This window comes from Candoia aspera, chromosome 2 (assembly GCF_035149785.1).
Source record: "Candoia aspera isolate rCanAsp1 chromosome 2, rCanAsp1.hap2, whole genome shotgun sequence".
NCBI classification, from domain to species: Eukaryota; Metazoa; Chordata; class Lepidosauria; order Squamata; family Boidae; genus Candoia; species Candoia aspera.
Window position 1 is genome coordinate 50,521,690 of NC_086154.1, and position 120,195 is coordinate 50,641,884.

At 41.7% G+C, this 120,195-nt stretch overlaps 2 protein-coding genes across 5 annotated transcripts; both read left to right on the forward strand.

Annotated features, from left to right (window-relative positions):
• The first annotated feature begins 17,399 nt into the window (after window positions 1–17,399).
• On the forward strand, window positions 17,400–66,639 carry SUSD3 (sushi domain containing 3). 2 transcript variants are annotated; one of them, XM_063291789.1, is made up of 6 exons: window positions 17,400–17,844; window positions 41,918–42,106; window positions 45,687–45,834; window positions 47,685–47,849; window positions 50,439–50,535; window positions 66,221–66,309. In XM_063291789.1, exons 1-5 carry the CDS (start codon window positions 17,757–17,759, stop codon window positions 50,494–50,496), a joined length of 648 nt encoding a protein of 215 aa, XP_063147859.1. In that variant the 5' UTR covers window positions 17,400–17,756; the 3' UTR covers window positions 50,497–50,535; window positions 66,221–66,309. The 2 variants fall into 2 exon arrangements, with proteins under 2 accessions (XP_063147859.1, XP_063147858.1); XM_063291788.1 differs by lacking the exon at window positions 50,439–50,535 and having other exon boundaries at window positions 66,221–66,639.
• A 3,540-nt stretch (window positions 66,640–70,179) lies between these two features.
• CARD19 (caspase recruitment domain family member 19) lies at window positions 70,180–110,040 on the forward strand. Of its 3 annotated transcripts, none has more exons than XM_063291791.1 (6): window positions 70,180–70,319; window positions 86,298–86,440; window positions 90,754–90,907; window positions 97,947–98,006; window positions 99,736–99,807; window positions 103,202–110,040. In XM_063291791.1, the coding sequence occupies exons 1-6, from the start codon at window positions 70,304–70,306 to the stop codon at window positions 103,315–103,317; spliced, it is 561 nt and encodes a 186-aa protein (XP_063147861.1). In that variant the 5' UTR covers window positions 70,180–70,303; the 3' UTR covers window positions 103,318–110,040. The 3 variants fall into 3 exon arrangements, with proteins under 3 accessions (XP_063147861.1, XP_063147863.1, XP_063147862.1); XM_063291792.1 differs by lacking the exon at window positions 70,180–70,319 and adding an exon at window positions 74,394–74,578; XM_063291793.1 differs by lacking the exon at window positions 97,947–98,006.
• Window positions 110,041–120,195: the final 10,155 nt, after the last annotated feature.

Below are 120,195 nucleotides of genomic sequence, written 5' to 3' on the forward strand. Positions count from 1 at the left end.
AGGGCTGCATGAATTTCCAGGTTAAAGATTTGACTGGAAATGTTAATCAAATGTTCATTTCCATTTATCAGATGGAATAGAATCTAGGATGCTTTTGGTTGTCATAAATTCCAGGGCTGTAGAGTTGAATGAATGGGACATTGGAAAAAATCCTGGAATAAAGCAATGGAAAATCCCTTCCATATTATTGCTAAGAAACCTCTGCATGCATGTCCACATAGTATTCTGGAGTTAAGAGTAACCTGAGGATGTCTTTATTTTTATAATCTTTTTTTAATATATATAATTTTATTAAAAGTTTTTTAAAAGGAAGATTAAAAACTAATACAAACTAATATAAAGTAAGAAGAAGAAAAGAAAAAGAAAGAAATCAGAAAGAAAGCTAGACGTGCAAGAAAGGAAAAAAAAGTAAAAGAAAAATAGAAAAGAAAGAAAAAAATATAAAGAAGTGGCTTCCGATCTTCTTTACAGCAGTTAGAAGTACAATTATAAATTTGCCTCTTACTCTAAGTTTTCAATATGACTCTCTTCTTTCTACAATCTATCCTGTCTAATCATCAAAACCATAAATAAAAAGTTCATTTTTTTCTGTTTTATGCAAAAAGTCCATAAGATGTTTCCAGTCAGCAATAAACATAGATATTGTCTTCTCTTGATCAAAAATGGCCATCTGGCCATCTCAGCAAGTTCCATCATCTTCACCAACCATTCCTCCATTGTGGGTAATGCCAAATCTTTCCATCTTTGTGCATACAATAATCTTGCTGCAGTTATTATGTACAAAAACAAAGTTCCATGACTGTTTTTCCAATTTTTGTCCATCAATCTCAAAAGAAAAACCTCTGGTCCCAATTGTATATTAATCTTTAAAATCCTCTGAATCAGTGTGTGTATTTGAATCCAGAATTTTCTAACTTTTTTACAAGTCCACCAAATATGATAAAATATCCCTTCTTGTTGTTCACAATTCCGACATAATTTTGAAGTGACTTTATACATTTTAGACCAGGGTTTCTCAACCAGGGTTCCATCGAAACCTAGAATTCCATGAGAGGTCACTAAGGGTTCCCTGGGAGATGATTTATTTAAAAAAATATTTCAAATTTGGGCAACTTCACATTAAAGAGGTAAGTTTCATTCTTTATTTTTAGTTTAAGAACACTTTTAATGTATATATACAGGCTTATGCATGAAACGAACACAATAAGTTAGAACTTCTGGCCTATATTTGAGCCTGAAAAATATTTCAAGGGCTCCTCCAGGGCCAAAAGGTTGAGAAAGGCTGCATTCTAGACAATTTCTCCAGTGACATATACCAATGGTATATCATTTTACAAAAATTCTCTTTAAGATTATAACATAATGTAAATTTCAAACCTTTCAACCACATATTTTCCCATTGTTCCATTTGTATATCATAACCAAAAAATTTAGTCCATTTTATCACACATTCTTTCACTTGTTCTTCGGTTTCAAATTTCAATAAAAGTTTTTACATTTTAGAAATTACTTGTTCATCATTTGTACACAATTCTGTTTCAAACTCAGTTTTAAAATGTTGAAAACCATAAACTGTTTTATCTACTTTAAATCTTTCTTGTAATGGTACATAAGAGAACCAGGGCCACAACTAGGGTCTGTGTCACCCGTGGCAAACATGGATTCCACAACCATTTTGGCGCCCCCCCCCCAGTGCTCATTTTGGTGCCTCACCAGCGTGGCACCCAGGGCACATGCCCCGGTTGCCCCCCCCCCCCCCCAGTTGCGGCCCTGAAGAGAACCATTGACAAGTGTACCCTTCCGCCTCCAGATCTTCTCTTGATTTTATTTTACATTCTCCATGACAAAACTCTAAAATGTCAGAATAAGTTAGCCTTTTGTGTTTACTTACCATTTCTCTTCTATAATATGCTTCTTCTGCTGAAAGCCACAAGGGTATTTTCAGGCACAGTCTCGGTTTGTATCTACTCCATATTCTCCTTGTGGCACGTCTAACATAATGATTTTTAAAATCCACATTAAGCTTGACTTTGTCGTACCACAAATATCCATGCCACCCAAATCTCAGGTCATGCTCTTCTAACTCCAAGAGTCTTCTATTTCTCAACAGCACCCACTCTTTCTTCCAAACCAAACAGCAAACTGCAAAATATAATTTCAAATCAGGTAGGCCCAATCCTCCTCTTTTCTTGGCATCTTTTTATATTTAACTCATGATTTTTTCCCCTGCTTCACAAATTTAGATATATCCTTTTGCCACTGTTTAAATGGTGTATCAGTTGTCAAAACAGGTATTGTCAGAAACAAAAACATTACTCTAGGCAAGACATACTGTACATCTCTAACACAGAAATTCTCCCCAGCAATGACACTTGTAGTTTCTCCTATCTTAATATGTCTTTTTTCACTTTTATAATCAATATTTCTTGCCATGTCTTTATAATACTTCAACTTAATCCATGTCAGTAGCCTTCCTCATAGATGTTTGATAGGAAACTCATATTTATAAACTATTCTTAAGATGATGTATAACATGGACATATAAAGGAAAGTATAATCCTAAAATTCTGTAGTACAATTTAATCGAAACGCAAGGGTTGTTGTTGTTTATTCATTTAGTCGCTTCCGACTCTTTGTGACTTCATGGACCAGCCCACGCCAGAGCTTCCTGTCGGTCGTCAACACCCCCAGCTCCCCCAGGGACGAATCCACCACCTCTAGAATATCATCCATCCACCTTGCCCTTGGTCGGCCCCTCTTCCTTTTCCCCTCCACTCTGCCTAGCATCAGCATCTTCTCCAGGGTGTCCTGTCTTCTCATTGTGTGGCCAAAGTATTTCAGTTTTGCCTTTAATATCATTCCCTCAAATGAGCAGTCTGGCTTTATTTCCTGGAGGATGGACTGGTTTGATCTTCTTGCAGTCCAAGGCACTCTCAGAATTTTCCTCCAACACCACAGTTCAAAAGCATCGATCTTCCTTCTCTCAGCCTTCCTTATGGTCCAGCTCTCGCAGCCATATGTTACTACAGGGAACACCATTGCTTTAACGATGTGGACCTTTGTTGTCAGTGTGATGTCTCTGATCTTAACTAATTTATCGAGATTTGCCATTGCTCTTCTCCCAAGGATTAAGCGTCTTCTGATTTCCTGACTGCAGTCAGCATCTGCAGTAATCTTTGCACCTAGAAATACAAAGTCTTTCACTGCTTCTACATTTTCTCCCTCTATTTGCCAGTTATCAATCAAGCTGGTTGCCATAATCTTGGTTTTTCTGAGGTTTAGCTGCAAGCCAGCGTTTGCACTTTCTTCTTTCACCTTCATCATAAGGCTCCTCAGTTCCTCTTCGCTTTCAGACATCAAAGTGGTATCATCTGCATATCTGAGATTGTTAATGTTTCTTCCAGTGATTTTAACTCCAGCCTTGGATTCCTCAAGCCCAGCATGTCGCATGATGTGTTCTGCATACAAGTTGAATAGGTAGGGTGAGAGTATACAGCCCTGCCATACTCCCTTCCCAATCTTAAACAAATCTGTTGTTCCATGGTCTGTTCTTACTGTTGCTACTTGGTTGTTATGCAGATTCTTCAGGAGGCATACAGGAGGTATGGGGATACAAGATGACTTGGTATCCCCATACCACTAAGAACTTGCCACAATTTGTTATGGTAACACAGTCAAAGGCTTTAGAATAGTCAATAAAACAGAAATAGATGTTTTTCTGAAACTCCCTGGCTTTTTCCATTATCCAGCAGATATTGGCAATTTGGTCCCTAGTTCCTCTGCCTTTTCTAAACCCAGCTTTTTTGCTCCATGAATTGCTGAGGTCTAGCTTGCAGGATCTTGAGCATTACCTTTCTGGCATATGAAATGAGTGCCACTGTTTGATAGTTTGAACATTCTTTAGTGTTTCCCTTTTTTGGTATGGGGATATAAGTTGATTTTTTCCATTCTGATGGCCATTCTTGTGTTTTCCAAATTTGCTGGCATATAGCATGCATTACCTTGACAGCATCATCTTGCAAGATTTTGAACAGTTCAGCTGGGATGCCGTCATCTCCTGCTGCTTTGTTATTAGCAATGCTTCTTAAGGCCCGTTCAACCTCACTCTTCAGGATGTCTGGCTCTAGCTCACTGACCACACCGTCAAAGCTATCCCCGATATTGTTATCCTTCCTATACAGGTCTTCTGTATATTCTTGCCACCTTTTCTTGATCTCTTCTTCTTCTGTTAGGTCCTTGCCATCTTTGTTTTTGATCATACCCATTTTTGCCTGGAATTCACCTCCGATGTTTCTAATTTTCTGGAAGAGGTCTCTTGTCCTTCCTATTCTATTGTCTTCTTCCACTTCCGCGCATTGCTTGTTTAAAAATAATTCCTTATGTCTTTTGGGTAACCTCTGGAATTTTGCATTTAATTGGGCATATCTCCCCCTATTGCTGTTGCCTTTTGCTTTCCTTCTTCCTTGGGCTACTTCTAGTGTCTCAGCAGACAGCCATTTTGCCTTCTTGGTTTTCTCTTTCTTTGGGATGTATTTTGTTGCTGCCTCCTGAACAATGTTGCGAACTTCTGTCCATAGTTCTTCCGGGACCCTATCTACTAAGTCCAGTCCCTTAAATCTATTCTTCACCTCCACTGCATATTCCTTAGGAATATTAGTGAGCTCATATCTAGCTGATCTGTGGGTCTTCCCTAATCTCTTTAGTCTGATCCTAAATTGTGCAAGAAGAAGTTTGTGATCTGAACTACAGTCAGCTCCAGGTCTTGTTTTTACCGACTGTATAGATGTCTGCCACCTTTGGCTGCAAAGGATGTAGTCAATCTGATTTCGGTGTTATCCATCTGGGGAAGTCCATGTATAAAGCCGCCTCTTAGGTTGTTGGAAGAGAGTGTTTGTTATGCAGAGTGAGTTGTCTTGGCAAAATTCTATCAGCCTATGTCCTGCTTCGTTTTGTTCTCCCAGGCCATGCTTACCTGTAATTCCAGGTGTCATTTGACTGCCCACCTTAGCATTCCAGTCTCCCGTGATGAAAATAACATCTCTTTTAGGCGTGTTGTCCAGTAGGTGCTGCAGATCCTCATAGAACTGCTCTACTTCAGCTTCTTCAGCATCTGTGGTTGGGGCGTATATTTGGATCACTGTGATGTTAGATGGCTTGCCCTGAATTCGAATTGAGATCATTCTATTGTTTTTTGGATTGTATCCAAGCACTGCTTTAGCCACTTTACTATTAATTAGGAAGGCTACTCCATTTCTTCTGTGGTCCTCTTGTCCACAGTAGTAGATCTGGTGGTCATTTGATGTGAAGTGGCCCATTCCAGTCCATTTCAGTTCACTGACGCCCAGAATGTCTATCTTAATCTTGACATCTCACCAATAACCACATCCAATTTGCCCTGGCTCATAGATCTTACATTCCAGGTTCCGATGGTGTGTTGATCCTTAGAACATCGGATTCGCCGTTCACCACCAGCACCGTCGGCCGCTAGCCGTCCTTTTGGCTTTGAGCTAGCTGCGTCATCACGTCTGGGGCTAGTTGAACTCATCCTCTGTTCCTCCCCAGTAGCATTTTGACCATCTTCCGACCTGGAAAAAAGAAAAGAAAGAAAGAAAAGAAAGCCAGGATACAAATTTATTATGATGTATGGATATTCCTTAGCAATATAAATGCATCATGATTACTTTTTCAATAGCTAAGTCAACAGTTCAAGATACGTTCTTTTTCCCCAGCACAAATAGAGAAGCAAATAAAAGGACTTAAAGTGGTTGAGAGAACACCTCATGCTGAAATTACATGCAATTTTGCAATAGTTCAGTACAAGGAGAAACAAGCTGAGAGACAATTCTTTATTTCTATATAACCCTCCTCTTTCCAGGCACATGGAAAAAGCAGAGTTGTACAAACATACCTTGAGGAGGAGCCCTGGATTGTGGTAGGAAAGAAGTGGAAAAAGCATTATCTGGAAGGCAGAAGCATGGCCCTCCTGTGGGCCTGTTTTCCCCCATGATAGTGAATGGTGGCATGTGAAATTCACATTAGAATGATTGAAGGGATATAAAAGCAGCTGCCAGGTTTAAAATTCCCAACAAGGACTGCTGTAGATGTTCAGTGACCATAAGAGGCCATGGTATTGCAATCCAGGCTGGAAGATTTTCTAGGATACCAGCCAGGAATGGTTATAATGGTGGGATTAGTCAGAGGAAATAGATGGAAAGAGGAAGAAAAGTGGAAAAGAAGGTAAGATTGCAGAGAAAGGACTGAAGACCCATAGCTACATTGAGAGCAGCAGTGGTGAGAATTGGAGGCGGAGTGGATGCTTGGTTTAATGTTGAAGAAGATTGGTGGAAAACTGGAAAGGAGAACCTAATGGAGAGAATTGGAGATGAAAGTGAAGGATAGGCTATATGAGTAAGTCTTCAGAAATTTGGCCCAAAGAGACCACTGGCTATTGAGATAGTCTGGCATACCAGAGTAGTCTGGCATACCAGCAAGCACCCCTAGGGACAAAGTGGCCAAGAAAATATTGGGATTTGGTAGCCCTCAGTCACCTTGATGACCAGCTGAGCAGTGAGATCATGGCTGTGAAGTTTGGGGCAGAGGTGGGAGCAGAGTGGATGGTCAGCAGAGTGGATTATATGTCATAGGAAAGGCCAAGTAATGCAAAAGATTCAGCCTAACCACAAAAGAACAAGCTCCAGTAGGATGAGCTGTGGATTCAGTAGGAGCTGGTTTGGGAGAGACTGCATGGGTGGCTTTGGTTTGTGGTAGGCAATGCTTCCCTGGGTGAAAAGCAGGAAGTATTGGTAGGTGGCACCTCCTGGAGTGAGAGGACAAGGGGTGATCCACATAGAAGACTCAAGTAAGAGTGGGGTTTTCTTGGGGGAACTGGAACAGTGGAGAGAAGAGAACTGAAGAGCTGGATGGAAGAGAGTAAGAATGAGTTTAGAGACTGGTGAGAATGGGTTGCCAGATATTAGCTTCTAACTCAAATTGCTTTGAGGGAGAAGAGATGTAGGATGAGTGCTTAGGGGTTGTGGACTGGATCTTAGATTTGCCAGTTATATGGAGAGGGGGATGGCAATAAGTTCACAGCTTATTGGTTGTGATGATTCATAGGAGATATGGCTGGTGCATTGGGTGAGGCATTAAAGGGGAAGGAGACTATCAACTTGTTACTGATTCACACTTCCAACCTGAATGCCCCACTCCTGCATCCATGTGGTTGGACTGTTGGTTAACCTGGCCTTGTGCTGCTGATGGTAAATGCAGGTCTGTTTACAACAAGGCCACATTCATCCACGATTTGATTCAGGATGAACAAGCAAACTTGGGATGCATTACTAATACCTGTTTTGGGAAGAGAGGTGATGAGGCCCTCTCAGAGATTTGCCCCTCCAGGTTTCAGTTCTTCAGCAGTCTTGATTCCAGAGGGGGGGAGGGGGGAGGGGATAGTGATGGACTTGACCTTGCCTGTACCAGGTTCTCTGCTTTATGAGGGAGAGAATTGGTATCTAAATGGTGCAGCATCATATTTCAAGATATTTGAAATAGTGCAGTCCATGAGCTGGGTATATACAGAAGCTGGTTCGACTGCAAGGAGACTTTGCCTTTATAATTTCTCAGCTACATCTGGAAATGTGCCCTGTGCATTCCACATTTTGGTATAAAATGTTCTACAGGCCCATTTCCTCAGTCTAGGGAACACAACGTACAAATCAATCCCAAGTAACCATTTCAGTCATTGAATTTTTAAAATAGTTTTTGCAAGGTAAACTGATGTAAATAATCAATGTGGTATTTTCAGGCATGAATTAAATCTACCTTTTTATCTCAGAACATTTCTTTCAAGTAAAGTTTACAAAAAGGAATGCTTCTGGAGTAACATTAGCTGATGGAATGATGATGAGAACTGTTGTTGCTTTTGTTGTTACTATTATCATTGTTACTATGTTAAGTTTGCTTTCTTCTTCATAGCCTCCTTGCAAGTATTCATGTTACCCTGCCAGTATACTGTAAACGTTACACAATGACCATGACTTCTGCATATCCTGGGCACAACCTTCTCTCTGATGGGTCCACTAGAGAGGAAACCTAGAGAATCAAGGAGATGACCTTGAGGGAAATAGGCAAGAACCGTTGTATAAGTAAAGGGGGCTGAAGCATTCCTTAAGTCCTGGGAAGCAGGATAGCATCTGGAAGGCTCCTCCCTTATGTCTTCATGGGATGTAAGAGGGAAGAAAAGTAAAGCCTAAATAGACTTGCAAGATTCTGTTATTACAGCCTATCACAATAAAGTATAGTGCAGTTCTTCCAATGGAGTCTGTTTCCTTGATCTGGTTTACTAAAGTGTTGACATCTTAAAATTTTATCTGGGATTCCTTTTAGCCTGACTGGGCTTTTCCTCCCATCCCTTTTATAGCTCAGTGAAGAAGGAGGAGGTCAACAGCTCATAAAATGACACAGGTCACTCCAGAATGCTGGATTTTAAGTATGGCACAATTCTTTGGTTAAAAAGAAGAGGAAGAGGAAGATAGTACAGGTCTTTGAAAATGTGCAGAACTGTAATATTATATATTAAAATTTCACCTTGTAGACATGCAGAACTGTGGCAAGATGGAAAGCAACACGCTCCTCCATATGTTTGTTTCTAGGCAAGGCCCATGGGCTGCCTCTCAGATAACGTTACAGGATTGTGCCTAAATCTTTGTCCTGGAAACACAGTATTTCGTTATCATCCAAATCACTATTTCAACAGTTCACATGTATGATTTATTGATGCCAATGCACTACTTTTAATAACAGATGCAAAATGTTTATACACCATGACAGATCTTTCAAAATGACCTTGATGACTACTATTTCTGCAATTCTGTATGGCTTTGTTCAAAATTGCTACCCCTAAACCTGGTATTAGGCTGAATACTTACCATACATACGTGCTGCAGGGCTGTATTGGCCTCTCTCCCTCTCTCATGTCACTGAATGGGTCTGCCAGTGAAAGTGGCTATGAGTTGGTTAAAATACCATTTTCCACCTAACTATTTCAACCTGCAGTTGTTCAAAGCTCTGCTCACAGCGCTGCTTCCAAAGTCCCCCATCCCAGCCTCTTTCTCCCCTGAACTTGGTGGCTGAGCAGCAAAACCTGAATATAAAAACAAGCTGGTTCTGTTAAAATATTAGTGACTTGCCCCCTCCACCCACAACATTACCATTAAATTCAATAAGCCTGGGGAGGGAGAAGCTGGGCTGGTGAGCTGAATATGATGTATTCAGTTTCACGGCCTTGTGCACACTTTCAGTATTCTGTCTGAATTTAACACCTCGCAGGTTTGAAAGAAAGGGGTTGCTCACATATTACAATAAATGCATAATAAGAAATTTTATATATTTTTAACTGTAATACTAAGAACCAAAAATTCCCTCTCCTTTCCTTGGAAAATCAATAGATAGCACTTACCTTTTCCTTACATAGTGATAGTCTTCATGAAAAATCACCCCCACTAATGCATTTGGGGGGGGATCCCTCTTAAATGGAGTGCCACAGGCTAACCACAGTATGTATTATGTGTGAGTAGACTTCTGCATGTGTCTGTGTCTGTGTGCAACCCATGTGCAACACATGTGTCATGTGTCTGTGTACAATTCATTGGAATTGCAATGGGAGGGAATTCCTGTTCAATTGTGAGCCTGATAAAAATCTGAAAAACACACCCACGTTCTAATATTAGAAACCTGCCAGGCAGTAGAGCTGTCCCTGTCACTTTCTTCTAATGCTGCTTAACAATGTTACTTGGCCCAAAGTAGCCATAGCTCTTTGATCCTGGCTGTCTTTCCAGTTCAGTGTTTCTCAAGCCTGGCAACTTTCAGATGTATGGACTTCAACTCTCAGGATTCCCCAGCCAGCATGGGGGTTGAAGTCCGCACATCTGAAAGTTGCCAGGCTTGAGAAACACTGCTCCAGCTTCTCCCTAGTGGTCTGCACTAAAAGCGCTGGAAATTAAAATGCTGGAGTGGGTGGAGAGCTGGAGTGGGGTGTGAACATTATTATGGACTCTTAACGTGGACTGGGATGCCCTTCTAGCTTGATCGTGTTTTCTTGTTTTCCTGTTCCTACAGATACATATGTTCATCTTTGACACTCATTTTAAAAAATTGCTTATGTGAACTGCATGCTCCAAGCAAAATAGATTCACTTGTGGGAAGACACTATTATGAAGGAATACAGAACAGTTCCTCCTTTTTGATACTTGCAGCTCATTATTGATTCTGATTCTGTTCTGCTGGAGAAACTTGAAGCAGACTGCTTCATCTCTTTTGTCCAACCATCTAAAATCCTCATATATGTCACAGAGTTGCCTCAGAATGGGGTCTTCCAGGGGATAATTTGTGATAAACATTGACCTGACAATCCAGGGGCTAAAAAAACTGGAAGGTGCTTTGTGTTGAGGCAAATACATTTTAGTGAGCAAGAAATATGGTGGCACCGCTTGGTTGACCTTGTTGGGATTTGAAAGCTAACCAGGGTCAGATTTCTACCTGGAAGGGAGACTGCCAGGAATCCCAGGACTAGATTGAGGCTAAAATGAGAAACTGAAAACAGTTTTGGAAGAACACAGTGGTGCAAGTCACATCTATGCTGTTGCCAAAATAACAACACAAAGTTCATGTAGTTACCATGAGTCAAGCTGAATTCAAATGAGACTTTATATACCGTGGAAACTACACATCTTTTTCCTGTAATCTTTACAGCTTGGCTTGATTATGTAAATTAAATACTACTTATTTTCATGAGAGAGAAGTGCATCAACCTATCACTAATGCGCTGACAAAGATGGCTAAGAAAATGGTATGCAAATCCTTTCCTTACCCAGTTCTGAAATACCATGATGCTTGCTTGCTTGCTTGCTTGCTTGATTTAACAAATTTATATAGCGGCCCATCTCACAAATGTGACTCAGGGCAGTGTACAATGAAACAAACAGTTAAAAACAAGCATAAACATAACTAAGGCTGTGGGAGAATGGACCAACATCCTAAACTCAATATAACCATCTTGCAGGCTCCCAGTTTCCATGGGATCCCCAAGGCTGCTGGAAAACCGTAATTTAAGGGATTTCTGGAAGACTAATAGGATCATGGCTAACCTCACCTCGGGGATAATTATGTTCTTCTTTTTTTTTTAGCATAACTAGCCATTTGAGAAAAATTAGGCAACTCTTCTTGTTTGCTCCTCTGGGTACTTTTGAACAACTCTGCTCTTTCCATGTGCTGGGATAAAATATAGGATAAAAAGAATAATTAATTTCTTTCTATTGCAGGGGAAAAAATCAAGGTTGAATGTACTTTTGCAGTATTATGGGTTGGATCCAGTTCAAACTTTCCATAGATGGAAGGGCTTCTGCTCATGGGAGGCTTTTGATGAGGGAGGAGAACATTATTGGAGAAAGGTGGAGAAGCTGACCTTTGTTGACCTCCCTGCACTCTTTTTTTTATCTGCCCCAAAATTTTCTCTGGAAGTCTTGGGAATCCCTTGGTCAATGAGATAGAAAGCACTGGGTCCTGCAGAGGAATGAACATTATTTAATTAATTAACTCATACATACATACATCCATACATTCATAATTTATTCCATCCTTTGGGCAGTCTTCCTTCATTCAGGCATTGTTCCCACTGGTGGAATAAACCCTAGATTTTACTCATGACAGTAATGAATATGAGAAAATCACATTCTCTCTAAGTATACTCTCTGGAAGAAAGAAACACATCTTCACATTTCTGTCATTGGAACGCTGTTAGATGCTGCAATGTTTTTGTGGCAGTATAGTGCCTAAGAGTACTTTTTCTTATATTTTTCTCAAGTATAGAACAGATGTTCTTCCAAGATGGAATGCAAACCTGGAACAGCTGCTGGAAGGGAGCACTGTCCTGCAGTGGTTCACCTTCTCCTCCGGCAGTCAGTTCCAGTTGGGGTTGAAAGGGGTGAGAGGTCACGTCCACAGTCCCTCACCTGTGGGGTGCCTCAGGGCTCAACATTCTTGCCCCTTCTACATGAAACTGTTGGTTGAGGTCATCTGTTCGTTTGGGATCCAGTATCATCAGAATGCTGATCATATCTAATTGTATATCTCCACATGGGGCTATGCAGGTGAAGATGTTGATATACAGACCCAGTGTGTGGAGGCTGTTTGGGTCTGGGTAGGGAAGAACAGACACTGGGGTTTTGGGGGCCCTCTACATCTGGAACTTTTCCACCTCTGGCCCTAGCCAGAGTTGCACTTCCCCATTCAAGACTAGTGCACAACTTGGGAGTCCTCCTATACTCACAGCTACTGCTCAAAGAGCAGGCAGCAGCTGTGACTGGGAGAGCTTTTATACAGGTGCACCTTGTGCACCAGCTGTGCCTTTTCCTCAACCAGGAGGCCCCTGAGACAATCACATATCCCCATGTCACCTCATGACTGTTGCACTGCACTCAACATGGGGCTGCCTTGAAAACCACCTGGAAAATATGGCTGATCCAAAATGCAAAAGTGTGAGCATTAATGAATGCTTCTCATTGTACCCATGGGTTATTGTAGCTTCACAAGTGCATTGGTTACCAGTTGGCTTCTGGATGCAATTCAGGATACTGATCATCACTTATAAAACCTTTCATGGTTATTTGAGGAATACCCTGTCCCTCTGCCTGTCGGTTATAATCAGGCAGAGTTGGTATGCTCCAGGTCCCTTCAGTTAAATGTTGTCCTCTTGTGGGACTGAGGAAATGTGCCTTCTCTCTCATGATGCCTGCTCTCCGGCACATGTTCTCCGGCACATGCTCTTGTGATGCCGGGCTCTATTCCCAAGCCTTTCCCAAGCCCTAAAGCATTACTTCCCCCACTCAAAAAAAATATTCAAGTATTCTACTGAATTTTGTTCACGACCATAATGAATACTGTATAGCATGCATGTATTAGATTAGATTGGTCCTCCCATGGAGATTGATGGACCCAGTTAGGGTTCCAGAGGGAGCTTGGGGTTGTTCCTGACAGTCTGCTGCATGGTCTGATAGAGACTTTAGTCACCACTTGGAATGAGAGGGTGGCTGTGGCCTTGGACTGGATTGCACCCATGCAACATCTCCCTTCCTGTGAATCCCATCACTCTCCATGATTTATGGAAGAGCTGAGGGAGATGAAATGGGAGAAGAAAGTCTAGAGTGCTGCTGGAGGTCAGCGAAGGATGAACTTGCTTGAACGTGGATCAGAGCTGCTATTAAGGGCTACTTTGTGGCAGTAAGGGTGGCAAAGTTTCAATACTTTTCCACCCTTCTTGTGCCCATGGACTGCTGTCCATGTTTCAGGTTGCCCAAGCTCTTTTGGGCGGGGGGACCTGAAGATTCACCTACAAGGCTGTGCAGAGGAATTTTCAGACATCAGTTGGAAAAAAATTCTCTAATTCATTTCCAGTTAGACACCAGCCTTGGTGCATGTCTGTGGAGGTGCCCGGGGCACAATCTTGTCCTACTATCTGGGAATGGTGTGAACCTGTTCGGCATGAGGAAATGGACAGGGTCCTTATGACTATGAGCTCGGCCACCTGCTCTTTAGATCCATGCCCCTCCTGGTTGGCAAAGGCTGTCTGGAGGGTGACATGTGGTTCTAGCAGTGGTGAATTTATCCTTGAGAGAGGGGGTTGTTTCTTTGCTTCTTAAGGAAGCTTTGGTTCACCCCCTCCTCAAGAAGCCATCACTGGATCCCACCATTCTGGACAATCCAGGGTTCAATCTTCCTTTTTTAGGGAAGATTGTGGAGAAGGTGCTCATGCAGCAGCTTCAGCAGAGCCTGGATGAAGTAGAATATCTGGACCCCTTTAAGTCAGGATTTGGACCTGGACATGGGACAGAAACAGCATTGGTCATGCTTTTTGGATGATCTCTGGCAGGAGAGGTCTCCTTGACCTCTTGGTGGCTTTTGATACCAACAACCATGGTTTCCTTCTGGATTGGCTTCAGGGACTGGGAGTGTGTAGCACTGTACCGTGCTGGTTCACTTCCTTCCTACGGGGTTGATTGGGAGTGAGAGGTCCCTACTATGTGGGGTGCCACAGGGTTCGGTGCTCTCTCCACTCCTGTTTAACATCTACATGAAACCGCTCGGGGAGATCATCTGTCACCATGGGGTGAGGTATCATCAGTATGCTGATGATACTCAACTGTACCTCTCCATCCCTGGCGAACTAAGAGATTCTGTTGATGTCCTGTCCTGGTGCCTGGAGGCTGTGGGATCTGGATGGGGAACAATAGGCTTCAACTGGCAAGACTGCATGATTTTGAGTTTTAGGGCCTTCTGAATCTGGTACTGGACAGGGTTGCACTGCCCCAAAAAGACCTGGTATGCAAGCTGGGGGTCCTTCTGGACTCATGACTCCTGCTCGAGGAGCAGGTGGCAGCTCTGGCCAGGAGGGCCTTTGCCAACTTTGTGTTGTACACCAGTTGCGCCTGTTCCTGGATAATGAGGCTCTGCTAACAGTTACATCCTGGTCATCTCCCGAATGGACTACTATAATGTGCGCTACATGGGGCTGCCCTTGAAAGTATCCAGAAGCTTCTGCTGGTACAAAATGCAGATATGTGTGCTCCTAGAAGGATACATGTTGCACCTCTGCTCCATGAGTTGCACTGGTTACCAGTTTGCTTCCAGGTCAAATTCAAGCTGCTAGTTTTGACCTTGAAAGCCCTACATGGCATGGGGCTAGATTATCTAGGGGACCGCCTCTCCCCAGTTACATCTACCTATCCCATCAGGGCCAGCAGAAAAGGCATGTTGCGGGCCCTGTCTGCTAAAGAGTTCCATCTGATGGGACCCAGGAGACGTACCTTTTCTGCTGTGGCACCTGCCTCTGGAACATCATCCCCCTGAGGTGAGGTTGGCCCCAACACTTATGGCCTTTCAGAAAGCCCTCAAAACATGTTTTTTTCATTAGGCCTGGGGATCCCCTGGCAGCAGAGAGCCCACGTGTTGATTGCACCATGTATAACATCTTAATTTAACCCTCTTGCAATCTGGGTTTTACTTATGTTAATTATTTAATTGTTCTAACTGATTTTTATATTCTGTTTTAATTGTTGGTTTTATTGTACACTGCCCAGAGTCACTTTGTGTGAGATGGGCTGCCATATAAATTTGATTAAATAAATAAATAAACTAACTAACAAATGTATTTGTGTACATATGCTGCATCCTGGAATAGAAGCATCCCATGTGATTATTAAATCAGTCTATATTTGCTAGTTTTGCTTAAATGTGCCTTCTCCCCCATCTTTTTCTCCATTTTATATTTGCTGATCCAGTAAGCATATCAGGGTATTCTAGTTTTAAAAATGCCTTACCCTTTCTGCAGATCACGCTATGGTAATATAAATAGATCGCCATGCCCTGCACAGATCAGCTTAGTTTTGTGCAGACTGTCAGTCAGTTGGTCAGATGGCAGTGAAAACCACCTGGAGGGGATTAGGTTATCATATCCAAAGCCCAAGATTAATAATGACAAGTTATGAGTTTACTCACTTAGCAGACATACAGTCTGCTAAGCTAAGCAGGATTCAGCCTGTTTGATACTTGGATGGGGAATCGCATGGAATTCTAGAATTTTAGGATAGTCTGGGGACATTAAAAAACCACCATGCCTGAAGAAAGCAATGGCAAGCACTTATTGATCACCAGAAAGCTCCATGGATGTAGCTTGACTCCAGGAGACAAGTTAACCCTCTTAACCTTCCAAGGCTGCCTGAAATCCAACCCACAATTGTGTACCTCTAGGGTTCTCCATAAACAAGCCTGGCTCTATGAATTAGACAAAGATCTACTATACAGGACTATGATGGCTATTTCCAAGAAAAGATGTATAGGATCACAGCTTGGTTAGCAGTTCTAACTGCCAATGAGGCCGAAGACCATCGTTTATTTGGATTTGGGGATAATGGAGCAATGTTGGAGTTACACAGTTACGGGAAGAGTAGGGATATGTGCCTGGGCATCCAGAAAAAGAGGAAATGATGTCACATTTGTCATTATGTTATTGTGCAAATCATATGAATTACTTATTGCAAGTCATTGGCCTCAAGACATGTCTAACACAAATTATGTCATTTATGTCATTTGCATGATGATGTCATGATGTGCATGGCATCACTATGATTTCTACCAGATACTATGGATATATGGGATGCTTTTACTGGACTGGCATTATTATATACTTGTCTGTAGAAGATGTACAACATCTGTTCAGTACTGGAGCAGAATATTTGATGGTTTACCTACAAATACTCTTAATGCTCCTGTTGGCCTCACCTTCTGAGCCACACAGCTGCAAATCATCTATCCAGGCCTTCTTGTAAGGTAGCTGTGGGTGTGCAAACCCAGACGTGTATAATACAAACCATACTTCAGTATGGGCTTATACCTTTATACATTGAGAAAATAAAGTATTATCAATTCTGCTTGTGCATCAAAAATATTCCAGATACATGGGGGTTTCTGCTTAAGAGTTAGTGCGAAGTAGTGGTAGCACTGAGAAGACCGTGCAGGTTTAGTTCCTCCATCGTGGAAGTAACTTTGGGCTGAACTATTTTGCAGCCTAATCTACATCGTAAGGCTCTGGTTACAGAAAATATTGAAGGAGGGCGCGCTGTGTATAAACTCCCGGAGTTTAGGCAGGGTATGAATTATTAAAATAAGGAGCAGCGCAAAACATAAATATGCGCCTTTGTAGACAAAAAGCCCTACCATTGCCTTCTGAGAGTATTCCGCGGAGTGTGATGATTCCGCTAATCCCCAGCGGAGTGTGCCTTTGCACGCAATATTCTTCTCTTACACAGCCATAAGTGTTGAAGAAATTACTCATGCATATTCATGTGGCCTAAATGGTCCTATGCTCTCGTTTTTTTCAAGGAAGGGAGATTACTTCGGACTAAGGAGTGCGGGGGCCCTCCGCGGCCGCTGCTACCGAGGGGGGCCCCGGATTCTGTCCTAACGTCGGCGCCAACGCACCCGCGGCAATACCGCCAGCCGGCGTTTTGCCAGATGGGTCGCGCAGCCCACGCTGGTAGCGGCGCCTCTGAGCCGCAGGACGCGCTCTTCGGGACTCTGCCTCTTGCGCGGTCTTCACGGGGGAAGCCGCCGCACACCTTTGGATTGGATATGGCGCGGCTGAGTGGCGCATCCGACGGGAGAGATCTCTGTCGGCGCGTCGGGTCCCCCAGTGATAGTTGAACAAGAAGGAGAGACGATCTCCGCTCCCTCCGCCCGGGCTCAGCGCTACAGAGGAAACGAGGTGTGCCTTGTGTGGCGGGGAGGGGGGGCAGGGGAGGGCGGGATCTCCAGGTGCTCAGCACCGTCCTTTGCTTGCCGTTCGCTAGACGCCGCCGGGGTGGATGCGGAGGGGACGGCGAGCAAAGTGTCGGCAGTTGTAAAAGGAGAAGTGAGAAGCGAAGGAGGCAGCAGGATCCAGCCGTCGCATCTCGGAGTCGCCCAGAGCAGCAAGCAAGAACGGCAGCTGTCCTCGCCTGCCGCTCCTGCCCGCAGAGAGAAGCTTGCTGGTTCCCCGCGATCCCTCAGCCGCCGCGGAGAGGCCAGCGGGGAAGACCTTCCCTGCCTCCCTCCCCCGGGAAGAGTGTGGGATTGCCCGGAGAAGAAGGGGCTGCTGCGTCTCCACCGCCAGGTCGCCCCCTGCGGGTCGGAAGCCCCGAGGGTCGCGCTACGAGGGCCGGGGAGCCATGCAAACAGCCACCGCCTCGATCCTCGACGTGTCAAGAACGGTGGTGATCCGCGAGGAAGGCAGCCAAGGGCGGAATGAGTCCGCGGGTGAGAAGGCAGCTGAGAGGCGGCGGGGAGCTTAGGGCGGGCGGGCTGGCGAGCGGAGAGCGGGTGATTGATCGACGAGAGCGATGATGCCGTTAGAAGAAAATGCCTTTCCGGGTTTGTTATGCGGGACGGGGGCAGAGGACGGCGGGGGTGTGGGGAGTCAATTTTCTCCCCATGCTGCATCTGCGAGCATCCGTTGCTGCTCCGGGGTGCCCCAGCCTTCTTTTCCCGCGTGGTGCCGGTGAATTCTGAAGTTCCACCCTTCCTTAGTTTAGGCATGCCCTGCCTGTGTATTGAAAGATGCGGGGCAGCCTGAGCACTGCCCGAAGCACGTTTGTCCTTGGGAGTGGGGTTTCCTCGGAAATAAAGTCCCGGCGGGAGTTGAGTTAAACCTTGCCCCTCCCCCCCAGCAGCTCTGAGGACATGGGCAGGATGGCTTCCTTCAGTTCCAGCCGTCTCCCCTGGAAAGATCCGAGGTACCAGAGATGGAAGATACATTTCCTTAAGAACCTGAAAAACGACTGTTAACCAGAGTACACAATAAGCAGTGAGGCACAGACTACTGGTCTGTCATAATAGAAAGCAGCTTGTTCTAGCCAGGCCTTGGTTCCCCCTTGATGCTCCAAAGGACCTATCAGACTTTTGATCTGTCATATATTTGGTAAGCAACCCCCTTTCCAGTGGGATGCGATGGCGCTGCGGGTTAAACCGCTGAGCTTGCCGATCGGAAGGTTGGTGGTTCGAATCCGCGTGACAGGGTGAGCTCCCGTTGCTAGTCCCAGCTCCTGCCAACCTAGCAGTTCGAAAACACGCCAATGTGAGTAGATTAATAGGTACCGCTTCGGCGGGCAGGTAACGGCGTTCCGTGTAGTCATGCTGGCCACATGACCATGGAAGTGTCTACGGACAAATGCCGGTTCTTCGGCTTTGAAACAGAGATGAGCACCGCCCCCTAGAGTCGGACACGACTGGACTTAATGTCAAGGGAAACCTTTACCTTTACCTTTAACCCCCTTTCCAATTATTACTGCATTTGTTTCAACCTTCTGAGATGTGCCAAGTGTAATGTCATCTGAGGGCATATGATGTCACATTCATAGTGAAACTAAGCCCTCTGGGTGCAATCAGTACGTTAATGGGACGCTGCCAGATGACCCAGTTGATGCTGAGAATTCCATGAGGGAAAAGAGGTGGAATAGAAATGATTAAGGAGAAGTTGTCTGAAACCCATCCTGAACCCAAGGCTCAGATATGTTCAGGACATCCTACTTTGACTTATTCCCACAGGAAGAGAGTTCCCTGACTGAATATCTGAACTGGGCTTTTCAGTATAGACAAAGAAATATGAAAGGAATCCAAAGTCTACCATGCAATTCAATTAATGAGCCACTCATGTAATCTCTGAGAACAGTGACAGATATGGTGTTGAAGCAGAATTGGTACATTGAGATGGAGGTCTGCTTGTGTTGTGGTTCATCTACCTGGAATTGGAACCAGATTCTATCAGAGCAAAAATATATATTATGTGAGAGATGACTGATTGGTTCACCTAATTTTATTTTTTATTTCTCTTTGCCCCGTTTTTGTGATATCACTAGTACAGCCCCCACACTTTCCGGAACGCAAAGATGAAAATGTTGAGAGATCTAATAATGGACTTTCCAAATCTTTAATTTATCTAGAAGAAAACAGCTAAACTTACATTTGTAAGTTTATTGTACCCATAATGGGTACAATAGAAAGATATCTATGAACAGATCAGGTGGGGACCATGGCATATTGCAACTTGGAATGCATAGAAATAGCAAGCAACATGAATTAATGAATGAAAGAAAAGAAAAAGTAGATACGTTGTGTTTCTGTGAAACTAAGAGAAAGGGGAAGGATGTAATAGAGCTTAATGAAAGTATCACCTAGGTTGTGGGTGTATATAATATTTGCAACAAATATTATAAATATTGTCTGATGCAATGAGAGGCATGGATCTGAAAATGAATGTATCAAAGACCAGAGTGGTTAGTTTGACAGCTAAAATGGACTAAATGATTAACTGGCAAAAAAACTAGAGCAAAGTTTCCTCATGCTTTCTAAAATATGAGGAAATGTTCAAATGCTGGTAGAAAAGTAGTGGGTAGTTTGTGGTCAGTTCCAAGGAAGGAATTTTGAAAAAAAAAATGTATATGGGCATGCTTGTAGTTCCTTAAAAAGAGGTGAAAAATTTAAACATTAAAGGCAATGTAGATATTTTAACCACATCATATATTGATATATATATATATATATATATATATATATATATATATATATATATATATATATATATATATATATTCTCTCTCGTTCATTAATTCCATACTTTCAATTTCTCTGGCTTCCTATTTTTACTCCTTTTTTGTGCGCTGCATAACTTGACTTATGTGGAAAGGGAATCATGTGAATGTATATCCATACACACATGCACATGCACACACATATACATATACTGTATATATACATACAGTGTGTGTGTGTGTGTGTTTATTTATTTGTTTTCAGGAAACCTATGTAATCACATAAGTATATTCAATGTGTTCTAGAGATGAGGCAATCCAATGTATTGTTTGGTTTGATGGGAGAAAAGAAGGCCAAGCCTACAAAATGCAAATTTAGAGTAGCTTTTGCCCTCCCCAGTTTTCATTGGGATCATAGGAAATGAGCTGTGGAATAGTTCACCCTCCTGTCCTGAGCCGCAGTCCTGAGAAGATTCACCCGTGCTGCTGTTAGCCCGAGGGGGGAGAAGTTCCTTTTGGCTTTCTTTTTCCAGATGAAATGTCGCCTTCCTCCCATGTCGACTCTGGTGTTTGAAAAAATGAACCTGCTTCTAAGTGAAGCATTAGCATTGCATTCATCTGGGCTCCAAATTAATTTGGTTGGAATGAAAAGCAGATGTCTGTTACCTGGTATGTTTAAATAAAGCCACAGAAAAATAGAAACCTGATTGATTTGCTAATGTCATCTCAGAAATTAAAAGGAAACATGCATCCTTTTAAGTAGATTAAATTATACCTTAAGTTCCTTCTTGCTTCTGCACCAACATTTGGCTGCTTTTAGAATTGGTGCCATAAAGAGGGAAGTGATGTCAGGTGGGGTCAAGCAATAAGCTGGCCTCATGCAGGGAGAGGCGTGCTGGTGAAGGCTCTGACTGTGCTCCTTAATGGAATGTGCCTGCAGACATGCCGTGCTATGGAGACTAGGGCTACAGTATATTCTGAAAGTCAATAAAAAGTTCCTTGATACTTGGGACTGGCGCTGTGGTACTGCTTTCTTGAGAAGTCATTTACTACATTCATAACAACCATCTTCACTTCCGGTCCCCGCGACTAAGACTGGGTGTCCAAAGCTCCATCATTGCAGAGGAAGGCTTACTACCACGGTATAAGCTTGGCATTGCAATTGCAGTTCTAGATAGCTCTAAATCAGGGAGTACAGTCTCATAGAGCAACTGACTGATTAAAAAGAAAGGAAAACATTAGGAGAGTTGTAAATATTATATTAAAATTAAATAATTAAAATATATTAAAACATTACAGTAATATGAAAACAGCAAAGCTAACAGCTAGTACTACAAGAGGCTATATTTAAATAGTCTGTTGTAGCTTCTTTGTGAAATGCTAAGAATGAGGATTAATTTCATTGGGTTGGATGCAAGAGATGGACTTCATAACTGACAGTCTGGCTATTGTGTTGGAGTGTCCTCAAAAGGGCATCTCCTACCGATCCTCACAGTCAGATTCATGAGAAAAGTGGCCTCTCAGATAGTCAGGTCCTAAAATGGTGAATTGTGTCTGGTAAACATCTGGTAGCCTGTGCTGATGTTTCAGTAGCAAAATGATATGGCTGTGTTATCATTCACCTGTTAACCTGGTGGGAAGAAGAGAAGAATGGAGGGTCTGGAAAATGTGCTAAGGGTGAGAAACATATACATATATAAAATAGTAAAGAATTCCATTCCATTGTCTTAATAGACCATGTTCATGGTATAAATTAAAAAGCATTTTTAGGTGTCCCCAAGAATGGAAATCAGTTCCCTGTAAAAGCCTCAGCTCAAATCCAAGATTTTTTTTTTAAAAAAACAAACTTCTTAATGAGGACTGGACATGTTCAGTGGTCATACACTGCTGGCAGATGGGGAGGAGGAGAAACTGGATCATGGTGGAAGTCATAGAGGACAGACTGGACAGTGAAAAATAACTTTTCACAGTGCAACATCTTATTATAATTTTCACTGATTGTATCCCAACAGGTTTGGTTTAGTTTGGCTTGGTTTTGCATCTGGCTTTTGTAACTGGTGGTTGAAAAGGTTTGATTCTGTTGATACAATTGTATTTGGAAGTGTTATTTTAGGCCATGGGAAGTGGGGAGGTTGGGGGACTTTTTAAAGGCAGAAATGGGAATAGTTTTGATTTTTAGAATTTTGCTGCTCCCATTCTTACACTTATCAGTCCTCCCCAATTAGTCCTGCCCCCTTCGAGTGACTTTACCATCCTTCTGGCAATTTCACCTATAGCCCTCTAAGTGATCAAGCAAAAGCAAGTGAGTTGCAGCCCCAACCTCTGCGAAAGTTGCCCACCCCTGTTGTAAAGGATATGGGCAGAGTAATAATCAGACTCATAGAATGGCATGAATAATGGTCTCCTTTATGCCTTGATATGTAGGGGAAAGAGAGAATGGCTTTGAAGGACAGGAGGAAGAGCCACCACCAAGGCAACGGTCAGGTAAATGGGGCCTGAGTGCAGGTCAAGAATGGAGCATGAGTAAACATCTCAGACAGGCCCCTCCTTAGTTCACATGGAGATACTGTAAAGGGAGGGAGATTTGCAAGATTCTGTTACCGAAGCTTTATTGTAAAAGTAGTACTGACCGACACGACATTGGTTTTCTAGTTTGGGCTACCTTGAAGAGCTGGCTGGCATCATCTATTCTGTTCTGTCTATCTTTGAACACCTACTACCTTTCCTCTATCTAACTATTACCACTTGCGTTGTATCTGACAAGGTATTTAGAGAGTAGAACATTTGAAACCTCCTTGAAGAAAACGTCTGTTGTTGTCACGCCTTATAAAGGCTGTGTATCATTTGACATGGGCTTACTATAAAACTTCCAGCGGCTCAACCCTTACCTGAGTTTGATTTGCCTTAGAAGCAGATGTACTTTAGAGCGTGTGAGGCTTCTGGTCATTTTTATATATAACTTTGTTGGCAGATGTACAGTATGAAGAACATCTTGAGACTCCAACAAAGAAACAAATGTACTACCCCACATCAGATTTTCCAAAGAAGCAGACATCATCCTTGAACTTTGTTATCTTACAATGTCCATTCAAAAATCTAGCATTTCTTCTTTGATATAAATCAAAGAAGTAAATTGAGATTCTTGTAGTCTTTGCTGTCTTCCAGAAATGTACATAAAATGGAGAAACATGGGATCGCCATCCCCCAATATGAACATGGAATATGCCAGAAGTCTCTTGAATCAAGAAGCAATGATCTAACAAACATCTGTCATTAAGACATATCATCTAAATATCCCAGTCTATTAATACCCCTTTGTCAACTATTTTAAGGCTGTGGTCAATATTGTGCTAGAGCAAGAATGGGCTACCTCTGGGGGACTAAAGACTGCATGTGGCTCTGAACGTCATTTGCCTCCTCCTAAGTTGGAAATATATGGCCAAGGATTCATTTGCATGCACCCTTCTTATAGCCACCTCTTTGTGGCATCAGGAATTTTCTAAGATTATGCATGGAAAAAAAATTCCCACAAGGAAAATGAAATAAAGTGCATTGAGCATCCCTAAAATTATAAATACCACCCAAGCAGAAAATGCTGCCCTCCTTGGTGATGATATAGCCCATCCATTACGGCTCTTGGTGGGCAAGCCCCTTTTTTCAGAAGTTTCTATGCTGCTTGCTTTCATGCTTAGTTTAGGAAAGAGAGACAAATCTGCCCAGAGTCATTCAGGAGTGGCCCGCATATAAATCTGCCACTAGAGCAAATGAATAAGGGATACTGCAAACAGTTCAGCCCCGTGCCATAAAAAAGTTGCATTCCCTAGCCTGAGAAAAAATCAAGGCAAGGGGCACTTGGGGTCTTCTTGACAGAAATTTTAGAGGAAACCCCATACAAATAATTTATGATGAGAATCTGAAAAAACCTGTATAAAGGGAGCCGGCCTGGACTCTCAGCCTTCTCTTCCCAAAGGCAGCTACACTATCACACTCTGGAAGGAGACTGAATAAACACAATACACTGGTGACAGTGTAACTGCTTTCAAGAAGAAAATATGCTCCATTTATTGGTCATAAAACAATGGAAGTAGAATTTTGGTTTCTCTTTCCTCAGGGGTTGATAAATAAGATTTTCCAGGGGCTGTATTACTGTTTGAAAGGATGGCAAAAGCCAGAGAAACGTGTTTGTGCGTGGCAGGGTACAGATACACATATCCTTGAAGTGACTGCCTAGGAGCTGTTCTTGTCAAGGAAGCAACATGTTCATGTCCTTGTGATCTTCAGGATCAAGCTCAATTCAGGGGAACTTACCTGATTTAAGGACATACAGTGATAATGGTACTCTCTCCCCACCCCCCACCCCCAGTTTTCTTATTTTTGCTGTTGTAGTTTTATAATTGTTGTGAGCCTCCCGGAGTTGTGTTTTACAAGATGGGTGGCTGTATAAGCCTTTTAAATAAACAAACAAATAAATGATTCAAATAGACCAGTGTACACCAGATATATTGGACTACATCTCCCAGAATTTCCAACCAGTATTACAAGGGTGCCTAACATATACAGAAGGACATATTAAATAATCGATCACATTCCATTATTTCACCCCTGTATCCACATTTTTTCTATGTTCAATGGGATGGTTCATAGAAAGTCCAACCTACATTTTCCTGAATGTGGCAGAAGGCTCCATGTACCATTTATCAGATATGCCAAGAATTCCACTCGTGGTTGGCCCAGCACTAATAGAAAACCCCTGTATAGATCCCCTGTTCAGTTAGGGATGGGTGAAAACATTTGGTTTTGGTTTGTTGTTTTAATAAGACAACACCAACTTTATCAAATGTCTTCATAAATGGGATGGAAAGAACATCTGGCCTGGGTACCTTCAGGCCAGTTCCTCTGTCTCAGCCTGACCTGCATTACAGAATGCTGTTGAGAGGATCAGATAAGAGGAGGCTCACATATAAGCTGCCTAGAAATTTTCAGAAAACAAGCAGGATATAAATAAAATACATGAATGGTTATACATTTTGCAGCCACTATGGTTTCCCTTACACATCAAATTCATGTGATTGTTACTGTGAGCAAATTCATAATCCTCAAAGCATGAAGCAGCCACGTCCTTTGGAAGGCTTGGCATTCTTGATTCAAAGCTGTCCCCGGCTGTCTGTGATGCATGCACAGCTATTTTGCTTTGATGATGGGTACAGTGGAAGTATTATCTGAGCGTGCAGACGTGATCAGGGATAGCTTTGAAGCAATTGCGTGCATCTTCCAAAGAGTGTGGCTGCTTAAATGATTTGAGAAGAGCAGCTTTGCTTGTACCTCCGTTGAATGCTTTGCCCAGCTTATCTGTATCTCAATCTCTTTAGATACAGAAATCTACTCACTATCAGCTTTGCAGTAGGTTTACCTTTGCTTTATTGGCTCCCTTAAGGCCTTTGATTGTTTAGATGATGCCAGAATGTAGAACATAGTAAAATTACTGACTATGCCAGAAAACTGGATTATTCTTCTGAGGAATCTATAACATGAAAAAAGAAGCAACTGTAAGAGCTGAGTCTGGAAAAATAGAGTGAATCAAGGAGTGAGACAAGGATGTATATTGCACCCATATCTTTTTAATTTGTACAGTAAATATAAGAGCTGCAGGATTGGAAGAGATGATAGCTGGAATCAAACATAAGCTATCTGAGATATGCAGATGATACCACTTTATTAGCTATAGGTAAAGAAGACAGAGAAGATCTACCGTAATTACGAAAGGAAACATGGAAAGTGAAAAATCGTGGTTAACCTTATATATTAGGGAGACAAGCTTCTACTGTAAAAAGTTCTGTTGTTGTTAAGAAAAAGGTAATATTGGCCATGCTTAGTAAACTCATAGCTGATGTTGAAGAAGTGATAGTTTTGTTTAGATGTTTTATGGATTTGGGGATTAAAAAGGTCAGAGGGATGGGAAAGAGTAAGATAGCAATTACTCATAGAAGAAGGGTGGAAATCATAATTCTATGTTTTCTTTGTTTTTTCACTTACTCTTTCCCATCCGTCTTTGACTTCTTTAATCCCCAAATCCATAAATCATCTAAACAAAACTATCACTTCTTCAACATCAGCTATGAGTTTACTAAGCATGGCCAATATTACCTTTTAGGTAAAATAAGGGTTATTTTTTATTCATTTATTGTATTGAAAATTCACACACACACACATAGAGAGAGAGAGAGAGAGAGAGAGAGAGAGAGAGAGCCAGTTTGGTGTAGTGGTTAAGGCATCAGGCTAGAAACCAGGAGACCGTGAGAACTAGTCCTGCCTTAGGCACAAAGCCAGCTGGGTGCCCTTGGGCCAGTCACTTTCTCTCAGCCCTAGGAAGGAAGCATTGGCAAACTACTTCTGAAAACCTTGCCAAGAAACTGCAGGGACTTGTCCAGGCAGTCTTTGAGAATCAGACACGATTGAACAGATTAAAATAGACAGACAGACAGACAGATAGATCGTTTTGTTGTTTTGCTTTGTTTTGTTGAGCAGAAGAAAAGACAGGCAGTATGCTAGAGAGGTAGAGAGATTAATTCTAGGAAGGCAGGCAGTGACAATCTTACATAAGATCTGGATCTATTTGAAAGTTGATTCCAAAGAACAGATAAAATAAACCATCTTATGCTCTCCAACATCAAATATGTACTATGTCTAATTCTTTAACTGAAAATAAAGGAAATGTAAAGAATTTATTTTCATGGCAAAAATCTGTGTGTTCGTGCAGAGTTGGTGACACCCTGATGGCACATAATCAATCAATAATCAATCAAAGTATTTATTTATTCAATCAGTTGATATGTCTGCCTGTTGCTTATTAGCTAATGGTTTTCTGCAGATGAAATCTCTTCTTCTAGAGAAGAGAAACACTAATGGATGGTCATGAAGAACTTCTGTCACCTTAATATTCTGTACACACAAATCCTAATCTAGTGAAAGATTCACTGTGAAAAGCTTTTTCCTACTGAGATTTGATTCATGTAACTTCAAGAGGTTACAGGATAACATTAGAATTTTTATGAGAAAGTTATAGATGCCTCGCAAATGAAAAGAATTTGTTTGTTTGTTTTAGTGTTATGACACTTTGCATAGAACCCTTTTATGGTTGTCAGCAGTGTTGAAGATGGATAATTTTCCAGTTTGACTCTGGACACACAAGAAAGAACTTTTTACTGTACTGTTGCTTCCATCAGAAAATAGGGCTTCTAGTGAATGACTCCCATGAACTATTTGACTGTAGACATGCCATGGTTGGCTGCACATATTTAACAATCGGAGGTTATTCATGCGTCCTGTGGAGAATAATGATTAGGGCTGAGCCATGGGTTCTCCTGGTTTGCTTTTTCTTCATGAATAGATATTTTAGGTTTGTAGCCCACATCCATTTTGCTTCATGATTGCTTAGAGCAGCTAATCCCATTCTCCACTGTTGCTTCCGTTCCCTATTTTTTGTTTAATTTAGTTTCTCCTTGAGCAATTCCACTCAATCAGGGGCCATTTCCTGGATATGATAAGAGACTCCAATATGATATGAGACTACACATCCAGTCAGGTTTGCCAATGTGCAAATGAGTGTAAAAACAAATGAATCTCAATCAGAGCGAGGGAAATCTTTCTTATAGCAACTGTCTATGGAATCATAGCCAGCTAGGTGTCACGATACCGAATGAACATCCTCTGCAGCAATCCAGTAATCATGATCCAAACAGGGAGGACTCCCTTTTGCTATAAATTAGGATTTTCAGAGGGTTAGAAACCTAGGAAACTCCCTTGTATTAGGTCAGACTATTTTATACCTTCATCTCATCCATCTCTGGATCCAGCTGGCAGCAGATTTCCAGAGCCTCTGGCAGAGTCTTTCATATCACCTCCAGCTGATCCTTTTAACAAGCAACGCTGCTACTGAACAAGGATCTTCAGCCTGCAAAGCAGGACCCAAGGCACCAAACTACGTTCTCTTCCTTTTGGACTAGTGCTAATAATTGAAATACTAATATAAAATCTCTAGGCAGAAAGTTGCAGGAAGGCTTTTCCCAGCTAAGGAATACTTTTGTGTGTGTGTGTGCCTTCGAGGCAGTGTTGACTCCTGGTGACTGCCTGAACCAGTCCCTGCAGTTTTCTTGGCAAGGTTTTTCAGAAGTGGTTTGCCATTGCCTCCTTCCTAGGGCTGAGAAAGAGTGACTGGCCCAAGGTCACCCAGCTGGCTTTGTGCCTAAGGTGGGACTAGAACTCCTGGTCTCCCAGATTCCAGCCTGATGCCCTAACCACTACTCCAAACTGGCTCTCAAGGAATACTTTGGGCCAAGGTGTTTCAGCCCCAAACTACAGCAGCAGAAGCAACGGCAGCCCCAATCTTGTTCTACATTCTGATTGTTGAAGAAGAGTTCACTTTGAAGACTACCTTGAGATTTGTTTAAAAGAAGAGGCAGTTTATAGATGTGTTAAATAAAACTGAATAAAAAGATTGGCTGCTGCATGGAGCGAGGAGTACTGTAAAGGGCCACACCAAAAAGGAAAGTATTTTGCTGAGATGGTAGAGAATTTGCATGTACTTTTGGTTACTGATTTCTCAGACAGCCCACACCTCTCTCTGACTAATTTCTTGTTCTGTTACTTATTTGATGTTGGGACAGTCATAAAAGCCAAAAACAAAGGGAAGCCTTGCGAAAGGAATCCCTCCCTCCTTTCGCCCCATTCAAGGCAAGACCTTCAGCGCTGAGAAAGAGCCAGTTTTATGGCACAATATTAACATACCCTACATATTTGGTAGTTACTGAGCAAAATCCAGTGGAATTGGACTCAATCTCTAGCATTCCTAGGCCTGATTTAATGGTGCTATTTGGTGAACAAAAAGCTTTCCCCAGGCAGTGTTGCTTTTGGCCAGCATTGCTTGTGCACACAGTCAGCCATTTGCTAGTTCTTCGGTGTTAATCGACTGTTCAGCACTCTTTCCCTTTGAAAGAAACTTTGGCCATTGTTCCTGAGTTTATTTTTCAGAGGAGGAGAAGAATTTTTGGTGAAGTTCCTAGGATGGGGGTGTGAGTTGCTTGCATGTATCTTCTTAAGGGGTCCCTGTAAAACATGAACGTTGTTAGCTTATCTTTCATGATATACTTTCCCTGCCTCAGTGAAATGCCAGATCCTGATATCATGAGGACAAACTTAAGGGGCTTTTTCAGGGCAGGAAGTAGAAAAGACTGCTGAGCAGGGAGGTGCTATTGTCCAGCAGGCTTCAGGTAGCTCCTCTTCTCTCATTTTTTTAGTTCTCAGAATCATACTGCCAAAGTTCTCTGGTAAATTACTGCAAATTGGTGGTGCAATTGGCTTCTGGTTTCTAGTGGGAAAATAAATAAAGTGGGCGTAGGGTGCAACTTTAAATGTGGGAGTTGTTCACTTAAAATGGCAAGAAATTGAAATCCTGAAAATTTGGGGTGGGCTGGTTAGAAAAGCAATAATGCCCCATTCCATTATGTTGTGTCATGGCATTGCTGCCCTGTTCCATAGTGTTCCTTGTTCTTGGTCACAGGAAGTAATGAAGTGGTGAAAATAAGTTTTACCTCTAGCTGAAAAAGGCTGGCTTGCCATGCAAAGGAATGATGGTTGTAGATAAGGAACAGGAAGAAAGAAACTGCACTTGAAGTCCTAAAGCAAGTACAAAAGCTCTTCTAAAGTTCTGCAGTCATCTTAAAGCATCTTGAGGACAAAGGAGGAAAACAGAAACCTGTATTGCACAGGAACAACATTTCTGGAAAGCCAGAGAAAGGTTTTGGAGCAGTATTGCTGAGCACATCGGACTGGCACCTCTCTGTGCTGAGTACCCTAGGCAAGCTGCCTGAGCTCTACTTGAGGGTTAGTAGCTGCACTGAAACTTTGAATTCCTAGGAAGGTAACATTTTCAGCATGCCTAGTAGCCCTAACATGGAACTGAATTTTTGAATGATTACACCTTATATTATTGCCAGATGTCAGATCTGGAAACACTCATTTCCATTCATTTTTCTTTATCGACTATATTAAAACTAAAGACTGCTCAGAAGACTTTCAATCAATGGGCTTGCCATCAGCTTGCAACAGAGGCAATGGTTCATGACACCGAGTGCCCTCCTGCTGCTTGTCTCCTACTTAGTATGGAGCTGGGGTGTGCTTACGTGAGGATACAGAAGGTTGTCCAATAGTTTCTGAACTGAAGCCACATATTTCTTAGGGGTCCTTTATTATACATGTTACTAGCAGAGCAGCAATGTGTGGAGGTGAATCTTAAAATCTAGAAAGCAAAGCAAGCAGCTATTTGATTCCCAGATGTTGGGAATAAATGTCAGGGACAGCAATCACCACGATTCCTTGCCAATGAGTGTTGCAGAAACATCTAGATAATTGAAGAAAACGAGTTGGATTGTTTTATGGCCTGATACAGCAAAATGATGTGCTTAGCAGGAAGCCTGTGTCTCATCAGTCAGATTTTAAGATCTGGAGTATCTGTTCCAGCAATAGTTACTGTTCTTTGTAGCTATCTGCAGACATCCACATGCAGTAGATGAGTAAATAAACTAAAATTTGCATGAACAGTCTGCAGAGAATGGGAGAAAATTAGTTTCTGCCTGCAGCTCCCGCTGATTTTATATCACTCTGTTCTGATCTGTGCGGCCCTCATGCATTGACACAGATATTCTGTGAGTTCAGCTTGTATGAATGAAATACAAGTTACAACTAATGTATTTAGGTAGAGGGCTGAGATCTATTACCACCATCCGAGCCCCTCCTACTTTACGGCTTATCCATTGTATTTACTCAAAGATGCATAGGGCTTTTATAGAAACTAAAACTTAGTGAATGAGTGTGGAGAAAATATCTCAGTCCCAAAATTATGTCCATGTTTTTAAGGCAAGAAAGCAATATCCCTGTTTCTTACAAATTGTAAGATTTACTTTCAGACCTATCCTCTTTCAGACATCTGGTCTGAAGTACAGACATTTCAGACTTCAATAAATACTTTATCTTTCTTCTCTTTCTTTACTTTTTCATAGAATATGAGGAAATATATGGCATTATAAAGTTATCCCTGGTGACAATGGAAATAAAATGAGTGAAGAACATGGTGATCTATGTCAATTACAAAATAAAATAAAGAGAACAGTTTATACCTCTTCCATGAGTACTTCACATTTACAAATGCTGTGCTTATTCTGGCAATTTCCATTGCTGCCTATTTTTAACTAAAGAATAACAGTCAAAATGGAACGATGCAACACCTTTAGTTTCCTTTAATTAGATCATCTCTGTATTTAGCTGAGGTGTTAGGAATTAGTTTTTGCAGGGCTGGTGCTGAACCTGTTGAAACAAGGCTTTCATTGCTATCTTGGAAGAAGCTATAGTTCTTTAATCTGAGAAATTCTCAAAATATTGAGAGCACTCAATATCTTTACAGATCCATGAGGGAGAGCAATCGTTTATTTAATCAGATTTGGTGTTGAAGTAAATGAGAAAATGTAGCCGCTGGAACAAATCTAGTCAGAAAGTAACATAAAGGGACAATAAAAAGTGTTTGTAAAAATTACGTGTGTTTTGATTCTAAGGCAGACTGCAAATCTCTGTTGGAGTCAAAGCATGGAGCTATGGAACCTTCTTAAGCGCTTAAGTTGTGGGAGTGCAAAGCAAGACACCCCCCCTCCACCTTCAGAATTGGCTTAAGTTACAAGAGGAAATCTTTACGGTGAATTTTAGAAGGATCTTCTGAGTGTCAAGAGCCTTGTGGAAATGGTACAGACTGTTCATGGGCTTGCCTAATCACAAAATGGATGCCACGAGGGCAGAACCTCTGACAAAACATTAGGGCTCAGCATGCTTTGAAAATGATTCAGAGGCATCTGAGCCTTATGCAGGCACAGCACAGCACAGCACAGCACTGCTCTGCTATCTATCTCAAGTAGCCCAATTTCCTGGCTATTTTAAGAGTCACATTGACTTTTGTTAGTTGACTTCTTCCGGCAACCACAACCTTTTTTCAGACTCCCAGGCTGTAACTTTGTAAATAGGTGCCGGAGCATGACGCTTTGTTCTTTATTTCAGTTCCTTATATTTTACAGAGCAATAGAATCATAAACTTGGAAGAGGCTTTGTAGGGCATTGAGTCAACAGGCCTGCTAAGTGCAGGAATCCATATTAAAGTCTCCATATCAGTTCTACGTAAGCGCATCCAGTGAAGGGAGCTTACCACCTCATTGGTAACTGATTCCACTGTTTTTTGCTTTTACAGTTGGAAATGTATTATTCTATGTCCTGCACTCTGCAGTGAGAGAGTACAGATCCTGACTTGGTTTTGTGTGATATCCTTTCAGGGACTGGAAGAGAGTTATCACTATCCCCCTCAATCTTTTTATCTAAACACTCCCAGCTCCATTTTCGTGTTGTAAGACCTAACTACCAGCTCCTTGCCATTCACATGCTTCTCTGAATCTCTTCTAGCTTGTCCAAATTCTTCTTAAAGTGTGGTATCCTGGACAGGACACAGTGTATGAATAGGCTCTGAACAATACAGATAGGTAATTAAAGCAATATATTTTTAAACTATGGAGCCTGGCGCATGACAAGTGAAATGGGGCACTATGTTGCTTCTCCCTTGTATAAATCCATTGTGGTCATTTGTGGCTCAGGAATCCTCTGTGGCAGGTAGAGCTCTTTTATTGACTAGGGAAGCCCTATATTTGATGCTGTGTTTGAAAACAGCCCAGGAACTTGGGTTAGTACAAACTACAGCAGCTCAGATGCTGATCAGGCTGGGCATTTGATCATATTATGCTAATATGGAATTGTCTTCCCTGACTCCCAGTTTGTTTCCAAACCTAATTTAAAGTGCTGTTCTAAGCAGTAAAGCGCTTCAGACCTCAGAGTCTCTGAAGCAGGGCTTCTTCCCATGCATTCCTTGTTAGATAATTACAAAGGACTGGGCTTTTTCAGGGGCACTCCCCCCTCACCACTATAGAATAGTCTCCCTAGGGAAACCCCTTAAGCCTATCTTGTTATCTTGGTTGTATCAGACTAGACTTTTTATTCTCTTGGGCTTTTTATATTTCCCTGTTCTGCCATCCTGTTATGGTTTTAAGTTGTTCTGATCTCCAAGCTATGTTTTGGCCTGCCATGGGCACTTGTTCCTTAGACCCTGCTGCTTTTTATTGCTGCTTTCAAATGTATGCTTTAATTGGTGTTTCCATTCATTGTTTAATTGTTTTATGGCATATTTTATTTGTATTGGGGGTTTGATTATACTTTTAGTGACAAGGTGGTTCATACCTAGTCGAAGTACATAATGATAATAATAAATAAGGCCTTCTTCAATATATGTTTTTAAAATATAAATAGAGCTGTAAGGAACAGTGGACTTCCTTGGAACCTCAAACGTTAGCCATGGGCAGTTAATCTTTCCTCTTCCCACCCCTATCTTGTCCTGTTTTCCCCTGGAGCAAACAAGTCCAGAAGGTGGGAGATTTCAATTTGGAAGCCAGCCTGGGGAGAAATATTGACATATTCTTTTTCTGCCCGTACCAAACTAGTTCCCATGCTGACCTCTGGATACCTTTCAGTTTCAGCACTCACATAACTTCACATTTAGTGTGGCTTGAAACAGGGCTGTTTTGCAGAGGGTGAAAGACCAAGATGGTGGGTATGACCACGTGATCGCAGCCCTGCCACTGCCATCTTGGCTTTTCACATCCTCCCCGCTGCAGATGACACTGACTCTAAATCTCCAAAGTACAGGATTTCTTGTGCAGTGTTTAATAAATGAAAACAGAAGCATTCCTCTAACCTTTCCAATTCCAATCATAAGGAATATTTCACACCACTCTGTTCTTCTGCTGGCTCACTGCTGAACACTCTTCCCCACCTGCACTATGGTGGAATCAGGACTGAGTGAAGCAGCCCCTTGGATGGCAGTGCTGAGGGGTGGGGGGTGGCCTGGAGAAGGACCCTCCTGTTGTTTCTTCAGAGCCCCACCTTAATTTCTCCCCCATTAGAGGGCAAAGCTATGTGTGCCAGCCTGAGGTAGCTTTCTGAATGTCACTCCATAAGTTTGCATGTTGCCTTGAGTGCAGCGGAAGTACTTGACCTGTCCTTAGCCCTGAAATGAGAGTCAGAAGGCAGTCAGTCAGCTTTTGTACATAGAATTAGGAGTAGTGATGACTTCTGTCCTGCATCTCAGGCAGAAAATGTCTTCAGTCAGCCTTGTTTGGGTATGTGTGCATCCCCATTTATGAAATTCTTGAAAGAACAGAATTCCCTACATTCACCACATTCAAAACATCATAGTGGCTGCAATGTGCATATTTATTCATGCACTGCATTGGATTGGATTTATATAAGTTAACCCCGTTCTATTCAATTGCATTTGGAACCTCATAATTTTCCTTCAGACTGTAGCTCCGAAGACGGCCTTTTTAAAAGTGAAACTTAGTTATTTTATGATGTCTGTTTGGTGTCTTCCTCCTAGATGGGATAGTGGCTAGAACATTGTTTCATGGAGATGGAACAGTCTCCTTCTTCCATACCAGGAAGCCTACCTGAGGGTCCTCTGTTTTAGGATTTGGGGGCAGAGGTAGGGAACCAAATCCAGTTGAAAGGTGGATTGCTTCCCAGGGTCTTGTGGGCTAGAGAAGGTCAGTGTTTCAGGCTTCAGAGTGGGGTCCTTTCCCCTGATCTGCTAGACTGTTCTCAATACAGAGAGAGGTCAGCCTCTCTCTTTGATTGAGAAAGGTACTTCTTGAAGAATATACCCTGCATTTTTCTATAGGCTTAAAATACACCTTCTTATCAGTATTATTTCTGAATCATGCCCTTCATTAACTCCAGCGGGCAGGTGATCAGATGGATCATACCTGAGAGTTTTATTTTTTTGCTGGTATGGATGTGGGACAATTACTTTCCATCAGAAAGTGAGTCCTGCTCAGCTGAGCGTTTTAAGCATTTGGATGGGGAAATTCTAGAAAATGAGGTTGGGCCATGGAAGGAGAAAGGACTGATGGCAAGTATATATGGGTGAAATCTGTTCAGAAAGCTGAAGCTTTGAGAAGGTTGGAGCCAGCTGTGGTCTAGCAGCAGTTCTGATCCTGGGTAGTCATGGCACTTTGCAGTTCATCTGCCTGAACAATTAGTAACAGCCTGGCTGTGACAATTCTGGACTCTTCCTCCTGTCCACCTGTCCTTTCTCCCCTACCCCCTGCCATTCCTTACTTTGCTTTGAGCAGTGGCATTGCTGGTACTCCTGCTTCTTATCATACCATTGCCAATATTCCTCCACACTAGGAGGAGGAAGAAAACCATATAAGTGAATTCGGCAAAAGCAAGCTTTATGTGCACTCTTGAATATTTTCCCCTAATTATTATATGCTGTGGTCTTCATTGATTACAGAATCTGATTGCATCAAAGTATGCAAGTTTGTCTCCCAGAAATCAGTTGATCGTGATTGTTTACAGTACAGTCATACAAACTGCCCTTTTCTGTTAGAGGAGAGACAATAATTTGGTGGACCACATCCTGGAGGCCTCCAATTAAACTAATTGCTGCCACTTTTGCCAACAGTGCAGTCATTGTCAGGAGCACAGAGCAAGTCATGTCTCTGGGGTCTTTCTACATACTGGGGTTGAATAACTTTTCTGGTAGGAAACAGCTCATAGAAGGACATTTTTAATTGTATCTTGATTTTAGATGCACCGTCCTGAAGTCCAGGGTGGTGGGGTGCATTGTCTTAATCTCGTCAATTTTACTGATAAGCATTCTCTTCAAATTAAAATAAAAACAATATGATGACTTCTTTAAGCCTCAAAATAAGTCAGGCATAATTGAGCACTTGTTATATTTTTATCTACCACTGAAACGAGTTTCCTACAGCCGTCTTTCATTTTTATGATGCTGGTGGTGAAGGTATTACTGCCTCAGTTGGAAACCTGAGACTGAATAGTGTTGAGCCACAAACATTAAACCTTGATCTAAAATGTTGTAAAAAGGAAAATACTATTCAGGTCAATCCCCAAACAAAGGGAAATGCTATCGGGTTAGCAAGATCTTTAAAGGTTATTTGCAGAACCACCTTTCCCCAGTTACATCCACCCGGCCCACCAGAGCAGGGAGGCAGGGCATGTTGTGGGTCCCTTCAGTTAGGGAGGTACATCTAGTGGGACCAAGGAAAAGGGCCTTCTCTGTAGTGGCTCCCCCCCTTTGGAACACCATTCCCCCAGTGATAAGATTGGCCCCCTCCTTGCTCCTGTTCTGGAAGGCCCTGAAGATGTTCTGTCAACAGGCCTGGGGACCCCAAGCTTTGGAGCCAATCAAGAGGCTGGTATGAATGTGTTTTGCTGCTGCTGGGGGCATGTCTATTGTGTTTTTATTGTGTTTTTATGGTTTTTAATTCTGTAAGCTGCTCGGAGTCACCATGTGTGAGTTGGGTGGCCTTATAAATCTGTTTAATAAATAAATAAGTAAATTCAAGGATTTAGTAATTATATGGTAAAATCCAATACAGATTTTCTGCTGATGGTATGGCTTTTGTCAGTGGATCTGAGTATTTGATCTTTCTCCTTTCAGCTGCCATGCTTGACTTCAAAACCTCCTGGCAGGACATTGGACTTCACTTGTAATATTTCTTAATGAAAGAGAAGCTATATTTAAACTAAATTACAGTGATATTCTTCAAATATTCATGCCAAAGCATTAAATATATATTAATATATTAAATACATGCAACTTCCCTCTGTATATTTAATTAGTCCAAAAAATGTTGTCAATCAGTACCTTTTAGTTTTGATATAGAGCAATATGAAGTGTTAAATTATTCTGCATTTGAACTAGGAATGAAGTAATAATTAGGTGGCAGTCGTGGCCAGGAGGGCCTTTATGCAACTTCGTGTTGTTTGCCAGTTACACCCTTTCCTGGAACAAGAGGCCCTTCGAACGGTCACTCATGCCCTGGTCATCTCCCATATAGACTAGTGTAATGTGCTCTACATGGGGCTACCCTTGAAGAATATCTGGAAACTACAGCTGGACCAGAACGCAGCCGCATGGGCAATTTTAGGTGCCACATGTAACACCTCTGCTGGGTGAGCTGCACTGGGTTCCAGTTTGCTTTTGGGTCCAATTCAAGGTGTTGGTTATGACCTTTAAAGCCCTACATGGCATGGGGCAAGGTTATCTGAGGGACTGTCTCATCCCCATCACATCAACCCGCCCCACCCAGGCATGCAGAGAGGGCATGCTACGGACCCCATTGGTTAGAGAATTCCATCTGGTGGGGTCCAGGAGGTGAGCCTTCTCTGCAGTAGCTCCTGCCCTCTGGAACATTCTTTCCCCAGAGTTGAGACAGGCCCCCTTGCTCCTGGACTTCCGTAAAAAATTAAAGACCAGGTTCTGCCACCATGCCTGGGGCGGGAAGGAGAATACTCACTCCTGGGGATGGCTTGCCCCCTAGAATGGCCCTGCAGACTGATAGAGAACCCTGGACCATCTGGACTTCATCATTTTATATTTTATTCTGTATTTATATTTATATTTGTTATATAATATTTGTACTGTTATTTAATTTTCTTTTTATTGTAAACTGCCCAGGGTCCCTCTTCAGGGGGAGATGGGCGGTGGTGAATTTGATAAATAAATAAATAAAAATAAATTCAGATATGAGAATATTTGATCTAATGCAAAAGACCTCTATTTTAGTTTGTAATATGGGGCCAAGCTCCTAGTTGATGAAGAGGGAGCAACGTTTGTCTCTTTGAGATTGTCAGAATTTGTCAATCCAGTTAGCTTGTCTACTCTCCACAGGATAAGATACAGAGTTGTAAATCTCCTCTTACCTTTGAAACTATAATGCCACTAGGTAGCATTTATACAGCATATTTCAAGCCTGTAAAGTACTCCTTATACATTATCTGAATAATTTTTACTTCAGCTCTATAATACAGCTCAGTACTATTATCCTTGACTGCAACCAGTGTTGCTAAAGTTACTAGGGAATGTGTAGCTGAGTCAAGATTTGTACCAATAAATTTAAGGACTATAATTTATACTCTTAATCACTGTGTCATGTTGTATTAGTTTAGTTTTTAATAACTTCTGACTCTGTAGGATGTAATGGACATCATTTCTCCAGGATTGCCTAGCTGCCTTGTCTTCTCTTGGCCTCTTTTTCAATTCCCTTTTATTTTTCCCAGTATCAGGATCTTCTACAATGATTCTTTCTTTCACATTATATGTATCCAACATATTTAAGGTTTAGCTTCATTATTATTGAATAGCTTCACTATTCAAAGGCTTCAGTTTTTTTTGTTCAGCCTTTTATTCATTCAGCCTTTTCTAGTTACAGCTGGAAAACCATGGCCTTAACAAAACACATCTTCACTGTCAGTGTGATGTCTCTGCACTTTAATATTTTAACTAGATTTGTCCTAGCTTTCTCTCAAGTGAAGATGTCTATTTCGCTGCTACATTCCTTATCACTGTGAATTTTTGAGCCAAGGAAGATACTGTTGCTACTGCAACTTCATTGCCTATGTCCTAGGATTGACATTGTCTGTTGAAATAATGTTAGTTTGTTTCTTTTTTTTAATAATGAGCAGCAGACCACCTTTAGTATTCTTCATTCACCTTTAACGGGAGATCCCTTAAATCCTCCCTTCTAGCCATTATATTGAATAATTAATGTATCTGAGATTATTGGTGTTTCTCCCAGAAATTTAAATTCTAAGTTCTACTGCAATTTCAACATTTCTCATAATAAATTCTGCATATAAGTTTGCATATACTTGTGTGATTCAGCAGGCCCCACCCTTTTAGACTTTTGGAAGGCCATCAAGACTTGGTTTTTTACCCAGGCTCTGGGGTAGAGTGTCAGAACCAAGCTTGCCTCTGACTCGGAAAGGGAAACTTCTTCAGAGTCAGAGAAGGAATTGGAAACTTATCAGCCTGACATCGGAAAACAAAACTCCAGACTGAATCAGCAGCGTGGGAAGAATCCACGGCGCTGATTGGGCAAGATTTGGAGGAGGATTTGAATATACCAATCAGCGCACACCAACAACGAGCTGAAAAGCACGTGCAGGAGAAAGCAGCCCAATTGGCTACAGGAGACTCCAAGCACACCAAAGAATGGAATAAAAGTGTCAGATCCCGCCGATTAAAGGTTTCACAGAAACCCTTATCGGCGTATCTACCATCATTTCCTTCTCCAAGGAATGGAATCCGTGTCGCCAGATGGGAGGGGGTGTGGAGTTGGAGTGTGAAGTGGTTTATTATGGCTATGGAGGACATCAAGGACACGGGGTTGAGATAGGCCAGGAATACCATCTGGATGGGATGGGGGTGACATGGTTTCATGGGAAAAGGGACTGACTAAGAGAATGTAGTTTTTAAATTAGGTTTGAGCGGGAACTCCTTATTTGCAGCTTGCCTTCTGTACCGTTCATTATGCTTCATTAAAACAGTTAAAGGAATCCCAGCCTCTTGACTGTGATTGTGTGAATGCTCGAATGATCAGGTGCTGACAAAAAGGCAGCTGTGTGGAGAGTGAGCTGCCAGAGACACCCAATCCTCTAAGACTGCAGCTTCGGGAGAAGAGTCCTTACCGGCGTCGGAGGCAGCGTCTGTGGCCGAAGAGGAATCAGAGCCTGAGCTCCACTCCAAAGAGGAATGGAATCTTGCGTCTGCTGCAACTGAGGAACCAGCGTCAGCCATGCCCAGCAGCCTTCGCCTTGCATCCAGCCTTGAAACTCCGCTATCTCCTCAGCAGCGTAGTCAAGCCGAGAGGTTCCTGTGTCGCTGCTTGTTCTCAGTCCTGTGCAACCGCACTTTGCAGACTCAGCTGTGTTTTGGACTTTCACAACTGTCTTGTTCAGGATCTGGGTTCCTGGTCAGTCTGGAAGTCCAGCCTTGCTTTGAGTTTCCGGCCCTGCTCCGAGCTCCAGTCCTACCCCAAGCCACAATCTGGTCTAGAGCCCTCAGTCAAGCCCAGTCTTGCTCCAAGTTCCAATTCTGCATCAAGTCTTGCTCTAGTCCAGAGTTCCTAGTCAAGACCAGTCTTGTGTTCAGTTCGCAGTCCTGTTTCAAGACCGGTGTCATTCCAGTTCGAGATCTGCTGCCTCCAGCGCACTGCGTTCCTCTTGCATCCAGTCTACCTGTCCAGTGAGGAATCCTGTTTTCCTGCCTGTTGTGCCCTTTTGGGCTTGCTGATTCAAGTCTCCACATTTCAAAGCCTTAATTATTGTAAATAGTTATTTAATAAAGAGTGTTTTATAAGACCTTGCCTTGATTGCATAGTCTGAACAGGACAGTGAGGATGTCTGGAGTTGGTTGAGGGGCATCCCAAGGGAATGATTGAGGTGCTGGGTTTTATTTTGGTTTTGTGGTTTTATGATTTATGATTTTTATAGTCCTGGATTTGATTGTTGTGAGCCACCCAGAGTTGTGTTTTTACAAACACAACTCTGGGTGGCCATACAAATCTTATGTATGTATGTATGTATGTATGTATGTTAAATAAGTAAGATGACAATAACCTTGGCATATTCCTTTCCCAATTTTGAACTATTTAATTTCCCATATCCTGTTCTAAAAATTGCTTCCTATTGATCATACAAATTCTTCCATTTCTTGTGGTCTGTACAATCAGAAACCTTAGGAGCAGTATTTAGCATTATTAATAAAATTTTAAAAGATGTATTTTGGGAACTCCCCTTCTTTTCCATTATTCATCATACATTAGGAATGTAATCCAAGGTGCCCCTACATCTTCTGAATCCAGCTTGTACACCTGGAAATTCTCATCTCGTATATGGTTGAAAATCGAATTGCAAAATCTTGAGCATTCTCTTATGAGCGTGTGAGGTAAATGCAATTGTTCAGTAGTCTGAGCATTCTTTAGCACTGTTACTTTTTTTTTTTTTTGGTAAATTACAATATAAATTGGTATTTTCTAGTCTCTTGGGCACTGTTGTGTTTTTCATACCTGCTCACAAAACACTTGTAGCATTTTAGCTGCATCATCTTATAAGACTGTTAGATGTTCTGCTGCTATTTCATCAACTCCTGCAGCTTTCTAGGGTCCATTTAACTTCACTTCCCAAAATGTCTAGCTCTAGTTCAGTGGTCAAAACTTTATATGTATAATTGATTTGGGGGGGGGGGTTGTACAGATCTTCTGTATATTCTCACCATCTGTTCTTTACATCCTCTTTCATCAGTACAGGTTTGATTCCTTTGCCTGCTATTATACCTATCTTGTTTCCTTTGATTTCTGTAATTTTCTTAAATAAATATGCATACACTTCCCATCTGATTGTTATTCTCCAATCCTTTGCATTACTTATTTAGATACAACTTCTTGTTTCCTCTTGTTCATTTCTAGAACTCAGCATTTTGTTGGGAAATTTTTCTTCTGTCTATACTGCTTTTTGTTTTCCATCATTCTCCAACTGTTTCCAGTATCAGCATATAGCCATTTTGCCTTCTTTTTGCTTTTTGCATTTCTGGATATTTTTTGTTTCATCTTTAAGGCTGTCACAAATTTAGAGTGCTTTTGGCACACTATTTATCATTAAGTCTATTCTTCACATTCCCAGCAAAACTCTTTCCCACTGTGCTATGCCAGATAGTAATTCATTTCATCTCAATTGTTTTTAATCACACGATAATATTTAGATGCATTCATGCTAAATATGTTTCTGCTTATGGGTCTGCCAAAAGGACATGGTGATAAAAATAAAGCAACTGCTTTTTTTTCTTCCCTTTTTAATAGGACAGTGCAGCCAGATATTTCCACCTCATCTTGGCTCATCACAGATAATCTATGGAAATGGTACCACTGTTGGCTCAGTAATTGCATTTAGTTGTTCTGAACAGCATCAGCTGATTGGTCAAGGAGTCGTCACATGCATTTGGAAAGAAAATGCTACACGGTGGACAGCGGACACTCCTTCATGTATGCGTAAGTGTTTTTTCCACTCCCGTCTCCCTGCTAAATGATTTGTATAATTTTTCACACACTCTTTCTGACATGTAGGTGATCTATAGCACTGGCAAAATGATAATGGCTGCAGAATGGAAGAGCAGGCTTCAGACTCTGCAGTTCTATTCATTTTCAGAGATCACTGACTATTATCAAAGAAAGGTTTGATGCTGAATAGAAATGGCACTGGCTTTTTTTAAAATAAAGTTACTCTTTCATTTATTTCATTTCTGTTTCTGTAAGTCTTGCTTGATATACTTGCTCAAAACATTCCAGGTCAAATGTATGTTCATTTTTAAAATCTAAATGTGCCAGTGAAGAGTGGGTTTTAATTATTCATTCAAAGTTATTCTTTTGAAAGATGAAGAATTGGGAGAGTTTTGTAAAAAAGATACAATTAGGCTATCGGTTATAATTGCAAAAATAGAAAAGTGATCCGTTTTGACAAGTAGGTCTTCACTGTCAACGATATGGGCTCCTGTTTATGTGTGTGTTTTTTTCTTATATATTTGTTTACTTATTTTTGGCCTTCAAGTCAGTGTTGACTCCTGACAACTGCCTGGACAAGTTTCTGTAGTTTTCTTGGCAAGGTTTTCAGAAGTGGTTTGCCCTTACCTGCTTCCCAGGGCTGAGAGAGAGTGCCTGGCCCAAGGTCACCCAGCTGGCTTTGTGCCTAAAATGGGACTAGAACTCCCAGTCTCTCAATCTCTAGCCTGATGCCTTAACAACTACACCAACCTGGCTCTCTTATTTTTTGTCCCAGTGATAATAAACTGGAGCAGAAGGTATAATGCCAACCTCTGAAATTTCAACATATAGGTAGCAATAACATCATAATCTTCAACAAACGTGAAGTATGTGTGCATCTAATTTTAAAATGACAAGCAATTGGGTTGCTTTGCCCACTCATTTTGAATTTCAGAGTTGTACTGAAGAGTACTTACGAATTTAGATTATTGGTGTTTGACATGACAGTGACCAGCCGTTGGCAATGAGAGGTACTCTAAAGAGCTTATAGGCAATCTTTAGAACACAGATTTTGGGTTTTTTATTATGATTTGTTTCCCCATTACATTATAGAAAACTTTGTTCTTATGAAGATCTTGGTTTTTAACCTACCACATTTACTATTTCTAAAGTTATATAATTTTACTAAGTGTGTAAGCTGTTTTGAAGTACTTCTGGAAAGGCAGGTATAAATCTATGAATTTTTTAAAAAAATGATGTAGGTGAGAGTGTGAGAACCTGACCTCCCAGAAAATTATAGGACTCCTGTGCATCTGGTCCATCTCCCTCCCAAAACATTGGAGGACCAAATAGCAGATATTAAAAAAATTGTACAAAATGTGAAAAACCAACATTTTCCTCCTAACTTAATCCTGTCTTCCAGCATGTATGTATAAAATAAAAATGCTCAAATATTTGCCTTCTTGCTAAATCCAGTCCACTTAAAGCTTCATTCTAGCAAAGAAAGTCGGATTGCAGCATTTCTAAAATGTGTGAAAGCCTGTGTTCCTGTACGTTTCCTGGAAAATGGGTGTCAGCATTCATAAAAACCAAAAAAATCACATAACCGTTTAAAAACTACCACATTTCTCATTGGCTTTGGGGGATTATAGTCTGCTCAGTCAGATGGGCTGCACTGAACTCCATCAAAGCTGATGTCCTAGTAAGTGTATTAGTCTTCCAAATGCCACTACAGCCTTTTCTGTTTTTCACCAACGTAACACAGATACTTCCACTGGAGGTTATTATAATCAAAAGCATTAAAATAAATTCTTCAAGTATGCCATTTCTGTGCTTTTAATAGGATGACAAAGAGCTATGCTGAAATTTTCTTCTGCCTTTTTACCTGTGGTTCTCATGCCATTTGACTGTCCTAGAGACAAAACGTTATGTTAAAAATAAAAATATTTCCAGGCCACCTTTAAGGACAAGAGCCTTCTCAAGGCAGCTTACATTAATGAAATCACAATGCAATAAAGAACATAATAAGAAAATATTAATAAAACCCACAAACATTCTGCCACAGTATTAAAATTGAACTCATATGGAGTCAAAACCAGAACAGAACAATAGAATCCCATTTAAGAAAAGTCTTGAAAAAAATAAACAGGAATTTGGAGCTTTTCAGAAAAACTGGGAGTGAATCAGCCCCAGGTGGCAGTCCATTCAATAGGGTGGTGTGTGGTCCCACTTGCAATAATTGGCTTAACTGCTGTCAAAGAAAAGAAGGTAAGAAGGGTTTCCATTCCTGAAAATGGGAACAGATCAACAAGAATGAAGGTGAACTTTGTCCCAATCTGTTTTAAGGCTTTAAATATTAAAACCAGCACTTGAGATGGTGCTCAGAACCTCACTGGCAGCCATACAACTGGCACACTATAGGTGTCAGATGTTCTGATGGCTTTGCTTCCACCAGCGCTCAGGGAGCAGTCTTCTGTACTAACTGGAGTTTCAGGACTATCTTCAGAAGCAGTCCAGTGAAGAGAAAGCAGAGTATCTGAGGCCCTTGCACTGGCTCCTCACTCCTTCTACTGCTCACATAGCAATGAAGGTACATTGGCAACAACAGTATGGAGGAAAACCACATGACCTTGAGAGGTTGGCAGTGGGCTCTCTACTAGTACATGGGGCTCAGCCATGCCAAGCCATAGCCTCAGCCCTGTAACACTAATTGTGCAGTCCAAACTTACAGTATGTATTTCTTTTATTGGATTTCTATCCTGCCAGTGGCTTACAAATACAATAAAAACAAAAGGCCCAAATACAGTGACCACACAAAAAATGTACTACCAATCTCCTAGGCAGCACAAGCCAATGCCCTCTGGAAGAGCTTGGTCTTCAGTTTCTTCCAGAAAGTGGCCAGGCTTCGAGCTGGTCTAGCCTCAAGCAAGTCTTAGGTGCTGCCACTGGAAAAAAAATGCCTCTGAGGGTCAGCCTCCATGACCTCCTGTAAATGGGCAATGAGCTACTTCTCTTGACACAAACACAATGCCAAGGCCAATTTCAGTAGGGAGATGTCATCCTTCAAGCACCAAGTCAGGCACCTACCAAGGCCTTGGTCATTAAAGCCACTTTAAATTGCACACCAAAGCCAATAGGCAGACAATGCAGGGGCCAAAATACATGCATTACATGTTCCCAGTGATGGCTGCCAGTGAACATACAGGCCACAGCATTGGTACTAACTGAAGCTTCCAGATGGCCTTTAACGGCGGTCCCATGTAGAGCACACTGCAGTAGTCTAGATGGTGGTGAAGAAGGCAGCGGTCACTGTTGCAAGGTCCTCCTGTCCCAGGAAAAGCCAGAACTGGTGGCTTTGAGGTTGCTACTTGCCTTTTTGTTTTTGTCTGCCTTGTGCTGGATTAATTGCTGTGCCAAGTTCCTCATGAGGATTTCATTGCTGACTTATAAATAAGAGGCTTTTACATAGTTTGCTTTGAGATGTTTCCAGATAGAAGTCAGAACGCTCCTGCAGTTGGCACATTTAATTGCAGGAGTGTGAAGATAGATCAGGATGCAGATGTCAGCCTCTAACCATGTTGCTTTATTCCAGCCATATCCAAGTATGAAACCTTTGGATTTAAAGTTGCTGTGATTTCCTCCATTGTGAGCTGTGCCATTATTCTCCTGATGTCCATGGCTTTTTTAACCTGTTGTCTTACCAAATGTGTTAAGAAAAGTGAAAGAAGAAAGGCTCAAAGGTGAGTCATATTTCTGGGTTTACACTGTTAATTGGAATACCAGCTGCCAGATAGAACTCTACTTCTGTTGCTCTGCTTCTGCTTTTCTCTATGTCTTCTGGTAAATGCTCATTTCCTGCTCGGGTCTGGAAATAATAACAGGAAGGTTCTCATCAGTCTACATGTCCCATAGGACAGGATCTGCAATTTTTAATAGAATTTATAGAAATATTTTTTTAATGTTAAAACTCTTGCTTTAACTTTACAACTGTTAGTCTATGAGGTAGAGTCAGATGAGAGCAGGGACCAGCCCCAAATAATCTAGTAAGCTCTGTGGTCAAGCAGGTACTTGAATCTCGATCTCTCAGTCCCAGTCCAGCACTTAGCCACTGGCATTTGGCCATTAAACTGGCACTAGGATAGAAGAATCACCATCCATACAAAGTACATTTCCTCCTTGATATCCAGGGAATGAAATCATCTTCCCTCTGGGCAACTGTCTTCTTTCTTGTTACTGTCACATTTCTGCTTTTATTAATTTGTCAGCCACCCAGAGTTGTTTTGGAGTTGGGCAGCTCTAGAAATGTGCCCAATTAAATACATACATACATACATACATACATAGCAATGTGTTCTCCAACTATGATAGGACCCCATGATCACCTGTGTTTACTGACCTCTTTTCTTGGCAGAAGTACAACTTTTCTGAACTTTGCTAATTCTCATTCAAGATTAGGCTGTCCCAGGAGAGTTCTGGACCAACTTAATTTGAGAGATCAAGTTCATAATAACTTTTTGTTGTACTGAGTGCCAGGTGGACAGCTTTTCCAAGTCAAGTTGCAGGGGTCTGTGAGTTGCTCAGCCATCTTTGTAGAATTCCCTAAAATGGCTTTCTCAGATTTCTGGCCAGCATAGTTGCCCAGATGACACAGACCTTTAGCCATAGGGCCCCCCAGTAATATGTCAGTGGGGATGAGGGGGTAGTTTAATTGCTAATTTAGGCACATCTGTACGCCTCTTGAATCCATTACGCCCCTAAACCCAATCAGTCTCTCAGTTCCCATTCATATACAGATCCCAGTCCTTCAGTTTAACTTCCTCAATGGAATAAAGCCACCATACTGTTTCATCACCATTGTCCTTTAATGGTCACCATCTCCACCAACATTCCCTCCTCACTGCTATTGCTCCAATTCAAGGTAAAGTTGGCACTGGTGCCAGTTGATCAACCAGTTCCTTTTCTTCTATCTAGTCTTCTGTTTTTGTGCACCATGTCCATCGATCAGTTTCACTCAGTTTTGTTCTGCCCAACTTTCTGTCCAATATTCCTAATTCATTCTCACCTCTGCTTTGAGTTCAGTGGCATTTTCCTTCACTGTTCATCCTGCGTATTCACTTCAAACCCAAAGACCTTTCCAACCAGATAACCTAGCTGGATGCCATCTTGATATCTTCTCTGTACATTTGGGGAGTTTGATTTTTCAGGGTTCTTTACTGTGTGGAGAAAGTCCATACAGACACAACTCTCTCACACATCCATTATTCAGAATTTCAGATGATTGCATAGAAGTTGGAATCAGAGGCAATGGGCACAATCTTCCATTTGCAATACAGCCGAAAAGGGACCCTTCCATTAAATTGGTGAAAAAGGCAGTGTTGTCATCATACCTTCTTTAACTTAGATAAGTTATATTGCATAATGCCAGCATCATATAAAAGAGATAGGATAATGGGGGAGGGGTGCAAGACAAGAATGTGAATTGCAGGGACTTGATGTGATTTGCCATTTCAGACGCTTAACGTTAGTCACATCTGCACAATACGCATCTGCTGTGCTCTGCTACAGATGAAAACAGTACCTCTTTTTACAGGGATATGCAATTCTGGTACCAGCTCAGAAGTGAAGAGCTAGAAAACATGCAAGTAGCTTACTTTGGTTTTAAAGGCAGAAATAACAACAACAATAAAAAAATTAAAAACCACCTGGAGTCTGACGGTGGTAGTAACATGGCCTACGACAACCAAGGCTTCTGCAGGTAAGGAAGTCACAGATTTGTACTGTGATCCATTTCTGAACCGTTTTTACAGATGACTGGACAATCTGCTTGTCACCCACATCTTGGCACTCTTTGTCATTTCTGTATATAGCTCCATCTTGCAGAGTGCTAAAACGACTCTGTCATTCAAAGCTCTGTTGAATTTCTGTTTTCCGCACAAAAACCACATTGCAAAATGAACCTCTAGATCATTCTCAGCGTTGTTCCTTCAGGCCTTCTCTACATGCCCTGCTCTAATTTAATATGCACCACTGTAGTTATACCATGCAGTTTTATTTATGATAATGCTACATACACCATAAAAAGTTATGCTACCAGTCACTCTGCAGATCAGGAACCAAGCTGCACATTTGCTCAGTGCATGGCCTGTTAGTTCATCTTCCACATTGCTTTTAATTCCATCCTTCCAGAAATGGAAGGAAATGGAGAACACCCAGCATAGAAAATATTCAGTCTGTGGTAATAGCCAGTTGGGTTAATTCTCCTGCTGGGCATGTGACTGTGGACCAAGGAGTTGTTCCGTGCATACCAAAGATGAACCGTCACAGCATCGAACAGGAATAGGAACCAAATCATCAAGTTCAGCAGATTTATTTATTTATTTATTTATTTATTTATATTTCCATCCCACCTTTATTATTTTTATAAATAACTCAAGGTAGCAAACATACCTAGTACTCCTTCCTCCTCCTGTTTTCCCAACAACAACAACCCTGTGAGGTGGGTTGGGCCGCCCAAGGTCACCCAGCTGGCTTTCATGCCTAAGCAGGACTAGAACTCACGGTCTGCCAGTTTCTAGACCAGCGTTTTATTTTATTTATTTTGGGGATGGGGGAAAAAAGCCAATTTGATGTTATCAGCTTTTGTGCTTCTCGCTAACACTCCCAGTTGTGTGTATCTCCTCCTATCATGCTGCCATTGTACAGAAAACGTATATCGCTCATATCTTTAATTATATTTTTAAAATGATGTGAAGCTGCATGTTATGCATCAAATGCAAATGTAAGGATTAGCCCTAGAGTGAGCCACCTGATGATTTACCTTCCAGCGTAACTGCAGGCTGTTCATAGTGCATTTGTTATTTAGATAAATAAAAGTTCTCATAATTGGTATAACAATTCAGTTTTTTTTTTTAAAAAAAATCCTAAATATAAATAAAGGGATTATTCCACTACTGCAATTGCTCTGGGACATTAAATCCCACCCTCACTATTTAGCCAAGAATATTCCTTCTTTAGAGAATCCAAAACCAAATCTAATGCAGGTGCAATTTGTTCACTCATGTAGGAATGAAAATGTAACAGGACAAAATTTGCTGGAATTTTGTTTGCAACGACTTTATGGCTCTTTTTCACTCTGGAAGAGAAACCTGTTTAAAACTGCAGAGAGCTGAACTGCATTAGCTGCTCCATATTGTTTCTGATAATGGTAAAAGTTCTTACTGCAGCATCTTCCACTCTTCATTTGTGAGAGTATTACTGCTGCTTTTCACTGCTAGTGATTGAAAGAAAGCTAAGTGTAAAATGGAAGGTACACCTTGCAGTAACTCGCAAAGGTCAGAGCAGATAATATAATAATCTTATGCTCCTGCGGTATGGATATCTGAGTCTCCCTAAGAAGCCACTCCTATGCACCCCATTAGTTAGTGCAGCCTTGTGTTGGATCAGTTGGAGGACTTCCAGCATTCAATTATTCCTACTGCAGTTTCCAGTCTACCCACCACTGGGCCAGAAATTGCCCTTGTACAAGGACAAAAGAATTTCCTTATGGCCTCATTAATACCACTTTAGCTCCATAGGAAACTGTTTTATACCACATCAAGCTTTGTCCTTCTAACCCAGCCCTGCCTCTCCTGACCAGCAACCCCCGTCTTTCTTATTCCTATCTGGCCTTTTAATTCAAGGTGCCAGGGATTGAATTTATGACCTTCCTGCAGGCAAAGAAACTATTGTACTCTATTACCTGGGTTACCATGTACATTTTTAGTAATAATAGATTTATTTATTTATCTATCTATCTATCTATCTACCTATCTATCTATCTATCCAATTTGTCCCCGCCCATCTCCTCCCATCGGTGATTATTTTTCTCCATTTTTGCCTGGTAGCGATGCCTTGCAAAACTGTTGTTACTACTGCTCAAGGCTGTTCTTCAGCTGCCTTCTGAGTGTCCCTAATCTCTCCAACAGGAGAATGTTTTTTTAAAATCTTCCAAATACATCCCTAGTACTAATATGCCATGTATTACGCATGTACATACATGGAGCCTGGAACATCTCCATCCAAATTAGTTCTTTGAGCACCCTCATCAACTGAGGTACAGTGGGTTAATATGAATGAAGGGGTAATTTTAATAATGTTCAATTTGGGTATAGAGTACTCTGTCTAAGAAATTCTGGTAGAGTTTTTTTTTAATGTCCTTTTGCTTGGCAATAACTGTTCTCTCCTATGCCTTAACATATCACGTGTGTTGACTGGATCAAAAACTTAATTCCCACAATGGCCCATCTATGGGAAGCCCAAAGAAGGGCCTGGATTTAATAGCACCTTTTCACCCATACTCCTTTAGAAAGACTGAGAGACTGAACAGCAGGTTTCCAAATCACAAATGGAGTCTCCACAGGTAGAGGACACCTGCTCCACAGATTTGTCTCCAAGTCATCAAGGTATGCAATGAAGGGAAAGAGACTCAAAGGACAGTTTGGGTTTACCAGAACAGCCCTGGCTTCACATGCCTGGAGAAGACTATGGAGAAATTATAAATGGCTTGTGCTGCTTCTTCGGTACATGAATCCAGTTAATGACAATTAAATTAAAGTTATGTAGGATACGGTGATGGATATTGTATATATTCTGCGAATCTTTTTGAGCACAGTATACCTGCTGAAAGTGCAATATACAAATAAGTTGAGAATAGCAGTAATAGTCCACAGAGAAGGAGGAAGATGTGCTATATGTTAATAAAGCATTAACATTGCTGAACATCTTGCATTCTCCTTAAACGTATGTTTTATTATTTTGTTTTTAAGACCTAATTGGAAGGGTTAAGACTGTTCTAAGGAAGCAACTATTTTCCTCTGTGTACAAGAAAAAACTCCAGCCTGTGGCTCCACAAAGTCTTTAAATAGGCACTGAGGGAACACACAATCTCGTGACCAATCCCAAATTCTGGAACTGTGGAAAAAGAATGACTAGTGCAACAGTTCCACTGACTCTCTAATTTCACATGTACAACCAGGGCATAGAACAGAATTGCAACCCACCAACATAGCTGAATTACTAAGTTTTGCCCAGATGAATTGCAAATGGATATGATTATATTATGAAATAAACGAAATAGTCTCCCTTTTAGCAGATGGTCTCATCTATTCAGAATGGTTTTTCAGTTTATTGTAAGCAAGAAGCATTCAACTTCTACATCTATTAATATTATTTAAAGCTGATCAGTCTTTGGGCATTTCACTGCCCAGAGAAAAGCGATAGAGAAAATGGCACCATACCTTCTTCTGTGTACAGGAGCAGGTGAGTGACAATTGAGTCCTTGCTTAAACACTGGCATCAGAGGCTGGGACATCTGTAGGGTGAGTCAACAGCATCAAAATGGTTGGTGCAACTGGGTGATTGAAGCCCTGCCCCTTTGTGTGTGTGTGTGTGTGTGTGATGAGTGCAATGCATGTTAAAAAGGAGTAGAGCTTCGATCACCTGGTCGCGCCCTGCCATTCTGATGCAGTTGACTCCCCTGATAGAAGGAAAGCCAGCACCCATAAGAGATTCAGGGCAAACTGGGTGAGTGAGCTATCTTTCACTTACCACTCTGCTTGGCATATGATTGCTGCCTTCTCCAACAAGTGCCTGGCATATGATAGCAACAGTGGCAAAGTGAATCACATCAAAAGAACAACATATTGTCAGGAATGAGGCGATGAAAGCAGGCTGAGTCAGGAATGAAGCTCTAGTCTAGTTGTTTCTGGCCTATAACAGAATCTTGCCAAAACTGAGCAGAACTAGCAAACTCTAAGGGGAAAACTCCGGAAACTCTAAGGCGGGTCCTGTCTGATCCTCTTGGCCGGGTGCCCAAGGCTTTCGACACTGTGCGTGCATTTTTTCCCTCGGAAGGGGCCCCCTCCTTCCTCGCCAGCCATCTCCATAACACAAATGCCCATTCACATTTGCCGGCTGCTTCTCTTTCTGCTTACTCAACCAGAGGTCTTTTCTGTTGCTTTAACAGAAGGTGCTAATCCCAAAGCTTGGGGGATGGAGGTGACGGTCCTAATTTTTTGAGCCAGCTTGAGCCATACCATTTAACCAGTAAAAGAGGAGGAGGGAGGTTAGTACAGTCCCTAAGCTATGGGCCTGAGAAGGTGACTAAGCTGAAGTGAGCCAATGTAGAGCCCTCTATCCTAACTTTAGGGTTAGTTTGAATTGTTTCATTAATCAGTCTGCCGTAAGGGTATCTTTGCCCCATGAACCAAAACAAACAACATGCAATTTTTTACTACATATACCATCTATTTTAGTAACACTGAAGGTCTGTATATGACACTCTCTATATATCAAATGATATATTGCAGCTGGTCCACTGGATTATGTGGAAAATGAACCTTGAAGCTGACAAATGAGATGCCAGTTTTGTGTGTCACTTAAGGGATATTGGTTGTATAATGAATTAGATAGAGTCAAATGATCCCAACACATAAATTGCTGTTAACAGCATGGCAGCAAAGAGGAATTATTGGAGTAACGGCAATCTCAAAAAGGCCCATAATGTATAATGTAAGAAATGCAATTGGAAGACAATAAATTAGGTGTCATTTTTGCACACAGTTTCCTAGATTTTTGTTCTCACATAACAATCACTATTTTTTTTAACACAGTTATGCCTCTCTAAGCTAAGACAATTGTGCAAAATAGTTAAATGCTCTGAAAACCTGTGCCAAGCTTGTTTCCACCAAGGGCAATTCCTTCCTTAATTATCCTGAAAAGAAAAAGGCTGTCAACTTTGAGCATTAGAAACTCCTCACATTTATCCTAATTTTCTTTAACAAATGGATGAGAGTTTCTTTTCCACTACTTGGATGATGCTGTTCTTATGGCATCCTGCAAAACAATGGCTTTTTTCAACATGGGGGCAAATACAACAATAACTTAAATAAAATGCTTTGCAACTGAAATCCTGTCTGCTCAGAACAGAAGTAGGTTTTTGAGATCCAAATAAACGTATGCCGTGGATCCTTTCTTTCATATGCCCCATTTGCTTGGTGAGAAGATTCAGACTCTTTCGGCCTTACATTAAACCCCTCACCCTTGGCACAAGGTCTTGTAGTGGGTAGTGGTTTTTTCTTTTTTCTTCTTTAAGCATTGCTGCAGGAAATGAATTTAACCCTTTTTCTCAGGTTTGTTGTTGTTTATTCGTTTAGTCGCTTCCGACTCTTCGTGACTTCATGGACCAGCCCACGCCAGAGCTTCCTGTCGGTCGTCAACACCCCCAGCTCCCCCAGGGACGAGTCCGTCACCTCTAGAATATCATCCATCCATCTTGCCCTTGGTCGGCCCCTCTTCCTTTTGCCTTCCACTCTCCCTAGCATCAGCATCTTCTCCAGGGTGTCCTGTCTTCTCATGATGTGGCCAAAGTATTTCAGTTTTGCCTTTAATATCATTCCCTCAAGTGAGCAGTCTGGCTTTATTTCCTGGAGGATGGACTGGTTGGATCTTCTTGCAGTCCAAGGCACTCTCAGAATTTTCCTCCAACACCACAGTTCAAAAGCATCGATCTTCCTTCGCTCAGCCTTCCTTATGGTCCAGCTCTCACAGCCATATGTTACTACAGGGAACACCATTGCTTTAACTATGCGGGCCTTTGTTGTCAGTGTGATGTCTCTGCTCTTAACTATTTTATCGAGATTTGTCATTGCTCTTCTTCCAAGGATTAAGCGTCTTCTGATTTCCTGACTGCAGTCAGCATCTGCAGTAATCTTTGCACCTAGGAATACAAAGTCTTTCACTGCTTCTACATTTTCTCCCTCTATTTGCCAGTTATCAATCAAGCTGGTTGCCATAATCTTGGTTTTTTTGAGGTTTAGCTGCAAACCAGCTTTTGCACTTTCTTCTTTCACCTTCATCATAAGGCTCCTCAGTTCCTCTTCACTTTCAGCCATCAAAGTGGTATCATCTGCATATCTGAGATTGTTAATGTTTCTTCCAGAGATTTTAACTCCAGCCTTGGATTCCTCAAGGCCAGCTTGTCGCATGATGTGTTCTGCATACAAGTTGAATAGGTAGGGTGAGAGTATACAGCCCTGCCGTACTCCTTTCCCAATCTTAAACCAGTCTGTTGTTCCGTGGTCTGTTCTTACTGTTGCTACTTGGTCGTTATACAGATTCTTCAGGAGGCATACAAGATGACTTGGTATCCCCATACCACTAAGAACTTGCCACAATTTGTTATGGTCCACACAGTCAAAGGCTTTAGAATAGTCAATAAAACAGAAATAGATGTTTTTCTGAAACTCCCTGGCTTTTTCCATTATCCAGCGGATATTGGCAATTTGGTCTCTAGTTCCTCTGCCTTTTCTAAACCCAGCTTGTACATCTGGCAATTCTCGCTCCATGAACTGCTGAAGTCTACCCTGCAGGATCTTGAGCATTACCTTACTGGCATGTGAAATGAGTGCCACTGTTCGATAGTTTGAACATTCTTTCGTGTTTCCCTTTTTTGGTATGGGGATATAAGTTGATTTTTTCCAGTCTGATGGCCATTCTTGTGTTTTCCAAATTTGCTGGCATATAGCATGCATTACCTTGACAGCATCATCTTGCAAGATTTTGAACAGTTCAGCTGGGATGCCGTCGTCTCCTGTTGCCTTGTTATTAGCAATGCTTCTTAAGGCCCACTCAACCTCACTCTTCAGGATGTCTGGCTCTAGCTCACCGACCACACTGTCAAAGCTATCCCCGATATTGTTATCCTTCCTATACAGGTTTTCTGTATATTCTTGCCACCTTTTCTTGATCTCTTCTTCTTCTGTTAGGTCCTTGCCATCTTTGTTTTTGATCATACCCATTTTTGCCTGGAATTTACCTCCAATGTTTCTAATTTTCTGGAAGAGGTCTCTTGTCCTTCCTATTCTATTGTCTTCTTCCACTTCCGCGCATTGCTTGTTTAAAAACAATTCCTTATCTCTTCTGGCTAACCTCTGGAATTTTGCATTTAATTGGGCATATCTCCCCCTATCACTGTTGCCTTTTGCTTTCCTTCTTTCTTGGGCTACTTCTAGTGTCTCAGCAGACAGCCATTTTGCCTTCTTGGTTTTCTCTTTCTTTGGGATGTATTTTGTTGCCGCCTCCTGAACAATGCTGCCAACTTCTGTCCATAGTTCTTCCGGGACCCTATCTACTAAGTCCAGTCCCTTAAATCGATTCTTCACCTCCACTGCATATTCCTTAGGAATATTAGTGAGCTCATATCTAGCTGATCTGTGGGTCTTCCCTAATCTCTTTAGTCTGATCCTAAATTGTGCAAGAAGAAGTTCGTGATCTGAACTACAGTCAGCTCCAGGCCTTGTTTTTACCGACTGTACAGATGTCCGCCACCTTTGGCTGCAAAGGATGTAATCAATCTGATTTCGGTGTTGTCCATCTGGTGAAGTCCATGTATAAAGCCGTCTCTTAGGTTGTTGGAAGAGAGTGTTTGTTATGCAGAGTGAATTGTCTTGGCAAAATTCTATCAGCCTGTGTCCTGCTTCGTTTTGTTCTCCCAGGCCATACTTACCTGTAATTCGAGGTGTCATTTGACTGCCCACCTTAGCATTCCAGTCTCCCGTGATGAAAATAACATCTCTTTTAGGCGTGTTGTCCAGTAGGTGCTGCAGATCCTCATAGAACTGCTCTACTTCAGCTTCTTCAGCATTTGTGGTTGGGGCGTATATTTGGATCACTGTGATGTTAGATGGCTTGCCCTGAATTCGAATTGAGATCATTCTGTCGTTTTTTGGGTTGTATCCAAGCACTGCTTTAGCCACTTTACTATTAATTATGAAGGCTACTCCATTTCTTCTGTGGTCCTCTTGTCCGCAGTAGTAGATCTGGTGGTCATTTGATGTGAAGTGGCCCATTCCAGTCCATTTCAGTTCACTGACGCCCAGAATGTCTATCTTTAATCTTGACATCTCACCAATAACCACATCCAATTTGCCCTGGCTCATAGATCTTACGTTCCAGGTTCCGATGGTGTGTTGATCCTTAGAACATCGGATTCGCCGTTCACCACCAGCACCGTCGGCCGCTAGCCGTCCTTTCGGCTTTGAGCTAGCTGCGTCATCACGTCTGGGGCTAGTTGAGCTCATCCTCTGTTCCTCCCCAGTAGCATTTTGACCATCTTCCGACCTGGGGGTCTCATCTTCCGATGGTATACCGACATATCTCTGGTTGTACTGATCCATTTAGTTTTCGCGGCAAGAATACTGAGGTGGGTTGCCATTACCTTCCCCAGGGATCGCATTTAGTCTGACCTCTCTGTCATGACCTTCCCGTCTTGGGTGGCCTTTCACGGTTTAGCTCATGGCATCATTGAGGTGCTCAAGCTCCAGCACCACGACAAGGTAACGATCCTTTGCTGAAGTTTTCTCAGGTACCTGTCCCTTTTCTGTTACTACATGATTCGGCCACATTTAGATGCCAGCATGTTAAGGAATATTTAGATCTTGGCAAAAATGTGTAATAAACAAGGGCCTCTGGAGGCCAGCAATGAAGAAGTGTTCTGGAAGTCCAAGAATGAAATTATAATTAATGAAGCAATGCACTTTATTAAAAAAAAAAAAAAACAATGGAGGCTAATAACTGAATATTCATTCATTTCAATCAGCACCATAAAAGCTAACACAGGGATCTGAAGTTCCAATAGAAGAGAATATATGTAGCTCAGGGTTGAACTCTGGAGTTCTTAGTATTCTCTGAGCTTGGATGTTTGCTTGCAGACATTTCATTACTTGGCTAGGTAACATCATCAGCACTAGTGTGGGGTTTACCCTAACCCCCAAAAGTGCCTGACCACTCAACCCACTAGAGCACAACCAACACAAGCTATGAAAAGGATAACTCTGCCATACATCAGAAACCTCTCGGAAACTCCCAACAGACTATTACAACCACACAGCATCACTGTACCACACAAACCAACCAAAGCCTTTCAGAGCATCTTAAGTAAACCAAAAGACCCAGTAGCCCAAGAAGAAAAAACAGGAGTCATCTACAACATACAGTGTAAGGACTGTGACAGCCACTATGTAGGACAGACAGGCAGAAGACTAGCAGAGCACATCCACGAACACCAACTAGCAGTCAGAAGACACAATGAAAACTCCTTAATCTCACAACACATGGACAGACTCAACCATACTTTCAACTGGGAAGCTGTGAGCATCTTAAACCAAGCCAAATCCAAAAACACTAGGGAATTCTTGGAAGCTGCTGTGTATAAACAGGGAGCAAACCCCCCACTCACTAGCGCTACTTAGTTTGGTGATGAAATGTTCACAGATCTGAAGTAGTTAATAGGCTATAGAGAATGTAGTACATTCAATTCAAGGAGAGAGAAAGAGAAAGAGAGAGAAAGAGAAAGTGAGTTCAGAGAAGGATGGAGAAAGCAGGGGATTTTGAGAAGCAATTGACTCTAATGGAGCTCACACAGAGTTCAGCTATATAGACAGAAAAAGCAGAAAAATCAAAGTAGAAACTAAACACACTACAAGACTTTGTGCCAAGGGTGAGGGGTTCAATGTAAGGTCAAAAGAGTCTGAATCTTCTCACCAAGCAAATAAGTCAGTAGCTTTTGAAATGCAGCTTTAATGGCTCTTGCCATAGTAAAAAGGGCAGGAGGTTTAAAGATGTGATGTTAAAACTTTGTTCATAGCAAGGAAGGCAAAGAGTGTAAAGAGGCAGCATTCATACATGCCCTCATGTTTGTGCGAGCATCATTACTTGCTCAGGGAAAGGCAGTACAAAGACAGATTATGTTTCTGGGAGGAAAGGAAAGTGAGCATTTCTGGACAGAAGAGGGAAGGAAGTCAAGAATCATCTTTCCTGGCAATGCTGGGCTGGATGGGCTTGCATTGCTGGAGTAAGGAGTTACCTAGGGAGGTGGATGGCACACCTAGCAAAACAAAGGACAGAAGTGTGCTTCCTTCCCTGAATTGCTGTTCAGGAATAGCAACTTTAAAGATGGGACTGAACCAAAAAGATAGTTCAGGAAATAGTTTCAGAGAAATAGCTGGGTGCAAGGAAGAGTGACAGGCACTAACAAAGAGAATAAAAAAAGGAATTGCTGGGGGGGGGGATATTGGGCTTGGTTAATGGCTTTTTTTTTCAGGATTGACAAAGATGAAGATAGTCTGATGGAATCTTCATCTTGCAGGATTATCTGGGATGAGTTTGAGCATGTCCATTTTAAGGACTGATGTTCAGCCACTTGTGGTTTGGACCTTGCTCTTATTGAGTGGTGAAAGCTTCCAGGGAGGCACTGGGGGCTAAACCAGGGTGGTTGTGAATGCATATTGAGGGTGGGGGTGGTATTGTTGGCCTTGTAGGAGGGGATGATGCATCCACTCTTGAAGAAACCATTGGTCTACCCAGCAGGCCTAGATAACTGTCAAATAGTCTCCAACCTTCCCTTTTTGCTTGGGGCTCCTGAAAAGATGGTTGGTCAGTGGGACTGAAGCAAGCAGTGATTGGGTCCTGGACAAAAAGGGTTGAGGACACCTATTCTCATTCCCTGGCACACACTTCTTTTCTCATTTAGATAACCTTTTCTCCCCAAACAGCAGTTGGCAGAGAAGGGTGAGATAGATCTTATCAGAAATCTAAACTGATCTCCTGTAAGAGGACTTTGAAGTTAGATCAAGAAACACCTGTGGCTCAAGGGCTGTAGGATCCTCACCCTGATAATTTCTTATATTTATGAAACATCGTAACATATGCAGTAGGTACATCCACCAAACTATATAGCAGGTGAGCTACATGTGAATTTCTGGCATGTGGACTTTCAAAATAAATGTTTCATTTTTCTAAATCTCCATATCGCCTCATTAAAAAAAAACAGCTAAAACAATTCGTTGAAAGAAGAAAGAAGGTTGTTGCTAGTTTATCTAGCTAAAATGCTAATAGGAAAATGTCACTAGTTAGCTAATCTAATTGCTGGGTGAACTGTAAAAAGCCACTGGGTTTCATTAAGTATGAGAGACTGTCTTCTGAGGATTGGTTGCAAAGCTGCTATATACCAACAGCAAAAAAAAAATAAAAATAAAAATTGGTAGAGCTGCTATTTGGGGCACTCCCACTTAAGTATTTGCAGGTTATTTTTAGATGTTGCTATCTCTGAAAGACTGAGATATTAGATATCGTGGGAGTTTTTAAAAGGTTACATCAGGATGTTTTTTTAGCTGGGGGTGGTAGTGAGGGAAAGTGGAGGATTTAAAGAAAAGAAGCACATTGAGCCTCTAGGAAAACTGCCATTGGGAAGGAAAAGAATAATTGAATAATTCATTTCAATTGAAACAAAATGAGTTGTCGTCTATGGGAGCTTACACAATAAAAGAAGCAATCTATGGTGCAAATGCTGACTAGCAGTCCTTGGTGCTCTCTGTAGCTTGTTGTTTTCTTGCAGACATTTCATTGCCAGACTAGGCAACCTCTTAAGTGTGAAGAGGGAGTGGGCCTTGCTCTCAGTTTATATACCGTGGCTGGCCCTGCTTGTGTTGGTGGGGGTGTTGTTCTCTCCTTGGGAGTTCTTTGATTGGGCTGTTTGCTGCTTTGTTGACTGCCTGAGTTAACAGTTCCTTGATTTTGGCTTTTCTATTGTCTCTGTTGAACGGTATGTAACTGTTGTTTACCTCTATGTGTCTGTTGATGGCTGCTTGGTCTGAGTGCCAGGCTTCCAGGCATTCTCTGGCATTTTTGGATTTGGCTTGGTTTAGGATGCTCACCGTTTCCCAGTTGAAGGTATGGCCCTTACAGTCCTTACACTGTATGTTGTAGATGACTCCTGTTTTTCCTTCTTGGACTACTGGGTCTTTTGGGTTACTTAGGATGTTTTGAAGAGTTTTAGCTGGTTGTGTGCTATGGTGAGGCCGTGTGCTTGCAACAGTCTGTTGGTAGTTTCCAAAACAGTCTTTCTTTCCTGCTGTCACATCCCACCAATGGAATCGGTTTATTGTCTCTAAATTTGAAAGCTTCATCGTGTCCTAATGACTAAGAGAAATTCTATAACTATCTGCTGAGCAGTCCTTTTGAGCATAATGTAGCTTCAGAATTAGCATATAGAATTGCAAATGTTGACACATTTTTGCTGGTTTTTCTGATCCTTTTAAACACATCTAAATTACTACTCCTTACCACACCTTGTGGCATCAAATGTCCCCAATTTTTCCCTCCCTCTCGTCCTTCCTTCTTTTTCTGCATCTTCAGCCTTTCATTTATTTAACTTACAGGCAATTCTAGAAGGCATACAGCAACAATAATACAGGTTTTAAAACTACAAAAGAAAAATGGCAATAGCACCTAACTAACAGCAATATGTTGCAGCTAACTAATTATGCTACATATAGAACAGATGTCACAAAGCAGCCTGCCCCCAGGCCTGCTGAAAAAGCCAGGAGTTCAAGGCTTTCCTGAGGCTGGGATTTTTGTGGACTTAAAGGAGAATGCTGATCTAGAGGGCAAGGCCCATCTACAGGGACCTGTAAGCTGCTGCTTCTCTCATGGGCTTGGGAGCTGGCTGACTCTGCCAGACCTTATTGGATCTATAGATTTAATCTATCGGCCCCCAATCGGGGGACCTCCAGATTTTTTCAGCCCAACTCCCATCATTTCCCCTCGGCGTGACTCCCACTACCAATAAACTGCATTTGGATGCATCTGGTTGAGGCTGCCTAGGTTTATTTTATGGTGATCCTTTAAGATAGGAGATGGGCATTTTTCGTTTTAAACATGTACTTTTTTTTCCAGGTTCTGTAATCCATATGGGCAATAACCAGGCCTGAAAATATCAACCCCCTTTTTGCATTTTTCAATGGGGTGTTGGGAAACTGAGGTGGAAAATAGGTGTTAAACTCAGAAGAAAAAGACACATTTATTTTGTACTTTGGTGAGACTAAAAAGTACAAAAACCACAGAGCTGTAAACTGTTGGTTTTGTCACCCAATTTCAGTGGCATGCTTGAGAAATGATCTGGGTGCTGCAGAACTAGTTTGGAGGGACCATCCCTGTTTTATATAGGCTTCAAGGTTTTAATATTTAGGGAAGGAGGGACACATTAAAAACAACCTTGATGAAACATGTCCTCATATTGTATTCTAGTGGTTGGAATTCTAAGCAAAAACATTAACAGGAAAGGTATACAATATGATATACTACTTTGGTTTTCCCTCCATTTTATAATAAAAAGATTCTCTCCTCTCTTTCCTTTTTCTGTGCTCCTGTATATGTTAAGTCTTGATCTTACTCCTGTGAAATAGCTACTTGTTTCTTTTCTCTTGTTCCTCTATTAGTATTCCTTTATCAGATTGTAGGACAATGGGATTTCTGACATTTGACCACCTAAAAATTCTTCCAGAACCTGTTCCTGTGGATAGGAATAGTCTTGAGGCCATAGAGAGCTCAGAAGAGTGGCAAAAATATGTGTTTGGAAGACTAGAAAGTATTAACAGTGCTTGGTTAGTTGGAGCAGTAGCATGGATCAAATATAAAGCCGTTTCCTGTGTTTGTATGACCTTAGTATCCGAGTAAGTGGATAGGAGACTTAGATAAATCACACAATTGAAGCGTGGCACATCTATGCCTTCAGTGCTTTGTTCATGCTATTATTATCATCATTATTATTACTACTACTATTACTATTTTTATTAAGAGTTAGAGGCTGCCCAACTCCAGCACACTTCTGGAGTTTAAAAGCAGAAAAAAACAATAGAGAGAATCTGAAGCATCTGGACAATTACTTCACGCTTTTGCATTATACCAGTTGTCAGTGGGGGAATGTAGGTTTCAGATGACCAGGAGAATGAAAAAAGGAAATCCTTCCAGGTTCAAGTACAACCAGAATTGAATATGACAGGATTGAAAGTAACATAGCAAATCTGTGTCTAAGATGAGCAGAAATGATACACAGACAACAGCAGCAGAAGGACTATATAATATGGAGAGCTACTTTATTAGGACTTGTTTTAATTACACATCGTATACCCTCTTGATTTTTTGGATGTGGGGTAGCATAAAAATATTTTGAATTAAAAGATACTGTAAATCAGTGATTTTCAGGTTGTTGTGCAGTTACTCATTTGAGTCTAAGTAATTTCCTTTTGGTGAAGACAAAAAAGTCAAGCAATATTTAGCCAATGTAATTCTGTTTTCTTTATATAATATTATCCTGTTGCAAACATTGTGTTCCTTGTGCATGATTTTTCTCATAAAGAATCTATTACTGCCACTAAAATGTATATTTTGGAACAAGAAATTTCCTCCCACTCCCTTTTGGAAGAAATTTCTTAGCAAAGCCATTTTCAACATCTGTCAGGAAATATATGAACACACTTATAATGCCTTAACTGTGCAGGCATCTTTTTATTGCTAGTGCGATTAACATTATTGTCCCTTCTGGCAAAGAACAATAATAACAAAGGAGAATTAAGGGGATTTTTCTGAATGCCATTGGTGCTTATTATTATTTTTCCTTTTATTTAAAAAAAAGAGAGCAATGCAAATTAAGACCAAAGCTAAAGACACCAATCAAACTATCAGAGCATTCTGCTGATCCTACAAGTGAGATCTGAATATAAATAGAGTTATCTATATGCATTTGTGGGAATGAGAATGCATATTTATGCACATGCCCACCCTTTTGTCATCTCATCTACACCTTGCTGAACTGCACTCTCTATAAACTAAAATATTGCAGAATTTAAAAGTAATAACAGACCAAAAAAGTAATTCCTGTGTTGAAATGATAGGGCCAATTGAGTACTTTCAAATTTACAATCCTCATAGGTGCTTCCAAAAACTGGGCTGATAGGACCTTGCTTGCTGTAAGCTAAATAAAAAGTGAAAATGTAATCAATTGTTGGCATATTACAGGATCTAATGCATCTCAATGTATCCTTCCAAACAATGGATGTGATATAATCGAGTGGGCAGTGTTGGCTGCTTCACTTTCTCAAGCCTTTGTGCATCCATATTGCTCCTAACATTTTGAAGTGGAAGTTTTTCTCTTTCATTTGTTTACATTTTTTTAAAAGTAGGAAAGTGGATGGCTGCTTTATTTCTGATAAGGAGTCTGTGAATTCTTATCTTTCTGGTCAGTTTCATAGCCAAAATATTCACCACCCCAGCTGCTGCCTCCCCTCCCCCAATTTTTAAAGTCAGTTTCATACCACCCTTTAATTCTGGGCATTTTCAGAGTTAGGACAAGAAAATACTTGCTTAGTTTTTTTACTAATTCCAAAGTCACACCTTAATTTTTCTAATTGATCATTGAACTAAGCAGACCTTAGTCTAACGAAGTGAATTAAGAATGAATAATTAATCTGATTAAGCTTGGTAGTCTTGGTAGAAGAAAAGAATTTTGCTGTGCAGGATATAAAATTAGGTTGCCACCAAAATATGTGTGGCAAGAAATAGAAAAAGATGTTGATCACCAACTTGTCATCCACCTTCTGCAAGGAGAATCTCCTTTTTATCCTGTGTCACTTTCATATTTTCATTACCTTTTCTGGTCAGTCTCTGTTGTCCCTTTCTTCTGAAGTTTTTGGACTAAGAATTAGGTTTGGCTGCATTTCTCAACACTGTTGATTCATGCAGCAATTTCTCTAATAAGGTTACATTGGCCACATTATGGTTACTTTGCTAATTCTGTCAAAGTCCCACCATCAGGGTCGTTTCTTCCAGTCTCACACAATCTGTGTCTGAGTTGCCATCTTCAAGAGAATAATTAAGATTTAAGAAAAATAATTATGCAAATAAAGCCAAGTGAGTTGAGATATTACGTAAAAATGTATGTTCCAGAAATTTGCTGTATGTTCATATTCCCATTAGAATTAATCCCACAAGTCTTTTATTCCAGTTAACATAGTAAATATACTTCAACATCTGTCATGAGTATTTGCATCCAAAATCAGCAGCATTAGTGAGAATAATTACCTAGGTCTGCAGCAGAAAGACTCACTCATAGTATAGTGGGCTTTAATAATAATTTGATCAATGTTTAATTGATCAAATTATTACCGATAAGTATTGTGATAGAAATGAAGCATTTGTTCAGGAGCTTTCCTAGGAATTTTGTAAAAGTGAGATTGACAAAGCTTCAATAATTGTTACCATTAAAAACTTTGTGATTGATTTTTTAACAGCACTCCTAGAGATAATTGATTTTTTTCCCAGTCTCCATTCTGTTCACAGCTGTGGTTTATTGCTGTACAAATCAAACTGAATTAAGACAAGTTGATTTTAGACAAATGGAATTTATTGAGATTTTAAGGTATGGATTTTAGTGACATTTACTCAATGTCTAGCTGTGTTTTAAGCCTAAGGTGTAACTATTTCAATGATTTCTTTTGTTTTACATTGGCCAAAGTACTGTCTTTTTGACATAAAACTTCAAAGAACATTCTAGAGCAGTGTTTTTCAAACTTGGCAACTTTAAGGTGTGTGGACTTCAACTCCCAGAATTCCCCAGCCAGAAGCACAAAGTGTGGTATTCAGTGAATTATTTCCTGTAATTGCTCTAGCTTCAAGTCTCTCCAAGACCATTGCAAAAGTAAGAAACAGTAGGCTAATAGAATTCCAAATGATCCAAGTGAAGAAAGTGCCATAAGGAAGGCTATGTAGATGTGGATTATGCAAAATTTTCTTTCCAGTAAAGATCAGTGTGAAGACTGCAGAGCTGGTGTACAGTGCAGTTGAGAACACATCTTTAAAGAACATGCTTGGTTATAGTACATGTGGTACAGGTGGTCCTTGGGTTATGACAGGAATTGGGATTGGGATTGCCATCGCTAAGCAATGTGGTTGTAAAGTGCAATATCACATGACTGCATCACTTAGCGACAGCAGTCCTAATTGCCATTGTAGCCCAAGACACACGGGTCATTAAGCAGGAAGTGGCGGGAATCCCAGGTAAGGAATGCAAGGGTGCCATAGGAGGGTTGAGAGGTGCCGCTGGGGGGTGAGGGAGGCCCTGAGAGTGCTGGCGCAGGCTGTACGTGAGTCAAGGGGAGGGCTTGGGTGAATCGGGGAATGCAGGCTGCATGCGAATTGGGGGAGTGCTTGGCAGGCCCAGCACAGGCCACTCGTGAGTTGAGGGAGGCTGGGGGAGGGCTCAGGAGGCCCAGTGTAGGCCGCATGTGAGTTGGGAGAGACCTGGGAGGGCCAGTGAAGGCTGCACGCAGGTGAGCGGGTGCTGCAGGCAGGAGCGACTTACTGGAGCAACTTCTGACCTTCCCTGGTGGCTTCTCCATTGACTTTGCTTGTGGGAAGCCAGCAGGGAAGGTTGCAAATGGCGATCACATGAATGCGGCTCCCTGAGATATCATAATGGCAAGATGGGCACCCAAGCACCTGGATTGCAATCATGTGACCACAGGGGTGTTGTGATGGCTGGAACTTCAGAGACTGGTCATATGTCCATTTTTTTCAGCACTGCTATAATTTTGAACAGTTGCTGAATGAATGGATGTAAGTCGAGGACTACCTGTAGTTCTCCCCAGGGACACAAGTGTTGATTAACATGAACTGTTCAGTTTTGGTGATCCATGCGAACACTTTCCAAACTTCCTAGAATTTCCTCCGACAGATATAGCAGAGCATTTGCCTCCCTTGTTTATTCAGCAGTGAAATGTTTCCTCACCATTTCCAAGACCCAAATTATCTCAATGAAAAAATGAATAATTATGTCTTCTAGTTTCGCCCAGAGATACAGTTAACAAGCTTATTATATATATAATCGCTTTCCCTAGAAAAATCTTCATTGGCACAAATCAAAGCATGCTTCATTACTAAACTGACTAATATTTTAAAATTGTCAAGCATATCTTGGCTTTATGTCATTTCAGGGAATAAAATTGATGATTTTAAGTACACTTACATGTACATACCTATAATTCTTGTATTTTTCTAAATTTTATCAAACAGTATACATCTAGGATTTAGGATGGTTCTAAATTAATTGTATATTCAAATTATAAAAGTATTAATTATGCATTTTACATTCTTACCTATACCATATCAGGTGCCTGGCAAAATTGCAGTAGCTAAATTAAGTCGAAGCTAGTTTTTCTACATAAATAAAAAGAACGCCTTTTCTTTGTTTTTTAGCTTCAAAGAAGACTGGACTAGAGACATGGCAGAAACAAGCTGTTCTGGAGAACATGACTTACAAAATAAATCAGCTAAAACCAGTAATGTACTTGGTAAACAGTTGGTCCTTGGACATAATGTTGGCATACATAGCATCCATACAATACATGCTGTAGAAGTCTATGGGCATGACAAGGATATCCTTGGAAAACTGCATACTCACTTACCTGGATAAACAATCTCAACTGTTAAAGTTGTCCTGACCAAAGCAAATTGTGAATACACATACTTACTGAATGTGCCTTAAAAACAACATAAAAATAAACATCTAGACTATCCCTCATGTATCTATTCCAGTAAATGTCTGACTATAGCTATAATTTAGCAAATCTCCAAAAATTTGGAAAACTAAATCCAGTTTCACTAAAAAAAAATAACACATTTTGATATTTACTAGGGCAGTGCATGCTTCAAAAATGATTGGGAAGAAATGCCTTGGATTTGTACAAGCATAGTACATCCTGTTCATTAAAGAAGCTCAGCTTTGTCCAGATATCCAGCTTTGTCCAGATATTCTGTAAAAGGTGCTGCTGCTTTAATGAACAGGATAGAGATGCTGTGCTCTGTTCCGAAGCACTTTGGAATTATTTTTTGATGTGTGTGCACACCTACGATTTAACATCAAGCTATCATTTCTACACTTTGCTTAAGAAAACAAAAAAGGGATCACATCAAGAAAGAAATTGTATATTGTTGTAATATGTGCTTCAGTATTGGCTCTTAACAGTTTGTACCTTTTCTGCATGTGAAAATCCTGATAGTGACGATAAACACAAAACACATTTATTTTACCTTCTCTTTTTATAGACATATCAAAAAGAAAATGTATTTTTGCACAATACAGGCATTAAAATAAATATATATATATATATTTTAAATGAGAAATCTATCAAACAAACCTGTTGCTTCAGTGTCTTGATTGTCTTACAATCTTCCATTTCAGGTTCTTTACTAGGTGTCCTTATGGTTGACTATTTGTTAGGAGAACTTAGATCCTACCTTTCCATTTAGTGAATGTCACCGCAGCTCATGTAAAAATAAAATAAACCCTTTTTGAAAACAAAAATCTAACTTCTGCTGCAACAACCTGATACTAATTTCTAAATAAATAAGTGAAAAAGCTACCATATCACATCAATTGAAACTGAAATTACCCACTGATGGTTTTAATAAAAAAAGAATTCACAGGGTACCTACAAGGGATAAAATGAGGTTATGTGAATAAGAAAAAATGACTTATTTTTAATAGCCAGGCAATTATCCTTTGAAGCAGAGCTTCTAGTGATTATCTTAATAGAGGGGCTGGTTTGTTCTTATAGGTATAAGAATGAGGATTGTCAGAGAATAACAAGCTTGAAAAATCAAGCTCTGATTCTTGAAAATATTCAGTGAGAATGAATCCCAACAACTTGGTGGTTCACCAATAAAAACAAGAAACAATGCAGTAATAGACAAAAATAAAATATGGCAAGGATGACCAAAAAAATGAATAGGAAAGAACAGACAAATCCACACAATCCAAGGGGGCTTCACTAATCCTCACAAAAGCTCTGGGCCAAAGATTCTAGTAGAAGTGTGTCCAAAGTCTCAATGTCATATGGAATAGGATTTTCAAACTCTGTTCCATGGAACCCTAAGTTTCTGCAAGAACTTGATGAGTTTCATGAGAGTCTAAGGACAAAATCAAAAATGAGGAAGTTCATTTGAACACCATTAGTGTTGTAGCACTAGATTTTTGCCTCTTGATCAGGAGTTCTGGGAATTTTTCCCCCCTAAATGTATTAATAGGTTCCATGAAAACCCCTGAAACAGAGAATGCATATTGTTGTTTATACAATTTAAAGCAGCCCACAAACCTTACCTCAATCATATTAGCAGGATGTGTGTAAGGTGGATCTGAATTATTATAACCATCTTACAGATGTTGTGCCTTCAAGTCAGGGTTGACTCCTGGCAACTCCTTGGACAAGTTCCTGCAGTTTTCTTGGCAAGATTTCAGAATTGGTTTGCCCTTGCCTGCTTCCTAGGGCTGACAGAAAGTGACTGGCCCAAGGTCATCCAGCTGTCTATACCTAAGGAGGGACTAGAACTCATGGTCTTCTGGTTTCTAGCCTGGTACCTCGACCACTACAATGGTAAAGATGAAGAAAGACTACAATACAGCAGGATTTCCATTTCTGCAAGAAGATTTGAACCTTGAAACTCCTTGTTGCCTAGCTGCTACTACATGCATCTTTTACATATAGCAGAGAAAACAGGAAGAGGCCAGCATGCATAAAATGGAAATAGAGCAAAGACAGATAAGTCTGGAGGAAGTGGCTTTTGGTGCTTCATTTTGTTGTTCAGCAGGTGGTTCCAGAAAGAGCAACTGACAGGAAAGAGAACATTTTCCAGCAGAGGAGTGTCTCTATCTCCACCAGAGGCAGAAATGCACAAAAATAAGTAATAGTGCATATTCCTCTTAAAATTTTTTTTAGAAAAATCCAAAATAGAAATAATAACAGCAATAATAAGAAACAACACAAACATCCACAGCCTTGGGAAAGCAGTAGATTTACAGAAGGAACATTATTAAAACACTATGATTTATTTAAGCAATTTGGTTCTGCAAACTACAAGGTTATGGCTTTATAAAGAAATTGCACTCAGAGAATTTGGTGATGATTGTGTTCTGTTTCTCCTGTAAATATCCTTTGCTAATGATAATGATATCCCTGGAGCTTTGATTATTGCTCATGTAAGAAATTATGTATCATTTAAAAAATGCATGAGAAAGATGAAAGGAATTGAGCGAACGCAGCAAACATATAAACTAACACATTTAGAAAATTACCCTGTTCCCATTTTTATCAGTTAATGAATTGGAGCAGGCTATCCTGTAGATTTCTTTAAGGTGCAAAATGGCATGCAGCTCTAGCCATATGGTTCTTCCAAAGAACCTTCTACCTCTGAACACTAACTAGGTAACAATAGTCAATAACAAAGTTGTGTGCATTATCAATAGTTCTACTTCCCCAGCTTCTACTGAACCTGTTCCAATGGGCGTATCCTGTTTGCATGATATAACAATATAATGAGCAGATGGGAAATTATTAGGAGCTTCCTATTTATATCAGGTTTACCTGGACAATTTTAGGACCAAAGCAAAACAATGCATTACATAGTAAAGCTCTGAAGATGGTGGTTATTGCAAACCCAAGCTTTAGATGGTCAACCTGCACCATACCTCCTAGGCCACTAATAAGAATTCACTGAACACACAGAGCAAAAACAGAAGTACAAGTTTTAGGATTGTTGGATTGGATACAGTGTTTATTTTGAAATGATGCCCAAGTGTATCATAGTGGGCATGTTTCTCCTATTTCTATTTCAGTATCTTAATCTGTAATTTGGATTTTTCAAAATAAGTATAGCAGCTCAATTATTTACTGCAACTCCTTTTTTAGTTGATTAAGTGATTTTAACTTGGTAATATAACTGACTAATCAAACATTACAGATCTCCCTTAAATGGAAAGAATTGTACCATAGAAAGATTACTTTCAAAAATTAATATACTGTATATCAGCATCTTTTAAAACATAATTCCAGGAAAGAATAGGTTTGCCACAGATATATCACTGTTTTGTTAATAGTATGCCAGTAAACCTTCAGTTAATCTCATTTTAAGCATTTATTCTACGATGAGGGAACAAACACAGTATTCAGTCAGGCTGGACAACCTCCAATAGAAGTTCAGTAGAAATAATTACACTTAGGTTTTTAAAACCTGCATGAAACCAAAGGACAAAGAAATATCATTGGGTCACACTGACCTTTTCCTTCTCAAGTGAACAGAGCAACATATTTTTTCAAGGCGAAAAGAAGACCCCTGGTGGCCAAAGCTTTAATAAGGTAGCACTTGGATTTTACTTTCGGTTTTCCATAAACTCGTCATTAAACTTCCGTTGCTGACAGCAATTGAAGGGGATAATTTTTCAGCTTGCCAGATTTAATGGGTTTCTTTCAGTAATAGCAGGAAACACTGTCAAACCCATGGACAATGATCTTCAGAAAATGTAAGTGGTAGATATTTTCCCCCCTAAGGATGCCCTGGCCAACCGGGCTGCTGAGAGAATTGCGTTCTTGTTTTTTAAGGGCAACGAAAGCTTTGCCCAAGGGACAGGAGAAGATGTGGCCAGCTTTACGGAAAACGGGAGTGTCTGTAGGCTGGTTAATCTCAAATTCCTTTTTTTTTTTTGTGGATCTATTCTGCATGTTTTCGCTGGGATATTTCATTCTTCCTATTTACAATCTTTAACCAAAAAAATCCATTGAACTGCAAGAATATTAGTGGAAAAAGCTGTACAGTTTTTCAGCATTAGCAACTGAAAGTCATCTTATTTTGACTGAATTTATTCTTCAGTGGGAAATATTGCTGATATTATTTCTGGGTGGGTCAATGTAGCAGTTTATTATGTAAACAATTACATGTACTGAAACAATATGCTTGACTGCTAAGTTTTAGATCTGCCAATCAAAACTAGGCATATCCTCAGAAGTGTACTGTGACCTGTAAAGGGCAGGGGTGGGGTAGGGGCAGAAGGAAGAATTCTTTTGAATGGTGCCTCTTCCTGCCCGGTTTAGAACAGAAAACAAGAGTTCAAGGGGGAAAGGTATGTTTCCACTATCACTAGTACTAATATTTGTGAAGGTTAAGTGTGAGGGCTTTTCAAAAGCAGCATACCGTATATAGACAACAGTTAGAAGCCTTTTTTTATAACCTTGGCTATTAAAGCTCCTTCAGATATTGCTAAGTCATACCTGTGATTCCAAACTAACAGCCTTATCATAGGTTTGTTTACCAGAACTTGGAATCATGTGATTAGTTTGCCAACTCCATGCTAGCTCTTACAATAATTTTCAGTACTTCCTAGTGACTGGGAGAGTTGCCCGTAGCACCAGGTGTATTAGCCACTTCCCCAAGCAAAGCACTGCACAGAGCCATCAACAGATGAATCACAACGCTTCTCTTCATCTTTGCTAACACATCAGTGACATTAAGAACATTAAGGTCCTATCATGCTGATTTGTGGAATACTGAATCAGAGAGCCATTTCTTCTCAGAGCTTTGGCTGGACCATACCTTGCCTTGATTTCCAACTGACACTTGAGTTGTAAATTCCAGTCAGCTCTGTCCGCAGTTCTAAATTTGGCACTGTTTACATTAGCTTACAGTCAGCTAATCTAAGGTGAGAAGTAGAGAACAAACTCCTGAATCGTTACTCAGTTACACTTTGACTGGAAATTCTGGAACTTGGACATTTCTTCTAGAGGACCCCAGGTTGTAGAAACCTCTTCTGCATGTTAACAAATATATCCAAGACTGAAAGAGAGGCAGTTTCTCTAGAATGGAAGATGCTAGTCCACAGAAAAGCAAAGAAATTGAAATACTTACATCTGAGAAGTTGGGAGCCATAACTCAGCCTCCTAACCATCTGAAGAGACAAAGAAAACTATTAGTTAATGCTGTGATGTCACTGGAAGGGACTGATTTAATGAAGCAGCCATACTGCTTAGTCAGTCAATGTTCTGGTTGTTATCCGGCTCTTAATTTTCACAATTCAATTGTATTCTAGTGTGATCAAGAAATCGAACCCAAGGCCAAACTCTGCAAAAGGGTTTTGTTTTAAAAGACTTCCACTGAATTCTATGGGATTGCTCTGGTAGGAAAGAAACATTATTTCATGTCAGGAAATAATCTATACACATTCAATTTGGATGAATGGGCCAGGTTTGCAAACACAAGCCTGACCCACTTTAATCTTCTCTGTATCTTCAGGCAAAGGTTTTTATGATCGTTGGTAAATTGGAGAGTTTGGAGGGAAAAGGAAAGGAATAAGACTGGGAGAAAGTTGTTATAAACCAGTTTTAAATGTGCTATATTGTCCAAATTTAGATCCCTATGTTTTCCTATTTATTTGAATAGCTTGGGGCCAGACTTGTCTTCAGAGGCCCATTTCCAGTACTTCTCACAAGAGAAATGAGGGGGGTGACTGCAACATAGGTGGTCTTTGTTTATAGAATGCACCCCACCCCCCACTCACACTGAGGCATGCCTGACACTTGTGTTAATGTTTTTTACTCAGACTTTCATTTTTTCCCACACATTTCTACAGTATTGTATTTTGTATGCCTGCTCAACACCAGAATATTGACTGTTTTTGCTGTGCTATTCACTGCAATGTATAGTTCTTTTTCCCTCTTTGTAAACATTCAGTTAAGTAATGTTGTAATCTGCCCAGAAATCTTCCATTTCAGGCATCATCACCCCCCTCATTTAGGAGACCTTTAGTAAGAGTGCTCTTCATTCTTGATTCCTTTACCGTTGTTTGCTTCATTACATGTTGGTCAAAATTAAAGCATCAACACTAACAGAATGTTTGTGTTAATTCAGCATTAGCCCTGTTGAGTTTAAGCAGAATTACTCCCAGGTGAGAATTCATACAATTGCAGTTAGAGGTTCTTTGTTTGATCAGACTCAATAGCTCCCAACTTCCACATGCAGAGCAACATCTGTATCATTCCAACCTATGGGCATAGCTCAGTGGTAGAGTTCAGTCCAATCCTATGCACATGGACGCCCCATTAAATTCATCCAGACCAATTTAGGGGTTCCCAATTCAGTCTTTGGCATATCCTTGGACTTGGATAAATGCTTCCCAGTCAGCAAAAGGCAGAATGGTCTGACTAGTATAGGGCACCTTTTTATGTTCTGTGCACATACTGTGGGTCATTCTATGTGCACCTCTGTTCCTTTCCTGAAAATTCATTGTAACATTTGAAAAAGGCTTAAGAGCAGTTGCTGGTTTTGTGTGCAGATCCAGTTTACCCAGAGGCCATAAATGGACTTGATGTTTCTGTAACGAGAGACTTGACTTTGTTTCTTCTGCATTTGCAGAAGCTTGTTCCTAGTTCTCTTGCGATGAAAATCATATATTTTGTGAGATCTAAATTGTGAGGCAATTGCTTTTTTATTTTTCCATTATGGGCACAGAGTTTGGGAAGAATTTGCATATATCAGCTTCCACTTTCCCAAAGATAGTCCTTGCAGTATCTTTTTTGATCATTTATTATTATTATTATTATTATTATTATTTCAAGAAAAAAGAATAAACCCTTTGTGGAATCTTAATTACAAAAGTTATATTGACAATGAAAACTATACAGGCTTTACACTGTGTAGAAATAGAGACATTTCCCCTCCCCCAAGGGATGGGCGGGGGTAGAAGTCATATAAAATCTCATATATGGGAGCATGGCCTACAGTAACATGTATCTGAGAGCTTCAGGCAATGTGATCTGTATACACCATTCTGATAGATTTTAATTACAACAGGTAGTTAAATGCCATGTCTGAAAACAGAGCTTGATATGATGTGGAAAGTTGTGCCTGCTTTAATCCACGCACACATTCCACATTCCTTCATTGTTGATCGAATAGAAGCAATAACGCTACCGCATCCTTTTGCATCCTGAGGTTAATGGCCAAATGAGGTCCCCTTTTGACGGCTTGGCTATTTCTTGGAAATATGGTCCATTTTTGTCATTGGAAGAATAGGGTATTTTAAAAGTAAAAAACAAGTAGAACGGGCTATTTTAGCCTGTGTCCATGTTCAGCCATCCCCTCCCTGATTATCTACTAGGCTTCAAAGTCAGAGGAAAGGATGCCCCTGTGAGTGGTGTCCATCTCTGCCTTTCTCTGGGCTTCTTACTGGGTGGACGGGTCGGGGGGGGGGCTTCCTGAAAGGTGGGCTCTAAAACTGACCCCCGGATCCAACCACAGCTGCCCCACTGAACACAGGGCAGAGAGTCATCTTGATCTCCTGCCATTTCCATTCTGCTCTGCCTCCCTCAGAGACCTTGCGATGCTGTGGCTAGGGAGGCCAGGCCAAGGAGCCCTGCTTCTCTCTGAAGGCGGCGGCGGCGCTTCAGAGCCAGCCGCGTGGCGAAATGCAAGAGTTTCGACTCCGCTTTTCCAATCACTTGGCCAAATCTTTGGGGGACAGGCGGGGAGGAGAGAAACGTATTGCCGTCGCTCCTGCTGACCGGGCGGCGGCTCCTATCCCACTTCCTTCTCCGGCGCTTTTAGCAGGCCTGCAGGAAAGCCGCGGGGACGACGCCGGCCTGTAATCAGAGCCGCGCAGCTGGAGGGCCTCCTGCCTCTCGGAAAGAGCGGGACGCGCCCGCCACAGCGCGCAAGGGAGGGCTCGCCAGCCGTAGGACAAAGACGCTTCCTGCCTCGCCAGGCCGGCTCGCCTTGCCGCCATGATGCCAGGTCAGTAGCTCTTTTCTTAACGAGCGAGTTGAGTACAGGGAAGGGACGGCGGGCCGCGCCGAGTCTCGGCTGCAGGGGGCGCGGAAGAGCAGGACCCGCTTGAGCCGGGAAACCCAGTTGCGACGCCGCCGTCCCCTCCCAGTTTCCAAGGTTCGGTTTGCTTCTTGTGGGCTTCGTGCCGCCCGATACCTCGAAAGGAAGTCCGGTTGCATTTCATGGGCCGCCCGGCTGCGCGGGATTCCATGTTCGCACTGGTTCTGCAGGAAAACGCTCGCGGAATCCCGCAGAACTTACTCCGAGGCACTTCGGACCTCGGACTTTGGACCGTTGCACATACGCAGGGGCGTCCTCCGTGCATGTTTTAAATTGGGTGTTAAATAGGCGTAAGATTGTATTAAAGTGCCGATTCAAGCCTCGTGGTTTTCAGGGCTGCATTTTATACGATTTGCAGTTTCTGTGTATATCCAGTTTATACTTTGGATCAATTTAACAACAGTGTTTTGTTGTATGAGCATACTGTAACAATATGTGTTACATAGGCCAGTTCATATTTTTAAAGTGGCATTATGTCAAGTGAGTCATTCTATTTGTATGAGTCACCGGCATCGTAGCAGAATCACTACTTCCATGCAGTCTTACACTTTTGGCAGTGTCCCTCACAAAACCTTTTACTACAGGAATTATAGTTAGCTGTATTGTACTAAACACCCCTTAACATTCAGAGGATTCAAGTGTATCTGAATTCATCTGCTCTGAGTTCCTTTAGCTTTCTTTGGACCCCTCCTTCCTCTCCTTTTCTCCCATCATATCATATATTCTCTTCATTCTGCACAAACACATGCTGACTCATCTTGTTCTCCCCGCCTTTTCTATCTTTACAGTAGTGTTTCTCTTCCGTAGCAGCTTTAAGAGGTGTGGGCTTCAACTCCCAGAATTCCCCAACCAGGATGCTGGGAATTGAAGTCCACACCTCTTAAAGTGGCTATGGATGAGAAACAGCTCCAGAGCACTTGCTTCCTTCTGTCTGCTCCCTAAACCTCCCTTTTTGTGACCCCCTATCTATCAGAACTTTTGCCTCTATTCTTCCTTTCTCCTTCACTCTGCTTCTGTTCCCTTGATGCTTACTGTACAGGCAAGGATTCCACGCTCACCATAGGAGGTACACGTAGTCCTCACTTAACAACCATTCATTTAATGATGGTTTGGACTTAAGACAGTGCTGAAAAAACTGACTTACGACCAATGTTCACACTTACGACCGTTGCAGCATCCCTGCTGTCACATGTTCACAATTTGGGCATTTGGTGACCTGTTCACATTTATGACCGTTGCAGTGTCCCATGGTCACATGATCACCATTTTCAACCTTCCCGGCCAGCTTCTGGCAAGCAAAATCAATGGGGGACCATGTGGTTCACTTAACAACCACATGGTTTCTTTAACGCCTGTGGTGATTTGCTTAATGACTGTGTCAAAAAAGGTCATGAAATTGGGTTGGATTCACTTAATGACTGCTTCACTTAGCAACTGAAATGCCAGTCCCAATTGTGGTCATTAAGCAAGGACTACCTGTCTCTCAGATGTCTGGAGTATACGCTGAGCCAATCCACCCTTTGGGCTCAGGCAGCAGGAAATAGGAGATGGTGGAGGGACCACCCAACAGTTTTTCTGAACCTCCCAGACCATGTTCTCTTCAGTTGTGTATATACCACATCACCTGCCTAGGGGACTCCTGAAGTAGAGCACCATCTCTGTTGTTATCACCAGACAAGTCTCACTTACCCTGTAAAATTCTGCTCCCGGTCCAGTGGGCTTTTGTAGGTAGATTGGTGATGGTTAATACCATTTTATTTTGTGGGTTTTTTTTTTTCTTAAGCAGCAAATTGGCTGCTAACATGGTTAACTAACAGCTGTGGGCTGGGGAGGATGGTGCCAGTTTCACGAACTTCCAAGGAGAGTATAAGAAATTTAAATATGATAGGCTGGGGGGGGGGCCTTTTCTTTGTATTTATTTATTTGTTTGGTTTATAGTATTTAAAGAACTTATATGGCTGCCTATCCCATATAGTGATTCTAGGCAGCTCATAACAACCAATAAAGAGAGAATAAAAGCAGAACCCTGGTGCCAGACCAACCAGCTATCAACCTCCTGCTCAACCCCCATTAGAGCCCAGTGCTTGGGGGGAAGAGCCAAGTCTTCATGGCCTTCCAGAAGGCTAAAAGGGGTTGTTATGCTGTTGGAAGGAAATCTTACCAGGTCCGTTCCGAGCAGGGAATGAAAGTTCTTAGGCGATTGCTTGAACATAAATAATTTTATTTCCCAAGAGCATGATACAGAATCTGCTGGTTGGAGGTGGCCACACTTGTGTTCTTCCCACAAGCTCTTTATATGGGAGGGCTTGGCTATTGTTATGTAAAAGTGTTTCTGCCCTCTAGGAACTTCTGAGAAGGTGCACTTAGCCGGTTTCTTGGTGGTGGGGGGCTCTCTAGGAATTCCAGGAAAGTGCAGTTCACTGGAGTTCACAGAGGAGGCGCTCTGTGGTCAGGCTCCCTGCTGTTTGTGGGTTCCTGTTCTTAGATAGTCTTAGGTTCATTGCTGGGCTGTGGCTTTGTCTACTAGCCTGGAATGTTCACCTTGGAAGGAATCTTTTGTTATTTGATTATGGAGATCGGTTTGGCTGGAGAAGAAAGCCTACCTGAATGGGCTCTGCTAATTTGTGAAGGAGTGACCTTTTGTCTTACAAGCTCTCTGATTAAGTCTGAAGGGAATCTTTTGTCTAAACAGTTGGGGTTTCCTGTCACATTTAACACTAGATGAACCATCAAACAGCACAATACACCCTAATCAAGGAACTACCCACTCAGTCAATCAACCAAGCAGCAAACAACAGCCCAATCAAGGAACTCCCAAGGAGAGAACAACACCCCCACCAACACAAGCAGGGCAAGCCACAGTATATAAACTGAGAGCAAGGCCCACTCCCTCTTCACACTGAAGATGTTGCCTAGTCTGGCAATGAAACGTCTGCAAGAAAACAGCAAGGCTCAGAGAGCACTAAGGACTCCACATTTTAATCTCTTGCATCCTCTTTGTATGAACCCATTCTATTTTGTAACTTTTACCTTGCTCAAGGAGAGGAGGACAATATGGAGGAAAGCAGTGTTTGGGGAAGACAGCATGCTTGGAGAAGACAGCATGGCGGAACAGTGTTTGGGGAGACAACATTTATTTATATTTATATTTCCCCCCCCAAATTTCTGTCACCACCCATCTCCCCCGAAAAGCAAAGAAGCAGGTGGTCTTGAATTCTTCCCACAGGCAGGATGAACTTGGCAAGAAAAGCTGCTCTTGCCGGATTCATGTTTCTGTGGGACTTTAAAAGCAGAGTTGAAGCAGGACGTGCTGTTGAGGCTCTGCCTGTAGTACAGTAAGTTCCCGGTGTGCAAGTTGTCATTTGATTCATGGCAAACAATAATCCTTTTAGATGTTCTAAGATGAGGAGGCACAGAAGGAAATTTATTAACATTAAATAAACATTTATTAATTTATTAATAACTGTATGCATTTATTAACTTTTACTGTGTGCCTTTAAAAGTCAAAATTATGTATGTCCTGACCTGTAGTATCTATAATAAGTAACGCCTAATAACTTTCCTATCAGATGATTTAATGGTATTCCAAAAATAGTTATAACAATTCAGTCACACATGCAGGGACATTTCAGATAGAAACATCTGTTTCTAACACTTCAATGAAGGTTTGATTTTATTCTGAAGTGAATTGCTACTTTTTAATATGTCTACGAATTGTCCTTACAACATTTTAATATTTTACTTCTCAATGCTGCCCTTCAGAGCTACTTTTAGATTAGTTTATTGGAGTCTAGCATTCATAATAATCTGAAGCAATTTCTTAATGAGAATTGATTTGGGGGCTGTGTATTGTATTTCTAAGAACACATGCCTGTTATATTTTTAAAAAGTCACTGGGAAAGAGGCAGTGAGAGTTGGGAAGCAGTTTTGTATGTATGTATGTATTTATTGACATTTCTATTACTTTCCATCTTCCCCTAAAAGGGGGACTATTGCTATATATTCCCTCAGTTGCTTGATCTTAGACCTTTATCTGGTTCATTGTATGATAAAGTAAAAAAGTGGAGTTAGTCCTACTGAAAATTATTTGTTTATTTATTGCATTTATTGGAATTCCTGAAGGAAGCTGTAGGTTCCAACCTCAGAGACCACAGTCCTCAAACTGCTTGCTTTAATTGCTAGTTCTATTAACTGCAATCAGCAATAGTTTTTCCCCCTTTTTTCTTTGTACAGCACAGAGCAGGCAAAAGCCAGGGTTGTTTCCATATAAATTCTGTTTTTTTCCCAGATTTGCCGTCCATTGTTCATACACTTTTTATGGCTAATCAAAACAATGTTATGATCAAATTGTTACATTCTAGTTTCTAGGGTATTATGGGCTTCGCATTGCCCCCTAGCCTCAGAAAGTTTTATTATTTATTTATTATTTAAATTTATTATTATTTAAATTGATTGGCTGCCCAACTCCAGTGGACTTCTGTGTCTTACTTTTACATTGTCTTTTCCTTTACAAATAATTTCTAGTTTCTGTGAAATAAGAGTTACTCGTACTGGATAAGAGCATGTGCCAATTTAGTCTAGTAGCCCAATTTCAACTTTGACCGAACTGATGGCCTTGCAAAAAGCAAGAAAATAGCTTCTCCTTATTGCTTGCTTCGCCTGTCATGATCAGAGACTGTAGAAACCTCAAAAATCAGAAATAAGGAGCCTTTCCTGCCTCCAAATCTGGGTCTGAAAAATGGCCTAAGTTTTAATAGTTTTGGAACTACTTTCTTTCAAATAATGATGCCTGTATAATAATAACCGCTTTTGCTGTCAGCAGCAAATTCTCCATTTGTATGGATTTGTCTGATCCTTCAAAGAAGTGAAGGAAGGAAAGGAGGAGGTGGATTAGGGCCTTAAACTCCTGCGGTTATCATAATGACCTGGTCATTCAGCAGTCATTGTGACTTCCATAATTACCTGCTTTGTGCAAAGACTCAGTTTATAACCTGTGCCAAAGCCAAAATAAAGAGCATTTTGCTTTGTTAGCTTTCCTCTTGTTCCACAAACAAAAATACCTGCATTATTCTTTCTCTGGACTGCTTGGTGACATGGTATTTAGTGATACACTGTATTTACTTGAAAAGATGATTAGTTCTTTTCTCCAGTTTATTTTCTATTAACATGAAATGCTTATCTTAGATTTTATGAGAATACAGTCAAAGAGGTAAATAAGGTATTTCTTCCTTTGAAGAAAAATGAGGTTTGTATAAGGTTTGTTTTCCTTTTGTGAAAATATGGTTGGGCCTCGTGTGGCGCAGAGTGGTAGGTGGCAGCATTGCAACCGAAACTCTCCCCATGACCTGAGTTCGGCCCCAGCGGAAGCTGGATTCTCGGGTAGCCGGCTCAGGTCGGCTCAGCTTCCATCCTTTGGAGGTCGGTAAAATGAGTACCCATCTTGCTGGGGAAGGTGACAACTGGGGAAGGCGACGGCAAACCACTCTGCTATAGTCTGCCAAGGAAACGTGAAAGCGGCGTCCCTCCAAAGGGTCAGACATGACTTGGTGCTTGCACAGGGGACCTTTCACCTTTCTTTCTCCTTTTCATTTGGATTTGGGCTTTTGATTAAATGTTGGTTGAGTTTTTTGCATACAAGTAGCCCTCGACTTACGATTGTGCATTTAACGATGGTCCAAAGTTATGACAGCCTCGGAATGGGTGCTTTACGGCCTGTAAAACACTTCCAAGTGTCGCAAAACATCACAGCACCACCCCGTGGTCACATGATCGCATTTTGGGCGCTTGGCAACCAGCTTGCATTTACGACTGGTTACAGTGTTCCACAGTCACGTAATTGTGTTTTGCAACATTTTTTGCCATTTTCCAGCAAAAACACCCATTGGGGAAGCTGGATTCACTTAACAACCATGGTGATTCAGTTAATGACCCATGATTCACTTAATGGCTACCATAAAATGGTCATAAAATTGGGGGGTCCGGTCATGGCTTACAATGGAAATTCTGGTCCCAATTGTGGTCGTAAGTCAAGGACTGCCTGTAAAACCATGTTTAGCAATTATAGTTATGTATTTTATTGCTTGTTAATATCAATCAATATGGTATGTACTATTGTGTGTGTATGGTGTGTGTGTTCTGGCATAACTAGAGGTAACCTTGTGATACCAAATAGGTATGAATCTTGGTGGATATTCAGTTCAGTAGCACGGTCTATGTTGTTGTTGTTGTTGTTAGTTGCTGTTGGGTCGTTTACGACTCCTGGGGACCCTCTGTATAACAGAACGAAATGCTTTTCGGTCTTGCGCCATATGCCTGACTTCCAATATTTGCATCCATTGTTGTGGTAATTGCATCAATCCATCCCAGTTGAAGGTCTTCCTCTTTTCTGCTGGCCCTCGACTTTACCAAACATGATACCCTTTTCAAGCGATCGGTCTTTCCTGATGATGTGCCCAAAGTATGAGAGTCTAAGCCTAGATATCTTTGCCTCTAGGGAACATTCTGGTTGTATTTCTTCTAAAACTGATTTGTTTGTTCTTCTGGCAGTCCATGGTATTTTCAATAATCTTCATCAATACCACAATTCAAATGCATCAATTCTTTTTCTATCTTCCTTTTTTAATGTCCAACTTTCACAGGCATATGTGGCAATTGAGAAGACCATGGCATGAGTCAGATGCACCTTTGTTTTTAAACTGACATCTTTACTTCTGAAAACTTTAGGTAAGTCTTTGATGGCAGATTTTCCCGGCACGATATGTCATTTGATTTCTTGATTACTACTTCTTTTGGCATTTATTGTTGATCCGAGTAGACCAAAATTGTTGACAACTTCAATTTCTTCTCCATTTATTGTAACATTGTTTATTGGTCTATTTGTGAGTATCTTTGTCTTCTTCACATTCAGGTGTACTCTGTATTGCTGACTACAATCTTTGATCTTCATCAGCAAGTACTTCAAGTCTTCTTCACTTCCAGCAAGCAAAGTTGTATCATCTGCATATTGCAGGTTGTTAATGATTCTTCCACCAATTCTGATACCCCATCCTTCTTCGTATATTCCTGCTTCTCAAATTATTTGTTCAGCATACACATTCAATAAGTAGGGTGAAAGTATACAACCTTGCTGCACGCCTTTTCCAATTTTGAACCACTCGGTATCACTGTTTCTGTTCTAACGACTGCCTCTTGATCCATGTACAGGTTCCGCATGAGTACAATTAAGTGCTCTGGAATTCCCATTCTTTGTAATATTAACCATAACTTGTTAGGGTCCACATCGTCAAACGCCTTTGCATAATCAATGAAACAGAGGTAAACATCTTTCCGGTATTCTTTACATTCTGCTAAGATCCATCTGATGTCAGCAATGATATCTCTCGTACCGCGTCCTTTTCTAAATCCAGCTTGGACTTCTGGTAGTTCTCTGTCGATGTAAGGCTGCAAACGTTGTTGAATTATTTTCAGCAAAATTCTGCTAGCATGTGAAATTAATGAAATTGTTCGATAATTTCCACATTCTGTTTGATCTCCTTTCTTTGGAATGGGTATGAATATGGATCTCTTCCAGTCAGTCGGCCAGGTCATTGTCTTCCAAACTTCTTGACACAGAAGAGTAAGTGCTTCCGCTGCTGCATCTGATTGTTGAAATATCTCCGTTGGTAATCCATCAGTTCCTGGAGCCTTGTTTTTCGCCAATGCCTTCAGTGCAGCTTGAACTTCTTCCTTCAGTACCGATGGTTCTTGATCATATTCTACCTCCTGAAATAGCTGAACATCGACTAACTCTTTTTTATACAGTGATTCTGTATATTCCTTTCATCTTCTCTTAATACTACCCATGTCATTTAATGTATTGCCCATAGAATCTTTAAGAATAGCAACGCGGGGCTTGAATTTTCTCTTCAGCTCTTTCAGCTTGAGAAATGCTGATCATGTTCTTCCTCTTCGATTTTCTAACTCTAGGTCTTTGCATATTTCATCATAATATTTTTCCTTATCTTTTCGGGCTGCCATTTGAAATTTTCTATTTAGTTCTCTTCATTCTTTTTTCCATTAGCTGTAGCTACTCGGCATTTAAAAGCAAGTTCCAGAGTCTCATCTGACATCCATTTGGATATTTTCTTTCTTTCCTGCCTTTTTAATGATCTTTCACTTTCTTTGCATATTATGTTCTTAATGTCTTCCCACAACTCTTCTGGTCTTCAGTCATCAGTGTTTAGTGCATCAAATCTATTCTTCAGGTGATCTCTAAATTCAAGTGGGATGTTTTCTAGATCATACTTTGGCACTCTTGGACTTGCTTTAGTTTTCTTCAGCTTCAGCTTGAACTTGTACATGAGCAATTGGTGATCTGTCCCACAGTCAGCTCCTGGCTTTGTCTTAACTGGTGGTATTGAGCTTCTCCATCATCTCCTTCCACAAACATAATTAATTTGGCTTCTGCATAATCCATCTGGCGAGGTCCATGTATATAGTCATCGACTGTGTTGGAAAAAAGTGTTGCAAATAAATACATTATTGGTCTTACAGAATTCTATCATGTGATCTCAAGTGCTGTTTCTGTCACCAAGGCCATATTTTCCAACTACCAATCCTTCTTCTTTATTTCCAACTTTTGCATTCCAGTCACCAATAATTAACAGAGCATCTTGATTGCACGTTCAATCAATTTCAGATTGCAGCATTTCATAAAAGTTTTCACTTTCTTCAGCATTTGTGGTTGGTGCATAAATTTGAATAATAGTAATATTAACTGGTCTTCCTTGTAGGCATATAGATATTAGTTTATCACTGGCGGCGTTGTACTTTAGAATTGATCTTGAAATATTCTTCTTAATGATGAATGCCACACCGTTCCTCTTCGATTTTTCATTCCCAGCATAGTATACCATATGACTGTCAGAATCAAAGTGACCAACTCCAGTCCACATCAGTTCACTAATGCCTAAGATGTCGATCTTTAGGCGTTCCATTTCATTTTTGACAGCTTCCAATTTTCCTTGATTCATACTTCGTACATTCCATGTCCCAAGTATTAATGGATGTTTGTAGCTGTTACTTCTCATTTTGAGTCGTGCCACATCAGCAAATGAAGGTCCCAGAGGCTTTACTCCATCTGCGTCATTAAGGTCGGCTCTGCTTTGAGAAGGCAGCTCTTCCCCAGTAGCATACTGAGTGCCTTCCAACCTGAGGGGTTCATTTTCCAGCACTATATCGCAAAACGTTCTTTTGTAATCCGTAGGGTTTTCATTGGCACGTTTTCGGGAGTAGATTGCCAGGCCTTGCTCCTAATCTGTTCTTTGTCCGGAAGCTCTTCTGAAACCTGTCCACCATGGCTGACCCTTTGGGTAGTAGAACTACTGGTGGCAGAGCTTCCAGCATCATAGCAACACTCAAGCCACCACAATACGACAAACTGACAGACGGGTGGTGGAACACAGTCTATACTACAGTACTATTAGCCCATACTTCCCAATTGCCCAAGCCCACTACAGTACTGATATTGTCTTGCCTTTCTTTAGCTTCTAGATGAACAAATGCGAAGTGTAAGGCAAATGAATAAAGAGCAGAATACTTTGGCAAATGACACATTTAATGCATTGTAACTGCTGACATAAAACCTGGGTCTGTTACAAATGTTACATTTGCATATATGGAACCTAGTAAGCTTCATGCATCTTTTAGTTCTATTAAAACATTCAGAATTCCTTAGAATTAATCTCCTACTGGTTTTTTATTTTGTTTTGCTTAAGATAAAATGTTTGATAAAGAATCACTGCTTTTAAAACACTTGTCCTTCTGTTTCACAAAGATATCTGTGGTCCACCTTGCATAATCTGTTTCTATAATGGAATCCAAGATAAGATACAATTCATTTGAGCTTCTAGTAATTTCATAGTCTGTGATATGTATTTACTGCTTGCTGAGATAATAGACCTAGGGCTAGATTTTGGGTTGGATTTGAAACACAAAACACAACACTTTTTAATATTGTTAAATATTTAATTTAATATTGAAAGTGTCATAAAATCCATCAAGGCGAAACTCAGAAAATAAATAAATAATCTGCAGGGATACATAAGAATGAAGTATTTTCTATCTAGCTGTTGGCATGGAGTTAAAACATACTGTAGCTATCCCATTCAGATAATTTAGTACATTGGTCTCTCTTTAAGAATGTGAATACTGATCAGAAATCCTCCAGGTGAAGTTGTTAAATTATTTGCCAATTGTCTTGCTTATTGTGATATATATTGCAATAGAATTTGATTCATTAGCAGTAGCTGACAGCTTCAGGATAATTTCTGATAAAAGCTATGAGCAATACATTGTGACTGGGTGGAAAAATTAAGGCACTTTTTTCAAACTGTGTTCTGAAGAATGTAGCATTCTTGAAAGCTTACAAGAACTTCTGAGTGAGAAGATTTTCATAGAAAGATTTGGTTCCTGCTGAGATCTTTTCTGTGCAGGGAATGTTCAGGAAGAACTTTGTGAGACTCATTAGGCTTAGTCATTATCTTGCTTTAACTGTGGATTCAAGGTTTGACATACATGAATCTTAAAGCCTGCCTCTAACAGGCTCAGAACAAATGGTGCATACTTTAGCCTGTCTCCTTGTCTCTAATTCTCCATAGATACCTGTCTTTTGCTTTATCTGACTGCTTTTATAATAGTTATTTTGACAGTTACTGCTTCTTTGTACTGCTAAGTACAATCATTTCACTTGTACTAAAGTCATGATTTTGTCACTTTTACTTGTGGGATACTGCTTGGAGAAGATGCATCCTGCCTATACAGTAGGGTCTATCTTCCAGTCACCAAAATGTATGTCACCTTTCTATTGGGATATTGGGTGGACCAGAAGGAACTGAAACTAACTTGAACAGATTAAGCAGTCTACTCAAATGCATTTCACAAATTAATTTTATCAGCGTTTATCAGATTAAGATATGTAGGCAGATAAAATTAATTTGTAAAATGCATTTGATTAGACTGCTTAAGGAAAGATGAGGAAATGCTAAACTCTGTTTCTTCCAAGATAATTGATGTTAGGCAAGAAATTCTTTTTTTTAATTATGTCAAATATGCAGAAACAAATCTACATCAGCCTGCACCTGTATATGTTCGCACAAAACATGGACTAAAAAAAAAAGAAACTTGCATGGCAGTGTTGTTAAGTGCCTTTCTCACTTCCTGCTTCTTCCCCAGTTACAATGTTCCTAATGTTTGTAATACAAACACAACAGAGATAATACAGCATTGCTTGTCCTGCGTCTAACTGAGTAGCAATAATACCACTAGAGTGGCTCATACACACAAGCTGCTCAGGCAAAGGGTCACCCTCAAGTTTGATGGCATAAGTAGCTTAAGTGGAACTTCTAGGAGGGGTCAAAACAGGCGAGATGGCATCCATGGCATTGCAATCCAAGCTCCACCCTTTTAAATGTTGCTTACATCTAAGAAGGGCCACAGCTTCATGATAGCATGTAATGTGCTTTCAGGGTATGTCTGAAATTTAATAGGCATGTGAAGACATGGTCAGAGTGAAATATTTATCACTACCATGCTTAAGAGAAATCATCTGGTTTTTTTCTTTAAAAAATGTGTTGTTTCTGTTTTGTAGATCAGACTTATTGTGATCGGTTGCGACAGGACACGGCTTTTCTAACCAGCAATGGCAGACTGAGTGAACAGCTGGTTGATAAAATTATTCTTCAGCTAAACCGAGTTTATCCCCAAATTCTTACCATTAAAGAAGCTGAAAAGGTAATCAAGAGAAAATGGTGTTTCCAGATACATGTTGTGTTTTCTGTGCTCATTTTATGCTGTTAGGGTTGCATTCTTGAATTCTAAAGCTCTAGTATCTGGATGTGGCTCAGAATGGTAAAGATTTATTTCTGGTGGTCTGAGAATAGAGACCAGAATGAAAAATTTCCCGTGTGGGTAAGATACACAATAATTCTTATCCCTTTTGACATTCTCTCTATTCTGTATGCACATATACAGAATATCTGATACCTTATTGCAGTTCTTTTACAACATTTGTAGTATATGATTAAAGAATTGAACAATACATATTGTAGAAAACATTGATTTTATGGGTGGAGATTTTGAAAGCTGAGACTTGTTCCATGTGTAACCAATGAAGCCACAGCATAGAATCCCAAATACCCAAGTCCCCTTCTTTGTCATTTATGTAGCCCAATTCCATTCAAATCTGTTAGGTAGATGTGCACAGGATTGCAATATTAGCATCTCTTTACACCAAGGGTAAGTCTGATAATAAGCATGAAGGTAATTCTAAGAACAGATATGAATACTCCTCATATATACATTGTTGATGGATATTCTCTGTTCATACTGTTCATATTTGCTGGTGTATGGATGGACTCAAGTATAAGTGGTCTTTGTCAAAGGTGCAGTACACATAGCATATTTTATTAGAAGTGTAGTATTTCTACTAGCGGGGAAAATAACTCAACTATTCAAGTCCACAGCTGTAGGATTTTTTTTTTTTTTTACTGTGCACAGATGTTATGAATGACAGTAGCTCAGCCCATGTCTTGGCATATGGGCTAGAATATTATTTCGTTCCTACTGTAGAGAAAAATGGGAACCGAAGAGGTTAACCTAATGCTCCTTCTCTTAGTGAATGAGACACTTCAGTACATGAGATTCTGATTCTCTGTGTGCGTTAGTTTTGTTCCTGGCAGGCTCCCAAGTCCTTGACTCTGAAGCTTGTTCTAGAACAAAATGGATTCTTTCTTTTCTTTCCCAATAATGTTAATAAAAGTTTTAAAGACAAAGGTAAAAACTGATACAAACTAATATAAAGTAAGGAAGAAAAAAGAAAAAGAAAGAAATCAAGGGGAAAGCTAAAAGTGCAAGAAAGAAAGAAAAAGTAAAAAAAATAGAAAAGAAAGAAAAAAGATACAAAGAAGTGGCTTCCAATCTTCTTCACAGCAGTTATAAGTACAATTATAAATTTACCTCTTTCCCTAAAGTTACATCATGACTTTCTTCTTTCTATAGTCTATTCTAATCATTAAAACTGTAAATCATAAGTTCATTTTTTTCTGTTTTATGCAAAAAGTCCGTAAGAGGTTTCCAGTCAGCAATAAACATAGATACTGTTTTTTCTCTGATCAAAGAAGTCACTTTGGCCATCTCAGCAAATTCCATCGTCTTCACCAACCATTCCTCCATTGTAGGTATTGCCGAATGGAACAAACTGAATTCTTGAACCAAGGTTCCAGGGTAGTGTCACCAGAAAAAACTGAAGGTACACTAGATGTAAACAGAAGGTCAGTGTGTCTGATCTCTGTTACAAAGGATAAACAGTTCGTTGCATATGTATAGAATGGGGAACTTGCTGATGGAGGAAAGAAGGTAATTTATTCCTTCCTTTGCTAACTAGCCCTGCTAAGTCAAGGGTGGTGTGGGGAAGCGTTTATCCAGGAATCTAGGAAACACTATTCCCCCAACCCATCATGCTGCTTGGACAAAATTAGTCCTTCTCTGGCTTGGATTAAAATCCAAAAGAGAGGCTATGGTCTGTTGTATTGCACTCTTCTTTTAGAGGAACATGTGGGAGTTGCTATCATTTTTATTCCAAGCCAAGAAGTGGTAACACTCAGTATCAGGAAACCATATGTGGAAGGTAAGAAAATATTTTTAATTCACAGATGGTTGCATAGCTTCTTCAAGTAAAGCTGTTTTAATTAGATAGCACTTATCTAAATAGCATCAAGCCTCAAAATGGTATGAATATATACCCACAGTATTTGGATTTTTGTTCTGTAGCTGCAGGAAACATATCCATGTGTTTGTTAATATTCATGTAGAGCAGAGTGGCATTGCCCTCTGTTTGCAGTCAGAACATTCAGTCTGAAACAAAATCTTGCATGGTATTCTCAGTGTAATTGTCTCTTGTTTACACCTGCACACATACATCTTCCCCAACAAAGGAAATCACAGTTGCATTACTGCATCAAATAGGAATGAGCTGATTTACATGCAGATGTACTTCCAAGTCTGAATGCTTCCAACTGGTACATAGGCTATGATTTTTCAGTTCAATCCACAGAAGTATCAAAATGTGGATATAGGCTGTAGATAATCAAATTGGGCTATACCAGGTGCTGTGTGATGATTTGAATTTGCCCCTCAAGCTGTACCTCATAAATAAATAATCAGGTAACCCAGCAGTTTTGAAAATATATAATCCAACTGTTACCTGGAACTGCCTCGGTCCTTAAGTAAAACACACATTACATCTACACCTACTGCATCTCTCTTCCTCCACCAGTTCAACAGACAAGTTTAAAATATGTACCTGTGATATTTTCCACATCACGCTTCAGGACATGTACAAGTGTGCATGCTTGATACAGATGTCAGTTCAATCATTAAAGTGTCCTAATGGCTTTTGTGGAATCAGCAGAATCTTACAAGAAACCTGGTCATACCAGTTTTAATTCTGAGGACTTCATTGTAAAGATTTTATGTATGCAAGCATAAATTTCTTCAGTTTTACTACAACATGTGAAATAAGACTGTCACAGGCACTGCTTGTAACTGAAAAATGCAAATGCTCTTTTGGAAACCTGTATAATTCTGTGACTGGGCGATTGGTAGAGTAGGTGGAGAAATTTGGAGTGGGGGATAAAAAGAAGTTGACAAAAGAAGATTAACTACCTCATCTGTCTTTTTAACCCAAAGGACATGTCTTAAGTCCCCCTTTCTGAGCCTTTCATTATCAAAAGCAGGCAGTGGAGCATTGAAATGTTTTTTGGAAAATTATATTTATACCACATGCATTTTCCACCTATAACAACACTACGTAGGTAGCCCATATTATACTGTGATGTCATGGATAACAAAACTGAAGAATGAGCCTTTGAGTCTGTGAGAATTGACATTAGGTTCTAGAATCAATGATTGGCCTCTTGTTCCCACAAGCTCTCCCTTCCATAGTGGCCATTTGTACCTCCTCCTGCTTGCTCACTGGGTCTGCCTAGTCACTGGGCATGGATGATCCAGATGATGGATCTCACTGGGTTAGCCTAGTCACAAAGGTCCATGTAGCTTGCTGGTGGCAGGTGGCCTTCAGAGCTACTGACTCAGCTGGTGATGGAGTGAGTCGCTCCACTTGCTCCACATGACTTTTACTAGCTTCTTTGCTCTGCCGGCTCTTTCTCCGTATCAGTGGAAGGGCCTCTTTATTGGGCAACTGGATGCTGATGCTGCCCAGAGTCTTTTCATGGTTTGGAGTGGTCTGTGGATGGTCTTAACATCCAGCAGTACAGTTGGAAGGCCCATCAAGTAGAACACAGAAGAACTGTATGGAGCAGAGAAGCTGGTGCGAGCAGCATGGCCAAAGCAATGTGACTCCCTCCATCACCTGGAAGTGGGTCATTCCAAAGCAGAGGAAGACCAGGATTTGCAACAAAATCACATGAAACCTTGCAACCAGGTTGAAAGAACAAGATTTACCAATGCTGAGTGAAGAGAAGGTGGTACAAATACAGCTACCTTGCACAAAGTAATTGAAACCCTTAACAAGTATACTATACACATGCAGAAGAACCCACCTGCCATTTTGCACATGTGCATAGTAAATAAAAACAAGGCCAAAACTCTAGCTATGTGAAAATCTTTACATATGAGCCAAAATCTCTAATGATCAATTGCCGATACACAAAACTACAGATACTGTATGTAACTGTGGGTAACAAGGGCTACCTATATCACTGTACATTCCTAAGACCACAACGGAGATAATCTTAACCTTGAATGTATAGCATAATCATTCCTTATTAATTTAAGCATTTAAAGGATGAGTATTTCTGCTGGTGTTTCTCATAGAAAATGTTTTATTCCTATCCTGTCAGTGAAGCAATATCAACAGGTTATGTAGAATCACATATTCTCCTGCAGTAAATAAGTTTGAACAAGCTACAAGTCTAGTTTTGTACTCTTTCATGTGCTGTAGGAATGAAATGGGGGACTGTTTTAACAATGTAGTTACAGTGCTGAAATCTAGTTCTTACAGTCTAAACAGTACTTTTTCTCTACAGTTTCGAAATCCCAAAGCTCCTCTTCATAGTCGGCTATCAAACCTTATAGCTCACTTGCAAAAGAAAGGGGACAAACCATGTCAAGAATTTTACCGAGCTTTACAGATCAATGCTGAGCAGCTCTATAACAACTTGCCAAGCAGGAGAATTCTAAGTAAGTTGTATGCTTCCAGCTTTCTTCAGTCCTTCTGTTTTAATTCTACCATTTTCTTATGTTCTGATTTGTCTCTTTTCAGAAACTTAAATGAAACTTCTGCCATTCTATTTTGTATGAATACTCAGAGCTGCCTAAGTGCTCTGGCAATTAAATATTTATTCCCAATTCCTATCTGAGGATTTTTGTGATTTTTGTGAATACCTATTTACAATCACTTTTTCGTTTGTAGGGTATCATTGGCAATACCCAAGTATATATTTAAATACATACTTCTGCATAATCTGAGTTCTCAAGCTGCTTGTTGAAAACATAGGAAAGTGCTATTTGCTTCTGGGCAAAGAGGTTAAAGGCTACAGACCTACAGGACTCAGTGATGCCTTGATTAGACAGTAATCACCTACATTTGCAAAGCTGTCTCCTGGCCTAGAAGGTTAAGGTCATTTTCAGAGTGAATTGCATGCATTCTATTAGGACAAATTTTAAAACTATTGCTTTTCTTGCATAAGAGCTGCCTAAGTAGAAATAATTTGCTTCTGCTGTATAGCTGTAACATAGGCTAACAGATTAGGAGGGGAGACTGGATCCAGATTTAATTTAATCAAGAGAAGTGATGATGCCAAATGTTCATTTGGCTCTGAAGCTATATCTAGAATACATTCAGATGGTCTAGAAAATGCTCAAGATCAAGCCTAAACTTTGTTTCAATTATTTAAATTATTTTTGCAATTCACCCCAAGATTTGATTATGAATTAATTTATATTTCTGTCAGTCCATATTCTGCATGACTAAACATTCACATTCTGCCATTTTTGTGCTCATAGTTCTTCAATGAGAACCAGTTTGGTGCAGTGGTTAAAGGTACCAGGTTAGAAACTGAAAGACCAAGAGATGTAATCCTGCCTTGGGCACCAATCAGCTGGGTGTCTTAGGACCAGTCAGTTTCTCTCAGCCCTAGGAAGGAAGAGATGGCAAACCACTTCCAAAAAGATTGTCAGGAAAAGTGCATGGACTTGTTCTGCCTCTGCATATGATTCTTCGTCCATGCCATTATACTTCATTACTATTGTAAATAAAGTATACATGATACCACTGAGACAAAAGTATATGTTGTTCTGTGATTTAAAAAAACAAACAAACCATATTACTAATCTCTATGACACAAGTTAAAATACGAAAACAATAGAAAAACTTGAAACAGATAATGTTCAACCAGGTTTGTATTTGGGTTTCTAATTGGCAAGAAAATTACAAATCATGGTAAGAACAAATCATCCATCACTAACTATGACCACCTCAAGTTCTGATATTTTCACAAAAGAAGTGTGCATGAAACTCAGTGGAGTAAAAGTGTACAATTTCCTGCCCACAAAGCAAAATTCAACATGGTAAATATTAGGTAAAGGAGGGGAAACTGGAAATGTGTGCTTAGGCTTAGCTAAAGTCTGAGTTATAAAAGAGCCTGGAAATTAGAAAGTCATTTCATTGAAATGAAAGTGTTGCTGACTCTGGGTCCAACCCAATTTTTTGCCTAGACACTGCATATTTCATTTCTGCTTAATTAGCTTGCTTATGTGCCCTCAAATCAATGTTGACTCTCAACAACCACATAGACAGACCTTCTCCAGGATGACCTGTCCCCAACTTAGCCCTTCAGGTCTTCCAGTGGTGTACCCATTACCACTGTAATTGAATCCATCCACCTTGCTGCTGGTTGTCTTCTTCTCTTTCCTTCCACCTTTCCCAAGATTATGAGCTTCTCAAGGGAGCTAGCTCTTCACATATTGTGAAGAGCCTGGTCATTTGTGCTTCTGGATGATCCATTTGTTTGTTTTCTTGACTACCCATGGTATTCTTATAAGTCGTCTCCAACACCAGAGTTTAAAAACATCAATACTCTTCCTATCATGCTTCTTCCATGGAATGTCACAGGGAAAACTATTGCCTTCATAATGCTGATTTTGGTAGGTATAGACTCATTCTGGCATCTGAATATCTTTCCACGGCCTTCATAGCTATTCTACTAAGTGCTAGTCTGCAGCATATATTTTGACTGCTGGTTCTTTTACTGTCAACAGTTGATCTTAAAAGGTAAAGCTATCTACCTCTTGAATATCTTCACTGTCAATTCAAAGGCTGGTTTCTGTACCTATTGTCATGACTTTGGCCTTCTTTATATTTAATCTTAGTCCCAGTTTTTCACTGTGTTCCTTGACTTTCATTACTAGAGATAATTTACATATTATTTGCATTCTCAGCTATCTAGTGTCATAAGCATAGGGCAGGCTACTGATACTTACACATCCAATTTTAAAACCTCACTAATCTTTTTCCAATCCTGTTTCCTTCAATATATATTTAGCTTTTTTTTTAATGCCTTTGAGTCAGTTTTGACTCCTGGGGACTGCCTGCAGTTTTGGGGCAAGATTTCAGGGGTGGTTTGTCTTTGCCTTCTTTCCATGGCTGAGAACGAGTGACCAACTCAAGGTCACCCAGCTGGCTTTGTGCCTAAGGTGGGACTAGAACTCACAGTCTCCCAGTTTCTAGCCTGGCGCCTTAACCACTACACCAAACTGACTCTCATATTTAGCACATAGGTTTAATAAACCAGCGAAGAGTATACAGCTTTGTCTCACTCCTTTGCTGACCTGCTGCTAGTCTGTTTAACCATGTTATGTTTGGACTTGGTTATGGAATTCCTTAATCTCTCAACACATAGACAAGTGCAGTCACAATTTCAGATGGGAAGCTGTTGACATTCTAGACCAAGCTAAATCCAGAAATGCTAAGGAATTCCTGGAAGCTTGGTTAGGAATCAGACAAATCGGCCATCAACAGAGACATAGAGATAAACCACATCTCCATACCATTTAAAAGATAAACCAGAAGTCAGAAAAGGAAACAAACAGCCAGGAGCAGCCAACCCCAAGATAAGCAAGAAACAGCACCAGATAAATAGTCAAAGAAGAAACAATACCCAATCTGAGGGGCCATAAAGGAAGAAACAGCATCCCAACCAAGATGGACAGGGCAGCCTACTGTATATAATCAGACAGCAAATCCCACTCTCCCATGAATTGATAATGTTGCCCAGCCTGGTAATGAAACATCACAGGAAAGTAACCAAGCTCAGAGAACACCAAGAACCCAACATCCAACACTTACCATATATCCTTTGGTTTTGTTGGTAAAATACAGGAGTGGATTGTTCAAATAAATACGCTGCAGGTAGCAAAGAGGAATCATAGATGTGGTGTACTCTCCTTAACAGTTTGCAGGTGTTCAGTCTAGAAAGCTCAGTTCTGTTGACTTGGTATGCAGGCTCCTCTTCTGTGGCCGGTGTAACAAACTTGCATCAAATTGTTTCTGGCATACAAACTTACCTAAAACAATGTCAAGAACTGCAGTTCCTGATGACTTTTCTGAATTGTAAGGCACGGAAAATTTCTCAATTACCAAATTATGTTCCTTTAAAATGTTATTTCTGTGATTTCATTCAAACAACCTGGAATCAGAATAATATTGCTTAGCTTTCACTGTGGCTAATGTGCTAGCTTAAGCTTAGAGACAGTGTCATTTTTTAGCAGTGTACACCATTTGTCAGGTTTCTCAGTTCACAGTATATTATTTGTACAAGGGAGAGGAAAAGCTGCACTGATTTCAAAGTCGGATTGTTTGATTAAATACACTGCAAGTATCAGCCGTGTCGTCGTGGTTGTCTGTTCCTAAGTATAATGATACCAAAGTAATGAAACTGGCGTGATGACATCATGACACAAGTTGTGCTCTTTTGCACTTGTGGGATTACATGGCATGCAGGTACATGAAGGTCAGAGTTTGCAAGGCAATGCATGTTTCCTCCTTGCCTCCCCCCAGACACCCTTGACTTTTCTTTATAATTTGTGTATTAGCTGCCTGGATATGGTTGCTAGTATACTGTATTACTCTCCTAGCTAAAATAGTGTCAAGAACTGTAGTACCTGATTTCTCTGAACTGTGCTAGAAGTGGTAGAAAAAAGGCCTTCTGTGGCTGATTTATGTTCCAATAAATTGTTCTTTTGGCAGTCCAGGCCTTAGCGAGCACATGAGGCTGTGCAGTGGACTAGCAAAGAGCACCTCTGCTCTATTGCAATATGGTTGAATGTTTTGAGGAACAGGCTTAGCAATCATACTTGTATCCTGTCGTTTTCCCAAGGAACTGAGACCACCAGCCACCCTGAAAGAAGCAGGTTGAGATCTCCACTGAGTTTTATAGGGAATAGATTGCAAATGCAGGTGTGTACTAAGTATAAGCTGAACAGGAAATTGTAACCCATCCTGGCTTTTTTAAGACATGGGTTTGCAAACATAAGATTGCTCCTTTCATAGCTTTTTTTTCAAAAAAATTCTTACATATAGAGCCCCAAATATAACATGTCAAGTGGCAGAAATTTGAAGCCATGTTTCCAGTGACCCAATGACTTTCTAGCCCTTAGCAAGCTGTCTTCCTTGGGAATGAAGAATGAAAGATACTCATTTTGGGGAGCTTTAATTTTCATCATTAATACTGGGATTTCCTTGTTCCTAGAATTTTGTAAAACATCTTATGTGCTGGTCTTGCTATGCACAACTTGTATTGTTATGCCAGCGTGGAAGATGGATGGCTAGGGGTAATTGAATGCTGCTCAATTGAGCAAACATAGCATGTTTTTTACACTACACTATACATATTGCCTAGGAGTAAGTCCCAGTGAATTCAATACAATTTACTCCTAGGAAGGCAGTGCATAAAATTATACTGTGGTATTGTCGGCAACAAATCATTATTAACTTATATAGTGGTGGCAATAAAATACCGAGTACCCTTGTCTGATACATTCATCTGTGTCACAGCAATGATGGGAATTAGGAACATACTTCATTCTAAAGGCCTTTATTAGAAATATAGATTGTCTGGTGTCAAGTGATTTGAATCTTGTAATCAATACATCATTATTCTGCTTTGCAAAGGAAAGACTATAACCAATGGCCAGTAGAGCATATTGCTTCTCTGGTAGCTGCTTCACAAATTCCATATTCCTGAAAGAGGCAAATATAAATGTGTATATTTTCAAAAGCTTTCCTGACTTAAGGAACTCATTGTTATGAAGACAAGAAAAGCATCTGTTGTTTAGCCTTTGTGAAAGCACAAAAGTTAATCAGTTCCTTTTGTAGCTTTGGTTCAACATGTTCTAAGAATAAAGCAAGAGGATCATTCAACCACATTTATTTTTGTCTTAAGATTTTAGATTTTAGATTTGAGCTTTTGCTTTTTTTTCTACAATAAAGAGCTAGACTTTTGCATGGATTTTCAGTGCAAATTACATGTTACATTGCAGCTGTGTGTAATGATACCCTGAGACCTTGCTGTCAATTGTAAAAGTCCCATGGGTTTACAATGTGCATAAAAAAAGACACTGGGAGAACAGGTTTTCTGCCACTTCTTCTGTCAGATGGAGCTTTTCCCTACTTGCTGAAACCCATTCTTAGTTTTCAGACATCGATCTTGAATACCCCTTGGTAGAAACAGCAGTGAGTTTGGTCTGGGGGGGAAGAAGAACACTTTCAGACAGAAAACAGCTGACTTTTAAACAAATGTGTGGGAATTGCACCAGTGGCACATTCCAGCTGTATTCAAACCAAGATTATGTGAAATTGTGACAAAATGGTAGTTAAAGTTAGATATTATGGACTATCCAGATTTAGTCTAAATTCTCAGATAGGCTTTTCTTACCATACTGCTTCAACATTTGATGCATGTGTTCCAAAGTGCAAATATCTGTGGCAGATGCACTGTGTTTAACTTAATTGCCATAAGGGGAAAAAAAATAATTCCACTTTCCAAACCTGTGTAAGGTTTTGGAAAGTGGAATTATTATTATTTTTTTCCTTATGGCAATTAAGTTAAACTTTATTATGCTAAGTACTATATGCTCCATCTTCTGCTAATAGTGGCTGAATAATGTCATCGAAGCTAACAACACCTAGAGGTCTAAACAGTTTGGGGGAGCAGGAACTAAAACCACAACACATCTGGAAAACAGGTTGGGGAAGGCTGCTCTCTTTGAGTGATTGATTGTGAGCCAGCACTTTAATGGCTTGACAGATCTACTGGTACACTTGGGGATAAAAAAAATACAAAGAAATGTCAGAAGTTGTGAATTAGATATAAAAATCAAAGAGAAGTGACTACAAGAAGCAATAGCTATAGTTTAAACTACCTTCCACAATTAAAGCCTTTTTGAGTGAGAAGGAAAATAGATTTATACTTTAAGTTTGGCCTGCTGTGAAATAACTTTAAAAAAATAATAATAATAATCCCTGTAGGAACAATATGTAGGAACAGGGTTTTTCAAGCTATATGAGGGAGGACCCTGAAGGATGTTTAAGTGGTTTCAGCCAGGCTCCCATAATGGAAAAAGACCATGCCTTCAACACCAATCCTAGACCCCTTAGTGTGTGTGTGTGTGTGTGTGTGTGCGCACGCATTCCTTTTTATTAAATATAATCAATATATAATGTGAACATTTTTCCAGATATGGATCATTGGCTACAAACCGGTACAATTGCAGACATACAGGAAAAGCAAAACAAATTCCAGTCTGCTGGTAATGCCGCTGCTTCTTATGGCACAAGTTTTGAGAAATTAAAATTAAATTGAAATTCAGTGGATTTCACATTACAAACAGCATTTCCTCAAGTAGAACTTAAGAATTTCTGGATGGAGCTTTTAAAAGAATATCCTGGAATTGCTAATTGAGCACTGAAACATCTAATGTCATTTATAACAACATACCTTTGGGACAGAACCTTCTCTTTATATGCAGCACCAAAACAACAAGAAATAGACTAAATATAAAAGAAAATCGCCACATGAGCCCACCGTAATATTTCAGGAGATTAGTGGCCATATTGTATTGATTATATTGCTTTGAAAATTACTTTCACTTTTTATGATTTGTTTCCAAAGTTTGTTGGACTGTATATAGCACTAACTCAGTGTGTTGCTTTTGTTTCTAGAAACCTCAGATTCCACAGGGATAAACCCTGAGAAGGAGAAATGTATTCTAAATGACAGGGGTAAATAACGTGTAAAATATTGTTGGCTGCATTAATATGAATAGTGAGGTTAACAAAAGTACTATGTTAATGTAATTAATTTTGATGAAATTAATCTTAAAAGTATTCATCCTGCAAACGTGTACATTGATGTGAAAAGATCAAGGCTATATGTGTATAATCAAAAGGGTTTTTTTCAGTAGTAAGTCCTGGATTGTTCATACTGATCAGCTGATTTACTGATGTATTTGCTATCTTAAAATTCTGCATCTTCTAAGGATTGGGAAGGGATCATCCCATAAGAGTGCAGTGCAGCTGTGCCTGCCTCAGAGAAGGTGTTTGGCAAGAAGGAGGCTGCCAGCAATATTAAAGTATGCTTTGCCCAGCAGAGCAGCCCAAGGAATTTGCCCATGATCTCCAGAATAATAAGCAGGGGGGTTCAGCTTCAGCATCCATTCTTGCCACATAAGTTTTGCTCTCATTTTTGAAGACTGTATAGGATTTTACAGGTTAGAGACTGTGGGGCACAACCCAATATTTTAAAAAATGACACTGTGTTTTAAACTTTAACTTACCTGCTGGCTGGGTTTGCTGCAGGCTCCTGGGTGTTCAAATATGTGCATCAAATCCTCTTAAGATAGCTCTGCATATGATTTTTAAAATGACTGCTCCCTTTAGCTGCCCTCTGGTGCCCTTCCTCCTTTGAAGCCAGAAGGCAGGGAAGCAACCTGGCAGGTGCAGCTCATTACTGCTGTACCAAACCCAGCACTTTGTTAAGGGGCTTATTATAATCTAAAAGCTACACCGCCGGCTCTGTTTCTTTTCCCACTTGAAGTATGTCAAGTTTTTCTTTCTCTTCTTAAGAACACACCCCTGTACCATTTGGGCTGTACCCACTGACCTTGTCCTGACAGCCACATGTTATTGGGTCATACTCATGTCCCAAATGGGTTGAGGCCCTGCCCTGTACATCACGTTAGTATTCATATGGCACGTTTGCACTCATGGAGATTAGCTTTGGGGAAGCAGTGGTCATTAGTTGTGGTTAAATAAGATGTGAACAGGTCTATGTCATCTAGTTGGAGAAAGACTCAGCATTTGTGGCCTTTACTATGTGCACACAAATTGGGTGGGGAAAGGGAGCGTACCCTTGGCAGGTTTAACTGAACATGCTTCCAGGGCTCCCATAAAGGGCAGCCCTAGGTGAGACAAACTCCTAAATTTCTGAAGCTCTGAAAAATAAACATTTTTGCGTATTCCAAACAGTGAACCCATTGCATGTGGTTATATAGCCCTTGGCAGATTGTCACACTTAACATATGAAGATGCAAAAAGCATCCAGTCTGCAGGGATGTTGTGGGAGGCGATATCATTATTAGCCCCATCGCATCCTCCTGGATCTTTACCTCTATGCATGGGAAGGTGAACCTGTAGAGCCAATAGGAAAAATGAGGATTCCTAAGTACAGTCATTGCAGAAAAGGCCTATATAATCACATAGCCTCTATTGGACTGTATTATTTCACACTGTAAACAGCCATGAGAAGCCAAACTTGTTTTATTAATAGAGGATTTAAATCCCTGAAGAGGTTTTCTTTTTACTCTTTTGCAAGTTTTTAAAAAGGCTGATATTAAAAAAAGTTACAAGGAACAAAAGCATTCATGATTCTATTGCATTAGGAAAGAATGGTGATGTATCATCAAATGTGAAGAAGAAAACAAAGTAGCTGCTCTGTTTTTTTCTTTTCTAGGTCCTACGTTCTTTCTTGCCTGCTTCAGTGTTGCTGCAGGGTTAGCATTCTTCATGTATTGCTACAACCCAGGTACAGTAATAAAAGTTTGATTTTTCAGAGGAGCCGAGCCAATTTAAAAGGGGGCATTATCAGATTCTTTAGCTTTCTATCAGACACATTTTAGCAGAATTCTAACCTCCAAGAAGGAACTTCTTGAAAGCTGCTAATCTGTGAACACTCAGTGACATACTTCATGATTGCTGTACTGACTTGGCACCTGTCTGTACTGTTGGAGGGCTGGAAATAAAAACTAAAGATGACTTCTTATGTGTATGGTATCGTTGAATGGAAAATCTGCAAACAAGCAGACTCTCAGACAGTTTGGGGGTTGATGTTCAAACAGTTCAAGCAGCTTTGTTGTTTTGTCTTCTTGGAGGGATTTCTGAAAGCAGGCAGGAATTGTTTATATACTCTTGTTTTATTAGCATTTTCCTTCCACAGTTGAATGTGCAATAGACAAACCAATAAATCTTGATTATTTCATAATCAAGATCATAATCAATTCATCTGATGTAGTGGTTAGGGTATCAGGCTAGAAACCAGAGGGCAGTCAGTTCTAGTCCTGCCTTAGGCACAAAGCCAGCTGGGTGACCTTGGGCCAGTCACTCTCTCTCAGCCCTAGGAAGGGCAAACCACTTCTGAAATCTTGCTGAGAAAACTGCAGGGACTCCTGGCAAGATTGACTCAAAGGCACAAATGCACACATACATATACTGTTCACAAATGGAGGAAAATTTGTAAAGATGAGAGAGGGGGAGAAGCTACACATAAAGGGAGCTTTGACCTTATTTTGACTCTTTCCTGGTCAATATAGTATCTGTATTGAATATGTGTACATCCTGCATTCTTGTCTTCTATTGTGATTGATATTGTAGTTATTTACAGGTAACTTTACTTGAGGTTCTAATCCATCTGGAAGACACCAAGTTGAGAGAGGAGCTTTAGTTGTTCCCCAATTCATTTAATGTCAGCTTACATTTAGAATTAAATCAGAAGTTCAGCCTGAGTGTCCAGACTATATATATACCCTGGTCACCTCACAATTGGATTGTTGCAATGTGCTCTGCATGGGGCTGCCCTTGAAGACCACCCAGAAGCTACAGCTGGTTCAAAATGCAGCGGCACGAGCAGTAATGGGTGCCTCTCGTGCCCGTGTGTCACCAGTGCTATGCAAGCTCATTGGTTGCCAGTTGGCTTCTGAGTGCAATTCAGGGTGCTAGTTATTACCTATAAAGCCCTGTATGGCTTGGGGCCTGAATATCTGAGGGACCGCTTATCCCCAACTGTTTCTGCTTGCCTAGTATGATCCAGCAGAGCAGGTGCGCTCCAGGTCCCCTCCATTAAATGCTGCCATCTTGTGGGAACGAGGAAGTGTGCCTTCTCTGTTGCAGCCCCTGCCTTCTGGAACAGCATCCCCACAATGATAAGGATGGCACCCTCTCTCCTGGGGTTCCGGAAAGCTTTGAAAACCTGGTTTTGGTCCCAGGCCTGGGGCTGATGTTTATTATTTGTTCAATGGCCCCTGTTTTGTGTTCTTGTTTTTGCCATCTATTAGATTATTTTAGCCTGGGCTGCCTGTGTGATTTAATGTTTTTAGCTGTTTTTATATTTCTCCTAGTTTTGTACACCACCCAGAGTCCACTGGAGTTGGGCTGCCAATAAATTTAAATAAAGAAATAAATACCACTTTGGAGTAGATTGGAATAATCTACTGGCCTCATTGTCCTGGTATGGTGCTGCTGTGGCTCTCTCCCTTTCTCCATGTTAGTTCCAGTCAGTGTTGATAGGGGTCAAGAAATACTATGCAGGGTCCCTCAGGGCTTGCCAATCATGCTACTCCCATTTAACTTCTATGTGAAGCCATGTAGAATTTTCTAACCCTGGGTGGAATAGCTCTGGGTGGAATAGCAGGGTCCCTGACAGAGCTGGTGTGTCATTTGGGGGTCCTCTTGGACTTCAAGCTTTTGCTTGAAGAAGCGGTGACAGTTGTGGACATGAGGGCCTTTGTATAGATTTGTCTTGTGCACCAATTGTGTGCATTCCTGGAACAGGAAGCCCTTCTTACAGACCCTCATGTTTTAGTCACCTCACAGCTGAATTACTGCCATGTGCTTTACATGGGCCTCTGGTGAAGACCACTGGGAAGCTACAACTGGCCTAGAATGCAGCAGCATGAATAATTATAGACATACCTCAATAACCCATGTAACATGACCTGCACTGGTTACCAATGGGCTTCTGGGTGCAATTCAAGATACTGATGGTGGATATTTGCAGGACCATTTCATCCCAAACGTTTCCACCTATTTGATAAGATCTGACAGGATTGGCATGCTTTGGATCTTATTAATTAAACAATGCCACCATATGGGATCCAGGAGGCATGCCTCCTCTGTTCCCAGGCCTCTATATGGAATAGTATTCCCCACCCCACTCCAGGCCCATGTAGCCCCGAGCCTACTGGCTTTCAGGGAGCAGCTCAAGACCTGGCTCTTCCAGCAGGCTCTGAATTAGATTTAGATGTGGTCCCTCTAAACACCAGCAGTGGTATATTGCTTCTGATTTGTTCTTCTCCTTTGTTGTTGTCTTTTTAATGGCTGGTTTTCTTTTGTTCCAGTCCTCTGTAAACCACCTAAAGTCAGTGACGGGGTGGCCTTAAAAATCAAATGAATACATGCATTTCAATTGATGATTTATTAGGATGTGATCGTTCCTGTACTGTTCTGTGCTGGTATGGGTGCATATTGTTTCCTTGAGTCAAAGCTGAGTCTTGGTGTGGGCTGGGCAAGCAGGGGAATACGTGCAACTAAAACGCAAAGCTTTACTGAGCATGTCCCAGCAAAATCCATAGTTTTCTTAAGCTCTATCCACTATTGTCATAGGTTGATTTCCTTCTCCTATTCACTTTTTCCTATTTTATATTGACATTCCCTTGTGTTATTAGAATTCAAAGTTTTGATTTTGATAGCTTGCAATCCAATTATTATAATTTACTATTCAAATTATTGTAGACATTCATACATTAGCAGTCTTGGGAATTATCTTTCTTCACAGTTTTGACAGTGCTAAAAATGATGTGTTTTTGTGTCCAAAATTGGGAAGATAAGATTATTGGGATAGGTACAGAACTCAGGAGAATGTCTTGCATATCTATGGATAAAGTAGTTTTTAAAGTAACTTGATTTACAGGTTTGTCTGTTTAAGACCAAATAATCCATCCCTCAGAGTTGGCTTAAAAATCCTTCTGAAGAAGCCAATTTTCATTATGTTGTATAATTGATTCTCCTTGGGCAAAACTTTAGCAAGATACTTTTGTGAAATAATATTTTTTGAAGGAAAAAGCCAATATGCTTACATACTGGATTGACATTCACTTTTTCCCCCCTACCTTTTGATCCCATTCCATATTATTGTTTCATTCTAGATTCCAGAGTCCTGGGAAAAGCCAAGAAGGTGCTGGGATTTTCCCCAATCATCATAGGAAGACATGTTAGAAACATCTGTATGTTATACATGGAAGATTCATCAGGGAGACAGTAAGAATGAACAGGCTGCACAGGCCAGCATCAAATTTCCCTGCCAATAGCACGGGTGCTTTGCAAACCATTACCTTTTCTTATACCAAAGATATAGCTCAGTGGCTTTAGCAGTCTTTGCTGCTTCAAAGGGCTTTCAGAAGATCACTTATATTCGCCTTTTACTCGTGGAAGTAGATCTTTTTATTTTTGTACAAGCTTATTTTTTAAATTATTTCTCACCCTGATAAAATACATTTTAGTGCAAACAAGCATTTTAACATGCCCTAATTCACTGCAGAGTCTTGAGAGTCAAGCCATGTATATATACACTGCATTTTGCCAGTTTCCGTTTCAAGATGAGCAGAAAGTTCCTGCTCAAGCTAGTGCTGAATGGTGGAGCCCTGCTGTGTGTGTCCATGGCTTGTGTGCCTGTTTATTAAGAGGATAATGAACTCCACATGAAAGCTATTCCGAGCTGCTCTGCTTCACTGAGGACAAACAGGAGTTTTCCACTTAATATGAGTGTCCGCCTTGAGTGCTGGTGATAGAACACATCGAGTTTGGTATATCAGCTAATCCATTAGCAAGTTTTTACGAACTGCTCTTTGTAAATAGCAGAAGTAATTGGTATTAGACAAGAAATAATGTTTGAAACAACACCTGAAATGTATAAGCAATTATAATAAAATGCCAGGTACAAATGAACCCAAAGCCTTATTAACATATGGAGTGTATGGTTTTATTTTTAAATGTTGAAATAACTCTTATGTTCTTTCTGTTTTTAATAGACTCCAAGAGATCAGTGATATGAATAACCTAGGCAAAAATAAGCATTTGTCAGATATCTGTTTCTTAGTCCAACTGTGTAAGATTTCATGTTATGTGAGGTTCCAGAGAAAACTTAAGTGTGTGGCCAAGAATTTAGCAAGGTTAATTAACTTATTCTAAAGAGTAACTGAGTGTGTCAGTCTGTTGTAACTAAACATGAAGGGTACAGACTACCCAGTTTATAGTGGCATATGCTTCTGAGGACCATAATCTGCTTCACACATCTGAAGGATTCTGTTCCATGAAACATTTCATTTTCTCAGAAGCCCTTTTCATGTGCAGGTCCTGTATAGCAATTTTATGGTGCATCTACACTATGTCATCATCCTTTAGCCCATGTTTTATTTCCCTTCTGCCTTGCCTTTTTTCACCTCTCTTAACAAGGGTAATCTATTTAGCTGGAAAGACTTAAGCACATGAAACTTCAAAGGTGTGGTATAAGGTAGGGCACTATATCTTTAGAGGCAGGGAGTGGCAACACTAGTGATAATGCTCTTTGTTCTTCCTCCCTCCTCTACCTCTCTTTCCTATTTCCATGAATTCCTCAGTTGTGAGAATGCACATTGGATTTGTACATGCATCATTTTTTCTTACATTGGAATTCTGAATGTCAGTACATTTGTACGCTTGAAGTTAATGCCACATCCCACCTTTCCCTGATTTTCACCTTTGATATTCTGAATAGGTGGAATCTTTTCTTATGTGTATGTAGAAGACGCCATCCATCAACTTTGCAACAGATGCTTTCCAAACCATTGTTCACATTAATCTTCCTTGGTTGACTAAGGAATGATTCTTTAGGGCATCACAACTCTTTGGGGGATTGAGTGGAAGGTGCTGACCTTTAAGTATTTTGAAATTCCCAAATCCACTTTTTTAAGATGGAACAGGTGCTACACAAATGTACAAAACACCTATGTGCCTGGTCATAACTGCTACTTCCTTTGGGGAACTGAAGAGGAAAGAGATGGGTGGAAAAGGGTTGAAATGAACAGGAGTGGCCAATAGCAGGCCGAGGATATTCCACCCTAGTCAGCACACTGAAGGGGATTGTTTTACAGTAAACATCTTTCCAGTAATCATTCACTGGAAATGAGTTGTGCAGGAACTGCACTGCAGCTTTTCAAGCAACAGCAACAGCACTGAAAAGCAGCAGCATGCAAGAGACACATCTAAACACAGTCTTAGTCTTTAAGTTGTCATAAGGCTCTTCATTGTTTTGTTTATCAGGTAGAGGCCTGGTTCAGATGAAACGTTAAACTATCATTTAGTGTCATTATATATCCACGTTTTGAGTTCCCATACTCCCCTCTCCTTTTCTTGCATGGCCATGTGGTATAAGTCAGAAGCTCTTATTTTTATTTTCAGTTACCCATATGTTGTTATTGTCAAACTGAGGGTATTGTATACCACAGTTTAAAGTTGGCTTGGTTTAGGAGAATGTAAGTAAAGTCCTTGAGTTGAACTCAACTTTATAGACACATTTATTTTGTTTTCTTGGCAACACTACAGACGTTGTTTGCTGATGTCTTATTCCAGAATGGTTTTTCAATTTCCCAGTCTAGTAACAACCCTGGAATTTCTTGCTAGTCTGACATCCAAGAACTAACTAGTTCCAGTCCTGATTAGCATGTTGAGATCAGCCATCTAGCTGGGCAGGTTCAAAATACCATAGCTAACTACAGTTTAATTAAAAATGCCAGCCGACGCATACAATCACTGCACAGCCATAGCTAGAGAGGGGAGGACTGATGCTGTTCTCAGAGCCCAGTTGTGGCTTGGGCTTGAAATGGATCATTCCCATAAACTGTAGGAACCTGTGGATTAGCCACAGAATCTGACTTTTCATGAATTTAGAGGCGCCTTCTGAAGAGAAAATAAAGTGGTACAAGCAGGGAGCAGGGGTTGTTACAGTGGTGATTAAGGTGCTTGCCCTGCAACTTCAGCAGTTATCCAGCTGTGGTTTGTGTCTGCCTCTTGTTAGGGAAGTTCTGGGTGAATTGTTTAGCTAAAAATGAAAGAGTTTCTCATCCTGCCCTCACAGCTAAAAGATGGTATCTGGCAGAAACTTAATCAGCATGTATTTCCTTGAGCCACCACAGGATGGTGGGAGAACACTGCAGGATACGCATGAGTAACTTTGCATTCACATGTGCAGAATCTTTAAAAACGGAAGTGTTGGCACAGTGGGAGAAATAACGCTGTACCACTGCTCAGACTCAGACCTCATCAATTTCAGAAGAAGAACACCTTATTTCTAGTGTATAGAATAATCATCTTTGTCCAATTGCCATTTTAAAATAGGGGATTTATTTAGAAAAGAAATATAGCTTGTTTTTGTTTCAAAGTCGACTGTAGGAAGGCAGGAATTATATACCTGAGAATTCATGGAAACCTTTGCAACATCAAAGCTCAGTTAAAAGATAAAGTGCAAGTCAACTTGGAAGTTTAAGCTATTCCTCCAGTTGGATATAAAAGTAGTTCTGAACTCGTAGGCTGGCTATATGATCAACCAACTCTATAAAAAGAAACCCTAAAATGTACATACTATCATTCAAGTAGCTTTTAAAAAGATAAAATACTTTCCTCCCTCTCTTTAGCCAATATTCAAAAAAGGTAATAGCGAGTCCAGTTCTCTAAAGCAAGTCCAGTTTTCTCTAAAGAGAAAAATAAAATCCCATCTAGAGTATTCTGATGTTCAGTTATATACAACCCACAAATACATGACATTGAAGTGTACTTAACATGTTATTTATGCAGGATAGATCCTCTTCTTTGGATGCTGCTTAATCAGATCCTGCTAGCATCTGCATGAGAAATTTATCCTAATGGTAGACTTGATGATGAAAGAGTCAAGTGCAGGTTTTGTTCTACCCTGAACTGGCTTTATTAATCTCCTATTCTGTCTTCCAAGATTTTGATTAAATAAGATGTATATAATGTACCGAAAGTCTGGAAGAGTCTGTGGAAATGGGGCATCCATCACAGGAACATACTGTTTCATGTTAAGTTGCAAGTGTTTGCTGAACAGGAGAAATGAAAAACTACAGTACACTAAATCCAAAGAGCACATCAGCTGATTTTCTCCGTTTTCTGTGATGTGTTCCGTATGTTAATGTATTTATTATTATTATTATTTTAATCAGAATGCTAATTATCATGTTCAGTTCAGTTAGGTTAATTTTTTTCATTATGTGAAATAACATGGTTGATAGGTGAGAATTCTACAGCTGCAGAAAGCTAGCTTCCTCTGACTGGTAGTGTGTCTGTTTCTGTGTCTATGTATATGAAGGAGCCAAATAGATAGCACTGAATGCTCAAACCAATTAAAAATTACAGTGTTGACGACCCAACCTGAAATGTGAGACTGAAAATACATAAATGTACCCAGACCTTTTCCATTCCCCATAAAGAAATTCTCAGGAGGCAGTAACATTAGACCAAAGAGGTCCAGATTTTTTTCTTTGATTAGAAAATCAGATTTTTGGAAGTCCCTATTTTCCAGGAGTAGTCGACGTGCCTATAGCCATCACTCCCCCACTGACAATTCCCTTAAGGCCCACAAGGCTCCCTATTTCACCTTATGATTCATTTTAGATTCTTTTAATTAAATAATAAATAGGAAGCTGGCATTGAGCACAGCAGTAACCTCTAGTGCCACTTAAATTTGAAGAATGCTTTTTGCAAACTAAGCACGTTAAAAAGTAAAACATTGTGGTGGGTGCTAGAGACTGTCCAGAAAGAGCAAAAATAGGTTTAAGCGTAAAAAGCATTCTGCGGGAGTGGTAGAAAGCAAATTCCTATTCAACTGTGCAATGCTTTGGATCTGATTTGAAAGAGCTGCTTCAGAATGTTCAGGAATGTGAATGCAGATGCTGTCGGTGATTCGTGAACGCAGCCGTGTCTGTGCTTTAATGAGTCACAGGTAAATGCTGTGTTTGTGCTTCTGCCCTTTGCGATATTTCTCTGCCAACCCAGTCTGGAGCGTTGCATGGCCCTAATACCCTGGCCATGCTACTTATTGAATAGTCTAGGGCAGCCTTTCTCGACCTTTTGACCCTGGAAAAACCCTTGAAATATTTTTCAGGCCTCAGGGAACCCCTGCACATTCAGGCTCAAATATAGGCCAGAAGTTACAAAATTACTACTGTATATTTGTTTCATGTGTAGGCCTCTATATATGCATTAACAGTGTTCTTAAACTAAAAATAAGAATGAAACTTACCTCTTTGCTGTGAAGTTGCCTGAATTTGAAATAATTTTTAAAATAAATTCTGACCTCTCACGGAACCCTAGGGTTACACAGTACCCTGGTTGAGACACCCTGGTCTAGGGTTTAACTGAATGCACTATTTAAATGTTATGTATTATTAACTCTAATTTGACTTAGGTATAGAAGATTCTTTAAGTGATCAATCTGTTTTCAAAAGGAAATAATGCCTTTCAGATGACTCTAGATCATGATGCTAGCAAATCAGACCTCTGGTACGTGGAAGAGAACAAAATGGCATGTGTAGTTGCTGTGTCTGCTGATAATGCCAGCCGTATTCTCTACATTGCTCAGAGTGAATGTAATAGCTGTATGATATACATGGAAATTGCTACATGTTTAGCTTAATTATTCAAATTATCCAATGATGGCCTTAGATATTTTCTGGACCAATTTTAAAAGTCTTTGTTTCTATTCAATCCACATAAATATAATGTGGATGGTGACTTGAAATCCATCAATTCTTTTTATACCAGATTTCAGGTGATACGTTAGCAATTATGTGGCAACCTCACATATTTTTGATCATTTTTTAAAACAATTACCTTTTAAAAGGGTTTTTAGGGATACAGAGAGAAAAGGACTTAATCTGTGCCATGCTGCCCACAGGGGCTGCACTGATGCACAGCATGGTTTTCAAAGACTTTGATGACAATATATTCATTGGCATAAAAAACAGAAATGTTTGGAACTGCTGCTATAGATTAAAAAATACATTATCAAGAGATATGCTGAAGGGGATGACAATTTTAATATGAAGACAGTTGTCCAATTGATCTACAAGGATTGCTTTGCAATAAAAGAATAGATATCTCTTAGGGCTTTGCGGTGATCTGGATTTGAATTGGAAAACGGATATTATCCTTTCAGAGTCCTGTGGCAAGTGGGTCATCATACAAACTGAAAGAAAGAAATGTGATTCTGAGTGTGCATGAGCGCACACTTCACATTGGTCTTTTGTGTCAATCCAAGGAAAGATGTGTTCTATTTCTGGCCAACATGTGTTCTTGATCACACACAGGAGCTAGCCAATCATACTGTGCTACTGTTTGAAATTTGCAGAATTGCTCCCCCACCCATCGCCCAAAGTCTCTGCCTCAGGGAATCAGGTAAAATGTTAAAATGTAATGAGGGAGTTTACAGGAAAAGGTAATAGGAATATGTTGCATTAGAGGCAGCATTCGACTGTTTTATGCCCACATTCCACTTACTGCAGGAATCCCAGGATTTTATAACAAGGAAACCATATAAAGAAGTGTCAGTGTGTATTAAGTGTGTATCAATATTAAAAAAAGAAAAGGAAAAAAGGATTGGATTTTGGGGAATTTGTTTTTGTAATATAATATTACTATTTTATTTTACTTTTAATCTATCAGTGGAAGGGGGAAAGATCAAATGAAGTAAAACAACAAAAAGAAAAAGAAATGAAAAATAAAAATGCCTGTTAAAATAAATGTACGTACAACATTCTTCTCAATAAATGTCCAGTGTGAATGCAGGTTCTGGAGGAAGTTTTGCTCAAACTGTAACATGTGCATAAAATCCTTTCATTCTTATTTATAAGCAGTGTTTAATGTACTTGGTTGTATGTTATTAAAAACTTTATGTGTAGATAAAATTAAAATTCTCAAACCAAGTTAAACATAATCTCATGACTTGCAAACAATTCTTTTAACAGGAAGACCATTAGCTCCTCTTTTGTGTTTTATCGCAGAACTGAAATAAAATAACTCAACGGAAGGCCGTTTCTCATGCAGTTGGGTTGGGAGGCCAAATATATTGGAAGCCCCACAAGGGTTACCTAGAAACAAAAGGTTCTAGATGCAAAGGCAACACAAATGCAGTCCTCCAATGAACACTGTGCTTCAGATCATTTTGAGACAGTATTTCTCCAGATACTGTAGTGGTTGTAGAGCAGGTCAGCACAACTCACAGAGGGGAAAGGGCCACATTGATAAGTTAAAAGTAATAGCTGGCCACACAGGAATACCTCTCATGCCAATCAGCTGTTTTGCAGGTAGCGGAGTGGGATTGGTGATACTGGCAAGTGAGCACAACAGAAACGGGACAGTTGCCACATGGGCTCCAATGCTTGCAAAGGAAAATCAGAGGCCATTCATTGTGGAAAGGAACACAATTCTTAGACTGCTGCAACAAGCCGCCTTGGTTAGGCTCCTCTCCTGGAGCTTTCACAGTTGGCAACTGCCTGATAATCCCAATTGGCAACATCGGGTCTGCTGGGAAGTTACCTTCTTTGAAGAGTATGGACCTTTAAAGGAGGACTTTGGAGGAATGTTGTGTGAACATGCTGGCTTTTTGGAAGTTGCAGCTGGGTCTATCCAACTGAGGGAAAAAGGCTGAAGGAATGTGAATACATCACTGTGGTTTGCTGTATGGTTTGTGGCTTACTCTCTAGAAAGTATGTGGAAAGCAAGATAATCCAGTGGGCTTTTGGTAGAGATGGCTGGTGCTTTTAAAGACTTCATTTCTGCACTTTTTTTTCCTGATAAGCACAATAACAGGAAGTATATTTTTACATCACTGTTCACAATGACTTAACAAAAATTGATGGCTAAGCCATCACTAACTCTCTGTTAGTGTCCTCGATCTGAATCTTGGGAGCAGAAACAGTGCTCTTCAGCAACTGATTGTCCCTTAATTTATATCACTGAATTTAGGAAGAACATCATCAGGCACTGAAGCTTAGGTGATAAAAGCTCCTGGTGGGGAAACCAGAGGTCCTTGATTCAATTCCCATTGATGCCTTTTTTGGAAATGTGGAGGCCGCCCTTTATGCATACTTTCCCCTCTTTTTCTTGCAACACTACAAGATTTCTTCTGCTTCAAAGAAAATGATGCTATTAGGGACAACCAGCCTACACTACTCCCCCAGCATCACCCTCTGGCCTTCTGCACATACATCAATGCAAACATTGATATGGCAGCCTGACTTAGCTGACAAAACAAGATCCTGAGGTCATTCTCAGTGGTACCAGCTTGGTCCCTCTTTTGGAAGAGCCTGTGCCAAAATTCATTCTTTGTGTAGTATAGCAAAGATATAATGGCTGGCTCTGGACTCTGGACTCTGAACCTATCCATCTGGCTTTGGTGAAGTGTGTGTTTCTACCTACAAACCCTCTTTTAGAGGCAGCATGGTGGCATTTTTCACACAGCATAGGGAACTCCCAGCATAGGGAACTCCCAACTCCCACACAGCATAGGGAACTCCCAGCTACAGCAGAAATGTAGAAGCATAATGCAGGATTTTCACATCTCAAGAGCCATCTCTTAGCCCTGGATGATGGTGGTGGTTAATTATCCTCTGAAAGATTCCAAATAGGGCACTTCCTGAGCCCAAAACTCATATGCATGAATGACAGAGACCACAGCGAATAGCATTTAATTGGTGTCCAGCAGCATGGTGTATTTTTTCAGCACATCCCACAGGAGATGTTGCTTAAGATGTGAGCATGGACATGGAAAAGCAGGCATTTGTGAGTGAGTTGTTCAAGGGTATGATTTTAATTATTGCTCTTTCCTAAGCACTAACAGGTTTTATCCAAAAATCAGATCTCTTGGCTTAGTCTTTTTTAGAGTGCATTCAGCTCCAAGCTAATAGCATAATTTAAAGGCCTTTACCCATAAAATGGGTTTTTCTTCCAGTAAATTATAGCAAGTTGTGTGCTCCAGGGAATTAAAACCAGCTCACGAGAGACTAACACTATAAAACAGTACTTGAGACTTGGGGCTAATACAGATAGTAGTTGTCAAGTAATAGTCTACTCTCATTTTATTTCACCCACTTATAAAGAGCTGAGTGCGCATTATAATGATTGTGGTCCCAAGGTGGCTAATAAAAGCTTAAGGTATTTTACTATCCATGATTTGTTCTCTACTGAAACTTGAGTCAACATGGAGCAAAACTTAATGTGTATCAGGAAATAAAATTGCCTAAATGCATTTGGTCATCTGACATATAGTTGTAAAGCCCAGTAGTAGGAGGCTTAAGGTAATACGATGGAATTCAGTTTGTCTTTACATGCACTCCTCCAGGAACAAATAGCCTGGCATTTTGAACAGATTCTAAATCATTTTCAAACAAAACTCAGAGCAGTGGTTTTGACCTACGAAGTCCCTGAATGACTTACTTGAGGGTGGATGCCTATTAGATTCCTTTATCCATATGAACTTCTCTGTCATGTCAGGATCTCTGCAACACAGAGAACAACATCCCATCATTGTCCATAAAATCTAATCAAATCTCTATTGCATGCAGCCCAGTAGTTCCTAGCTTGATTCCCCACACTCCAACCTGGATATTTATCCTTTCTTATGTAGCTTTCAGCCAGCCTTGGAAACTCACTCCAATGGGAACAACAACAACAGAAAAAGCAAAATGGAGCAGGCCCCCTCCTCTTTGCAAAAGGCCATTTTAGAGGGGAAAACTCACTTTCATGATTCGTGTCATGCGCTGCCTACCTCTGAATAACGTTCAGACACTGGGTTGCAAAGCAGGCTCTGGTTTATTTCAGGATAGGTACAACGTTGTTAGAAAAAGCTGAGAGTGACAGGAGCGCGCCGGTGCGGGGTTTAAATACCCCGCGCCGGTCAGCGCCCCCTCGCTCTCGGTCACGTCACCCCCCTTTGTCCCATGCGTTGCCCTGCCATTGGTTGAGGGTTTCTAGGATCGCCCATCCGCAGGTTTTCATTCTTCTGCTGATTGCTTTCAGCTGGGCGATCCCCGTGGTATTGCTGCTGATGGCTTGGGTGGCTCCGTGATCCGTTTATCTATTGTTTGTTAGCCGTTAGTCGTTGTGGGTTGATGGCTACTTAACTTGTACCCCTTCACCTATTTCCTTGTCATTGTCATGAGTGCCATTGCGCTGATTACTTTAGCTCAACGGCACTCATGACATACTGCCCCCTTTCCGAATAGTGTTCTCCCCCGGGTTTCTGGGTTTCCCCCATGGAGCTGTCAAAACGCCATTTTTTTTTTTTTTTTTTTTTTTTTTTTTTTTTTTTTTCAAAGTTCCCGCCGGAGTAGTTGTCGCCCCTCCCTTTGCTCCTCCCTCTACCACGTGCCTTCCCAGGGTGTGTCCATGGTGCGCATGCTCGGGTTCTGACCTGGCGTGCGCATGCTCCAACCACACCCTGTTTGTTTGGCTCAGTTCGGCGAGGCGAGAGGCGTGGCTGGTCGGGTGCTGCTCAGCTCCAGGTAGGGCCCTTTTTTGCTTATTTGGAGTGCGTCGCCTTTGTTGTGTCTCCTGGGCGTTGCCCCCAGGTTGCCCTGTTGACTTGCTTGCCACTCCCCCGCGGCCAAGGGGCGGGGGGAGGGTGCTGGCGATCGTTTGTCACCACCCCGTGGGCCCGGGGCGGGGGGAGTGAGTCCCGGGGGGGGGAAGGTCCACCCAAGTCGCGGGCTTGGGGGGGGCCCCTTCCCTTGGGGCACGGGAGGCGGGGGGAGGCCTGCGGGGGGGGGGGTTGGTTTTGCTGACCTTGATTGCGGTTTGTCGGGGTATGCCCGGTGGAATGCTCTGGTCAGGTCAGGCGCTTTAACGTTGTGCGCCGCCACCCATTCCGGGTGGGGGAAGTGTTTCCACCTGACCAGATAGTGTAGGGTTCCTCGTTGCTTGCGTGAGTCGAGGATGTCCCTTATCTCGAAGTGGTGTTGCCCGTCGATCATAAGCGGTGCGGGCTGAGGCGTGCTTGGGTGCCATCGGGAGGTGGTTGCCGGTTTTAGGAGGCTGGTGTGGAACACCGGGTGGAGCCTCCGGAGGTTGTGTGGCAGGTCCAGGCGTATTGCTACCGGGTTCACTATTTGCGTGACTCGGAACGGCCCGATGTACTTAGGCCCCAGTTTTTTCGAGGGTTGGGTTGACTTTAGGAACTTGGTGGAGAGATAGGCCATGTCCCCCGCCTGGAACGTCGGTTGTTGGCGCCGGTGCTTGTCGGCCTGCTCTTTGTAAGCAGCCTGTGCCTCCTTCAGCGCCGCCGTGATTACTGGCCATGCTTCCGCGATCTTCCGTCCCCAGTCGCTGGCGTCCACCTGGGGTTCCGGGGGTTGAGGTAGCTCCGGTATGGGGACGAAGTCGCGCCCCGAGACTACTTCGAACGGGGTTTTTCCCGTGCTCGTGTGGACGGCGTTGTTGTATGCGACTTCGGCGAACGGGAGCAGTTCAGCCCAGTCGTCCTGGTGGTAGTTCGTATAGGATCGTATAAATTGCTCTAAGGTGGCATTAAGAACCTCAGTGGCTCCGTCCGTCTGCGGATGCCAAGCCGTAGACAGGGCCTGTTGGGTCCCCGTCAGCTTCAAGAAGGCCCGCCAGAATTTGGAGGTGAACTGTGTGCCCCTGTCGGTCACCACACGTGCGGGACATCCGTGTAGCCTGTACACGTGGATGAGGAAGAGTTTGGCTAGTTGTTGAGAGGATGGGACTGACGTGCAGGGGATGAAGTGGGCCTGCTTTGAGAAGTAGTCCTTCACCACCCAAATGGCCGTTTTCTTCTGGCTGGGTGGGAGGTCCACTATAAAATCCATAGAGATTTCCTCCCATGGGCGGGAGGGTTCTGCCACCCGTTGCAATAGCCCCGCGGGTTTGCCTGGTGCCCGTTTGGCCCGAGCGCACGTTGGGCAGGACGCCACGTAGGTTTTTACGTCTCGCCTGAGCGCGGGCCACCAGAATTGCCGCCGTGTTAGGTGTAGGGTCTTGAGGAACCCAAAGTGTCCCGCTTGCTTGGCGTCGTGTGACCTATGCAAGATCGCCTGGCGTTGCGAGTCCGGGACGTAGATTCTGCCTTCCCCCCATGCTAGGTCTTGCGCCATCGTTACCTTGTCGGGGTTTGCCAGGAACCAGGGGTCGGTTTTGAGGGCGGCGGCGAGGTCCGTGCGCATTCCCCCTGGTAGTTGCGGTTGCCTTCTTTCCGTCGCCGGTTGTCCCGCCGTCGGCTGCGCCGTAGCGTCGAGCTGCCTCCGTGCGCCGCTTCGGGTGGTCACGGCCATCCCCAGTTGCGAGGCGGATAGGACCGTCCCAATGGTGTCTGGGGCGGGCTCTTCGTCTTGGGGCAGCCGGGAGAGGGCGTCGGCCAGGAAGTTCTTCTTGCCCGGCATGAACTTCAACTGGAAATCAAAGCGGCTGAAGAATTGTGCCCATCGGACCTGTTTTGGGCTAAGGCGTCTAGGCGTTCGTAGGGCCTCGAGGTTCCGGTGGTCCGTCCAGACCTCGAATGGTTGGGTGGCTCCCTCGAGTAGGTGACGCCATGTCTCTAGTGCCGATTTCACCGCGAAGGCTTCTTTCTCCCAGACGTGCCATCGCCTCTCTGTCTCGGAGAACTTCCTTGACAGGTAGGCGCATGGTTTCAGGAGCCCCGTGGAGTCTTTTTGTAGGAGGATGGCTCCCAGGGAGAAGTCTGAGGCGTCGGCTTGGACCACGAACGGCCGTTCTGGGTCCGGGTGCGCGAGGATTGGCTCCGTCGTGAACAGCGCTTTCAGCTTGTCGAATGCGGTCTGGCACGCGGGAGTCCAATTCAGCACTGTGCCTGGGTTCTTGGCGCGTCTGGTGTCCCCCACCCCTTTGGTTTTGAGGAGGTCCGTTAAGGGTAGGGCTATCTCAGCGAACCCCCGGGCGAAGGACCTGTAGAAATTCGCGAATCCCAGGAAGCTCTGTAGTTGCCGTCTGTTGCGGGGCCGCTCCCAGTTTAGTACCGCTTCGACTTTTGCGGGGTCCATCTCGATGCCGTCCCCGGAGATTCGATACCCCAAATAGTCTAGGCGGTCTTTGTGAAACTCGCACTTTGTGGGCTTTGCATAGAGCTGCGCCCTTCTGAGCTTGTCGAGGACTTGCCTGACTAAGGTTACGTGTTCCTCGTATGTTTTTGTGTAAATAAGGACGTCGTCGATGTAGACCAGGACCCCTTTAAACAGATGTTCATGCAGTACCTCATTGATGAGCTGCATGAACACCCCAGGGGCCCCCGCGAGTCCGAAGGGCAGTACCTTGTACTGGAAAGCGCCTAGGGGGCAGTTGAACGCCGTCTTCCATTCGTCCCCCTCCCTGATTCGGATGCGATAGTACGCCTCGCGCAGGTCCAATTTGGAAAAGACTTTGCCCGTGGACAGGTGGGCGAGCATGTCCTTCACCAGGGGTAAGGGGTATTTGTTGGACAGGGAAGCCGCGTTTAGGCCCCGGTAGTCGGTACAGAGCCGTAGGGTCCCGTCTTTCTTCTCCCGGAATAGGACGGGGGCTCCGACCGGTGAGCATGCTGGCTCTATAAATCCCCTGTCTAGGTTTTTATCGATGAACTCCCGGAGGGTTGCCATCTCCTTCGGGGTCATCGAATAGATCTTTGGTCTAGGTAGGGGGACGTCGGGCAGTAGGTCGATTCGGCAATCCGTCTTGCGGTGGGGGGGTAGTTGGTCTGCCTCTGCTTCTCCGAAGACCTCGGAGAAGTCGGCGTATTGTTCCGGTAGGTCTGCAGTGGTAGCGGCGTTGTCTTGTGTGGTCGCCTCCGCTCGTCCTACCGTGGGGTTGCTTTTGCCAGCTGGTACTGGTGCTCGATACTCGCCGTCGCCGAATGTGAAGGTGCGGGTCGCCCAGTTGATCCGCGGGTTGTTTTTCGCGAGCCATGGCATCCCCAGGACTGCAATGGGCCGTCCGATGGGCGTGACTACGAACGATGTGCGCTCGGTGTGAGTGCCCATTTGCAGGGTGACCGGCTCGGTTTGTAGCGTGGCTGGTTTCCCCCCCGCTGTGGAGCCGTCCAGCTGGTGGAATGCCAGCGGCGTGGGGAGGGGGAAGCAGCGGAGTTCGAGTTTGGCGACTAGGTCGGGGTGGATAAGGTTTTTTGAGCACCCCGAGTCCACTAGTGCCGCGGCCGTGGTGGCTCCGTTGCCGGCAGAGAGTTGAATTGCTGCCAATATTACGGAGCTTTTGTCGTTTCGTTGAGGTGGTTCGCGTTGCTGTCCCGCCGCCTGCCTCGCCACGCGTTTCAGGGCAAGCGGGGAGCATTTCCCGCCGGCTGGTCGGGGTCGGTATTGTCCTCTTCTCCCCAGTAAGCGTCCCAGCCCTCTTCCGGTGTCGCTGTGGCCACGGTCATTCGGCGGTGAGGGGGCGGCCCCGGGTTGGGTGGTTTGGGGCTAATTTTCGGGGCGGGCTTGGGCGCGCTGGTCGGCGGTCGGTTGGCGAAGCAGTCCGCCGTCTTGTGCCCTAATTTGCCACACCTCCCGCAGGGCTCCCGGTTGAACTTCTTTTTAGGGTATATGGGGCCGGCCATCCCCCCGTGTGGTGCGGGTACCTTTTTCCCGACGTAGTTTGTGTCTTCCGTGGTTGTCATAAGGAAGGTGCGGTGCGCGTGTTCGGCTTTCCCCGCGAGGTGGATCCACCCGTGTAACGTTTCTGGGTCGTCGCGGTAGAGGGCCCATTGGAGAACGTCGCGGTTGAGCCCCTTTTTGAAGATTTCCAGCAGGGTGGTCTCAGACCAGTCGCAGACCTTTCCCGCGAGGGCTTTGAACTCCAGGGCGTAGTCAGGGACCGTGCGTGCGCCCTGTTTAAGTCTCTGGAGTGCGCTTTTCGCCCGTACTTTGGCTAGGGGGTCTTCGAAATAGTTTTTCATCTCGTTGATGAAAGCAGGGAAGGTGGCGAGGGCGGGGGAGCTGGACTCGTACAGTTGGACGTACCAGTCCGCCGCCCTGTCTTGGAGTTTGATTGCCACGGCGCCGATCTTGTCGGCCTCGGAGTCATAGGAGTGTCCGTGCCTCCCCATGAACTCCCTAGCGTTGGTGACGAAAAACGAGAGTTTTGAGGGGGTCCCATCGAAGAAGATGGGGAAGTCCTTTGGGGCCCGGGCGTTTTGCGCGGCCCCGCCTCTCGCTTCCCGGGATGTGGTGTCGGCCGCCTGTGCCGTCTGCTGGCTTTCCGCTGGCTCGTGTGGGTTCGGTGCTTCGCTCGGGGTGTGGGCTTGTGCGGGGACGTCATTGGGTGGCGCGGGGGGCATAAGCGCCTGGAGCATGGTCCGGAGTTCCGTCAGCTGAGCCCGCATGGCCGCGAGTTCAGCTCGTGCCTCCTCGTCCACAGCCCGCACCGCCGCTGGGGCCGGTTCCGTTGGCGCGTCCTCGGGGGGGGGGGTTCATCGTCCCTCCGCCGCGGGTCCGCTTCCTCCTCCGTCTGATGGGTGTCTCCGTCGTCCTCCTCCGTGTCGAGCACCGTGGGGCTGTCGCTCCACGCCCGTTGCTGGGGTGCGATGTGGGGCGCGGGGTCCTCCGCTGGTTTCGGAAGTCGTGCTGCTCCCTCCCGCGGTCGGGTTGCCTCCGTCGCCATCTCCCCTTGGGGTTGGAGCTGAGGCTCGGGTCGGGTGGGGCGGGCGTCCATGGCTCCGGGAGTCCGCGGTGCCTCTGGCCTCGGTCGGTCCTCCTCTGTCTCTTGCCGCGCGGCTCGCCCTCCTTGCCCGCGCCGTTCCGGCCTCATCTTGCTGGTCTTCTCGCCGTCTACTCCTCCCGCGGCTCGTTGTCGTCCGGTGGGGCTCGGCGAGGCTGAGTTTATGACTCTCAGCTTTATGTCATGCGCTGCCTACCTCTGAATAACGTTCAGACACTGGGTTGCAAAGCAGGCTCTGGTTTATTTCAGGATAGGTACAACGTTGTTAGAAAAAGCTGAGAGTGACAGGAGCGCGCCGGTGCGGGGTTTAAATACCCCGCGCCGGTCAGCGCCCCCTCGCTCTCGGTCACGTCACCCCCCTTTGTCCCATGCGTTGCCCTGCCATTGGTTGAGGGTTTCTAGGATCGCCCATCCGCAGGTTTTCATTCTTCTGCTGATTGCTTTCAGCTGGGCGATCCCCGTGGTATTGCTGCTGATGGCTTGGGTGGCTCCGTGATCCGTTTATCTATTGTTTGTTAGCCGTTAGTCGTTGTGGGTTGATGGCTACTTAACTTGTACCCCTTCACCTATTTCCTTGTCATTGTCATGAGTGCCATTGCGCTGATTACTTTAGCTCAACGGCACTCATGACAATTCGTTCCTTGGCATTTGATTTTCCTGGGCTGCAATGGTCTTTGCCTATTGACTGGACTGACAACTCAGCTAGTTTTTTTCTTAACTCTTGTAGCATCTAAAGTTCTCTGGGAATAGAATTTCCCCTATTCCAGAGAGGAGGAGTCAAAAAGGGCAAGATGGCATCCATAACCATGCCTGGGGCTTCAACTGCCAACTGGTTGTGACCACCACCCTGGCTTTTTCGACTACCACCCCTCTTGCAGACACCCCCGCCAAACTCCGTGATTCTTGAAGCTTTAGTTGGTCCCAATTCTGAAAGACACACAACAGTTCTATTCTCGGGGGGGGTGGAGAGGGAGGTTAAAATGTGGGACATTTTCAGCTGTTGCAATTGTGTTTCTTCCCAATGAGCAGAACGATCCACGCTTCTAAGAAGTCATAATTTTGCTGACTGTGAAATCTGCTTGTGGGAACTGGAACAGGGTCATATGCCCTGCTGAAAGGAACAAAGTCAGAATGACCATGTTTTACTTTGAGTAAAGAGTCCTTCCTGATTCAAGTTTTTTTCTGCTATTCAAAGTGTGAGAATTACTGACATGAAATGACCAAGGAAAAGGAAATGAAAGTTGCTGAATAGGAAACTTTGTTTCGAAAGGGAAAAACTGAACATGAGAGATAGGCAGAGGGGAAGAGAAGGGAGTGAACACAATCTCAGGATAAAAAGAGCTGAGTAAATAAAACACTTAGGAGGAAAAAGCCAAAGGATGTACAAGAAAATAAGGGGGTCACTGTGCCTAGAGGCCTTAGGCCGCAATCC

Coding starts and splice junctions, on each gene's coding strand:
- CARD19 (XM_063291791.1), top strand. Junction 86,441..90,753: donor CCATTAAAGAAGCTGAAAAG/GTAATCAAGAGA, acceptor TTTTCTCTACAG/TTTCGAAATCCCAAAGCTCC. Junction 90,908..97,946: donor GCCAAGCAGGAGAATTCTAA/GTAAGTTGTATG, acceptor TTTTGTTTCTAG/AAACCTCAGATTCCACAGGG.
- SUSD3 (XM_063291788.1), top strand. CDS start 17,757: ATGCAAACAGCCACCGCCTCGATCCTCGACGTGTCAAGAACGGTGGTG. Junction 17,845..41,917: donor AGGGCGGAATGAGTCCGCGG/GTGAGAAGGCAG, acceptor CCTTTTTAATAG/GACAGTGCAGCCAGATATTT. Junction 47,850..66,220: donor GACAACCAAGGCTTCTGCAG/GTAAGGAAGTCA, acceptor TTTGTTTTTTAG/CTTCAAAGAAGACTGGACTA.